We start from the raw sequence: 121896 nt of genomic DNA, 5'->3' as shown, positions 1-121896 counted from the left end.
AAAAGATTCTGCACAAACGATGAAGAAATAATGTTTTAAAGTTAATGTCTAGTTTATGCTTAAGAGTTAATCAGGAGGAAGAGTGAAAAAATGTAAAAAGTCCTAAGTAAACTGGAGTTTCATTCAGTGACAACAGTCGTGTCCTCAAGTGGAAAGTTACAAAAACTACTATAATACTGAAGAGAATCAGTGGCTGGTGACTTAATGATGGACTTCGGATGTCTGTAAACCTGAACCTACAGTACTCTGTAGATAGTAGTATTAGTAGTTCTCAAGTATTTAAGCACTTAGGATAAAATCACAAGTAACCTAGTCACTGTAAGGGAATGAGGATCTCATCGACAGAACACAATCCAAAACCACAACTTATTAAAAGATTTTTATTCACAAGAGAAGTGTAACAAATATAGTTTATTAAAAAGTCTGCTGCTCATTAATATCTTAATCCATAAGCTCCGAAGGTTTGTATATAAATGTAGAACGGCTCATTTGCCAGAATGGAATATTTACATTTACAATAATTATATTAACACAGTAAAACAATTTTCCCCACAAAAATTAAAATATTGCATATAAACGCAAAGTCAACTATGTGCAATGGAATGATTATCAGCAATATTTTATACAGTTACATTTCTGAGGTTGGTTTCACACGTGTAACCCTTTAAAAGGAGAATGCCAACAATTCTAAGGATGAATTAAGTCTAAGATGAGTAGAATCCTGAAACGGGTCAGTTATGTTTGTTGACTGGGCACCACAACAAAACAAATAAGAAAAAAACAACGCTGTCAGTGAGAAGCCTATTAAAAGTGTGTATGAATTCCATAAATAACTGGCATTTCCCTTTAATATTTACAAAGGAAGGCATTGGAATGCAACAGGTTTTCATACAAATTAGGAGAAAATTTAGAGACAATTCAAAATTTGTAGGAATAAAAAAAAAAAGGAAAAAACGTCTGTATATGACAATGAGCAGATGACTGATGATGATGATGACGCTAAAGCAAACGTCACACTGATGGCTCACATGAACAACTACATACATTCTGCATTTCATCCCTGTTTAGGTAGTGAAACGACCAGATCAGTGTCAACGGAGGGGAGAACAACGTGCACTTTAGTCTGCTGACAGTGTTAAATACGACCAAACACGGGGTCTAAACAGGAGATCAGCCTACTTTAAGACTACATTACAAACCAAGAGGCTCCTCATTTCCAAAATACAGGTTTGCAAATCAACACAATTACTTTAACTTATTTATAATCCTCAAAATGCACTGGAAACCAAATTATAGACGAGATTTTATCACGGGGAAGGAAACTGTGGAACTACACTGTCTTTTAGCAAACTGCATTCATTCAAATAGCTTTTAAACTTTGGAAAAATTATGAACACCATTCTTACTGTAGTCCCCCCAAAAGATAAAACCTACAACATTTAACCCCAAAGCCTTAAAAACAACAAAAAACAAACCCAGAATGCATGTTTTATAACTGGACAAACATCAGAAATAACACTGGTTGGCTTAAATCACACTCAGCCAGCATCAATACCTTAATGTTGTAATGGAGCCGAAAATATGTATACTTTTGTATATGAAAGAGTTTCCAGATGCTGTTGCATTTTATAGACCAAAGATCAACAAACCTGTAGATTCATACAGAACAAAACACCACACTTAAAAGAAGAGTTCACACAACTGCTTGTTTGTGGCCCCTGTGACTTCTCTGGAAATGAGCAGGAGTCATGATTACAGCAAGCAAAACCTCCCAGTGTGTTACGTTTACGCTACACTTAAAAAATGTGAACCCGTCCTTTAAGGTGCTTCAGCAAAAGATTAACATGACTGAATTAAACTAGTGCGGCAGAAGCTGAACACCTCGATGTTTCCATTGGTCCAGAGCTCAGCATCAACTTGCAACTTTGCAGGATAAAAAATTTTTTTAAGAGCGAGCAAAAAAACAAAAACAAAAAAAACAAACAAAAAAAACCTTACAGTGTAATTATAGTGCCCACTGAGATGCATTAAACCACTGTTCTTCAATCTGGGGGGAAGTCACTTTTCTTCACAAGAGATTTTAAAGCTGACAGGAACGACTGTCTCTAGCTGTTGCACGTAAACACAGATAAAGCAGAATTATGGTATCACAGTCTCACCACAAATCATTGAACAGTAATAAGTCATAAATCTCCAATAACCAGCTAAATAATCAGTAATAAATGGTCCAATGTAGCGTTTTTGCCTGTGTCTCATTTTGTCTGAAGCTTCAGGGTTTTCACGTGTATGTTGTATGATATGAACACTCAAAATTCCTATTTGCCCTTTTTGTCTGAGATCATCTAAACAACAACAAAAGTGTATTGATCATGTGCTGTTTGATTTGGTCATTTCTTACGTTAATGCTCGGTCACAGAAACAAAAACAGGGCCGTCCTTCCCCCGAGTTCTGTACCTGTATTCATTGCTTCATCTTTTTGTGCTTTCCATGATAAAAGAAAAAGAAACAGCTAAATCACAAACACAAAAATGCAAACTAAATAGTTTTCACTTCACATTGGATGGTACATTCATTCAGTTCCTATCACCCTGTTTGACTCCAAGGTGGTTTCTCTGACTCATGTTTGGCATTAAGCCACATTTCCTGCCCAATCTTCCTAAAAGCTACAAAATGTAGTATTTCCAAACGTGTAAATTACTGGTGATATGTTGATTGAATTCCTGTGACAACACGTTGGCAGCTCCACAGCTGATTATTGTCGTCTTAAATACGTGATGTTAAAATTAGCAACTTAAAACCTTTACAGCCCCACATGTTATTTTTGGCAGATAAATATTCAAACATCCATAAAATGGGAAGCTTTGTTCTGACCCATTACACCAATGGCTCCACCTGGGGGTCATCTCTAAACACCACCAGGCCGTTCACTACTACAGAATAAATTAACACAGTCAGCAAAATCAACTATTACATTTTACATCACCACATGAATAATATAATAAACTCCTGTCAAGCAAGGAATTAAACAAAAATAAACATAGACACTGTTGTCTGTACAGTGATTTCAAGAACATGAAGATTTCTCACAGCTCAGAAACTCAACACTTCATCAAATTTGAATGGGGATTGAAAGTCAATCACGCATCTGTGTTGGTCACTACAGGGCAGGGGGCCCATTGTTTTTGGTCTTGTTTCTGTGGCATGTTCATTTACCTCCCTACTTTATTTTGACATTTTTCTTGCATGTTTCTATTTGGCTTCTATGAATTTGAGGACTTTATGTATTGTAATGACACCTTCTGATCATTCAAAAACAAAAACAAAAGTAAAACATAAAAAACAAAAAAAAAACAAACACAAAAGCACTGAGCCTCGAAATGACAGTGACATCCAGTCCAGTTACAGACTGCTGTATGGTGGCGCTGTGAAAACTGGGCCTAAAAACTCCCAATGTGGTTTCAACTCAGTTGAGTCATGCAGTCTGTTGCTAAAGCTCATTTACGGCAGCAGGAGAAGTGTAAGAGCTGAATTCTGGTCTTCCATGTCCCTCTGTCCTGTACCAATTTAAATGTAGGAGATAAACACTTAAAGTTATCAGCACAGTAAATGACATAGTACTGCACATTATCCATTAGGGTTAAATGTTAAATTCGGAGTTTCCACTAACAAAATGAATCAGGTTTTAAAACCTTCACCCTGCAGTTGTTTAGCCCAGGTTTCACATGTAATAAAAAATGGTCGCCACCAGATGTCGCTGTAGTCAAGGACATTTTTTAACTGCTAACCAGGACACGTTCTGGTCTCAAACCAATACACAGTGTTTGTCGGACCAAACATGGAGAAAGAGATGTACGAGCATATGTGACTAATTATTTTAATTTTGAAACCCTCAATGCCTCTAACGTTTCACAATGACGTCAAGACATTTTCACCAAATCTCGGGCAACTTTCAAGCCAAAGTTAGTGAACATGAAATATCACATTAAAAAGCAGGAATTATCCTTAAACCCATGTCTCATTTTGGTATAATCCTCGTCTGAGTTTGGAGATCTCTACTTAAAGCTCCATGACTATTTTGAAACTCCTTTGTGTCTGTGTGAGCTGCTTCTCCCTCTAACTCCTTTTCAACAGTGAAGGCACTAGATCCAAGACTAAACTGGATTTCATCAGGCTACAGTTCTGTGTGGTATTGGGAGAAACCTTTACCTTAAAAGCCAACTAAATACCCTAGTAAGTGTGACTCTGGTGTGTTAAACTTCTGCTGAAGAGGAAGTTTACAATGACAACGAAAAAAGCAACACGGCTTGTGTCAGTCTAAATCCAGATGTTTAACAGAATGGTGAAGCTGTACTGAATAATAAAATATGGCTTCTTGTGTGTGAAAGCGAAATATTACAGCAAAATCGAGTCTGCGTCTCCTCATAGAGGAGAGATGATCATACAGTCTGTCCTAAGCTTGAAATCACGGACAGCGACAAAGTGATACAACCACACACCCACATGATAAAAGGTCTGACCGATACAGAGGTTTGCTGATTCTGATCAGCGCTGGTTCTGTTTGGGAGACCTCGAATGAATCAAATTCCAAAACTAAGCATTAATAGAATCAATTACATCTTCTTGTATGGAGACTTTCAGTGTCCCGGGGTCTAAAAAGTTTGTTTTACGCATGAATGCACTCAGATTAAAAGATGTTAAAACCTAATTAAAATTTTTACAGAACAAGACTAAGTTTTTCATTGCAATGATTCAATTCAATTGCATTTCACTCCAGGTCCAAGTACTATAGCTTCATCCAGTTCTTTTTAATCACATCTCGTGGTCTTACTCATCTGCACGACAGTTGAGGGACCCTTAAATTACAGAGGAAGAGACTGACAGACACAGGTGAAAGAACCTGTGATGGACCTTATGGTACGTTTTCTCTTTTTGTAGTTAAAAAAACCTGAGGGGAAAAACAGCAGACTTAATTATTTGTGAAGAGAAGTTACAGAAAAAGCCTCACCTCTATCGATCAAACCCCAGAAACACTGGTACAGATGCAACAAAAAACAGATGAACTAAGAAGGAGATATGCATCTTTGTGTAAATTCTGTGACGGTGTTGGTGAAACTATTGGCAGAGAAGTGGTGCGGCCAGTCGTCCTGTGTCACACCAAACTCAGAGCGAGCGAGGGAGGAGGAAGGAGCAGTGAGAGGGTGATAGAGGGGGAAGCAGGGGAGGGTTGTGCTGTGACTTTCCACTATTCCCACAGAGACAGCCACATGGTTTTAGAAAAGCAAATGTTTCTCTGAAGACCGTCCAGACGTTGGGTTATTGTCCTGGTGGTGGCTGCGGCAAGAAAACAGGTTCCTATTCAGATACCCAAGCGGTACAGCAGAAGGAAAAGACAACACACTTGAAGCGAAAGGAGCGTCCTTTAGCTCGCAGCTCAGCATTATGATCCTCAGACGAGAGCTGGAGTTCGTCTGGGCAGGAAAGACCCAAAATGTCCACATCAGGGACACGACTGGTTCCCATGTCACAGGGTTCTCTTTCAAAAAAATCAACTGCTAACACGTGGAGCTGCAGCTACTAACAACATAACAATGTGAAACTGGCCAGTCCGTCCCTCCAAAATAGGTGACATTGTGATAAACTTTATGTAATGATATCTTTAGAAAGTACCACTTATTATGCAGGAATATTACAAACTTCCAAGATCAGTCTGGAGATATCACTGCATTAACCTGTTGTTTATCACATCATTGGTTTAACTCATGTGGAGCAACTTTTTTTAAAATCTACTGACAGGTTTTCATCATCCAGCCGTAAATATGTCGGTGTCAGCGTCTCAAGTTGCCCAGAGCTGAACAACAGGAACAATGAGGAAAAAAGTGAGAATTTAGCTCCACCAGGCTGATTTTGATCCCATTAAAAATAAAGTGAAATGCGATCAAGAGGAATCTGTAACCGTTGGTTGTCACCAAATGGCTAAATTGTTTCAGACAGACAGCAGGAGGCTCAGGTACACAGAATCAGAGGTTCGCGCACTTGTTTTTTTTTTTTTCCTTTTTTCTTTTTTGTCTTTGAAGTATGGACCACTACTCCACTTCATTGGGTCTGTCTGTTTGGTCCTTCTGGATGACAGGCAGAGGGTGAGCTTCCGTGTTAAAGACCCAATGGTCAAATGGTAGGTGGTCATCATCTGAGAAGAGCAGGTAGAGATACCTGGAGGAGAAAAGAAGCACAGTTTATTAGTCTTCAACGGCTGTATTGTTAGTTTCTAAAGAAACAAAAGCAGTGTCCTCAGTCTTGTGACTTTGCTAAAGGAAATTCTAGTCCCTGCACGTCTGACAAATCAGGTATGCTTCAGTTTAAACTAATTGACTGTAAATGACAGGTGTGGTATACGGCAGGTGTGAGGACAGTTCATTTCCTTCTCAATTCTGGTTTTGTAGCACTGTGGCAATATATGCAGGTGTGTTCACAGCTCCACTGTAACATACTGTAGCAGTTATACATTTACAGGAAATTCTTTAGTGGACTGGCCTCATCTTTATATGAACTGTTGGAGAGATGCTGTCATTTTGTGGTAATGAGTTTGTGTTTTTGCTGCAGTATTACTGCAAAATGACGAACATTGTAACAGCCCCCTCTTTGTCTACTCAAATAACTCAATAACCAGTTACAGTCGATTCAAAACTCTGCTGCCTTAGTCCCGACCAGAAGGAGCGAACACATTACACCTGTTTATAAAATATTTGACTTGTCTTTAAAGCACTTCCTGTTTTTTCGCTAGCATACTTGTCTGACATGCTATCAGTGCATGAACCAGTCCGTGCTCTCAGATCCTCTGGCACATGTTTTTTATTAGTTCCAAAGTGCTGGACGAAAACTTTTGGTGATTGTTTGGCAGCAAGGGTTGCTGAAATGTGGTGACCAACACAGAAGTATGCATTCCCCTATTTTGAAACTCAAACAATTTTCACCAACATATTTAATGCACAATTATCTAGATACATTTTCCTTTAAAAATTAATGTTAATAAAATATTTTTTAAAAATTATCAGTTTTCATTATGTGTTTATTTTGGGCATCACTGTTCTGGTAATCTGATGATTCAATTAAAAACATGCTTTGAACATGTAGCTCAAAAACAGTGTTGTTGTGCCATGAGGGTGTCATTACACCCTGTGATGTAGTTTTCCACATCACACAGCATTTGCATCACTGAATGATCCAGATGCACAATTCAGTGGGGTTGGTTTGGTTGTTGTCAAACTAGATGAAAAATAAAGAATAAATATGTAGGAGCAGATGATGATTATCTGTTTTCACACAGTAAAACCAATTTCAGCACAGACATATAAAATGCTTACAATGGAATCTTGGGGGTGAAACATGTTTTGATTCTCTCTTCTACTCCTGTTTTCTTTTATACATAAAAATGAATATTTTGGGGATCCCCACTGCTTCCTCTTCAGTGGTTCTGATAGTATTTTGAGTCATTTTCAGCTATTGCAACATTTATCTACAGATTTGACCCCTCCCCCAAACAAAAGTGATGAAACATGTGGAACTGAGAGAAGGATGGATGCAGCTTGAGCTTTATAAAACCTACATGATGAAAATCTGTTGTACAATGTCATCACATCTTATGAAACTTTCAAAAAATAACATTATCCACCACAGGAGTGGTATGAAGTGAAGTGAATAAAGTGTGTATTAAGACAGCTGTTGGTCCAGTATCTTCAGATTTTATCATGAGGCGAAAAAGAGAGATCAATAAAAAAAGAAAACTACTAAACTGCCTTATGCATTTCTGCAACAAGGAATTGCTCCAAATGATGTTGTCTTCCCATCTGCACTGGAAGTCAGAATGCATTGTAATGTGGAACCTGATGTCCTTAGCTTGCATCTACAATTTAGAACACGTCACCAGTTTGATAAAGAAATATGTAGGATGATGGTGTGACCGACCTGGATCAAAATCAGAGACCTTCCACTACATGATCCTATTGTTGCCATCAAAACCGATCATTGAAACACACATAGCTGGAAAGACGTGCTTAAATTTGGGCTGATAACAGGCCAGTTATCTAGAGCATCATCATAATTTACAAGTTACACATCAGAGACTTTGCTAATGTTTACTAGTGATTTAACTTTAGTACGTCTGGTAATGCTGAATGTGACATGAGGCAGTGTAAGCTTTAAAAAAAAGTAAATACCTATGAAAATAAGGCATTCACTACAGCAACCAATAGAAACAAGCAAAAAAAGAAAAAAGAAAAAAGTAAAATAATCAAATGTAAAAGAACCATTTAGTGTCTCCATGTGCAAGAAAAAGGGGACAAATTAAAGACTGCAACCAAATCAACAGCATGCATGTGTGTCGTTTGACCACAACCAATGATTCAAAGGAACTGGTTGTCCAAAAGCCCTCAACCTTCACAGAGAGTCTCTGTCTTCCGCTGCCTGCCAACAAACCCTTAGAAAGCAACTAGTGATTGAAAGCAGACAGCAGTGTGAAGTATAGTCGTGTCCTTGGCAGGGTTGGGAAGATGAATACTGGAAGTGGCTTTGGATGATGCCAAGATTCCTCAGTTACATTAGGAGGATTAGAGGATTACGGGTTTGCTGCTAAATGGGATTGATATATTCTGTGTCCACTCTGGTCCGTCTCCGATATGAAGTACAGAATGTGATGCAGCTTTGACAGATGAGGCAATTATTGTGCCACTAACCCGGCTGGTGGTCAATTACACTGGTATTTTTCCTCCTGTTGTCTGTGCGATGCCTTTAATGTTCCATGATGCTAATGAGACATTTTCAATTTCTTCTTTTTGTATTTCTTTCACATAATGCCTTCAAAAATATTCATATGTCACTTTTATGCTGGATGTCACCTCTACTTTTCTTTGGTAGAGGTTCAGCTTGTTAAAATTTACAGCCTATAAAACAAGCTGGAGTGGATGGAACCTCACCCCCATCAGACTCTTTAGTCTAACCTTGACTTAATGTCAACAGCTGCCTGGTGTGGTTAAAAAAAAGAAAAAAAGAACAAAAGAAGTGGAGGAGTGGAGGGTAGGATGAAAAGAGGGAAGGAAAACATGGAGGATGTAGAGTCTAGGGTGTGATAAGTGTATGTACAGTGCATCCAGAAAGTATGCATATTCTTACCTTTTCCACAATTTGTTATGTCACAGCCTCATCCAAAATTGATTAAATGCATTATTTTTCTCAAAGTTCTAAAAACAATACTTCATAATGACAACATGAAAGAAGTTTGTATGAAATCTTTGCAAATGTATTTAAAGAAGAAATATCACATGTACATAAGTATTCACTGCCTTTGCTTAATTCTTTGTTGAAGTCCTTCTGAGTATGATGCTACAAGCTTGGCTCACGTCTTTTTGGGCAGTTTCACCGATTCTTCTTTCAGTACCTCTAAAGATCCATCAGGTTGGATGGGAATCTCTCATTAGTTGTTCAATCAGGTTCAAGTCTGCGGTCTGGCAGGGCCACTCAAGGACATTCACAGAGTTATCCCGTAGCCACTCCTTTGTTACCATGGCTGTGTGGTTCGGGTCGTTGTCCTGTTGAAACATTAAAGTCTGAGGACCAGAGCGCTCCAGAACAGGCTTTCCGATGAAAACCCACCCACAGCATGATGCTGCCACCACCATGCTCTAATGTTGGGATGGTATTGGGCAGATGGTGAGTGGTGCCTGGTTTCCTCCAGACATGACACTTGGCATTCAGGCCAAAGAGTTCAATCTTTGTTTCATCAGACCAGAGAATTTAGTTTCTCATGGTCTGAGAGTCCTTCAGGTGGGCTGTCATGTGCCTTTTACTGAGGAGTGGTTTCTGTCTGGCCACTCTACCACACAGGCCTGATTGGTGAAGTGCTGCAGAGAGGGTTGTTCTTCTGGAAGGTTCTCCTTATGTAGACAGGTGTATGCTTTTCCAAATTATGTCCAATCAACTGAATTTCCCACTATGCCCCAATCAAGTTATAGAAGCATCTCAAGGATGATCCATGGAAACAGGAAGCACCAAAGCTCAATTTTAATGGTATCATGGCAAAGGCTGTGAATGCTCATGTGATTTTTTTCGTTTTTTATTTTTACTAAATTTACTAAGATTTCAAACAAACCTCTTTTAAGTTCTCATTATGGGGTATTGTTTTTAGCATTTTGAGAAAAATAATGAATTTAATCCATTTTGGAATAAGGAGTTCCACATGGAAAAAGTCAAGTGCTGTGAATACTTTCTGGATGCACTGTAGTTGTTTTGGCCAAACAAATGATTAAATGGAGCTCACCAGAGTACATTGAATGTACTTAGTATAAATAACAGTAGCATAAATACATATGTATGTGTAAGGTCCCATTAATGACAAATAAGAATCCCAGACAAAATCTTCATCACAAAGACAAAAGGACACAAAAGCAGAAGTCAGGGGATGGATACAATCACATTTCCAAGTCACTGAATGTCTCTTGAAGTAGAGTGAAATGTATCATTGAGACATGGAGCTAAAAATGGCACAGATGTAAATCTGCCTAGAGCGACAAAAACACAGTGACTGGGCAAAAAGACTTCTAATTGGCTGCACCAATGATAATTTAGATGAGTTACATCAAATGGGGGTGAACAGTTATGCTATCCAGCACACAAACACTTATTTTAAAATTATATTATAGTTTTGCAATCCACTTTGACATTAGAGTCATTTTTTGAAGTTTTGACCATGATTCCATGATGTACTAAAGGTAATACATTTTTTGAGATGGGTGAATACATCTTAACAGGCAGTGGTTTTCTATTTGTCTTCCCTGATACTAAATTAGGTAAAAGGTTTCTCGATTTTATTACTTTTATTAAACCAAGTGGAAAAACTCCAGAAAACAGCAGGGAGAAAATTTTAAATTCAAATTTTTGAGACGTCTTAACCAGCAACTATTGCAAAGAATTAGACTAGCTGAAAAACAACACACCTCAAGTCCACTGTCTGCTTCAGTGCCGTCAAATTTTTCAATTCTGAGCAAAGATGTCGTTCACCTCATTTTATAATGAACCAAATTATCTCACACACCCTATCAGTGAGTGGAAGCATTTTGTCTGCAACTACATGAGCTTAAAATTCATAACATATTACAATAAGATATTAAAGCAGTATTTTCTCCTCTGCATGGACAAACAGAAATCAAACGACAGACACGTAAAGACACATATTCACACTAGTTAAACTGTAGTTGGGATTTTTCCTCTGGCTTTAAACAGACTGTCTTCATGAACACAGTTGGAAAGCCATCTGAGAAGGAAAGCCCTATTAGCCAGCAGACATCACACTATGTGGCTGACAACACATTTAAAGAGTCATTTATGGCCACGCACTCTCTCTCTCTCTCTCACACACGCACACACACACACACACACACACACACGAGGGCAGTTAAGTAAAAAATATCAGGCGACTATTAAGAGGAAGTGAGAAGTAGTAGCTGCCTGTGGTGTGTTGGGACATGTGGTGTTTTTCACAGTTTCTGTCTTTCTCTATTAGTTGTCCATAGCTTAAGATCTAAGGAGGCACACGCATTTATTTGGAAATTCTTTCAGAGTCTAAACAACCTGTGAGATTATTAATAAACCAACACAAGTGTTTGCTGAAATGTGGGTGATTTACGTGGGTCTTATGATGAAAATAAGCTCTGCACTCGGAGTGCATTACTTCTACGAATTCTGTTCCTAATTATGTTCAGATTGAATGTATCACAGGAGAAAATCATTCTAGTGTGGGTGGATTTTATTCAAAGTTATCAAGAGAAATAAAATCTGCTCATGTGGTCTTACAGCCACAATATGTGCTTTGACATGTCTACATATCATGAGTCATTTTAACAGCAGTACCTCCAAAGATGCACTGAGTCAGGGGTCTATATGCATTATAATACTGTTCAAAGAATGGAGGAAGACTGCCCTGCAGCCTTTTTTTATAAAAAACAAACAAACAAACAAACAAAAAAAAAAACACCAAACAACCGTGCTAAGAGTTAGTATTTCTTTCTTTCTGCTGGAGCCTCCGCTTTGAAACCTACTCCTGTAGCCACCTTCTATGCTGTAAAGATGTACTTTTATGTTATCTATAAAACAAAGTATTGTTATTCTCCATACTGGAAACAACGTGGATGTAGTTACTGTGATTGCGTTGTGCACGTGAACCCTCACATGTAACATGCGGCAAAATAATGGTAATAAAAAAAAATTATAATAATATTAATAATAATAATGAAAATTTTAATGGGTTAACCCCTCTCACCAAAAAATATCGTCTACTTGCAAACCTTCCAAAGGCAAGAAAAGTGTGGTACTGTGCCTACTATTACCAATATCAAAATTAAATGATCCCAATCTAGTCAGATTCCACCTAATATCAAACTCAAACTGCACTAGTACTTAATTCTGGGAGGGATATAGCTGCAAAGGTCTCTCAGATTCAGTCAATCTTTCGAGTCAGCGCTGCCACTGACTGTAGCCACTTTGGAGCTTTGTCTAAATGAATAACAACATCATACTTGACACTTGTGTCAGTTTGCGGATGTAGGGTCCCAGTCCCTGCATAAAATGCAATGACAGAACAATAACAAGAGGACAGAAGCAAAGGGGGTGCAGATAAATCTGCCCAGTTTGTGTGTCTTACTTGAGCGTCTCAGCCAAATAGAAGCTCTGTTGGACATCGTCATGGTTGGGAGTTGAAGCATAGACGTCTCTGATGCCACTGTAGCCTCCTTCTACTTTGCAATGCTGCTCCAAGGCCTGGATTAGATGCAGTAATAGATCGAGACAGCGAAAAGAGAAGGAGAGAGAGAGAGAGTAGTACATTACTTAGTGGCAACATCAATACAGCCTTTTAAGTACTTAAAATATCACTAAAGCAAGGGGTGGATTGTGTGCTAAATATAAAAAAGTCCTAATGAATTGAACTCTGCTTCCTTCCTGCTGTGTTTTTATTCAAAAAACAACAAAAATACATTAAGTTCACTTGCCTGAAATAAAAAAAGTATTAAGCAAACAATTTAAATACAACAAAAACCCATTTCCATGTTGATTAACAAATATTTTACCTGAACAGCCTCCCAGCCCCACTCTCTGTATTTGGGGTCATGGGTGAACCTCCACATATACATGTAGGTCTCAATGACCTCGGGACGGAGGATGAAATATTTCTCGTTCTGACGTGTGGCGATGGCCTCGACCCCGCCATCGAAACGAAAAGCCTCCGGGCCCAGCTTCAAAGCTGCAATGGAGGGAAACACAATAAGAAAATACGGTAGATGTAAAGAAGCAGAGGGCTTAAATTAACAGATTATGTTTGCTGTAATTAGAATATTTATTCATATTTATTTAATGTTTCCTGTACTAATGTCCTAATAATGTACTAATGTAATGGAACAGATGGGTAGTGCTAAGTGGTAGGGGGACGAGGCCCTTCAAACAGAGGGAAGTGACATCACATATTATCCAGAAAACCTTACAAATTCATAGAAGTAGAACAGGAAACAAATACCGGGTGCGGATATAAACAGTGAAAAAAGTTTTATTTGATGTAGCGCTCTACAAAAAAGTTTAAAAAAACACAATAATACTTTAACATTCCAAATGAAATTTTCCAACATTTCAGCATTTCCACAGTAGTTGAACTGGACAACAATGTTTATAGAAGAATGTTTATATTAAGATGATATCCATTTGATTTGAAAATAAGAGTTAGGGTTGTAACTATAACAAGGTTTGGGCCTAAATCTGCAACTAAATAAAAAACGTTTGTCAAACTTAAAACTACAGTAAGCAATTTATTGGAAAGCATAAACCATATTACTGTCCATTGATCAGAACTGCCTGTGTGTGCATATTTACCGGTCCTGCTGTAAGACTCGTGACAAGTTCGGGCAATCTCAGCGGCCAGCTCCATCTGGTGGCCCGTCTTTTCACTGGGCGCCCCATCAGCACCCAGAGCAATCATTCCGCCTGCAAAACAGGTCAGGTGACCCATCTTATGCTCCAGCAGCCCTCCCTTCCACTCTGCGATGTAGGTCAGGCCACTGCTCGACTTCCTTATCAGGTTGGTTTCTATTGCCTGACAGAGAGAGAAAAGTGTAGGATTTTATAGTACTGTATTAGCATTGATGCTTCATGCTTCATGCTAAACATGGTCAAGTCATGTCAAACATCTTCATCATCCTCCTATGATTAACAAGACCTATGTTAGAAACTTAATAATCCCATAATTTGTCATCACCCTATTCTCGTTAAAAGGCAAATCTGAGGGTGTAAAGTTTTAAGAAAAATCTATGTGCTGTGTAAAACTGTAAAATGTATTTTACATCTCTCCAAGACTTACATGTATTGCTCGTAATTACTACTACAATGAAGCTACGGTAATTTGTGATCGATTTCTATGACTTAAAGCAACATTAATAACAAACAAACGGATACATCTTTTTTATAGGAACAATCACAAAGACCTTGTTGAGAAACATTAAACAGTAAATCCACCGTCTGTTTATATCTATAAACATGTTAGTGCCTGGCAGACAGGATATGTGTGCTTGTTGTAATTGTCTCATAGAATATAGCTCTTAATGAGAATGTTAATAACAAGATTTGTAGACTTGTGTATTACAGGTATCCATGTCTAGACTTCTGGAAGGAAATTGAAATCTGAGATAGATATGCCGTACAAAAGAAGGAACCATAGGCTTTAATATATTTTGGATATACTGAGCCCCCAAAACAGCCAGAAGGAAGGACAATAGATTTATCATTTTCTTTTCCTGCTGTGACTCAGATTCAATGTTAATGCTCTCTCCTCAGCAGAACTTTACATGACGAATACACCAAGAACGGCCCTAATCCTCGTAGATCGAGAGGGATTATACAGAAAGCATCCCCACGTGTTTAATTCTGTGTTTTAGTCGCCATGTAATATATTCGCTCCCCAGTGTGTTACAGAAAGACAAGCAGCTTTCTCCAGCTGAGACCCAAAGCTTGTCACCACAAGTTAAGTTGACAATTTGTTTAAACAGAGAAAAGCTGTCTGCTCAAGTGTGTGTGTGTGTGTGTGTGTGTGTGTGTGTGTGTGTGTGTGTGTGTGTGTGTGTGGCTTGGTTCACTTCAGATTTCAGGAGTCTGCCTTTACTGTAGATTCATCTGAATTATGTATTTGTCTTCTTATACAAAACTGTCTCTTATCTGTGCCTTCTGCTGAAACTCACTATAACTTTGCTCCGAAATTGAAAAAACAAAACAAACAAACAAAAAAAAAAACCCACACACACATTTTGAAAACTTATGATGTTGTTAGTGAGCGAGAGAGAAAAAAAGAAGCAAATTTCAAACCTTTATTCAAACAAAATGTATTTTAGCTATTCAACACTTATAATCTTAGCAATTCCCTGGATAATACTTTTAGTAATAACATGGTGATGATTTAAATGATTCATTTTATTGTCTTATGAACAGCACTTGCAAGCTTATTTGGACAATTGTAATCCTACAATATTCCCTGCTGGGAGAAATAAACTCTGTACAACTGTAAGGCCTCCTGTCAGCCATTTATTATGACTCAGAGGGGGCATGGGGGATGCAAAACCCTGCAGGGGAAAATCCATTCAGCTCAGCAAACCCAATTTTTGCCCATTTGACAACAACTTTAGATTTGAGGTCTCTGTATTTTGCATTCAGTGCTATGAAATGCAACAGAATAGAAATTCTATCCCTCAGAGATCAGTGCCTCCCCATGATGTAATTGTTGGGACAGAAAAGGTGCTTTGCACCTATCTCAGATGGTGGTTTTAGGGACAGGAGGAAAACGATTTTAATTCAGATGCCCAATTATAGCAAACAATAGAAAAGCACAAACCTAAAAGGGTTTTTAAAAAATGTGCAGTCAACAGAAACTAAAATAAAAGCCCTAATATACTGATTAGCTGCAACATAAAAACACACCTTGGTTGTTTAATTTTGTAGTGGACAGAGGGCAGCCTGGGAAAAATGGAATGCTGGCCTGCCAGCTTGCTGCATAGCTGCAGAGTGGTCAGAGGGCCATGGTGATTTTTGTCCGCATTAAGTGTTCTCAGTAATATATTTCTTATTTTCATATAGAATGTTCATCATCTTCATCCTTAAAGTAATAATTGTATAGCAGAAAAGTTACAGCTACACTGACCATCTACCATAAAAGGATGAAGTTACATTAGTCTAGAGTTTGATTGTTTTCTGTGATTTTATAAAAATCTTTTTTATTGCATTACCTTGTTATGACAATCAAGAATGCAAAATTAAAAATACTTAGTTTGCTATCACATAAAGAAAAAAGAAAATTCTTACAAATTAATCTAAAACCAGATCTGTGTGTGTGTTACCTGCAGGGCGTCATAGTACATCTTCTTGCCTTCCTCATCAGTCTTGTCAGACATAAGCCAGGCCTTGAGCAGATACTCATAGAAACTGTCACCTAGGCCACCCACAGACACATGATCTGTAACATACAGATGAACAGAGTATAACACACATACACACAGCTCACACTTCTCTTCACAGTGTAAATTACACCTGCCATCACTGTTGGACAATCCATGCATCACCCTCATATGACACAGTGCTGGATAAATGTGTTTAATATAAAGAGAAAGCGTAGCATCTACTGCAGATGATGTACTACACATTTGTGTGTGTCGTGGGGGGTTGGTTATCATACTGTAGGTAAACCTCCAGGCGGCTGAGCTTTTGGATTTGCCCTGCTGATTGTCACTGAAAGCTCATCCATATGCATGTGTCATTAACAGAGTCCAGCCCTGTTTGTGGTGCACAGAGATTAAATGTCAGCTGTGATCATCGTGAAGTGAAGTGAGAAGAGAAGCCGGTGGTGAAGATGGTTTGGGCTCGAGCCGATAAGGGATTCTGGCTGTCGAGTGCAAATTTAATATTGAACTTAAAAAATAAAAAAGAGTGTCAGATAATAGAGAAGGATGACACATGCTTTAAAACAGAATGTCAGTAATGTACCAAACACCACTTTACTGTCTTTACAAGTCATTATTACTAATGTATGCACAGAGATGTTTAGGACTCATAAATGGAAGCAGCGAGACGGTAGACAACACTCGTCACATCCACAAACATTGGTTAGAACATAAATGTACCAAACATGACTATGTCTATACTGTGTGAGGGCATGTGAAAGATCTTTTCTGGGAAGCTGTAGTGGGGAAACATTAGGCTGCAAATATCCATACATCATAATTTATTCAACAAACACATTCCCATACCTATTGCATAAGTTCTTTCAAGATGAAAAACTGTTTCTGACTAAGACGAGCATAAAAGCATTTTTCTGTGAGTGAGTTTTTTTTTTTCCTTTTAGGTTCAAACTTGCTCGTTCTATTGAGCAATGGTAATTGAATATGTCATAATTTGCATAAAATACTTGGATGAAAACACAGCCACTGGCTCTGGTTAAGAGTGTCAGCTAAATGCCAACAATTATAACTGAGGATGTGCTTTCAGTAGTTTTATTTAATAATTCAATGCATGAGATAATAAAAGGGAGCAGACCAGAGGTTTAGGTCCATATTATTACATGAACAGACTCCAAAAAAAGAGCAGGGTATCAAAAACAATTCCAGACAGGACTGCTATGAATTTCTGAAGCACCTCCGTGGCTTTAAAAAATATGCTTTATAAAACTGGATCAGAGGACTTTTAATTTAATGCTGGATGTTACTTGTGAAAAGAGACTGGTCTGAACAAACACTTCTACAAGGTAAAATTGGTGCTAGAATAATTAAGCACGAAAAACAATTAAGCTTCATTCATTTCAAATCGGAAATGCTAGTAGGAGGTGAAAAAAAAAAGCGGATCCTTTAGAAACACTAGTTCAGCTTTTTAAGGGATTTCAATCTCACATTCTACTTCTGCAGGTTTTAATCCATATCTGCGTGGGTAAGCGAAATGAAAACACAGCAAGCTGAAGGACAAACCTGCCGTTCCTGATGTTGTCTTTAGTTCCCAAGGTTCAATAATTTTTAAATATTTAGTCAAAGGGCACTAATGACTCAGTTTCTTTTAGACATGTGAAATAACAACAGTTGGTCACATTAAAGAAAGAGTTTCTGTTTATGGCTTCATGCTGAACATTAAATTAGAATATTGGTCAAAACTGTTGGACAGTTGATATCCACCCACACCTCTCCCACTCGTCACTGTCATTTTCGTTTAATTTACTAATGTGACCATTTTCTTTCTAACATATGCCAGAAGGTGATCTCCAAAACTGCACTTCACATCAATTTTTTTCTCTCTCTCTCTTTTTGGTCTTCTTGCCCAACACCTTCATCTTCTCCTATTCTTCAAAGTCTCACTTATCTATCATTACCATCATTACTTAGTCACCTAGAGGATTTGAAGAGTCTGATAATAGATTTAAAATGACACCCAAACGTGAACACACAGATGTTAAAGATAGAACCTGTGGGTCAGACAGAAAATTAAAATACTTGACGATGACACAGATTAAGTGTGTTGCAGTAATGTCATGCAAGTCAAAAGGTTTTGACAGAAGGTTGAGGAAAGAAAAACGAGTGGACACAGTACTACAGCCTGTCTGTCCGTTTGTCTAACAACAACAACAACATGGCTTATTAAAGATTCTTATGCCACGTTTGTGAAATGGTCATCGTCTATATCTTCATATGATTTTATCTCCACTAAAAAGTGAGCCAAACAGGTTGGAAACTTAAATTAAGTAAAATAATGTGAATATAGAACAATATTATAACTTCACTGTTAATTTCAAAGAATGCAATTGACTCAAAGTTTTATGGAGAGAAACTAAATGTGGGATAACAAGTGATTATAAGGTAGTTATTGCCTCCTAATTTGCAGATTATTAACTAACTATTTAGTACATAAAATATAATAAATTAGTAAAAATGTGCCACCAAGCCCAAATAGTTGATGGACATTTGTGTACAATAATTAGGGGCAGGTTCATGAAGAACTTAAAAAATAGCGCTCTTAAGTTCTGAATCCAGGCTGCAGACAGTGTACTAATTATAATAAGAGCATGATATGTGCACTCTCCTGTTTTCCGTCAGTACAAATTACAGGTATTGAACAGTTTTCTTTGAGAGATCAGCATAAAGTGCACTGCAGTAATCTAGACAAGTTGTAATTTGCATGCATTAGTGTTTCAGTGTCATCTTGGGAAATAAAGGTCTAACCTTGGTGACATTTTTAAAGCAAAAAGTGCACATTTTATGAGTGTTTTTGATATCAGCCTCAAAGTCCAGGCTACCATTAACCCACAGATGTCAGCCTGTGATCTTCAGTTTACACTGTATTTACAATAGGTGAGCCATTATGATCTGTCTTTGTTTGTTTCCCTTTGCTGTGTTCATGTTGGCATATTTAATGTATGTAACAATAATAGTAATGTAACATAGTGCAACCAAAGGAAAGAAAAAAAAATGAGCCCCATGGTTCAGTCATGAGACCCTTAAAGGGGCAGAGAAAACCAACCCATTTATTTCCTGCAGAAATTCACATTAAAGCAGCAAAGACACTGCTTTAATGTGAGAATTAATGTGAGAATTAAAGCAGCGAAAATGCTGACTCAGCAACTGCAATATCTAGTTTAGGTGAAGAAAGTGGGAGCACTACATCACTAATTATTAGTTTAACATGCGCAAAGTAGTTCTCTGGTCTCACTGGTGATGCTAAGCTGAAATTCAGCAGGGAATGTAACCTTCTGATTGTATGTATTCTATTTGTGAAAACAAGTGAGTACACACAAGGGTGATTGGGATACGATCATATAATACATGAAAAGGAGTTTCTGTGTTTGTGTCATCTAATGAACACATGCTGATTTGTTGATTGTTAGCAGTGGTTAGTAAGTGTATTCTAATATTAAAATCAGTTTAACTGCTGAATTACCCTGCTTGCATTTATTTATAAAGAAGTAAAAGCATAAATGTTAGTTTGCAGAGCACCTGAGAACCAATCTCACGTGTGTTACGTGTGTTAAACACGAAGGGAATGCAGGAGAAAGGTAAAAATACATAAATAAATACGGGTGCAGACTTACGTTGTCCCCACTGGCCACTGTTGGGGTTCAGGTAGTTGGGGTAGAGGCCCTGGGGTTTGTCCAGGTGATTTAGTACTTTCCGGATGTTCATTACCTATTAATTCAAATAAAGAGAACGACATGTAATGCTAAAAAGAAACACCATACTGTAAGTGTGCAATAATGAAAATTCTGAGTGTAAAGTGCTTTTATGCAACACCCTAAAAAATAATAACTGTTACAACCGTAACTTAATATCTGTCAGGTGAGATTTTCTAATGGGGCGAGGAGCTCCTTGAATTCTGGGTAAAAGCAACTGTTAAGTGTGAAATGGACAATATTTTTTGCTACCTTTTGAGCAAACTCTGGATTTCCAGAGAGTTTGTTGAGGTGCATGAACTCCAGATGGAGGGTACCATACTCTGCCAGGATGCTGCTTCCGCCCGACGCCCACGGCCAGTTTCTACCAATTCCACTGAACAAAGAGAAACAGAGAAGCCGGATTTCTTTCAATGACACGACAACACATGAAAGCTGCACTGAACTGCAACACATAAAAACAGGGAGCTACTGTAAGATTATGATTTCTTCAGCGTTTTATCTGCTACCTATGAAGAACCAATTTAACATGTTTTAGCGTGTGTATTCATTTTTCACTGCTTTGTGAGCAACAACACAAAAAACAGTGTGAGTCAGAAAAGCTATTCAAAAGAAACCTGCTTGTCTTGATACTAAAGTGACAGATTGAAAAAGGGTGATTAAAGTCAGCTTAAAACTGTCAGGGACTCAGCAGTCATACTTTCAAATGTAAACTAAATTGTTCTTGTAATTTACATGTTATTTTAAAAATCCATTAGCAGTTGCCAGTGTCCACGCCTGTGTCTGTCAATCAGTGAGAACTGCTGCACCAAGCCACTTCCCCAGATGCTGTTTGTCAACTTTTAGGCTACATGTATGAGTGTGCTTGACAAGGACAGAGGATAGACAGAGCAACAGAGCGTGTATAGTATGAACATGGGTGTGTGTTGGACAAATTCCTCCACTGATGGATCACTTTCAGGCCAAGTACTGATGACTCTGGAGGCGATGCTTCAAGTAAATACTTATGAATACAAATTGACAAATTATGTCACTGCGAAACACATATCGGGATGTCTGCACTATAAAATCTGCAGCTTATCATGCATTTCCATGCACATACACAAACACACACTCAGATACAGGAGAAGCAGAAGGAGAGGAGACATCTAACAAATGAGAAAAGAGAGGACGGGAAGGAGTGTGAATTGGGAGAAGCGCCAAACACACACATCTCAAAGAGGTGGATGAACATACTAATTATCCCCCCTTCTCCAACTCATCAGGCTGCACAAGCCATAATTTGTTTCCCATTACACCATGGATTTATTCAAGTCAACCAAACACAGGGAGGACCACCGTAGCACCAGGCAGCAAGCACACTGTGGAAATCAGGGTGGGGCGAGGTAAAATGTCTTCACTGCAGACATTGGTCAAGTTGGGAACAGTGTTTTTATTAGCTTTATTAAAATTTCAGGCAAAAAGGTTTTATGTGTGTAGCTATGTATTAACTTAAATTCAACAAATACATTGTGTTTTGGTGATAAAACTACTGACTTCAATGTACTACAACATTCCCACTGATGCCTCCACCTCTCCTCAGTCAAAGTGCAGACTTGATGCATCTATCCATCTTATAAACCCCATGGTGAACAATAAATCCCTTCTCTTGGTAAAGGCTGAGAAGTAAACACACACCTTTCTAACTCACTCATGTCCAGCCCAATCCCCTCCACAGCCATGCTGTGAGAAACCCTAAATCCCTGTTAAGGAGAACAATACAAAAGGCAGCAGGGAAAAGCTGCTGCGTAAACCAAACAGACACAAAGCAATGAGGAACAGATATAGAGTATAATAGCGTAGACAGACAGATGATAGCTTGTTTGGAATATCATTAATCTGTCCAGGGTGTTTCAAGTTTCAAAAACACAAATTCAATGTGTAACGCTGGCTGGAACTAAAATTTATATGAAGTTAAACAAACAAACAAACAAACAAACAAACAAAAAAAGCTCAAATAATCCATTCCACTTAAAGTGAGATGAATTAACTTTTAAATAAGTAACAATATTCTTTTAAAAATTACAGTTGAAATTCAATTCAACACTTTTTTTCTGATAAATTTGGAAAAAATGTGCCATTTGATTGTATAACTAACATTACTAAGTCAGTTGTCTGGCTTTATGACTAATTACACCATGGGTGATGCTACTTTTAATTAGCTTTTAATTGCGTCCACTAGATAATTTAACTTGAAATTCAAATTCTACTAAATGTGGAGAGAACATTACACATCATCTGTAATCATGTGCTCAAATAGAATTTGTGTTTAACTGTGTACAGAAGTTGCAGCTTTGGTGTACTGGACAAGAGAAAGTATACATTCAGTTATAGCACAGTCCAAATATGAAAACAATGTCCAAATAATGTTATTCAGTATAAGGGATGGAGGCACATGATTCGCTGTGGCGACCCCTGAGAGGGAACAGCCGAAAGAAGAAGTACAAGGGGTGATGACAAACCTAAAAGCTTTAAACTGTGACTTGCAGCAAAATTGCAGTAGATTGTGTCGCTTCCCCATATTTAGTTTAGACACTAGGACATTAAGAAGACTCCACCCAGATGGTCTAAATGCATTAGATGAAAACAAAATACAGTACATTTTTACATTTAGCTGAAATGTATTTATAATCCATCGTGAGGATGTGCTGAATGGACAGTCAGGAAACTGTACATATTATTTGAGTAGCTAGATGGAAAATACTGGTGTTCTGATGTAAACTTGTTGTCCGTGTCACTTCTCATACTAGGATAAGAAACGGACAGTCGGACAACGGTATCAGTCCAACTGATTGGACTCCTGTTGTGTTTGACTACTGATGCAAATGTCCTTGTGGCCCAGTTTTCCACAGTTCACTTGCTCTACATTTCTTTTCTCAGATTAGATGTAATGAGACGTAAGTTTAAAAGTATAAAATAAAACATTTAGTTTATGGTAATTTCCTTAACTACAAATTTAATAAAGGTTTTCAGCTTGTCACTTCAGGGGGTTGTCAGCCGCAACTGTCCCATTTTATCTGGGCTCAGAAAAGGCACCAGTGTGGGGTGGGGTTCTAACCTGCGGCCTTCCCGATTCTAATGCTCTACCACTGATCCACCGGGCCCCAAACTACACATTTAAATAACAATGTTGTAAAAAATATTGTCTATATTAACAATATTGTTAATATATACTGATCTGACTGGTGTGGAGCAGGAAGTAGCAAAGATTAATAAGTGAAGTGAGGAGGACGTTGAAGAGGATGAAGAGTGGAAAGCCAGCTGGTCCTGATGACATACCTGTGGAGGTATGGAAGTATCTAGGAGAGGTGGCAGTAGAGTTTCTGACTAGTTTGTAGAGTGAGAGGATGCTGAGGACTGGAGGAGAAGTGTACTGGTGCCCATTTTTAAGAACAAGGGAGATGTGCAGAGCTGTGACAACTACAGAGGAATAAACTGATGAGCCAAAAAATGAAGTTGTGGGAAAGTGTAGTGGAAGCTCGGCTAAGGGCAGAGGTGAACATTTGTGAGCAGCAATATGGTTTCATGCCTAGAAAGAGAACAACAGATGCAGTATTTGCTTTGAGGATGCTGATGGAGAAGTACAGAGAAGGTCATAGGGAGTTGCACTGTGTCTTCGTAGGTTTAGAGAAAGTGTAAGACAGGGTGCCGAGAGAGGAGCTGTGGTATTGTATGAGGACGTCTGGAGTGGCAGAGAAGTATGTTAGAGTGGTGCAGGACATGTATGAGAGCTGTAAGACCGTGGTGAGGTGAGCTGTAGGTGTGACAGAGGAGTTCAAGGTGGAGGTGGGTCTGCATCAAGGATCAGCTCTGAGCCCCTTCTTGTTTGCTCTGGTGATGGACAGGCTGACAGATGAGGTTAGACAGGAATCTCCATGGACTATGATGTTTGCAGATGACATTGTGATTTGTAGTGAGAGCAGAGAGCTGGTGGAGGAAAATCTAGAGAGGTGGAGGTCTGCTCTGGAAAACAGAGAAATGAAGCTTAGCCGCAGTAAGACAGAATACATGTGTTTGAATGAGAGGGACCCAAGTGGAACAGTGAGGCTACAGGGAGAAGAGGTGAAGAAGGTGCAGGACGTAAAGGGTCAATGGTTCAGAGCAACAGAGAGTGTGGCAAAGAGGTGAAGAGGTGAGTGCAAGCAGGTTGGAACAGGTGGAAAAAGTGTCAGGTGTGTTGTGGGATATATATTTAAAGTGTATATTTTCTCAAACGTTTATTGCTCAATCTCTTCCAAACATATCACAGTGAAACTACAACCCAATTAGCCTTAGCAAAAAAAGAGGAATGTCCCTGAAAACAAAATTATTCCAACTTTATGGGCAACAGACAGACACACACACACACACACACACACTGTATGTATATACTATATATAAAGTACAAAGTTGTGTCAATGTTGTGGCTGTATATGTTTATATTCTTCCAATTTATGGAAATCGTGTTGTAATAATATCGACTGCACTGTAAAATGATACAGGACATCTCCAGTGTATTGTGCTTTGTGATCTCAGCTGATTTAATTTTCACATCAGTAAGGGGTATGAAGACTCAATAAAAGCTGAATAAAATGTCTGTTGTGTTTCTCATTTTGCAATATGCTGTCTTTTGATAAAGAAAAAAGGAATGTAAATCAGCGAGCTGAAAAACATTGAGTTCTACAGAACTGTTGCACTAAGCTTACACCACTGTATCAAAGCTGGTATTGAACTTTCAGCCTTCATCAACCACCTCTGATGGAAGTGATGCAGTTTGTTTTGCCCGCAAGCAGATACATTATTAAGAATATATAAAATCAGGAATGGCAATATTACATTAAAGTGCCCTTTTTTTCCCATAGATATTATTTTTTGTTAAAAATATATATAATTTTATTATAAACCTGAATGTCATTTGGATGTTTTTCTTTTCAATCTCAACTTTCAGTGGCAAAAAGAGAAAGAGCTCCTTAAAAGTCCTCAAAGTAAAAAAATATTCTTTAAACTTTAAAGAATAATTTTATACTTTCCTAATAATAATAATTTCCTACCTTCCTAATCCTTTAAACGTTAAAGGATTCTGACACCTCACAAGTAGGTGGGCTCAAACTGCACAGTCAAGATAATTAGGCACGTTGCTTTAACTAAACTTAGAGAATGAAAATGCTGAGGCATCTAGTCTTAGTTGGGGCAACTGTGGCGCAGGAAGGTAGAGCGGTCGTCAATCGTCGGCTCCTCCGGTCACATGTTGAGCAAGACACTGAAACCCCAACTTGCTTGCTCCCAGTGAGCGTTGGCCAGCTCCGTGCTTTGAGTGCCAATAGGTAGAAAAGCGCTATATAAGTGCAGACCATTTACAACCAAGCCACATTTTTTGAGAAGTAAATATTTAATACAAATCTGGTCAATACTGGACCACAGCATGTCAAAGACAGTATTTCGTTTGTAGAAATATTATTACATATTTTCTTTGAAATATGAAGGCCTGCTGTTTTGCACACTTCTACCACACAGATTGAGGCTACTTTAAATTTTGATAGTTTGAGAGAAGACACAATATCCTAATGCAGAGATGACAATAATATGTCACGTAGGATAACCAAAGTAGGCTTTTTCAGTTATGTGAGAGTGGAGAAAAGGTCACATTAGTACATGGTTACACAGTATAAGTGTAACCATACACTTAATCAGTGTCAGTACCTCTGTGATTGAACAGCTATTTAATTTCAGTGTAAGATGAAAATATTACACTATAATAATAGAGTACTGTATCATATTGCACTTTATTTTATGAAATTCAGTTTATTTGGCAGTTGTTCTCTTGTCCAATCTTCTTATTACTCAACCTCTAACACCCATGGCTATTTCTTTCCCAACTGAGGGTAAAAAAGTGATCCATTATGCACAGCCAACAACAGTGATTTTAATTCTTTGGTGCCATGCAGTAACCTGGAAAAACAGAAAAGGCATTCTCCATCTCCATAAATTAGCATGTGACACCAGGATGTGCCCTCTCACGCTTTTCTAATATCATGTTAAGAAGCCCTCCTATAATTCATATTCACTCTGTGGTTAGATAAAACTTATATTTTGGCCCAATTCTCTTTTTATTTTCTTTCCTATGCAAATACTGTAACTGTCCTCATCCATGCCATGACCTCTCTTCCATTCCTGATTTTCTTCACTCAATAGCTTTTCTTCTGTCTTAAAATCCATCATACGACCCCTCCTCCAGGGACAGAGAAAATATGAATTGCGATAGATTCAGTTAGCTACTTAATTAGAGGCCTTAAATCATGGCTGCCTTCCACTGCCTTAGGCTAGTGATGGAGGAGAACTGCTCTGAAAATGAGTCTCCATATTTCTGTGTGCTTAAAAAAAATCTTAGTAAAATCTCTGGATTCCCAGAAGATTCACCAGAATTTTGGTTGTCATAAAAACGTGTCGCAGGGCAGTGAGACTGTTGCTACCTGACCTGCTACATGATTGTGTGCAGGCTGTATTTACAATAATGTATTCATTACAGTGGCCACAGTAAGAAAACCTACTGTATGGGGGGTGGGGGTTTCCTACTTGTCCATCTCCGAAGACCCCCTAAAGCTGTCCGAGCACACTACTGCCTCCAATATAATGAGTGTTTCAATATATATAACTATCAAAGTCAGATATAAATGTGTAGCAACTTAGAAACTGTGTCTCCATTATTTTCAGTGGTTAAATGCCTCACTTACAACATACAATGTCTTGGTCAAGAATTAAGACGACCGTTATGGAAAACAGTTGACATTACTTAGTTTTTATTGGAATCTAGTTAACACCAAATGGTTTTGGCTACGTACCCATATAGTCTTGACTTTAATATGTAAAGTGCCTCGAGTTGGCTATTTTGTAAATTGGTGTTATGTAAATAAAAGTTGAAATGAAGTTGAAAAAAGAGAAAGAGAGCACTCTTCAAGTTCCCCTATTTGGATAAATCTCCAGTGATACAGTAACACGTTTACCCAAATTCTCGAATTCTCTAAGATGCTCTCTTAGAAATCCTTAGTTGGCCCAATTCTCTCTACATCTACTGATTGTCTTTCAATCATGCACTTACCCCTTTACACCTTATGCTGCTGCTATGTTGATGACACTGTCCTTTCAGTAAGAATTTAAAGTTTATCTTCTGATAGCACTACCTTGTCCTTTATTGTACTGTATAGCACTCTAAAGTGGCTGCATATGAAAATATACCTTGCTTTACCATGTGGAGCTTTTCATACAGTCACAGGGGTTTTTAAGTAACTTTTTCTATCACAGCTAGAAGAAAAGGCTCCAAGTGCCACTTCACGGGGTCACCCAGTGTGATCACCTCACCACGGTGTACTAATATAAGTAGGCCTATTAATCAAGCTCTAAGATATCAAGGGCTCCCAATTGATTGCTGTAGCCTCAGAAAATGTAGCTCTGGAAGCAAATGTGCTAAATCTGATGATATTTTTTGTTCTTCTATGAGATAAGAAAAAGAGAGCAGGGGCAAACGAGCTTAGCTTTACCCTCGCATCATTTGGATGATGGTATTGCTTTTAGCAGCAGATTGCTCAGGAAGGAGGTACTTTCCATAAATGGTGGGTAAGGCTGCTCTAGCTAACACGTACAGTATATGTAATTTATATTTCTGTATAGTCTGAATATATAGAAAGATACAGCGTTATCTAGTAAGCTGAAAACCAAATTTTAAATTTACTTATTTACAAATTATCCAATATATTATGCCAAAATGTACTATAACACATGTAGTACTTTTTCTGTACACTTTTTATTACAATTCTAAAGCATTTCTTTACTTTTTGTAATTAGACAAAAATATATTCCTAAATAAAAAAAAACCCATCTGCTTGCATGATGTTTTCAAATTAATCAAACCTTTAACTGCCAATTACAATGAGTAAGTATTTGCATGGGACACCATCATCACCACGATGGATGTAAAAACAAAGAACGAGCTAATTTTAGGGGGGGAACAGAGACCCAGAAACCTCAACACATCGAAGTACACACACCGTCTCACAATGCCTCATTCCATTAAGGCAAGTCAGTATGCAGTTCAGTTAGGGTGATTTGCAAAAGCTTTATCAGTGTGAATGTTAATAGAAGAGCTATGGGACATACTGGCTGAAGCAGATAACGACGGGGTAACTAATTTGTGTGGGCGTCTGTGTAAAAAAGTGAGAGAGAGAGAGACAGAGAGAAAGTGTCAGAGGAAAACAGGAAGCAGTTGATTGGTAAAGTTCTATTGTAGCATCCTGTAGTAAAGCACAACAACTTATTATAAAGGAAGCCAGGAAGCCATATATAAATACACACTGTGCACACAGGTAAATGTTGCATTGTACATATATCTAACACTTTATAACTATTGACACAGGGTCATTTCCCACATTAATTTGGAGCAATTACATAATATCATAAATGACTTTATTATAAACTCTGTCAGTGTTTTAAATGTATGTCATCTAATTTCCACTGTAGCTAGACTGAAATGCATATCGGGTATTGGCAATGTGTGAAAATGTTTATTGGTCGACTTCTTAAACGTTTCCACGTCTGTTACAGTATTATCATTTATTCAATTACTAAAAGACAACAGGTTCTACTAAAAGGAATCGAAAGAAATCAATAGTTTAAGATTTTTTCTTGGTAAAAAACAAATCTATATAGCATTTAATTAACTTATCATTTAGTCTTCATTTATCCAAGTTTCTATTAAACGTCAGTAAATTAAATGAAAAACTGATTAGAAATGTTCACAAAAGCATTTGGTTTAATCAAGAATCTGGTAATATATGTATCACAATACAGAGGTAATAATTTATTATGTCATTATGTTGCTAAACAGTAAGCATGGCAATATACTGTAATTTTAGAAAAACAGTCACAGTATAAGGAATACACCACAGTATGCATAAAGGAAAAAAGTTTAGTTTTCATGCAATAAGTTCAGCAGAAATTCAAAACACCTAACTAGCCATCAGCACAACATGAAGCACTGTCTGACACAAATAATTGCATGTACTGTATATGTATACTAATTAAAAATCAAAAATCTTTATGAGAACTGATACAAATACTCAACTCAATTAATACTCAAGTGTATTGTTTTATTTCAGATCCCTAGCTCAGAACTTTGCCTAATCCAAATGTTCTCATCTGAAACAATGTCTTGTTTTTTGCACAAACGTGATACATTTTGAAAGCCAAAGAGACTGAAGAGCAAATAGAAGAATCAAACACCAAAGTTCTCTGTTTTTATTCAATGCAATATTTCATTGGAAGCAACTTCTCATGTCAGATATGCAACTCTCTGCTTTGTGATTCTTTTTCTCCAATAATCAAAGTTAAATTCAGGGGCAAATGTTCTGTGTGTCAGCAGTGCACATTTGCTCTGATGGGGCCAGGGTCTGTGGCGGATCAATGTGACAAATCAATCGGATCTCAGCAGCATTTTCGGCTCAGTTAGTGGCAATCAATGGATTTATACACAGAAGGGGGAAGAAAAAGGGGGGAATGAGTCCGGGGTCACCCTCTGATCTTTTAAGAACTAAAGTGTTTCTGATTTATCCGACCTTGCGAGTGGCCAAGTTTAGACTGTTTCAAGTGTTGGCTGAAGATACAGTAAATCAGCTGGTTAAAAGACCAGACCAGATGTCCTACTGGTCACACTAATGAAGAGAGCTTCCATACAATCTCCAGTACCGTTCCATTACTAGCATTTTGGTGATCAGATATGCTAATGGATGCACACAAGTACTTTACATCTCATAAATCGAATTCCCACATGTTTTTCTGGCACCACTTAGCTTGGATTGTCACATAACTCAAAATCCTTGTAGTTTAGATTTGCTTACTAGCAGAACAAGTCCTTTCAGATGATTGTTAATGTGCACTGCATTTAGTATGTTTCTACTTCTATCTGCAGCAACAAAACCAACATGTAAGCATGTAGGCACCTTTTGTCTTTAACACACTTCTTGTTTAACTTATTTTAATTTGTCTAGGCAAACTGCAAACCTTCATCTTTGGTGGAAAAAGCAGCTACGACATCACAAAACACAAGACAAAAGGCAATGACATTTATCTTGTTCTCTAAAATTAACACAGAGCAACTGAGCAAACAAGGTTTGCTTGGTGTAGAAGCAATAACATCTTTTAAACTGCAGCCTTATTTCTTGTGGCCCCACTTGGGCTCTGTAGATAGCTACAGGGTAGACTGATGAAAAACTGCAGAGAGGGACTAAAGAGAACAAGGCCACAGAGTGAAGTGGACTCAAGTATGATGTCCTAAAAAGAAGGAGATACTAGGTGAGTGTGGGTAAGAGGGATGGAGTGAGAAAGGATGGAGGGAACACAGGAGAGTGGGATATGGGAAAAAAATGGAGAAAGAAGGAACAGAGTAAAAGAGACAGAGGAGCAGTGAAGGTGAAGGGAAAGATAATAACGGGGCCTTGTTTGCAAGTGTGTCTTTGTGTGTGTTTGTGTGTGTTTCACAGATTTATTCTGCTGCGATCTGGGTCAAGGTTATTTAGGCAGTGAAACAGTTCCTACTTAAATTGCTTCAAAAGTACTTTATAGAATTTTTTTCGACTTGCACTTATAAAAACTCTCTCTCTGTTCCTGTCTATCTTGGGCTAATTGTACCCAGAAAAGAATCTATATTTTGGTTTATCCTGCAGCCTGGCCAGATCATTTAGAAGTGCCACCAAAAGTACCTTATTTAAACAAATACCCACACAATACACAAAGACATTTTGAAATTTAAAAAGTCAAGTTAAAAACAGTAAACAGTTAGAATGTATACTGTACTACTAAGAGCAATATGTGACATTACACAATATTAAACATAAAAAAAAGAGATAAAAAAATAAAAATAAACTAAATCAAAAGACCAAAAGAACTGTGGTCACAGTTCTCCAAAACAACCTATCTGCTAAGTACTTTGAAAAACAGTACCAAGGAATTTTTTTCCAGTTCATTTTACCTGATTATGATGGTAAACGATTCATAAAAAACTATTCATGACATAAAATTTGACAGCATCTGCACTTTACTTCTCGTGCCCGAAACATTTTATAGTGCATATTAAAGTTTTGGTATAGTTTTTAGTTGAGGAAGTTTGAGTTGAGTTCCCCTGCACAGTGGTGCATTACGCACTAAGTGTGTGTGTCTTATTATAATGGATCCATGTGCAGAAATGTGGCGGAGTGTGTGTTTCTGATCCATCATAGGTCAGTCATGCAGGTAAAGTCATCATCACCAGCAATCTGCTCAGGCCTCTAGGGGAAAGTGCATGTGCACACGCATACAGTTCATGTGAGTGAGTCTATTCTACCGTACAGACAGAAGAAAATTAATTTGTTACAGCACGTTTATCGTCATGACAACCTGCAATTTAATTAATGACTGACAATCAGCAGAGTGTTGTGTCTCTCTCTGGGAAAGAGAGGTGGGAAAAATAAAAGGAAAAATGTGCAATTTTTACCCTCATGAAAAAATGGGAGCAGACCTCCGGATCTTGTTCAGGTTCCACAGTTATTGAAGACAGACAATAAGTTCTCTGTGCTAATTAGCTTCAAAATAATAATCATAATAATTTCCAGTTCAATAAGAAAGGTTTTATTTAAGGTATGGTATGCTAAAACCACAAATTTACAGGAGAAGTCTCAAAAGACCAACGGGTCTTGGGCCGAAGCAGAACGTGTCCCGCACGATGATTTCGCATCAATTTTTACACCAGATGCCCTTCGTGCCACGACCATCCCATTTTATCCGGCCTCAAGCCCAGGTGGGGCCACACCTGGTGGGGTGGGATTCGAATTTGCGGCCTTCTGCATGCCAACCCAATGCTCTACCACTGATCCACCAGGCCCCCAATTTACAAGAGAAGTTCCTTAGATATAATACTGTCCAATTCTGGGATAGTTTTTTGCCAACAAAAAGACCTCAACCTGAAATGACGTGGTGCATCCTAAGTTCCCAAAAGGCCCAAAAACCTTAATATAATGAAGCCATGTTGTAAAGAACAATGGGCCAAAATTCCTCTACAACAATGTGAGAGACTGATAAAGTCATAAAGGAGAAAGTTACTTCAAGTTATTACAGCTAAAGGTGGATCTTTCCTTGTTAACTAAATAATAGCACAGTGAAAGAAATAGAAGAAATACTTTTCCTGATATGATCAGATGATTTTTAGTATGTTTTACACACGCACACACACACACACAAAAAACCCAACAGAAAATAAAAGAGTGGTACTAACTTTTGAACATAACTGTAAAATACTTATCAAAAAGAAATGGTTAGACTTGGTTCGGCTTAATAAGACATAAAAACACATTAAAAACAATTTTCATCAGAAGGATTTGAATGTCAGTTCTAAACTTGGGTGTGTCTGAGCACATGTACAGTAGTGTGTGTCACAGTCAAGCCCAGGGGCAGGTCCCTGACAGCATGTCACAGTGTAGTAATAAAGGCTGACATTGGCCTATAACCTTGTCAGAGTACTCAGAAACTTTTGGTTTGCCTTTTGAATGTGGGTTAGTTCAAGTGGCAGTTGCTAGCATGTGATCCTGAATGAAAAAGCAGAAAATTTGTAGTCTGACAAGCACGCACTGTCACTGAACACTGTAACATCTCTGCTCCATGTGCAAGACTAAAACCGAGATAGCGCTCGTGTTCGCCCAGCTCACGTCAAGCCTCCGACCACAGAGCTCTTTATAGTATCAAACCATCAAAACAGACCTGCTGCCTCAAATACCACCAGAGTGGACTGAGAAAGAAAGAGTGTGTGTGTGTGTGTGTGTGTGTGTGTGTGTGTTCTACCTCTTGAGGTTAAGCAGAGCCCAGGGGATGCCGGTAGGCGTTTTGAAGGCTGGCAGCAGCTTTTCACCCAACTCCACCGCCTTTCTACGGAATACCTGAGTCAGAAAGAAAGACAGCATCTCATTAAAGGAGGTTTCTCCCTGCTGAAAAAGATTTTTGCATTTTCTTCACCAACCTGTCAGCACACTGTGGCTATTTTTACACAGCAAGAACATTCTGTATAAAAAACCCCACCACCTATGGATAGTTTGGTTGATATTGGAGTATATAAACAATACCAGAAAAATAAAACGTTACACTTTGAAAAAAAATGGCTTGGCACTTGTGGAAATTTGCTGATGCACTTACTTGATGTGACTAATACAGCACAAAATTGTCACATGTCAGTATTACTGAGGGAAATCATGAAATTGTAGCCATGACTTTAATTGTCATACACACAATGTGGGAAAAGGAGAATATAACTATTTTCCTTTCATCACTAAGAAATTTACACTCCTCTCTCCAAAAGGGTTATAGCTTATACCATTTCCTTCTTTTCACTCTCTTTGTGCATATAATACAAGCTTTCCCTCTTTTCTGTCTCCTTCCTTGCAATCTTTTGCCAATATCTGTCCCTGCCTTCTTTATTGTTGCTTGCGGCTATGTTGATGTTTTCAATCTGTAATTTGGGGAAAATTACAGATATTCTTTACCCTATGTAGTATTTTGGAATGTTACTTATATTGTGTAAAAATTAAATTACAGGAAACCCTTCAGTAAAACTACTATAACCAGAAAGGGGCATAAACGCTAAATATGAATGTAATGATACACTCAGTCTGAGACAGAAGATGAAGCATTTCCAGTATCTAAATATTTCTTAAAGCGCTTGGCTAGAGTCAAATTTAAAGGTAAATCAGTCTATGTCTGATTAAGCATCATTATTTAACATGTGCCAGTGTAAATGGGCAGAATAAGTAAATGTAGTTTTTTTTTTTTTTTTTTTTTTAAGAATTCTTCTTATTTTGTCCATCTTTTAGAATAGGTCATCACAAGCTGAGCTCATAGGCCTGTGGTGTGTATTTAATGTACTCTACTTGAAACCACCAGTGGCCTTGTGTTGCTTTAAATAACTTCATGAATATTCAGCTGTAAAACAAGAACAAAAGAGAAAATCTACCTGGATCTAGGACCTGCTTAAAACTAGGTAATGATGTCCTACAAAAGTGTCCTATAAAACAACTAAATAGAGTAATTACATTTACCTGGCTACTCCAGATTATGCAGTTTGCTTTTAATGTTATAACTTTATCATTGTAACTTAAACAAATTGATAAAAGTATAGAATCTCTCTTTGGTACATAATATTATTCTGTTGTTTGTGGCACTTTAAACAAGGATTAAAGCTTGTTTGTGGACCCACAATCATGTTTGGTTTCTGACCTTTTCCAAACTAACAGCAATCATGATATTAATTCTAAGATGGTACATTATGATGTTCTGCTGCAATGCAAAACCTAATTTTCTCCTTGAATAAATAAATAAAATAAGTGTTACATACTATGCTTTTCTTGTCTAAGGTTTTTTGTGAGCATATCTGACTGGACAGCTTCGAAGCAGTTTGAGCCAAAGGGTTATGGTGTCTCTTAGGTGCCTGATTTTCTTGCTGTAAATGGGAAGTATTTCCATACTCCTCCTGCCACAAGTTTAGTGAAGCAGTTAAAGAAAGGGTAAGATTTGGCTCAAGACGTGGACTGTTTGACACTGCTGCCAGGGTTTCTGCAGCTCAACTTAAACTTCTTCTGCTGCTGTCCGCTGACAAGAGTGAAGGTGATGCAGTGTACTGTAGGTTTCAGCTGCTCTGTTAACTTCTGTTGCATAGACTGAGTCCATTACAAATACTGGAACAGCTTTTCCAACTAAACAGCCCCATATGATGTAAGGGGTACTAACATAATACAGTAACAGAAAGTTTGAGACTGATCCCATATGAAATAAACCTCCACAAATAAGGAAATAAAGCCACCTCTCATAAGGATGAGCACATCAAATGTAAGGACAAAACCATTATTAGTCTATATAAACATGAAGAAAATATCATGTGGTATGTTAAGTTAATGCTTCTTCTCACTCCTTTTTCGAATGCATGGATAAAGGATTTTGCTTCGTGTCTGTTTTACCTTTTGTATTTTTATTAAATAATGATTTTCTTCTTTTTCTCTCCTTTTTTGGACTGAGTTTGTATTGTCTTTTTTTTTCCTTTACATTTTTTATTTATTTCTGTCCTTTCGGCTTATCCTGTGGGTTCAGGGTCACCACAGCGGATCAGTCTCCATGTTGATTTGGCCCTTCCTGACGCAACCCTCCCCACTTTCTACCGGGCTTGGATCGGCACTGCACAGCTGGGGATGGGAATGGGCTGTTGGGTGTACAGTGTCATGCCCAGAGACACTTTGAACCACTGACCCTGTGGTCCATGGACGACTGCCCTACCAACTGAACTACAGTTGGTTTTTTATTCGCTTGACATATTGAAAATAAACTGAATAAATTTAAAATATGTTAGATAACCAAAGCTTGTATATTTGTTTGCAAGCCTCATAATCCTGTCTAAAAATTCTGAGGACAGTATTTTCAAGTTTTACAATTAAGAACAAAGTCAAGGCGTCTACAACAAACCAAAATAGCATTTAAACTTATGTCTCAACTTAACTTAAAACTATTTTCTTCTTATTCCCTCTTGTTTTGAGGTTGAGTCTTGTGAACTACATGAGTTCAACAATGTAGACTTCTCTTTAGTCATCATCCATCCATTACTTTTATCTTCAGGGTAGCAATATCTTTCATATACACACATAGGCAGCATTGAAGTATGCACTATGTCAGGAGGCTGGCAGCTCTGATCCCAGGGGATCTACCACTCAGCAGGGTGTGAGAGAAGGGGGCAGAAGGAGAAAAAGATTTGTGATGGAGGAAAGCTCAAGAGGCAACTTGTCAAAACAATGTGGCAGCTCTACAACTTTTCCTTCAAAAGTCAGAGGCAAGAAGAGGTTACTGCGAATTAAACTGGGAAGACAGATAAAAGAAAAGTGATTCGATATTTATATACTATGTGGGTCGTGTTAAATGTAAAACTATTTGCTCAGATCAAGTTTTCCTCATCTGACACACACGAAGAAAATTAAAGAAGAACAAAGATATATTTGAGTATTTACATAAATAACCAGTGCAACATCAGCGTGGAAACATGAAAACCTATATGAGTGTAGAAACTTGTTGCAGAGAGCAGAGTGTATCGGGCTGAATTTTATGAGCTAGGTCGACCCAATAAACTGCCGACAAAAAAAACTGGAAATTAAAATAGAATCAAATAAATTATTACATTTTTATTCTCTCGTTAGGCAAAACATGTTAAGGTACTGCCACAAAAACAAAAAACAACACTGTCTATGCCAGTGAAAAAGCTCTGTTCTCAAAACTGGAAACAAAACATCGGCAACAACACCAGAGTAAAATGTACATGGAGAATGAGACAATTTTTTTAAAATGCTTACATTATTAGCAGGATTGGAACTATTCACCTAAAACCACGGACAATAGTGACCTTGTTGTTTTAAAGTCAAAACCTCTCGTGATAACCTGGGTGGTCATGGATTCTGGTGTAGACCTTTATCTTATGAAATACTGAGTTAGAGGATTTTAAAGAATCCAAGTACACACACTACATTTGTTTCTTATATCTATATGCTTTCCAACTGAATATTATATACTATACTAATAATATACTGTACATAAGAGGGACCAACAATATAGATTATCTATTGGTAAAAATACTGTACATGGCAATGCTGACACCAGACTGTGTGTGTGTGCAGGTTTTAAGGATGCATTGTGGGAGCAGTTGTAACGAGGCGTCAGATCCCTGTGATTAATGCCTTTAATAATGCCAAGAGCACACTGAGTGGAAGAATAAAAACACTCCCAGGGACGCACAGAAGAATAAATTAACACACCCTGTGTCCAAGGCCATCAAGCAAACTGCCAACGAGCTTTAATAAGGAACTGAATTATACAGAAAGTGAGGGATGCACACACACAAACACACACGATACTGGTGGCTGATGTCATTAGTTAAAACTGATGTTGATAATCACATTTCACACCTGGGCACCTGTGACAAACTATCCATTGTAAAAATAAACTGAGTACTACTACTCTGTGCGTGCGTGCATGCGTGCGTGCGTGCGTATACACGTTAACCTCAGTAAGTGAATAAATCAGTTGTCAGTATCCGAGAATTTACTACCGTCACCAAAATGTTAAGGGTGAAAATGTGCGCTTTATTATTTGTCACACAGACTCCCACCTCCTTGCAACTTGCTTTCTGTTCATAATTCACTGATTACATTCACCTTATAAACTTAGTAGCACAGGGGCATAGAAACTTAATTTCTAGGAGAAGGGGTGAATAATATAGCCAAAAGTGGCAGCATGAAGAACTTCATACTTAATAGAACTTAATATAAAGGTGATTTCTATTCTAGCTTATTCCTACAAGAACATGCCGAAAATATAATGTGTTGTTATGTTAAGTTAATGCTTCTTTTCACTCCTTTTCGAATGTTTTGATAAATGATTTTCCTTCACGTCTGTTTTATGTTTTGTATTTTTTAGCAAACATTGATTTTCCTATTTTTTTCGACTGACAGCTTAGTAGTAGCGTTTGCAATTTAGATGCATCGAAACTTTATTTCCAGGAGACGGGGTGGCTAATATCGGCAAAAGTGGCATGAAGAACTTTATACTTAATAGAACTCAATAGAAAGGTGATTTTGTTTCTGCAAAGCTTACAGGCTCCAACCATATACTTATTATGTTCTCTAAATCAAGTTCTATCTGCTTGTTCACTATAAAGGAACAGTGACTGGATGATATTAATTCAAATAAATTATGTCGTTACAAGTATCCACATGACTCCTGTCACAAACAAGATACTATGTGTTAGGAGACAACCATATATTGCTGTTAATAGAATTAGATTGACATAAGATTAATAATGAAAACTGAAAGGAAGCTTTTTGCTCTGCTTTCCATCCTCTAGATGTTTTGGCCATTATGTCTGCCCTCCACAAAGTCATCTAATCTGCAGAATGAGAATAAAGTGTGGGATTTGGAAAGAGAGAGCGAGAGAGAGAGAAAATTAACGAGAAAATCAAGACAAACCCAATGAATGTGCTCATTTAGAATGCAATTACTACAAATATGCAACTCGTGCTACCAAGGAGGTGTGTTTGAATAAAGTGAAAACCTTTTCACCAGTTGGACGGTCTTTGTGTGGTGTTTTAAAGCTAGAGTTCAATTTAGGATTAAACCTAGATTTAAGATTAACAAGATAAGGTTTTAAGACATTTCCAAAATAAATATAAACAGATTATTAGATTTAATGGCTCAGTGTCAAACACCTGTTTTTAGAATAGACACTAGAGTTTCTCTAACACTAGAAGTTTCAACACAACACACAAAACAACAGTGTTATAACCTTGTTCGTTCTCTTCCCATTGTTATTTTATCTCAAAGTGCATCTAACACCACCAGCTGGAGTCTACACAAAATCTATAGACGCTAAAGAGTCTAGGATATTGCGGTAAGTTATTAAATAATCAAGAAGTAAGTGAAGAAGGTGGAGGGAAAGTGAGTACGTCAAATAATTTAACACAGCTACAAACGTGACTAATGCATTTCCACAAGGTTCGGATTAGTTATCAGCACTGTCAACAACGTGGACTGTCAGAGAGGACAACAGAGGCATTGTCTTTTTGAACAACAGAGACACATTTCAGAATCTGAAGCCAGTGAGAGCTTACAAAATATCTTAACACTGTTGACAAGTGTTATTTGATTTAGCACTTTTCCAGGTAATCAGTAAAAGGAAATGCTACTTAAAAGAAAACAAACTGCTGTCCATTATACAAACATTATGAGTCGATTTCTTCAAGATAAACCGCTCGTGGCACTGTCTGCTAAGCCGGTTACCAATACTCTATTGCAAACAATGAACATTTGTGATTGAAAGATTGTCACTTAAAACATCAAACACAGAAATACCATGTGAAAAAATTGAAATATGGCATCTGCGTTTGTTCAGTATTGGTTTTCTTCGGGTGTTCTTCTGGTCTTTTCTTCAGATAATTGTGATGTTAAGATACTGTTTTATCCACTGCTGTTTCCAATCTTATAAATGAACTGTCGAGTTCAGTGTTGGCATGTTGTGTTACTACCTTCAAGCAATCTATCTGGTGAGTAACATGTTATTGTAAGTCAGAAGTGATAAAACGGTGGAGGGTATAAATAATATTTGTGTTTTCTTTGTAATATCTTTAAATGTCAAGGTTCTGCCATTTCAAATACACTGTCTGGGGGAGGTGACAGTATTTTCTATCTAAGGCTATCTATCTATCTAAGAATTGAATCTAGTATATTTTTATAATTAATCTTTGTAGATAACCTTGCCCTCACCCTTTTTTCCCCTCAAAATAAAACAAACAAAAATATAAAAGAAGTGACAGGTTTAGTTATACATGTGTATGCAAAGGCTTGTAGATTGATAAACTAGGTATGATTGGACAGGGTAACTTCACATACAGAAGCCTTAAGGATTTTAACATTTTAAGTATGTGGATGAGAGTTTCCAGCTTTTTTAACCAGAAACAGTGGCAGAGTGTGTGTGATATGTGTGTATGATTATGTGTTGTAGTCTGCAGAGAGTTGCCTCGACAGCTCCCTAACTAAGATGAATCACCCAGCCAGGCCTCTGGGTGACCAGCAGGCCTTGCGGGACACGTGGCCGAGATTACAGCAGTCTGTGGGGACGGAGCAAGCCACTCATGCCGACACCTCTGCCTGCCTTCTCCTCTCTCCTGGATCCTGACGCTGTCCTCTTCCTCCCCTTCTGCCCTTTATAAACTCCTCCCTCCTATTTCCTCCTCATTTCACTCACATCAACAGTCCCTTCCCAAGACCTACATACTAATGTATTGTCATTCCTCCTCCTTTTATTTTTTCTCCACACACACACACAAAATCAGTTTAAACTGTTTTTAATTTTATTTAGATTTTTTTTGCAATTTGTGAAAACACAAACACGCTGTAACCACTATGTTAACATATTGGGGGCTTTAAAGTTGATTTGGAGGATGGATGTGGCAGTAAGCAGTGTCTTCTAGCAGTTACAGAATAGAACTGTCATTCATTTGGAGCAGTGTTTCTGGTCACCTCATGTATGTTAGCCAGCTTCTTCACTAACAAGATGGCAGCCATATTGTCTGAATTCTCCCCACTCATCATTGCAACACTATTCAGATGGCAGCCTTACAGCCCTCTCAGGCCCAGTTCTGTGTTCTAATTCTACTCGATGTGTGTGCAACCTTTGACACCATCAACCACCAGATACTCCTGTCTGCACTCCTGCTTGTCCAGAGGTGTGCTATAGGGCTCAGTTCTCATTTCTTTTCTCTTCTCCATCTAAACTACATCCCTGCGTTCTGTCATCAGCTCCCCTGGCTTTCCTAATAATTACTAGCCAAATGACCAAAGCTCTTTATACAAATCTATATGCCAGACCTTTCATACAATACAGCATCAGCAACAACTTGGAATCTTTAGTGATTGTACAGCTTTACTGACCACATCTCCTCCATCTCCTGGTCATGCAGATTTGCACTCTACAGCATCAGAATGATACAATCCAACTAACTAACTCCTTGTGCAGACATGTCTCATCCACACCTGTGAGTCACTCTTCTTTTAGCTCAAATATGCTCTCTCTAAATCAGCCTCTTCATCTTCTAAATACTGTATTTACCGGCTTTGTCTGTCAGGTAGTTTGCAGTAGAATTTTACAGTTTCTTAGTCGTAAACAGCCTCTTGCTGCTGCTGGAAACAATGGTGTGGGTGGTAAGACTGAACTGAAACAGTAAAGTTGCAGCCCGTAAAATCAAAACAAGGAGCTGAAAGAATGACTGCTTGAATGCACTGTTGTGCTCGGACCTGCAAAACAAAGTGATATGGACTCCTAAGTGCTGGTGACACCTTTTCCATTAAAGAGTCATCCGAGCTAAAAGTTAAAAAAATATTAATTACAACATCAATGAACATTAAAAATAGTTGTATATATTTTGATCTGCCTGAATCTAAAGTAACGTCACTTGGGACCGAACATTTAAAAACCTGGGAATGCAGAGTTAAAAAGAAGTGAGCTTACCAGACCTCTATAACTGACACCATATTTATTTTTGGGACATTCTTGGGCTTGATGCTATATTAGCCACCTCTACCACAACACTCAAATCTCTGAACCAACTGTCAAGAGTGAATTTGCACTGTGGGTAATATATGCATACATCCAGAAATATACGGAATTAAAAAATGATTTAATTCTATATAGTCTCTTTTATCTCTGGTTCTTCTGCTCCAGATATTATTCTGCTTAAAAAAATGTTTGCTATGTATCCGACAGTGCTTTAGGAGTGCAATAATAAACTGCTGCCGTATTTCCCAGGATGTCTGCAAGTGCTGAAACATCTTATATATACACGCATATACCCTAAATTAATTAAATATGACACCCTGACCTCATATTCAAACGGGAACTCAGTTTTCCTCATTTATTGTTTATCTCATGTATTTCATTCTATTCTATTTCAAATAGTATTGAAAACGGATCCAAAGTGTGATATTACATTTTTTGACTTATGAAATCTATGCAAGCAAAACTGAATGATGAGTGCAGACTAAATGTAGAAAAGCTAAATGAGAGTACGAGTGCTTCAGTGTCAGCCGAATAAGGCCCGTTTGGATGCTGCTGCCTTGACAGCTGTGTTGGAGAGGCTTAAGCAACACACACACACACACACACACACACACACACACACACACACACACACACACACACACACACACACACACACACACACACACACACACACACACACACACACACACACACACACACACACACACACACACACACACACACACACACACACACACACACACACACACACACACACACACACACACACACACACACACACACACACACACACACACACACACACACACACACACACACACACACACACACACACACACACACACACACACAGAAGGTGACAGCTTTCAGTGGTTTAGAAGCCTGCTGTTGTATGAATGGCCGCTCTTGTCCTCTTCTCCACTGTCAGAGTCTCTCTCTCAATCTCCTTCTGGGTCTAATTACTTGCTCTGGGATGGGAAACACACAGGAAGAAGCTTGGCAGGAAAATAAACATCAACTTAAAGAGATGAATTGGTAATAATTAAAGGAAAGTAGAAATAAAGAGAGGAGGACTGTACAGGGGAGAGGAGAGGGGGAAAAAATAGGGCAAAGGAGTGACTGAGGAGAGGAGAGGAAAATAAAAACTGAAACGAAAGAGGGGAGAGTAAAAGGCCCAAACATGCTTGCTGCAGAGGATCGCTCTCATTAAGTGTTGTTGCTCTCTGACACCGTAGTGGCACTGTTAACAAGTCTTTGCTCGTAGGAGGCTGCTCTAGAAGATAAAAAAGCAAACATTACAGTTCACTATTTGCATTTATGTTGTTTTGGGGCTTTTGAAAGATTATCACTCTGTGTTTGAAGGAGCCGGAGAGGAAAGTGGCTGAATCAGGATTGACTTTAAACAGTGAGCCAATCGCAAACAAGGATGAATGTGTTAGAATTTTATTTTTATTTTTTTAAATGACCAGCATGCGTCAGGCCTGAGCGGGACCCTCGTGCAGGCAATGCTCTCGTACAGGGTTAAGGGTGACTTTACACAAACGGATAGATAGCAGCAAAGTAGCTAGCAGTAGCTATCCTCTATCAAATCTGTAATTCTGAGTGTGTGTCGTGTTAAGCAGGTAATTCACATGCTCATCACATGCATAGTGACACTGGTGTTTTACAGTCATTGTTTTTTCAGTCACTTCATTTTGCTTTAAAGATAAATAAAGCCAGAAACACTAACACTACCCATTTTTCTCACATGCAGTAGTAAACTGACTCTCTGGCTCAGTTTCTGTTGGAACCAACTGGTTCTTTTGGTTCTTTTCTGGCTTTAGCAAAAAAGCTTCAGAGGACATCTCTATAAAGTGGATCCCTTTTCCCAGTTGGGTAGCTGGGCTGCTTTTACTGTAAATCTGTAGTGTTCAGCTCTGACTGACAATGAAAAGCAGTAATGCCTCAACAAGGCTTCATTCAGATTGACTGCATTTCAACACAGCTCCTACATTAAAATATTGCAGTAGGCAGCAGGAAAAGTGTTAAGGGGTTTGGGAGAGTGTGTTGATTCATGTATTGGTAAGACAATAACGTACAATCACAAAATCCAGTTGTTTTTCAAAAGCTTATGAGACAGAGCACAAAAGGACAGAACAACTTTGTTTCACCTTTGGTCAGGATGATAAACAGCACTGTGGTGCAGGGCTCTGCTGGATTAATCGCACTTGCCTTCTCTTTTCCTTGGAATATTTACCCATTCATTTGAATGGGAAGGAAGGAAAAGAGAAGGAGAGAAAGGAAACAGAAGTGAAGAGAAGAGAGGAGAGGCAGTACAACATGATATATGCAAATAAAAGAAAACAGAACAAAAAGGTGAACAAAGTGCTTAAAGTAATTTAAAAACAGTATCTTTAAAGAGTTGGTCCAGAAAAGAAGACTCTAAATTCCTAATCTCCACCTACCACAAGAGAAAGCATTCCTGGCATTTACTAAGGTGTAAAATGCTAATGTCTCTAAAGTACAAAACCATTTCCCGGGAGGATGCCTCAGGGGGGAATATTTACCAGGGTAACTGACTTACACAGAAGTCATTCTACTTCTTGTACTGTACATCTGAATAATATGGAAATACTAGTAAATATAACCTCAGTATTATGTCCACAGCTGAGAGTTTCTGGGCCAGATGAATACATTCACTTAACAGCCCATTTTCCTCAGGTCACTGTGGGTTTCAAAGGGGGCCATTTCCAGAATATGCCTCCCAAGAATACCTTTTAATATCCAAAAATAATTAAACTCTGACTCCCCTCCAACTAGCAGAGTGCTGCAGGTGAAGCAGTTTGAATGGTAATGAGACTGGATGGAGAGCTACAAAGAGAGAGGGAGATGAACTCCTGAGCGACTTTTGGGCAGTCACCACCTGTCAGCTGTGACAAAAAAACAAAAGCACACACACACACACACACACACACACACACACACACGCTAACCCCTCACTAAATGCGTTGCTGTTAGTGTAAAATGTTATAGAGAGAAGATTGTCAGACATACTGCATAGTAGCCACAGTGACTGTTTTTACATGAACTGGTGCAGGAACCGGGGTACTCCTGATAATTGGGGAGTGGGGTTTACATGCACTTAAGAAACCTTGCTTTTGGAAATGCATGCATGGATGCAGAGTAAACAAATTTCTCATCCAAATCGGACTTATTTTGGAAGCCTAGCGCACAGATTTTAAATTTATAGTGACAGAAAATGCTGTTTTCTGACTTTGTGTGTGTTTGTGTCAGGTAAATTCTCTGTCAGACTTTAGGCTCTTGTTTTAAAAATGACGCGTTAATGATCTCTCCTTTCATTCCTTTTTTCACTCAGCTGTGTTTTCATGTCTGCAGCTTTTTGTTACACAAATGCACAGTTGAAGAAAGCTGATTAAAAACCTAGTTACACATATACATGGTAAAGAAATTGAAGTTCTTCAACAGAAATCTACCTGAGGAAACTAGGTTTCCCTAACCCCCTACTCTGATTTCGGAAACCAGCTTTCCCGTTTACATGACAGTAAAAATACATTAAAAAAATAAAATTAAAAAATAAATTTCCATAAACAAACAAACAAGAAAAAAAAAAAAATCCCTGGTGCCGGTTCTAAAATGTGACAATTACTCAAAATCATTAGCATGTTGCTTGACAGAGAAATAAGCTGCATCTTTTCCAATGTGCGAATTGGGTATTCTGGATTTTATTTCAATATTTTGGCAGAAATTATTATTTGAGGGGACCTGGTGGCTCATCGGCAGAGCATAGGGCTGGGATGCAGAGAGCAGGGGGTTCGATTCGCACCCCACCCAGCCACCCTGGTGCTGGTCCTGAGCCCGGATAAATGGGAGGGATGCGGCAGGAAGGGCATTTGTCAGAAAAACACATGCCAAATCAACGTGTGGAACATGTTCCACTGTGGCAACACCTGACGGGACAAGCCCAAAGCCGCTGATCTCTGATCTGGGTAGAATTCATTATTGAATAGGCTTTCTCGGCACAAGTCCATTGGCCCAAGAGGTCAGGGCCACAATGCCCAGAGCCTCTACTGTTGTTTATAACAATGGCCTGAAGCTATACAGAGGAGGCTCAAAATGACCATGAGATAATCGTCTTATAAAACAATTACAATTAGTCATTTTTCATTCAAAAGTAGCTCACATGGGGCCACGATGATAAAATATAAATACATTTAAAAAATTAAAAACTATGCACATGTACATATTTTCATTTAGATAAACAAATAAAAAGATTACCCGCGTATACCAATAAATTCCATCCAAACAGTATTTCAATATTAGCATTTGCCCGAAACAGATGTGAGTGCCAGTTGAGATGTCAGCCTTGCTGATTTAAAAACAAATTACATGGGGACATTGTGCCAAAAACAGTATTGTTCTGGCTGATACTTTTGGTTGGAGTACAAACATTGGCCAGAAATCAAACCTTGAGAACAATATAACAGCTCAAAACAAACTGGTCATTACATCAGCTGGAGCTTTGCATAATCTGACACATTTAGAGGTTCTTGTCCATCTTTCTCTCGGGCACATACATTGCCTCAACTCCACTCTACAATATGAACAACAACTCTCTACTTCTTTATCTAAGATCCAAAGTATAAATACACACAACAGAAAAAAGAGCTTGATGTTAGACCTAAGGTCAAATGCAGTGAGCACCACACCATTTGCAGCCATAACTTATTCACTACGATTGTGTAGACCTTATATTGATCATTACAACCATAAAATAAAAATGATAACTAATACTTAAAGAAAAAGCCAATTTACACAAGCTCTGCCTTACTGTCTCACAAAGTAAAAAAAAGTAGCCCAGTCATGCTAATGTCAATCAAACAGAGATGACCAGGTTCTCGGGATGCTGGGTTCCCAACCAGAAACCTTTCCGAGTTTGACAGACACTTGACTAGTGAGGTAGAAACTTGTTCTTAGACAGAAAAATGCTTTGGCCTTATCCTTCATCTCAATATTGGAAATCCTTGTCTGGCTTTTGCTTTTGCTTATCCACACACACACACACACACACACACACACACACACACACACACACACACACACACACAGAGAGAATCAGCCACTGATAATATTTTCTCCCCTCCCTTGTGGCACGGTCAGAGCTGACTTGGCATACTTTTGACAGTCAGCTCTTTTGACGGTGCTGCTATGGAAATGAAGAAGACCGAGAAAGAGAATTTACATAGAAAATTGCCGTCTCTGTAGGAAAGTTACAGGGGAGGAGGGCATGTTTGGAAGGTGCTGGGGGGATAAAAACTGCAAGGTGAGCAACATGCAGCAAGTTGGATTCAATGCTACAATACAATATGCATCGGTTTTGTCGGAATACACACAAATACAGCAAATAATATCAGTTTGACATCTTATCACACAAAACTGCTTTAATAGGCAAAAGTAGTGGACCTTTTTGAGAGATGTTTTTCATCTGTCTGCAACGTTAGTGTTAGCCGATAAAGGGATTGTCACAGTAATCTTGTCATGCCATCATGCTGTTGGGAAAAACACAGACATCCAAAACAAAACAATTATGCAATACAAATGTTAAAATTTGAATGGAAACACCCTGGTAAAGGACAATGGATGTAAGAACAAAGTCATGATAAAACTGTGTAAAACTGTCTAACGCAATTTGATCGATCAGCCACAACATTAAAACCTGGATGGGCACCGACTGGTCAGTAGCTACACAGCCCTATTTGCTGCAAGCTGTGACTCACTGTGTGTCAGCTATCAGTCATAGCCAGTAATAAAACTTTCAACAATATGTGCTGCAGCACTGCATCTCTTGTTTGGAATAGGACCAAACATGCTATTATTCGCTTTCCACATGAATCACAGAACCTTGGGGTCCAATGAGCCCGTTACGGGTTCACACTTTGTCCCACCCTTGAGCACATTTGGCATGTACTGACCACTGCATACCGGGAACACCTTACAAGACCTGCAGCTTTGGCGATGCTCTGATCCAGTGGTGATCAGTGTTCACTTCACCAAAAATGCAACTTCTTACAAAATACAGAATAAACAAGTTCCTGGGCCAATAGAACATACACCACAGTGTTCTGGAAATGCCTGTGTCTGTATCTTGCCTGAATGCTTGTATCTACCTGAAACTGGCAGATTTTTATTTTGAACTATTTATACCATAATAATTTGGGAATTATCAGGAATTGTGGTGAGACATTACAGTAAATACACCAGAGCTAAACATGATACATATTTTAAAGAAATACACCTCTTAAAGCAAGAAACCAAAAGGTAAAGATGAACATACTCACAATCAGCGTGAGGCCAAAGACTGTAAATAGTGTGATCTGAGTGGCCCTGGCAAAGCTAACAGACCAAACTGGTGTCACAGCTGCACCTATCTGGTACGTTAATCATGTTAATCATCTGGATGTAGCTTTTGAAGTAGTGTATGGAGGAACAGGTAACGTGAGTTGACACAGGGGTAAATCAGTTTGTGAAAAACCAGTAACAGATCTAATGTTCAAAAGGTGAGAAATAAATGGACTTCAACTTGATGATTTTAGGTCTAAATGTCACAGGAAAATGTCAGTCACTGCAAAAATCGCCATTTGTGACTTCTTGTTAAAAGGTCTATAATAAAACCACGTTCTTTAAACCATTTCAGAAAAAGTGACTTCATGTGTTACAGTACGTTCTAAGGATAATTTCTCATGTTAGGCTATTAAAATTAGATGAAAACTCAAAACGAATATGTATGGATTAGTATTTCCTATCGTGTCTTTGGATAAGTTTTCCATTTTTGCAGGTATAAGAAATGTGCAAGAAAAAATAACTAGCAGGCTTTTCCTTTTGGGCATCTACAAACACAGCAGCTCGAATGACTTTACTTTATTTGACAAAAAAAAAAATACAATTATTTATATACATATATATTTTATCTCTCCATTCATAATAAGTGAAAAATTTCTGATTCAAACGTTATTGTAAATTGAGCTCATAAGTGTGCCTAGGGAAGTACCAACACAAATCAAAAGCAAAGGTGAATTTCTACCAAATAAAAGGACAGAACCCTAATTATGGGTAAAAGTCAGTCCGACTGTGCCCCAGGAAGGTTAACCGCAAGTGTAAAATGACGTTATCTGACCAATCAGCACTGCAGACCTTGCCCTGATAGTTCCTGAACCTTCAGAAAACATTACCCCCAGAGAATGTACTTTTTTTGAGGAGGGGGCTATAGACTGATACTGTTTGGGTCAAAAGACTAAATCATACGATTCCAACCACAGTATTGAGTAATGCCGTGCCACGTTTATACAATAAACAGACACGACAGCTGACAGAGAAAATCAAGCAGGTAAGTTTAGTTAAAAAAAAATAAATAAAAAAAAAAAACAGAGGAGCTGCAGACAAGCTGAGAAGAGAACAAAGAACTATAGGGCGGTGTGTTGCACAAGTGTTAAACAAAGCTTCCCGTCAAACTCCTGTCTGCAAGGAAAAAAAGCCTCTCAGATCTCTACAGATAGACAGCACACACATACTGAGAAGCATCAGTCTGAAATCAAAAAGACATCAGAGGGGACTTCAGCTGCTGCACATACGCAGATGCATTGATATAAGTGTTCACATGCGTACACACACAAACACACAGAGGTTTAGGAGATAGCTGATGTAATTGGATTGTAAGTTCCCACTGAGCAGTGAGTTGCCTGGTAAAAATTTAGGAGGCACACATCCGGTGCTGAGCATTAATATTGAGCATAGAGCCACTGGGCACGTTGCACTTTCACCTGCTGGAATGGGAACTGTTTTCGTCTCCCAGCACAGACAAGACAACATAGGCACAATCAAGAGGTAGCCTGAGTAGATCCTAAGGCACTTTGAGCTTTGTGTCTACAAATGAAACTAAAAACTTTTCTTTTTTTTCTTTTTTTTTCATACCCTACAACAAGGCCAACACACAAGTATTTTCAGATCTGGTGCACCCAGAACACAACAACACTGTCTGTGCTTTCCAAAATTGAATAAATGATAAGACGCAATAACACATAAGCTCATGTTTGGTTAGGTATAGGAGAGAAATTATTGTTTATGGTTATTGAATTAAAATTGTAGTTTGTTGTAACAGCTACATAAACTTTGACTAAACGTATACTCTTGGCCTTCTGATGCCGTTCAGCAGAGGACAATCTGAGACAGCTGTGTTCTAATGCTACACTATTTTAAAAAATAATAAATAAAAATAGTACTCTATGCCATGCTGAGATACTGGGTCTTTCATAGTCTGTGCCAGGAAAAACTGAAATTGTTTGGGTCAACTATTTTCTAAAAAAGAGCATATGCTCAGACTGTCTTAGAATTAGTTAAAAAGTTACAGACAGGTGGCCATTTAGCCACTGACCTTCCTTTCTGCAGACATTTCTAAATTACTTAAAGGTTCTTCTTATACCAGTGATGCAGCAAGGATTCTACTATATATGCTTCATGTGATTAATCTCATCTTTTGCATTGCAGTATAGTGGGACAAAACTGGCTGGATTGGAACAGACAACACATTGGCAAAAAGGTTAGAAAAACTCACACAGACACAAGCACACACCAAAGGACAATAGAAAGCAAAAATGAAAGATTAAAAAAAACATTAAAAAAGACAAAGAAATGACATGAGAATGAATGACAGGGGGAACAAGTTAAGGATTTGAGCAGAGAGAAAGCTGAACAATAGGCATGTCAGAGTCTGCTGCTAATCTCTGATTAGATAGTGCCTCAGTCTGATTATACTCAAATGTGAGAGCAAAGGGAGAGACTCTTGTTCTGCTTCCTCTGTCACTTAATAAAAAAAAATGTGTGTTTGTGTGTGTGCATGTCTGTGTGAACGCATATTAACAAGGCAAATAGCTTTATTGCCTTATCTTCTTTGGTAGGGAAGAGATAAGGTCCAATGAGAACAGGTCTCAGATCCAGACTTGCTCCCTTTAGACCAGCTCACAGGGATAGGAAATGAAGCTACACAAGTGAATGTCAGGGACATTTTAGGTCTTCAACAATAACCTGCTAGAGATCTGTTGGTCACTCACTGACCAACTCGAACTAAAAAGGAGGCAACACCATTTCTTTCATTAGCAGCAAACACACTTCTTCTCTGGCTTCTGAAACTAATCCTTTAGTGCTCTTTTTCTGCTGACTGTCTCCATCTACAGACAGACTCTACAAAATAAATCACTTATTAAAACTTCCAAATTATGTCACTACCTGTGGAAATATTCTGCCACATTGTTTCTAAGAAATAAATCCTGCTCAAAACTCATAATTATATATTAGAATTTTAAGTTATTGAATTTCTATTGTTCTGATACACCACTATTGGAAACTCTGGCTGACCTGAACCCGTAGGACAAAAGAACAGCTGTGCTTTAGCAATAAATAGGAAGCTGATGGGTGTTATTATGCCGCACTAGACACTGCATTAGTGTCTTTTATTGTTGTTGCTAGAGATGCATCTCTTGAAGGAGGAATACAAAAATAAGCCAGCTGATAGTAGCACAAAACAAAAGAGTACAGTATCAGAGGAGCATCTTTTGATTTTACCAGTGTTTTCGTCAATTATAGACAATTTACAGTATACTGAGGAGCGACAAATGCTGGATCCTAAAACTAACCCCACTGATTACCCCTTTTAATCTGTTAACCTGCCATTGGTTTTATACTTTCGATCCAATCATCTTCCAATAGCCGATTCTATAGAATAGATTGATTAATTCACAATAATTACCGCTGCGATAAAGTTGTCTTTATGTTGTGAGTTATGGCCACACAGATAGCCTTCACTCAAAAACAAGCTCCAGTACAGGTGTAGTATTCCATCACTCCTTTAATAAAAACTGAGCATTTGTGCTTTCTCTCAGCCTGGGAGGACAAGGCTGCACAAGAGTTTTGTGCTGAACTTGTAAGCATATGCTCTCATTTGGCTGCACTTAACACAGCAGCACTTCTTCCTTTTTGTTGCCGTTTTATGAAAGAGGCTCAAATGTTAGTCACCATGAATGATTTACATAGAGCACTAAGGCCTGTTGCTTAGTGTGTGTGAACATGAAGAGACAGAACAAAAGGGGTTTGAGGGGAAAATAAAGGAAAGTGTACTGCAGCAATTACAGTCTGTAAAACCACGATGCAAGCAAAGGCCTGGTACCACCTTCTATGTGTTTTGTGTGTAGTTGTTGGGAGGCTACACAACTGGGTAAACTACATGCATGCTTGAACACACACACACACACACACACACACACACACACACACAGCTGATAAAGGCTTTGGTAAGCCACAGGAAAGTAGGAAGACTCTGCCCATGTGTGACCCTGTTGGCCAAACCAATTTTCCCCTTGTCAAGCAGTACTGTTGTAAGTAGATGTGTGCTTCTGATCGTAGGTGCATGTGTGTTTCAGTCAGAACAAAGTGTGTACTAATAATGTACTAAAGGGACGAGGCCACAGACTGGGCATACAATGCGGGGTACTAAGCACACAGGTAACCCATACTAAAAGGTGTGTGATTTGCATGTGTAACACAACACGGATTATTACAGCCCCACAGTGGCGTCTGCTCAGTGGGTTAATCCCATTACCCCAGACTGCAAATGAACAGCAGTTGTAGCCAATGGACACTGACAACAAGAATAGGTGCAACTTCAGGTCTGGCATGGTTAAGAACTATAGGCGAAATTATAATAGAATTGTACAGTAAATACTGTATATTCATATTGTATAATTATCTGATGGTATATCAACAATAAAAGCTCCTAAACCACATTTTTGAGGAAACCAATAGTGCAAAACTACTTTATCTACAAACTAGTAAATTCAAATTTGTGAAACTGTATCTGGAACTGAATATAGACCATTTTACAGACTAAATAAAAGATTTAGATGTTACAGTTCCTGGGAGAACACACTATACTGCATCTAAAGTGATGTCAAAGTAATCTGAGGAAAATATAACTGGAAGAAATAAATGGGTGGACCTTTTATGATATGAAAGGTGAAAGAGAATGAGAGTGTGTATCATGTTGGTCAGACTCTATTCTTTCCTCTCCTCTGCCCTCAATCCTCCTGCTTCCATCTGTAGCCCTGCTCTCTTTCCTAAGAAAAGATTAGACCAGTCTAAAAGGAGATTAAGATAGATATCCAGAAAATTCATTTTCTACGGTTGCCAAATAACCTTTACTTGGCCGTGTGTGTGTGTGTGTGTGTGTGTGTGTGTGTGTGTGTGTGTGTGTGTGTGTGTGTGTGTGTGTGTGTGTGTGTGTGTGTGTGTGTGTGTTTGTGTGTGTATATGTATGGTGCTTTGCTTGGGCATAGCAGGAGGATAGCAGGGATGGACAAAACAGGAAAAAAGTATGGGGGCGGTTGTTTTTCTCCCTCCAGTAAAGCCAATTTTCTCACTGAGTGAATGGGATATCCTGAGGACAGGAGATAGAAGCTGTGTGCTGGCTCCACCCAGGATTACCCTGTGTCCGTGTGTGTGTGTGTGTGAGACAGAAACAGAGGAGGGGTGGGCTCAGCTACCTGTGATGAAAAGGGCTGGTTGTTGTGGTGACCTGTGCAGTGATAGGTCAAAAATGAAAAGCCTTTGTGTGAGTGAGCTTCTGTTTGTATCAGAAACAGGTTTTGAGAGAGAGTCTAAAGCTCAGACTGTCTGATATGACTTGATTAACATCCTATCAAAACACGCATGGGTATATAATAACGAGAGTGAGTGCTGGGTATTAAATAAAACAAGTGGTCTGTACGATATGTTTGGCCACACATAATCAGAAGCGTAGCAAACAAACAAACAAATTAATAAAGGTAGAATATGTAGAGACAGAAGGACACAATTCCAAACTGTTTTACAGACATTTACAGTGTTGTATTATTCTGCTCAAACATAAAGTGTCAGTGTGGCAGATACCAATAAAAATAAGCATGCTAGAAAGAAAACTTGTTTCTTCATCATTTTTGCACAGCTGTCCAAGTTGTGATGTTAATTTCTTGTGGGCATTAGAAAGTTACAGAATTTGTCAGACACAACAGAAGACTAGTTATCTCCAGGATCAGATCTAAGAGTTAAAACTTATTTTAAAGATCAAATAATCCTCTCGAATGTTTCTCTATTAAAAAAAATTGGCAGGAAAGTGAAAAATGCCCATTTCTCAAACTTTGAAATGCTCAATTCTTCTGATTGCTCGTGTTGCTTAACTAATAGCCCCACACTAAATCACATAAGTGAGAGAATGGCAATAAATCTCACATTTGACAAGCTTTAAACAACAATGTTGAGCAAAACTGTTACACGTCAATAACCTCGCAGATTGAAATGTTGCTTTGGCTATTTTAGACAGTCAGTTGGTCAGTCTCTACTTTCAAATTACAAATCAACACCTACTGTACATATAATCCTATCTACAGTTTATGCTGTTAGACATAGCAGACACTTGTCAGTCAACCTGATTTCTTAGTTTACTAAGAAAACCTGGAACAACTCCCCTGAATTACATTCTCACTCCATACATCCACATTTTAAGGCAGTTTGATATCTGGTGCTTCTTGAGTATTAACAAGTCTTGTTCTTACAAAGATAAAAGCTGAAGGTGGAAACTCTCCAACAGATCCATCTCTCTATGTCCCTTTGTTTCTTTTCAGGAGTGTGGAAAGACTGCAGTTATCTCAGCAGAGACACTGTTTGACAGGTCGCCAGACTACAAAGACGAATGCCTTCAAACTTTTATGTTGAGCTTATAGAATGCAATTTGCCTCGGTTGCATGTCTTTGGACTGTGAGAGAAAAACCAAAACATCCTAATGGAATCACGTGGGAAAGAACATGGAAAATACTTCCATTTCAACAAACCGAATCAATCATGCTCAGTGTTTTGTGAGCATTTACACAATAACAGAGACAGATGGATAAAGCAGCCATCACAAAAGTAGTCCGTTTTCTTTTGGGGTTATGAAGATGCATTTACATAAGTACCTTTATTCCTGCACTCGCATATTTGTGAATAATAAAATTATATAACAATTATACAAGATTTCTAAGTCTAAGTAACCTGTACACTGCCGTGCCTGCACTTATTTTTAGCATGGCAGCTGCCATTGGAAATCTAAGTGCCTTAAACCATCCACCAAGATACAACAAAAATGAAAAGAAGGATAAAAGAAAGTGGCAGTAAAATGTCAAGATTGCAACCCAGCTTCTAATCACAGGCTTCCCACTATTCTGTGGCTGCACAATGACATAGTGAGGAATAAATACAAAGGGGCGGTTGTGTATATTTCACTTTTGATGGGTGCTTGATTGGACGTCAAACTCTCAGGAGGGGGTCTGTCACTGTGGGTTGCTCTTGGCCGCTTCTGTGCTCCTGCACGTGTGTTGTAGTCATGTATTATGTGTGTCTGTGTGATCATGCCTGTGGGCATTCATTCAAAATTTAGTTAAGAAGAGAGGTGTGCGTCTATCATTGTTCATGTTCACCACATTTGGCTGAATGCAAACATAATTTACAATATATTTACAGAGAATAGAGAATGTGAAGTTACTTCCTACTGTATGAAATGTTGGGGGCTAGGGTTCCTGGGGTATGTCCTCAGCCTGCTATAGGGGTTACAATGGGTTACCTGCCTATTTATTGTTTTGTTTGGCTACAAAGTTGCTTAAATTGTTCAAATCTGATGGAGATGTGGGAAAGTTTGTCCCAAACAAGGACAGAAAGTCCAAACAGAGACTCCAAGGTGCCCAGAAATAAGCCAGCCTACTATGCCCCTATCCTTGCTGTCTTACTCTATCATCATTTCACTTCCTTTCCCCCTTAAATGAAAACACTTTCTCATGCAGTAGTACATTCTACTTTTTTCATACCTCGGATAATTTCTCCACTCATCTCATTTGTTATTCTTGGCATAACACTTAAACTTTGTTTTAACTGTGCCACTTCTACATGTGGCTTCTCTGAAGGGGATACTTATGGGATATATTTTTTTCGGTGCATGTACATCTGAATTTCTACATACAATAAATATTTTGGCTCTGTCTAATTACAGTGTGAGGGTTGTTAACCGAGTGCAAATGAGGGAAACTGATTCACCAGACTGAACACATTTCTGCAAGTCGTTAACAGATGGAAGTTTTTGTTCAGTGATTCCAACTCATCAAGAACATTTTTTATAGAGTAGCTCCAGGGGTCTGCCATTTATGTGTATTTTTAACACCTTCATGAAGAGCCAGAGGTGGACACAGACAAAGAAGAGAAGTGGAGTGGGTATCAATGGACAGAAGACGCTCAGAACACATCGGGTCATATTAAAGCTTTTCACACTCACACATCTTGTGGTTTTTAGGTTAACTCAACCATGAACAGTCAGTAGGGCCTTTGGGTGCTGTAAGCTCAAAACTAACAATGTTCCTAATAGTGTAAAAGGTCTTGTTTATGTCTATATGGAATGAAGTTCTTGCAACTGCTAATTTAAATATGACAATAAAAGAGAAAAAGATCAATAATTTGTCTGTTCCATGGTGAAGTATGGAAACATATGGAAGAGCAACGCATCATCGCTTTCAAACTTTGGTGCAAGAACTACATCTCTGTCCATCCCCACAGACTGACCATGAGGACGGACTACCAAGACAAAAATATTACAGTGAGGCTCTTGTCTTAGTTGTGTTAAGTTAAACTTTCCTCTATGTGGTGTGTGGTGAACTAAAATATTACAATAATTATTTCCACAGCTAATGACACTAAATGTAGTGTAAACTATTGGTCTGTAATGTTTCAATTTTTTAACTACTTAAATGTAAAAACAGTCTAAACATCTCTGTATCCAAGCAAAGTTCATTAGATACCTGAAAATCAGACCTCTGGCTTTGGTTTTTCTTTGAGATGGTATAAAATAAGAGATGCAGCTGGGACACATCATATATTATGTCAGACAAAAGTAAAGGAGGTTGGAATTAGTTTTCATCACTACCATCATCATTGTTCTTTATTGTGTGGAAATAAAACCTTTATCTTATGATACATAGTGGCAAAATCAAAAAGCAGGCAGCAAGAATTAGTCGACCTTTGCACACCTAAATTAAATTATACACACTGCAATAACACAATTATTAGAAATTATTCCAGGTTTTGAGTTTTTAGGGAATATGCATCCTGTATGAGTATTTGAAGGATAAGTAATCAACACTCATGATACAAAACATCCCTGTGAAAAAGGGGCCAATTTTGTGCTGTGCTTTTACTTATTTATATAGTAATGTGTGTGCCAGTTTTCCTAAAATTAGTTTTTAAAAAATCTCAAAATATTAATTTTTGTTTTTACAGGCATTACCTACATGATCAGAATAAGGATGGAATTGCAACCCTTGTGTCGTGATACCTATCGTATCGGTAGATTCTGCCGAGACACCTATTTATGTAATCCCAGCAAAAAATAATGCAGGAGCTGCTTACAGCTGAATAATTAAAAACATTTTAATGGCCATGAAAACAAATTTATTATAAAGCATTTTGTGTCTAAAGTAGTAGTATGACATATGACAACACTGAAGTATTTATAAACAGTTGAGCATGGCAATAATTGGGTGACAGCAGCTGTCGCTGTCTTTTCTTGTGTCATTTTAAGTGTATTCACTTGCTTCTTTTCAGTTCCTTTCTTGCTCCATCAATCATTACCTTCTTCTGCACTTCTTTCAGGTTCCTTCCTTCTACTCTCCCTTTAAAATCTCTTTATGCTCGGCTTCCTGCTTTCTTTTTTCTCCCCTTATGTTCAATTTTGCGGCTGTCTGTCCTTTCTCTGTCACTCCCCCTTGAAGCACTTAGCTTTGATTAGCGAATTTACGGGAAGACTTTTATTTTGTTCCTCTCTCCGTACATTGTTTACTTCCTTCCTGCCACCCTTCCCTTCTTCCCTCTCTTCAGCAGATGAGGCAACATGCTGTGATCTGTATGCAGACAGGAACGTTAAAAGCCTGCCAGTAGGGTGCATACAGTCAGTACCAGCTGTACTTTTACAGATCAAATTTTCATCAAAGCCCCAGGTCTCTTTGAGTCAGAGCCAGACCAGGACCGAGGGGGAAGGAGACAAAGAGCGACTCCTCTACCTCCTCTTTCTGCCTGTCTCTAATGCATCTCAGCACTGTCTATTTTCTCATCCTTCATTTGCCGTAAGACAAACCTCTGATTCCTCCCCAAATTCGGCATGTAAATACAGTACTACAGAATACATTTTAGCTCAGATTGTCAAAGTAGAAAACAAACAAACAAATATAAACAGGAAACAACATACAGCCAATGTTGCTACAGTAAGATTTCATTTGTCTTTTGAGAAAAGACAGAGACACTTCTGTTTGCTACTACATATTACTGCATTCTGTACAGTTAATACTGTAACTCTAGCACTTCATCCACTGATTAACTGCTTTTATCCTTCACTTATAAACACACATTTTAACTGCCAACAAGGCTTCACCATGAGATTGAAACTTCAAATACTTTAAGTGCTTACACTTCAATGAATTGAATTGCTTTTAGCTCTGAAATATCATAGGCTTACAATGAAACTCGGACTTCTTTTTCTTAATCGTGTGAGAAACTATAAATGTGTTAAAAATATATAGTTTTTAGGTTTTCATTTTGCGTATGCCCTGATTTGACAACACCTCTAAAATCTCAAATTCATTCATTAAAAATCTTGACAAAAAGGCTAAATAACGCAGAATTAGGGCCGATTACTTTTAAGGATCGCAGTCTGATTTCATTATTATTCTGTCTGCTCTCTCTGGGTTTAAAGTTTGAACAGGAGGTTGGATACAATCTCCTAAGAAGCTACTCCAAAGAAAAAGTCCTCTAAAAGTTACTTACAACCTAACTTGACTTAGCAAATGAGAAGGCATTTAAAAGAGAAAAACTAAATGTTCTATATTTTCTATTCCAGCACCAGAGGCTTTTATCATTTCAACTTTCACTGGTCCCACAGGGGATTGATGCTGTTAGCACATTTAGCCCCAGCAACCCTTCTCCATGCAGCAGTCTTTTAGCTCGACACCAACAGTGCTTCAGTGTCAAACAACTGACAACATTCATTCAGCCTGTCCATCAGCAGCCCTCAGACCTCCAAGGCCACCCATCACCCATCCATCTACTTTTCCATCCTTCAAGAGACCCTGACCTGGAGCTGAACACGAGGAGCCTCTAAAAGTTCTGATGATATACAGGAGGGTCTTGACCTGACCGACTCCCATAAAATACAGAAGGAGTTAAGAGTGACTGCTGATGAAATGATGAACACTCGTTGTGGGGATTAGCAGACAAACTGTCAGCTATGTCACTGAGGGGTTTTGTCATTAATGTGTCCCAGCAAGGATCAATGCAAGAAGCTCAGTTTTTCCTCTTATCAAAATAACAAATTTGCTAAATTAATTTGGCAGTTTTATGAATTTTAACTGTTCTATAGTCACCGTTTTTATTATAATACTAAAAGAATGTGAAAATCTAAATAATGAAAGTCGAAAATCTGTGAAGTGAACCTATAAATCTGAATTACTGTTCTATGGAAATTCACACGTTGACAGATTAATCTACCATGAATTATTCCTTTTTTGTTGTCTCACTTTTATGAAGTAATAGAGAATTACAGAAAATATCAAAAAGATGATGTGCTTTGGTACAATATTTGAACTTTAAAATGATGATGAAGAAGTGAGAAGTTATTTTGTCATGCTAAGTGATTTGGAACTTACAAGTAATACAAATAATAGACTTAAAAAACCTTGTTGTTATTGGTGTTAATATTGCTAGTTGTACACCTTACATCTAGTACTTGTAAAATAAAAGTGTTCCTTTATCTTTTCTGTATGTCGAAGGACTGAAATGATCATTAACCTTGGAAATGGGTTTTTTCTAGCAGAGAACTCCCAGTCTGACTCCTGCCTACACTTCCTCATGCTAATAAAGAAGCGCTTATCCTCCCAACTCTGGTTCACTCACCTAAGATGATGGTGCAGACTATGTATATAGGCAAGTCATTCAAGTGTGAGATTCCATTTTGGTGAAATAAGTCTAAAAACAAAATTGAAGTCTAAAGATCTGTAACGATGAGTGCCCCCCTCTGTGTCCCATCAAAGCAACAACAAGTTCTCCTTCAAGTAATGTTAAGCACACTGTGCATTCAAAGCATCAGCAGTTTATTTAATTGATATTCACTTATCCGGCTCATGCAGCTGCCCCCCAGTGAGAAGCAAATGCCACAAAATTAAAAATGAATGTCAGAATGTAGTCATAGTCCTAGACCATTTCAGAAAAGGAGAATGTCAATGATTTCAGTTTGATGGATAATCCGCATGGTTTTAGAGTTCATAAACCATGAATGTGGGAATTTGGTGTCAGACCAATTTTATGTTGTGTATTTTTGTAGCAACAATGCAGAAGACAAAGCAATACTGCAATTAAAAGAGTAATGAAAATGGCAAACTTTCTTGTTCAATGTTTTGAAGGACAAATGAGCCAACTTTGTTTTCTAGGCAACATATGTGCACAGCAACCACACAAGAGATAAGAAAGGTGTTGCTAACCTTCCACACAAGTAGAACCTTCAGTTTTTTCTAAAAGAACCTGAAACTGGCAAAAGTATAAAAGTGAAAAAGTAATAATCTAGTTTTGCTTTTGACTCAACAGAATATCTTAAATAATACATCAGAGGCAAAACCAAACAGTAAAGTGACTAATTTTCACCAATTAAAACTTGCTGAATGCCTGATTACAAGACTAAAAACATGTCATGCTAATTACAAGAAAAATGTTAAAATTATCACTATAATCCAATAACTTATGATTGTTTCAAAAAAAAAAAAAAAAAAAAAAACCTGTCCAGGCCATTTTCATTTGTTGCATAATAAAAAAAAATCTTAAGACATATGACTTATGGTTTCTTCTTGTTTTCCTGTGGAAGGATACCAACAATTTCACTCAGCCCAATATATGGTCATTGCTGAACTAAGCTAAATTATTATTATAAAATTATAAATTATATACACACTCATTTGCTCACTCAATCTCTACTATCCTTCATCTGTACCATCTGCCTCATCAGTCAGCCTGCAGGCAGCAAGATCTATCTTCAAGGTGTCATTCAGTGCAGAGGCATTGTGATGAGAATTTACCACATAAAGCTTCAATATGTTTCTTACCTCTTTCCCAGACAGGTAGTAGGCAGACAGAAGACCTCCAACAAACCGGATGTTTACCTCAAATACCGATACTTCAGCATTCTACAGCAAGGACAGAAGACAGGAAATATAAGAGCAAGATCAGTAAAGAGGAAAAAAAAAAGTCTACTACACATTTGTCTTCCTACTAACATGAGCATGAAACTGTGCAAAGGCAGAATTTTTCTGGGCTTCAGTTGGCCTCGAGGAGGATTAGACTAAAGGAGCCTTTTTATGGCCCAGACAGATATTTTTGGATAGAAGCAGTTGATACTGAATAAAATTATATGCTGCCTTTTTCAGTCCTGCTGTGAATGAGAGAGTAGCAAAATGAGTCCATAATGACTGAGAAACATGAATAAATTGGTTACTGAAGTCATAGCTGCACAGAAGGGGCAAGTCTGTTAACGAGTCAGATGGTTGTGGTTAACACAGACGTGTCTGTAAAAGCAGAAGGACAGAGAGGAGCGAATGCTGTCGAAGCTTTTAAACAGCAGAGATTTATGACTACAGCATAAGTGTCAACATGTGGACCACGGTCAAATTGACAGGGTTTATGAAAATACATCCAATAATGCACAGGATAATTTTTAAGTAATGCTCATATAAGCAGATGTTTATACAAGTTTTTCCCCAAAGCCCTGCTTTGCACACTTGATGCACAGAAAAATCCTGTCCAAAGCCCAGAAAGAAGCTGTGGATAAATACAACCTTAAATGACAACTGAAAAAGTAAGCTGCCTCCAAAAATACAATGCCTCTATTTCTAGACTAGTTTGGGGCAGAGAGAATGGGACAAATAATAACAAAAAACGTGTGTAAGGCCATTTGTCTCAGCAGCAGAACAATGAAGCGTCAACTCTTTCCCTCTGCCTTGCCTTTCTCATCTTTATGAGCAGATTCCTGAGTCAGATGAAGTTTTTGTGTTTGACAGACAGCTCTCATAAGTCACTGCTGTCAACTAAAGACAGGACAAAAGACTGCGTTCGGTGGAAAAAGAAAAGAAAAAACGAATCATATGGCAGACAAAATGTATCGTGTCATTTTTCTCGAAGTCAGAATGACTGATTCGGTAGTTAGATTGTTTAGCCAATTTGTCCTAATTAAAATTAAAATAATTACCTCTTGCATTACAGCTGCCTGTGTACTGTAGAGGACAATATTATTGCTTTCTCCTGCCTGCTGTCTATTATCAGTGCAGTTTTAATAAGCCAAGAATAAAACATTGTTACATCAACATTAAAGTTAACAAAATGAATTATGAATTTCAATTGACTTGTAAATAGTGTCTTCTACAGGCAATGTACAAACCACATGACTTTTCTCACGTGTTAGTGAGAAAAATGATTTTTAACACAGTTTGTGTTTGAGCTTAAATCTTATACTCAGGAATGTATCATTTTAATTTGTGTGGGTAGATTGTGATTAAGTATAATCAGCATAATACATTCTAAAGATACTGGAAGGGCCTTGTTTTGCATTAATAAAAACATGGATGAATTATTACTCATCCAGGAAATTGAATTTTATAAGAAAAAAATATTAAGGAAATATGAATTAGACTTTGCTTTTAACTTTGGTACTTCGGTTCCTATTTTCATGGAAAGGCACCAAAAATGTTGTGCACTGTATATTGAGGGCAATGCCTGCGTAAGATAAACCTGGTATGTTTTCTTTGCTTGTGTGTATGAAGACCTGGTGTTATCACTCTTGACACGTAAGGACTCAACCCTTCCTGTGGTAATGGATAAGGAAGTCCTGAGTTTGGATGTTTGGATCATGACTTTATGTAATTGAATTTGGATTGATAGTTCAGCAGTATCTTATGTGATTGCATTTACCGGCCACCACCACTGCTTTAAACTGTTGGACAATGACCCTCCAAGTCAGCAGTTGTGTGACGTTATCTCATTCCTGGCAAAGGGCCTGACAAAGTGACAGGTAAGGACTCAAGTCTCCTAATGTTGCAACATTTAAGCCATTACAGAGCACAGAAACTGACTAAGCATGGTCCTTTCTAGCAGAGAACTGATTAAGGGTTGTAGCAAAGGTAATCATTGAGAGTGTTCCAACTGGATCTCTTATACAAAACAGCACGATATTCATTATAACTATAGTTTTTACTTTACAGGAAGTTGTTGAGTTTCCTTTGACCTCATCATACCATTTATAGCTTCATCTGCAAGTTGAGTTTCAGAGCATTTGAGGTCTGACAGAGGAAGTCTCACATGTTTGCTAAACTCTCTACTCTTGTTTTTCCCATTTAAATAGATTTAAAAGTGTTCCTGAGCTGTTTGAGTAAGAAAAATTGCATTGACCTATGTGGCGCCTTCAATGGGCCTTCGAATTAAGTGTTGGTGCTAAAGCTGTATTTTTTCAGGTTTTTGTGAAGTAAGCAAAAGAAAACAGTCACTGTAATTTTTTTTCTACCTCACAATTCATAAAACTGATAGCTGAAAGAAAGTATCAGAAATCCAGCTAATCCAGGACATTGGTAACGCTGAACTGCATGTAAGAAGACGTCCTCTGACCATGTTACTGAGAGGAGCAGTGCAAGTATCTCTACCGGCCCAAGGTTCCTGCTGATTACTGACTTCATGTACCGTTTCATTTACAGGAACAATGACTGAAAATATGGGATGACAAAATCCTTTGAGCCATCTTTACATCATCTGAAAGAAAATCTGCAACATAACAGCTAATCACAGCAGAATTAAATTGGGACTGATTCACATTCTATTTTATCTTTACCACTGTTTTGCTATAGGATTGTGCTGAACTTATGCAGATTCTACCACAACCAAAACATAAATCATAAAATTCAGGTGCAATTTACAAAATATGCAGGGAAACAGGAAACAAGTAGAAAAACAGAAAAGATTTTAGAAAATGTTGCATTCTGAACACTTGCTAAATATCTCTTTTGTGATTGCCTATTCCTGTCATCTTCCTTCGACTAAACAATTTAAACAGCATTAAAGCACAAAAAAGAAAAAAAGGAAAAAAAAAGGGTTTATTGCACTGGCCATCGGTGTGTGTGTGTGTACTGGCAATTCAAAGTCATTAGGTACCGTTGTGCTTTGCTGAGGGACAGATGAGCTAATATACTGCACAAACACAGAAAGTAAGCTGCAGCTTCCCAACTTTCCCTCTGTTAATACTGGATACAGCCATCATTTCTGTACCGGTAAGTCCCAAATAAAATGTCCACTCTCAAATAATGTTCAGCCTCTTCTCTGCCCAGCTAAAAACATCTCAAAATCAAGGCCACTTTAAAAGGGCCATATAAGCTCAATGGCAACACATTCAAATTTAAAGCTCTTCTAGGAATGTATCATTTACCTGGATTACTCTGTCCAAATCATTAGGACTAAATAGTTAAAAAACAACACATCAGTCTCAAACTTTATTTTAAATCTCAAGCTTATGTTACTGCAGCAAATGAACAGAGTGAATCAGAAAATAATGTGTCTCCATGTCTGCTCTGATTGTGCTGTTTGAGTGACAGGAAAATTGCTACTAAAAATAGTGTTAATAAGTCAGGATTTTGCCGCAGTGGCACTGAAAATTCTTCACACGTGAACAAAAGCAACTTAAATTCCACAGACTTGTCCACTGAAAACTGTGGAAGCTTATCTGAAACCATGATTAGCTATAGGACACGATGCCCATGCCATGTTAGAAGGATATGTTGTTGGTGCTTTGAATCAGACTATATAAAATGTTATCGGTAAACATGGACTCATTTGCAAAGACGGCTCTTCTGAAGGAAAGACAAAAATTGTTTTTGGTTTCTCCTTAATGCGAAGCTATTAACAAAGATGTTATAATGTGGAAGGCTCCACAATGAAGGCAAACATCAAAAGGGGCAAAGTGTGTGTTTTTTCTCAGACATAAAAACATGTGTCCATGTCATTAAACTCATCAGCACAACAGTCCTTCAGAAATTAGCAATGAAGTAACACATTCCCTCTGCATTTATGATACTACTCACTGATGTAGTTTTTCATTGCTCAGATGTTATTGGCAATGCAAGATTTGCCAAAGTAAAGTCAACACAGATTCTTATCATCCAAATCAAAATGATATTAGAAAAACAATTTTCTAAATTCACCCTACCCGGCATCCATAAGTTTTATAACTGTAAAAATAAACCGAGGATATTTATCCACCCAGCAGCAGCACTGAGTATGCGTTTGCTTTTGTGTGTAAGTGATGACAGGAAATTAGTGTATTGAATCTGATTCCTCTTCCGCTGTGTTATCAATACAACCGAGAGGAAGAGAATCAAAAACACTTCTAATGGATCCATACACAAGTTATTACCATTTATTTCTAAGTGTGCTTAGACACACACACACACACACACACACACAGACACACAGACCTTTTATTCTTTTGGTCATGTCATTTGATTTCAATATGAAAAGTCTTTATTTACATAGGTTTTTCTAATACATTTACTCAATGAAGCCAGAGTGACAGAAATTTGTTATAATAAAAACAAGATTTCAATAACTTTGGTAAATAATTAAATGGATTGTGATCCATTACCAGCACAGCCCATTAGAAGCCTGGATAATAGTTTCTTAAAATGTAGTCTTCCAAGCATCAGAAAATGACATTACGGTTTATATCATGTCTTTAAAAACAGATTCAATCCATAAAATCTTAAAAAGTTTTGCAAATTTTGTGTTTAAATTATAGGTTAAGATTTAATTTTACTGGTAATTCTTCATGCGATTATAATGTCTTATGAACTCAAGTTACTGTACTGAATTTAAAAAAAAAACTCTGATGTTTGGTTTCTGTATTCCTTGAAGTTTAAATCATTTTTCAAAGATCCATCAGTGTTTCTTTGTGTTGTTACAAGAAGAAAACTGGTCTTTAATTGTTCTTGATGTGGAGTGAAAGCTTTTTAATATCACAGCAATAATAGGATGAGACACAGTATGGACTTGTCCTTCTTTGACAAACAGATTGTTGTACACATAACATTTTCTTGTAACACTAGCATAATTTAATACTGGCAGTAAACAAGCAGCTCTCTGATCCAACAGTTTCTTGACAAGCAATGCCTTTCTTTACACAATAATGCAAGTTGGAGCCAGATTATGTTTTCACTCTTTTGAGTCTGTTAGGAACATATATCTGATTGTTACAAAGAGATTTGGCTGAAATCCGGCAGACAGGTGGTGATTTAGATTTGGCATTTCTGCCAATGGATTAATGTCATTCATTATTACTTGCTACTTACTACATTCAAGCGTTGCTGGAAAATCCAGGCATTCAGTAAGTCAGAGGAAACCTAAACCTAGACGGCCAAAAAAAAAAAAAAAAAAAAAAAAAAAAGGGAATAAAGAAATCTATCCACATAAAGTCATACTTTTCTCACAAAAAGAGGGGGGGGCTAATTTAAATAGTGACCAAATCCAAATAATTGCCAGGGACATGAGCTAGCACAGAAACATAACAGCTGATGACTAAGTTGAATAAATATGATATAATGACACTACCTACTACAGCTCACATATACATTCAATGTGAATCCCCAGCCCAGATTCATTGGTAGGACCACCCGGCTGCTCTGAGTTATCTTTTCAAAGATAAATTATATTTCCCTATATATTATTAATTATTCCAGTATTTTGTAGGAGAACAGGAAAAAGTCACCGTAAATACCTAACTTGACTCAAAAGTGAAATTAGTGCTGTAAATGTGAGCATGAAATTTCGGGTCAACATAAACATAGAGGTGGGCTTCCGTTTGAATTATGTGTGGAACAGATTGCAGAAGCCTGCTGGTGGGCTGACCATAGAGGTGAGCCATGAATTGCATATCAACAGACTTTGTGTATGCGTGAACCCACAACAGAATGGTCTGACTACTTTTATACGTTGGACTGTCAAGAACATTTTAAGAAAGTCTGTGAGAACTGCTGGAAATCTTTGTGAAAGTCTAGCGACAGAATCAACACAGCAAATTGACACAAGACTTTGTTCTTGTGTGATTTCTTCTGCATACATTCAGCTTGTGTTTTGAAATACAAAGTGGCATAATTTGGCATTTTAAAGTTGCACTCAAAGGCAGGACTGTCAGTTAGCTGCTAAATTATTAGCATATTTGGATGTGAGACACTGTTTTTTATCTCTTGTTGTTCACTTATAATTTAATTATAATTAATTCATTGCCTGTGTCTTTGGCAAGTTAACACCTGGATCTTAAAAGGTGCCTGCTCTTTTAACATTAAATACTCATAAAGCAGAATTCATGTTAATGAAGGTGCTAAATGGGTCAAGGCTCTGTCTTCCAAGGCTAATATATACTGCTGAGATAAATACCTCAAGCCTTTATTGACTGAATTATGGCTTTATGGCAAAAGGTCAAGGCTTTTCCAAAATCTATTTACTCTATCACAAGGCCACACAAAGAGACAGCTACTCACCACATTGAAGTCAAGGTTCTTCTCTACCCAGTCAGTAGCAGCATTAAATTCATCAAACATTTCCATGATATAGAGGGTGTCCAGAGCATCCACAATTGTTGCTCCTTTTATACTTCCTGCAAGAGACGCAGATGGAAAGATTAGAGATACAGTACATTAGACTTTTTTTTTTTTTTTTAAGTTTTGGTGTTTATATCAGTATGTATTACATCTCTCTGCGAAGTAGTTGGATACAAAAGCCTTAGGATTAACGCTTCCAAATGGACAAAAATTCCCATGAGGTTAACTGAGATGGTAAAAGTGTGTACCATTCGTTTAATAGGTATGAATGACAACAGAATTTTGCAGCAGCTTGTCTTAAAAAAAATAAATAAATAAAAATTAAAAAATCACTTTCGAGGTCCAATAAATTATTTTGCTCAACAGATGGTGAAGCAGCGATTATTGGTGCTTATGAAACGTCAGCAGTATTGCTCATCTCTAGTGATTAGCCTCATAGCAGGAGGGAAGACAAGCAGAGAGACAAAGCATCACTCCAGCACTGTCATTAGATAAACCCTCTAACCAATCCAACACCTTACTAGAGCTCAGTTGATATAAAGCATGCAGTGCACAGAGCCCTCTGCAACACTATTAGTCCTAACATGCGTGTTATAGACACCATCTGTTAGAGTTGAGACAAATCATTCAAAATGCTGGAAATGAAGAATGGGCAGGTGAAAATACACTACAATAATTCAGAGAGCAGAAATTAAAACCCTGATGTGCTAGTGTTGGAGGCCAACTACAAACAAACGGCAGGGAGTAAAGGCAAAAAGATAAACGAGGAGGAATCATGAATCAAGGTGAGCAGCAGAAAGCTGACGGTATGTTACGGTGTGAATTTGCTAGTTTATACTCCTCTGTAAGGGGTGGGAGGACTCAAAGGCAGCTAAAAGCTTTCTATTACACACAATGCTGAATCATCAGCAAGAAGCCCAGAGTCATCGCTGTCCACCAAATCTTCTGTGCTCACTCAGATTCCTTTAAAATCCAAGTGGTTGCCGGTTCAGTCAACTGGTACTGGAAAATGATTTTTATTACAACCCACCACATTATTTGTAAATAAATATGTGCTAAAACATCACATGCAGGAGTTTCCAGTTGTACTTAAAATCATATCAAAAGGAATTTAGACTGAAACAGGGTACTGAGCCCCAACAGAAATGCAGTATATTTAAAGACTATTTTATTATTTATGAGTGTATCTTTATAAAGGCTTCTTTCTAAAACATGACTGTGATTGTATAACAGTCAAAACAGAAATGGACCAAATAGCCAACCTGTAAGAGGAGGAATCTGGTATTACATGACCATTACAACGAGTTCAACATTTTCTCACTCCTCAAGCCTAGTAACAGAAACAGCATGTAACTAGAGGAGTCAGCAGATTTATTTGCTGTTGTCATCATATGTCCTTCCTGTTTTTCATCCATCTCAGGAATTAAGGCGTCTTTCTACGTGTTTTCTACAGAGTTCAAACTAGACGGCAATAGAGTTCTGTAGAAATGAGTAAATACATTTCAGCATTCCTGCACTTTGGTCCCTCATTTGTTTTCTGAAGCTATTTTCTATTTTTTTAGCAGCCTGAAAGAAGAATTTGTGATTTGTGAGAGTTTTTTTAAATTTTATTCTACAACACAACATTTATTAGTAAATGTTACTGGTGATTTGTAAGAAGACTAAGTTTCGTGTGAAAAGGTAGTTGCTAAATGAGACTGAACATTAAACACCATCAAGCTGAACACAAAGACTAATCTACTGTACTCATTAGTCTGAAAGAATTAACATTGATACCGAGTTTTTATGTTTCTACTCTTCCTCGATTAGGTCACGCTAAGAGGATTGATTTTTGTAGAAGTCCAAGTGTAAAATAAAATGACAAGTTGCAAACTTAGTGGAGGTGACATAGAAGTCGTGCAACTGTAGTGTAGTTTATTTATAACCTAACAATGGATTCTAACTCCTGGTATTAAAGCTTTGTGTCATTTTGTCACCATTATTATACTACAAAAACAGATGTAATCATCATATTGTATCATATTGATCAAAATACATATAGATCGGATATCAAATTGATATTAAATGACCAATAACTGTCAAAATAATTGGAACATCATCCAAGGCCTCAAGCTATGTCAGAAAAACCGAGAGCACGTGACTAGAGGCGTCAGTGGATACAGTTACCGTTGAAGTAACTTAGCCTTCCTGTTTTTCATCCATCTCACATTTTCACTCCATTGAAGCCTCCGGAGGAGACACAAAGAGGACAACACACTTTGCTCCCGTCAATTGTCTTGTCACTGTGCTTCCTTCCCCCTCAGTGCTCTTCCTGTATCCTTGTGTGAGAGATACAGATGATCAAATAGTGACCAGAATACTAATGCTAAATACATGGGGGGTGGGGGGTGGGGGGCGGTGGAGCCTATCCCAGCTGTCATCTATCACCCTGGACAGATCGCCAGTCTATTGCAGGGTTACAGAGAGACATACGCAGAAATGGAGGAAACCCATGCAAGCACAGCGAGAAACATGCAAACTGCACACAGAAAGGCCACGGCCGGCCGGGCACAAACCTGCAACCTTCCAGCTGTGAGGCGACAGCACTAAAACTGAACTTTAAAAGGTAAAAAAAGAAGTGGCAGGTTTGAGTCATAGGAAAACAATTTGTCGAATAACCTATTAGTCAAGTCAAAGAAAATTATTCATTCACTAATAAGACAATCAATTTCAGTTGACAATAAAATATCCTTGCACTGTGCAATGTTTTTTTAAATTTTTCATAGACTGAAGATTAATTTGCAATATCAATCAGCTATTACAAAATAAAAGTAAAGATGACACTGGTCCCAGATTGGGGCTATAATCACAAACATCTCTGATGTCAGTGAGACAGCTTGTTGAGAGCTTTGATGGTAGAAGGCACCAAGAATTTGCTAAAATTGGCTTGTTCACAGAAAATGCGTTTCCATGTCCAGATTGAGAGACTATTTAAAAAAAACTTGAGATGGCATTCATCTGAGGTCTACGAGGTTAGAGGAGCGAAGTCTGCTGGTGATGTGTGTGCTGCTGGGGAATTTGTTTTTGTTAGCAACTGGGAGCATGGTGAGGAAGCAGATGGCTCAGCAGAGGGCATGCTATGATGATTCTGTAAAACACGAGTGGTATCAGAGGAAGAGAGGCTCGAGGATACTTCTGTAAAAAAGAAACAAGCCTTATGATATTTCCTGTAGGCCAGGGGCTTTCACAGTGAGAGAATCCTTACATTTGTAAAGTACTTTCCAGAACATCACAAACAGCAGTGTTACCATTCACTGCAACAGACCTTTTTTCAATTAATAACAAATTTACCTTCAATCATGAACCTTAGCACAAGAAAAGAAATTGAAAGAAAAACGCTACACTACAAATACTGAAATAGCAATATACTTTAAGAGAGATTGCATAATTTGATATTATTTTAGCTTCATATTCCTGCAAAATTAATATTTTGGGGTTCAGCACAACAACAACAACAACATCACAACATCCTTCCTGAGCTCATGTCAGGCAAGTCAGACCCTACGATTGACAACCCAATCTTCCTTCTAAACTAAAAAGCAACCACAGAAAAATCACATGGACACCAAATGACCATGTAAAGATGCAAATGTGGACGTAGACAAACAAAATGACCGCACAAACACACACAAACACAAATGAAAAGACATTGAAACTAGCACAGAGAAATGCAAAACAATGGGAAATTTGCTTAACAAACAAAGATGCAGAACAAATACTAAGAGATACCAAACAGCCACTTAAACCATAGCATTTTGCTAAATGCTGCTATTTATTTTGTCTTGATGTGGTCATGAATTCTTTCATGTCAGAAGTGAGGCTCATACAAAAAAGAAGAAAATGTGCCTTGTACGCCATCAGTTGTGCCATTTACTTTGACATGAGAGGAAGTTTTGCCCAGACTGCAGGAAGTTAGAACTAAAGGTTACAGGTTGTCGTGTCAGAAATGATTACAGACTCTTTCTTAAATCACTGGAATGCTGAAATTCTACAGCCCTTTTCTGGAGGCCGTGCGCGTGAAAACTCAAAGATCTGGACATTGTCCAGAGTTCATATGTGAAATAGGCTTAACAGACAAACACTTAAACCAGAACAGGAATAAATAGGTGGACAAATGAAAACTGAAAGAACTGGAATCCTCAGAAGACACGAATCATTACCTTTCTATTCCCAGACAGAGAATTAGGATACATGGGATGGCAGAAAAACAGGAGACTGAAGGTCCCAACGTTGTTAACGAACACCATCAGTCCTTCTATTCCTGTCCGCCATGAAACAAAATCCATGCACTTGTTCCTTTTCTTACATCCATTTGTCTTCTAATGAGCTCTGTGTCAGTCTTTTCTCTTCTTCTGTTTTTCTACAGATTTTTTTAAAGTTTCACCTTGTCTGAATAGTTCATACAGTTCTTCTTTCTTTTCTCACTACTGCCTATTTTCTGCTACCCCCATCTCCTTTGTGTTACCATACCTATTCTTTCACACAGGGTTTTCCCCCTCTCCATTCTAACAAAAGTGAAAAACAGACTGTTAAGTGCTACTTGTCACTATATTGCAGAACATGAGTATTAGCAGGTCTGTAAGTCATGAAAAGTCAATATTAACTCTAACCTAACTGTTAGACACACTGCTACACTGCAGTGTGTGCGTGTGTGTGTACACACATATTAAATAGGGAAATGATCAATTCTTTGTTGTTTACAACAAAATAACCTTCACTTTATGCAATCAGGCAGCAGAGACAGAGCTGTAATCTGTGATGTGGGTGTTCACAAAGCGACTGAAAGAGTGGCAGACATGATGTTGCCCTTTATCACATGTAAAAGGTAAACGCAAACAAACACACATTAAAATATAAAGTATACCAGGTATAATCTGTTCATCTCAAACTGTACAGGTGGAAAAACTATTTAACGGTGCATGCTGCAGCGTGAAACTGGGATTCAACATGCTTGCAGTGCAAAGATCAGTTTGTAATATGTTTTTGTTTATTTTTTAAATTCGTTTAATTTTTTTTATGTTCTTCTATGTTTGCGTACAATTCGTCATAGTTCAGTTTCATTATACATTTCAAACTTGTATGTTTATGTACTGGTGTATGAACGAACATGTTTTTAACCTTTTTTTATTCCATAAAAACTTCTAATGAATCATTATAATTTAAGTAATACAAATATGAATTGAGTTTAATATACCATTTATTAGATGATGGATTACGTGGCTTTAGAAAGAAGATGAAAATAAGTGCAAATGTCATGTGAATTACATCATGCTTATAATGTCAACACAAAAGCGAGACGCCACCATTTTGCTGTGCCCCCTGACTCTGGGTCACACTGAGCTCCTTGATAAGATTTTTGCACCTCAGTGTCACTATTATTCAGAGCTTTCAACCCTACACAATGCAACCTGATCACAGAGTCACATGAAGCAAAGCCCTCCAACAATAAAGCCAGCTCTACAAAGTACAAATGTTAGTCACATAACATTTTACTTAATCTGTGGCGTTATTTAGAGGGAGGGTTCTTTTAGCCTATTGGTTAAGATGAATAGCATTTAACTGCAGTGTCCTTGGTTCGACACAGAAACGTTTATTGGAAGCTCTCTCCGGTTTTTTCTTCCCGGGTATCAACGTACACACATTCATAAGTGTCAATGCAGCTCCAAGAGAGGCCACTTTTAACGTCCTAGTTATTATTTACAATGTTGACCACACCATGTTAATTAATTATATTATGTCAAACTTCACTGGTTCAAGTCATATCTTAACCATAAAGCGTTCGGTTACTATTGGTAGCTGCCTTTTACTGCCCATTTTACCTGCGACATGATCATGGGTCAGCTATAGTTTCTGGATCAAGCTGGATAACTACAGCTAACACAGCCTTCACTGTCAAAGCTACTCTACTCTGGAAGGGAAGGTATGGCCAGAGGTTCACCACCAAGGTTTGAGAGAACCTGAATTCTCTGTCCATACCTGACGTGGACTGACCATGTAGTCTGCCATGTCTGTTGGCTATAGGAATTTGACTCCAAGACTGCCTAATCTTACACAGTAACCATTTCAAAGGACTGATATTAAAGGATTTTATTTCCCTTTAGATGCCTGTGAAGCCATAGCCTTTGTGAGTATTTGGATGTGTTCATGAACTGTTTTGACTTGGACTTCAGTTCTAGATTTTCCAATCAACAAATGAACACGGTATAAACGATATGACTAAAACAAAATACAGTTTGTACAGCAGAATTATTGATAAAGTCTTGGGAAAAAAATAAAATCCAGCCTTTAAAAACATCCCTTGCTGATGTCTTTTCAGCTTTCTGCCTTTCTCAGGGTAAAAACATTCTTCAGATACAAAAAGGGTTCCAATGTGCCATACTGTAAGGTTAACGCAACACAAAACTCTAGGACTAATCCATAATCCTACAGTTTGATCCAGATCTCCATATGCTCAGCCGTGCTGGTGATCCCATTTAGTCCCAACCACTGCCTCAACGTTGAGTCTACACTATATTTTCTGAGAGGTCACAGGGGGTAGGTGAAGAAAAGTGATGGCTAAGCCTCTGGCTAATCGTGTTATCGGAGGCAGAAAGCATGCACACATTCCCAAAGTGTATTAACCTCTTGGCTTCTGCAGCCAGATACTCAAGCGTCAACATATTTTGTCAAGGTTATGCTGAAAGGCATCACTACATTTTGCTGTACTTGTATTTGTGTGTGTGCTGCAAATCTAACAGTGATACAGAAATGAGGGATTTAAAGCAAAACAGACGGTGAGTCCAAGTTTGAGTTTTGTGAGTTAAGGTGATAATTTTGTTTGGCAGCTTCATTTAGTGTGTGTTTTCATTCACGATCAGGAAGATGAGTGATGCTACTGCAGTTTGTTTTTCTATGCCTCGGGGGAAGGGGGGGGTTCCAGAGAACAGGCATGCAGCCATGATACTCAGGCATGTGTGAGTGAGTGTGTGTGTTTAAATAAGGTGGATGCAGACTCAAGTTTTTATAACAAAACCTCAGCAGATGAGTGGTTACAACACAAAGGCCTGCAAGAAGAGTGTGTATTCACTTGATGAATCCCCCATTTCAGCTGCTGCAGTGCTCCCCTTGTCTGTGTCCCACCCACCTCTTTGCAGAGCATGATTTACATCATTTCAGACACAACCAAATACAACCCCAACTCCCTCTTCTCTCTGTCTCTCTCACACACTCACACACAAAACCTGAGGGAAGGCCAGAGCAGAATTACTCCATCCATTTCTATTACAGAGATTGAATATCCGATTCAGAGACACACATAATGCTGTGTGGGAGCTGAGGCTACAGCATAGGACTCAATGTCAAATTATATAACCAGCTAAATGACTCGTCTGGAAATAGAAAGATACCAAAAAACATTAGCCCCTTTGACTGGTGGACAATTACAATATTTTTAGCCCTGCTAGCAACAGTGCTTGGACTCAGCAAACAATAAGACAACATTACATTCGGTCTGATTGTGTTGTGACCAAGAGGAAACACAGATTTGTCTTTGATGCTTGCAGTATATAAAACACTGTACACTCACACACCATACAGACCTGTACAACGCTGTCACCTGCACCTGGTAAAATATGTCAGGACTGCTATGTATTTTTAGCTTTAGTTCAACTGGTTTTACTGTCATTCTTTTTTTTCTTCTTAATACCTTGCACTTTCTGTCCTTTCTGACCATGACTCACCAAGTCCTTCAGCTGAAGTGGATAGCAATAAAAAAATAAAAATACTTAAATGAGAAATACTTATTTAAGTAAAAATTGTCACAATATTACAATTCAAGTTCTGGTTTTCTTTGCTCTTTGAACTACTGCTACGGGTCCTGAAGAATCCCAAACAACTGTTTTCAGAATAATAAACCTTCAGCTAAGAAAATAAACATGTAACAATGCTGCTAAGACAAACTAGACTTCTGTAGATTTATTAAAGCTGAACATTCTTGTATACCTGCAACATTTTGAAAGGGATCAACAGTTCAATGGCTCCTATTGAACAGGTCATATCACTCTTGTGGTGGCCTCTCTTTACCTTCTAAAAGCCCACAATTGATTTTAAAATCGTATTTATTCCAAAAACACTCAGGGGAGTAGCCAGTTCTTACATCTCACAGTTTAAATCCTCAAATCTCCTCCAGGTCTGTATGGCCATCTTATCTAAAGCTGTAGGCTGTTGCACATCTGTGCCAAAGTGCTCCATTACTGTAATTGTCCCTTTCCCATTGGAAAGCAACCTTCCACTTGATACTAGCTGTATCTCCACTACTAAATTCTACAAATCCTACCTTAAAACCTCCTTGAACATTTGGACTTGTAAATCCTTTTTAGGGGTTTCAGAGCCCCTTGGTGAAGCTTGTTATTAAATGCTTTATCTATACAATGGCTTTACTAAACAACAAATATGCAAAACTAAAGAACTCATTATAAAAAGGGATCTGCAAGAATGAAGGTTTCACTTTCAAGATCCTGTTTGTTGCTGTATCCGCTTATATGCATGGCCATGGCTGGTGTAGGAAGCTATAGTTGCAGTATTACTTTCATCACAGCTTAGAGAGTTTTACTGCTTAGAGAAAAAAAAATGCTGCCACATTGTTAACTTAAAGAGAGAAAGTGACGCTGCAGAAATTCATTTTTTTATCCTCTGTAGTCCTCCCTCCTCTCTATCAATCTTTAAGCCAAAAATTATAGACAAACTACTAGATTCAAAGAGGAGTAGAGTTTTTTCTAAGTTAAATTAGATTTACTGCTTGCAATCATCTCTACTTTAAATAAAAGACTATTAAGGACAAATTCAAATAGGCCAGGAGAGACATTACTATGTTACTTAAACTATGCTTAAATAGACATTGGAGTTGGATTTAAACCAACAACCCAAATCAGTTACTGACAGACAGTTTAACTCAACTAAAGATCTCCTCAATGTCACTTTTCTCTGCCCTGTGCACAGCACAAAAGATTGTTGTTGGAGGTAAAACATTTAATAATAGTGTTACAAAAAGAAATGGTTTTAAAACATATGATGACGTAATAGATAAAACTATACCTATAAACACTGTGGTAAAAGCAACAAAGCCTGACATACCACATCTGGGCTCTTGCAGTGATGGGTCGATGATCCCTGTGCTTAAAATACATTACACTATTAAATTTTTATAGGAATGTAACATGTACTTGAAAAAAAAAATTCAGGTCAAAGGTCAAATTGAAATTAGAGAAATAGGCTTTAGCGATCCATTTTTTTTTCTTCGTTTTTCACCAGGGCATTTCTACTGTCACTTAAGTAAAGTGATACGAGGAGGTGCAGCATCACCTCAGGGGACAAGGGGAAGCTAAGCTATAGAGAGGGCTGACACAGAGGAAAGGCCATGGGAGACAGGAGGGCAAAACAACATAAAGAAAAGAAACCATCACAAAACCCTAGCAGCATTTGTGTCAAAGCTGGCCATTCATCCAGTGGCCTTTTAAAACACTGTAGGTAGGGCAAGGCAGATAACCTCCACTATAAGCCCCAAGTGCATCAGGAGATGCATCAGGCTTTACTTCTTCACAGGGCCTATAGCCATGGATCCATCCAACTGTCCAGCAAATAAGTAAGTCTTAACAGGTTTTCAAAGAACAAAATGAATTCGCCAACCCATGTAGCAATGGGAAGAATGTTAGCCAAAATTAAAGGGAAAAAAAAAAAAGATATTTAGCGTTTTCCTCTGAACTAGTCCTAAAGATTAGACAAACAAGCCATATGGCATATTAGTTCACAGGAACATACACACTAGTGCACAAAAAAAAGAAAAGACAAAAAATAAATAAACCCATGTTCTCACATGGACCAGGTCACATTGGTCTAGATGGAAACAGACCTAAAAACTCTGCTCCCTTTGCTTGCAATAGGAGGCATCAGTAGTGACCTTTAATGTGATATGGCCTAGTGAAGTGTATTTATTTTGAAGAGGATAGAAACACACACACACACACACACACACACACACACACGGAGATTTTTGGTTCGTCGAACACGCAAGTGCCTTCCAACGCTGGCCCTCGGCTGGAATAAGAAGGAAACTGAGGCGAGGAGAGCCTATGTTTCAACCTTAACTTGTTTGCCAGTGGACTGTCAGCAATGTCAATTAAAGAGAGGATCAGGGAGCAAACCACATAGACACAAAACACCAGAGACCTCTGTACAGGAGCAGCTACTGTAGAATCCAAAATGTAGATGCCAGAAAAGAAGGAGCAGAAAATGACCTAACAATCCGACCACCACATTGTGCCCCAATTTTACAAAAAAATGATCTTATTCCAATTCAAAATCCCAAGCATTGTGTACTGCATTATCAACTACACTCTTGAAAAATATAAATAATGACCCATCACACAGTGAAAGGGTAACTCTACTAACTCAGCATCACATTGAGGATTGAGTATGACTTATTAATTTGTGACATTAACTGACATCTACTGCTATTGCAGCAAAGTATGAGTAAATTTCTTTTAAATTTAACATGCTAATCAAATATAGTATTACAACTTTAGTTCAAGCAGCTGTAAGAAAGCTTTCCAGAGAGCCAAGCAGGAAAGAAAAACCTCCACATACAGTAGCAGTCCCTGCACCTGCAGTAAGGACAAATGCCAGATTCAGACATTCTGACAACAGAAATTCATAATTCATTTATTTACTAAACTTTCTTCTCCATGCTGTCACTGTACTATGTTAGAAATCTTTTCTCTATTTGTCCTTGAACAGAAAAACAACTGTGTTCCATTATAAAGCTTTGATACAAACGTCACCTCTGGCTCAATGGGTTATAATGGATCTGAATCTGATCTGAACAATTAAATTCTATAATGTTGAACAGGAGTCAGGATACAGCTTAAGGCTGGGATGACAACTCACTGGCACTGTGCTCTAAATGAGCTCCAACAGATTTGGAGAAAAGTGACACAGGCATTTTTTCTACCAGGGTAGGTCTGAGCCCTGTCCAGTTAAAAATAAATAAATAAATAAATAAATAAATAAATAAATGTGTTTCATTCTTCTGGACAATTTTAAGCGATTTATTTTGAATACACAAAATAAAATTTTTTTAAGAAAAAAAAATTACCGAACCAAATTTCCCGCCTTGTTTTATTAATATGCATGTGACAATTAAATGTTTTCATAATTGATTTAAATTACAACAATTAATATATATTTTGTTTTTCCGCGCAAATGTGCAACATAGAGTCAAACATCACTAGAAAAGCTGTTCTCTTGATACATATTGTAAAAATATTAAAGAGTAACACCTTGAGCAGCTATGCAACAATAAAAGTTAAACTCACCCAGAGTAAATGCAATGCCGGTATATGGACAAAACCCAGGTGACCTGCGCCCTGTTCTTAACTGCAACAGTTCAACATGCACTGACAAACAGATGGCTAATGCTACGGCTTCCACAGAGACGGTGAGTTTTTTTTTTTTATATATGAAGCCCCCATCCAAAGACAAGCAGCGGAGTGTGGAGGTGGGTTTTCTGCCATTTTCATACGACTAAAGTAAAATCACTAACTATCTTGGTATCGCCTGCTGCAGGTATTATCGCTCCAGCTTGTTTACACCTGTCAGTACTGTGATAACTCCAGAGAGCTGCTCCTGCTACAATCAAATGACAGTAGAAGAAGTATCTTCGATTTTTTGATTCAGGCATTCATTAAAAAAACTCAAGTTCAAATTAATTGAATAAATACGACATATCGCCCACCTCTGTTACAGGGGGGCAGTTCACCATTTAGGTCACTAAGATCTAGATGGAAAGAGTTTACAAGTATAAGTACAGATAATGCAACAGTTAGACCTCATTTTTGCAGGAATTCTATAAGTAAATCAAAGTATTGCTCAAACTTACAAATGACAACTGACAATTTGAGTTGCACCGAGTTCCTTTTTATCATCGAGAGTATATTTAGCAGGTTATAGCCCCGTCTTAAAGCCACACGTGCACATTATTGGAGCTGTGTCTCTTCTAAAATTGACAATGTCACAACAGGATCTGGCCCATTATGAATATGGACACAAAGAGTTTTACGTGTTGGATGAGAACAGCAATATGCTGTAGCTACAGACAGCTGAGTTGAGTACTAGTGAGTCTTACCTTACAAAATACTAATCTCATCCTGCAAATCACTGCGTTGTTGAAAACATAATTAGAACAAACAACAAACCAAATGAGCGTGGGTGAAGATAAAATCATTCATTACATCATCAAGTTACCTTTCTGCAGTTTCAGCTGGATATGTTCAGTTTTAATGTCTTATAAAGAAGCAGCAGTAAAAGGTACTGACATCAAAACAGTGGACATAGCACATTTAGTCAATCAATCAACTGTGCACATGGTTTTCAACACTGAGTGTGAAATGCCACTCCTTATCTGCCTATACATAACTGGGCACTTTAAAAGTGAGCTGCACAGTACTGTATTGATATGAAATGTTGAGTCTTCTGAGGGAAATATTGTTTGTCACTGATATGCACCATGATGAAAAGCTGCTACAGCAGCCTAGACACTGTCTGAAACAACACTCCTGCCCTTAAGTTACATGATCGATGTGCAATTCATTCATGCCTTTCATTTTCAATACATTGCAGTTATTGAACCTTTTGTTTTAAAACAAAGACTTGAGACTTTTTCACATTTACCTGGTTTGGTCCAGACCTTTAGACCATTCAGTTTGGTCCAAATAAAACTAGCAGGAGTGAAAGGTGCCTCAGACTACAGTCCGTACAAAACAAGCAGAATTTGGTCCGATCAGAAGAGTTTGTCTTGGTCCAGATCATTATTTCTAATATGAAATGAACACTTTTTGGAAAGGTTAGACCTTGGAAACAACTAGAACAATTTGAGGAAGGCTTTAGTCATCTCTTAAACAATGCGCCATTAGAGCATCTGGGGAGAGGAGGAGACAATATAATTAATTTAAATCTCATCAGAGGAAGAAAGACTGCAAAAAAAATGCAGATGGACATTGAAAACGTATAATTCTAGTAATGCCACAGCAACACAATAGTTGTAAAAAAAATGAATCTGTTCATTGTTTTCGCTCTTATTCAAATAAAAAAGGCTACTGGCTGATTTGGACCAGAGTAAATAACGGCTTTCAGCTTGTCCCTTCAGGAGTCGCCACAGCCGAACAAGTTCCACACATTGATTTGGCCTGTGCTTTTATGCCAGATGTCCTTCCTGCCACTTCCAGCCACAACCCTCCCATTTTCATCTGGGCTCAGGACCGGCAACAACGTTGGCCTTGGTGGGTTGCTAGAGCCACACCTGGCGGGATGGGAAACCCACAGCCTTCTGAATCCCAACCCAATGCTCTACCACAGAGCCACCTACTACAGAGTTGAACGTGTCATTAAAAAATTTATTAATTATCAGGTTTTCAGTTCCCATCAAAAAAAATGCACATTAAAAAAAAGAAAAAATTTAAAAACTGTGGATACTACTTGATTTACTGTGGAGCAATATAAGCATACATCTTGTCATCACCCTCATTGTTTCATAATTTATGCTGTTCTTTATTTACAATTTGCTTGGTGACATCAGATTTTCCCAAAAGAGCCTCGCCCACTTCAACACAATAAGAAAGGCAAAACAAACAAAAAAAAACATACATAAAAATCAAGTTATTGGAAAACAGTAAGGTACTAAAGCTAATTGAGAGCATGTATGAATTTTGAACAAAAAAGCAATAGGAAGCAAATATTTGCCAACTAGTTTTTGTTACTGCTTTCTGCTGCTGCAGTCCTGAAAAGGTCTGACCAGCTTGTGCTTGTGAGAAGCTGCTAACAAAGCTCTGCTCTTCGTGGTTATTTCCTCTGCACCCACAGCTGATCAACAAACTATTAAAGCAAAGCGGAGGATATTTCTCAGAACAGTTTTTCTTATTTGTTTTAGCAACTGAGTTACACATGCAGAGTCACTTAATCAGTGTCTTGACCTTTAAGGATTTTTCCAATAGTAGCACAGCCTGTATATATTTCCCTCTACCACTAGATTTAAATACAAGGTTCACAGTCTTGAGAGCACAGCTGCATAAATTAATCAAAAGTTATGGGCAGAACTATTGAATTGGACCCTGATTTTATTTAGTCAATGCTAATAAAAGCTTTAGAGCAGCCCGCTCCCTTTTTTGGCTTCCCCTTTACTAACGTGTTTGGGTTAAGAAAACACATTTTGTAATATTGTTTCGTGATACCATAATCATGACTGGCTGTCTACCAAAGTTGATGGCTGAAAAGATAAACATTGTTGCTTCACAGCATTTTGGAAGAAAATATGGCTTCAGCCTCGTTCCATCATTGTGTACATGGAAATTATTTTTGTGGTCATTGTTTCATTGATGAATAAAAGGAAGGTAGAGAAAAGAGACAATAACCTTAAACAATTAGTTGCTCGGTCAATAGAACATAATCTGCAACTCTTATGATGAATTCAACACATTTAACAAACACAAATACAAAAGATTTGAAAGCTCTAACAGATCAAATGGTACAATTTTATTTAAACAGTATATGACAACAGAACTGCTGCAGGTCGGTTGTCTTCATTGCCATGAGATATGTTTCGGCCTTTATTGGTGCCAGCAATCTCAAGTCAGCCAGACATCTGCAGAATGATTTGCCTCACTGCACATCTTAAAGACACCTGGCAATTTGGTGTTGCTATTAAATTTCACACACTTACACACTTCACTAACTACTGTATCTCATCTCCCTAATTACATATACATGTAATTATTATTACAATAAGGTTATTGTTTGATTCCAAAAACTAAACATCAAGAAAATAATGAGTAGATTTGATCAATGCAGAAAATAAATGTTGGTTGCAGCCCTAATAACACGCAGAAAGTCTAAACTTACAACACAGCAAAGCATATGTAATGATTAGAGTACATTAAAAACTAAACTGGTTCAATATTTAGCCATACACACTGGAGAAGCAAACAGCTGTCCGCACAGCTGTCATCTGAAAAAGAGATGTGCTCCTCTGGGGAATGACCACAGAGGAGAGAGATTCAACCTCACCCAAGCTGATACATTCCATCTCCAGTCAAAAGCTGTACAGTCCTCAGATACAGGCTGTGTAGGTTTAATCTACTAGAACATCTTAAGAGCTGGAAACAATAAGTCCAAATATTAAAATGATATTTTTACATTTTCTGACCATATATTCAAACAATGTGTTCTCAGCACTTGTCATTCTGTGTGGTTATATGCACTTCAGTAACCTGGTTGCTTGGAGGAAACCGGGTTACCCTCAACTTATTTTGGAAGCATGATTCACTGATTTTGCACAGGGACAGAAGACAATGTTTCCTTTGCTGTGTGTCTGTGTCAGAGCAGACTGACAGCATGGTGAAAGAAAGGCAGGCAAAAAGAACAAAGTTCCTCTTCATAGTGCACAGAGTCAGAATTTAAATGCTCAAATGTTCAGCAGTGGAAACTTACTTCTATAGACTTCAATACTTATTTTAAATACAAAAAATATGCGTAATGATCTCGCTTTCATGCAGCTACTCCATCTGCTACTTTCCCTTACTGCACTATTTTGTCATACACACCAATTAAAATCCCAGTTGTGCATACACATGGAGACAAACTGTTGAGCTTCAGGAGAAATCCAAATTATCTTGTCAAGTTATCGTGTCACATGCCCTGGATTGTTTAACATTAGAGGTGAGCCAATTCTACAGGACCTCTTCCTTTTACTACATTGTATTATAATAAAAAAAAAAAGAACCTTTAGGGCCTCTTGCCTTTTCTGCTGTGTGATTTGCAGAGGTATACAAATAATGAGGTCATGTCAAGTTGGTTTTACGATCTTAACAAAATACAACAATAATCTCTGGTCCTTACAGAACTCAATTTAAAAAGTCCAACTATTGTTTAAATACCCAATTTTAAACTGAATGAACAATGTAACTAAATGCAGTGATATTTTCGGTGATTTACAACATCTGCTCTTAAATCCTGGGTGAGTGTTGCATATTTTAGGCTGTAGAAGAAACAGAGGGCTGCAAAAATTCAAATGTAAAACCTGCAATTTAAGAGTGATAAATTCAACATTTTGAGAATAATTATTAAGAAATGAGCATGTTCCAAAATAGTAGAACAGCAAGTAAAACTGGCAGATTTGAAAAGGGGCATCCCAGAACCTAGTATTTTTGATACTGTATATCAGGGAAGTGGAAAGTGGCTTCATTGCATAATATGCCAGGTCAGGCTGTATTATTATGCTCTATAGGAGTTGGAAATGGTTGTGACAAGGCCCCGGGGCCAGGCTGTCGTATTTACTGATGGAAGTGGGTCTGCTAGAGCAGTCACTAAAACCTATTTACTTTTCTATAGCACTGACATGAGGGACGAGTAGAAAGAGGGAGAAGCAAGAAACACTAACAAAGAGTTGAGAAGGTTAGTCTAAACTACATTTCACAGAGCCCTCTTCCTCTCTCCCTTTCTCTCTCTAAATTTACGTGTCATAAATTTTGGTAATGAAGTAGTTAATGGAATTTACACAAAGCCAACTTAATATCCTCAGTAAACAAATCATCAAAATGGCCCTGTAAATCTTCCACAGTGTACAACCTCCACTAAGTAGACCTTGTGGAGGTTTGGCATTTTTCCCATGAGGTTTTCAGGTCAAAAACTGAAGTTAAGTATTTCAAATCGAGGAATTTCTGTATTTCTGGAATAAAAACATTTTATTCCACAACTAAGGCATTTCTCTATATTTTACAAATCATTTTCCCAGGACTCAACATTAATTCCTACTCATAAAATGTACTGACCTGACTCTAGTAATGGTAGAACAAATGGCTTGCATGTTTACGACTTACAAATTGAAAATCCATCTTGAACAAGTCATGCTGGAAAGGTCTCAAGAAGAACTCAGTGTTGACAGACATAAGATAAGCCATGCATCAGAAGAACTGTTACTGATATATTAAAGTTGCAACAACTGCAAAATCCATAGAACAAGTACAGTATTCAAGTACCACACAGCACAGTATTTTGACAGATTAAGTTATGTTGTGACAAAATGTTTATCATCGTTGCCTCCTTTGCTTTGGAACCTCGACTGTGTTGATGGACTGGGGCTGTTCAAATGACAGAGGATGTTGTTGTAGAATCTAGTGTTAACATTAAAGCTTTGATGAACCCATTGTACACAACCTGCTCAGCTCCAATTGTCAGACCTACAACATTACAACTGACTTGTAAACACACTAAAACTGCAAATAAATATTAATGTGGATCTTTGTCAACAAAATATGTAAACAAGCAAATGTTTGCTGAAATAATAGCTACAAACAACATCAAAAGATCAAAATGTGTCAGTGATGCATATAGATCCTTTGTCCATGGCCCCAAATCAATAAAGACATTTACGCTGCTTTAAACAGCATTTCCGTAACGCTCAACTGAGACATCAATTTCACTTTTTTCTTAATGACAAGAAGTTTACTTCAAATTATCACCTTCAAAATACATTGATAACAAATATGAATGGTTAGTTTGCTACAGCCTTCACTTAAACGGACCGAAGAGCAATTGGAAACAACCACACAACACACACACAACCACACACACACACACACACACACACACACACACACACACACAGAGACAGTGAGAAAAACATCAAACCAGATCAAGTGCGTGAGTGTATTTTGGTATCAAGAGAGTAGTCTTATCAGCAGTCGAGGCACAGTTTCCTCCTTCACACATGAATGCCATCTTATCTTTTCAAGAGCCAGCAATGGCACTACGCTAAACTGTCACATACACTACCCAGTCCAACACACAGACGCACACCTCATCTGGAGCTGAAGGTATCTAAATAAATATTCTCACTGAGAATTTAATTAGGTCAAGAGAGAGAAAGCCATCTTAACAAATTAAAAATCCAATCCCTGCTCTTATTAATCCAATCAGTCAGAATAAATAACAGAATTCATTATGTGTACACACGAAAACACCTGCAAAGGCGACATGCACACCCCCTCTAACAAGGTCTCAACGAAGATCAAACATTTTCTCATTAGACCGTTCCTGAGATTGTGTCGTCTCACTGCAACTGTGCACATTTTGCAAGGACACTGTGAACCTGAAAGCCAAAAACTAAAATATCACTAATAGTAAATTTATTCAAATCATTGATCCCCTAATTTCTGAAAACAATAAGAAAGAGACCAAACATGCTTGAGAGTACACAAGGACAAAATATGATCATGGTTTTATAGCTTGTGAATCATATTGATCTTTTGTCAATGGTACGTGCTGTCGGATCTTGTGCTTCAAGCTTTAAGTTTACCTAAGTAGCATTTCTCTTTTAAAAATCAACAATCTCAGCATGTGAGACACAACATGATGAACACACACACACACACACACACACACCTCACAAACAAAGCATGTGTGTTTAACATTTATTAACATGCCCCGCAGTCATCTAGCAACATGGTGTGTGTTATTTCACACAGAGGCCTGCTGAGAATAAAGGTTTTTTTTTAGGAAAGTGTACGCAGAGACAAAAGGAGAAGACAGAGACAGAATAAGACGCCCCGTGTCACCACAGTCATTAACAGCACAGACACCAAACACTGGCAAGTAGCACAAACAGAATATAAATATATGATAAAGTTGACATTTAGAGGCATCCACAGATGGATGACTCTAACTGACGGCCAATTTGGCTGCTAATCTAAAGGCCAATGCCACTGGTGGCAGGGACAAGAGATCAATCGTGTGTGTGTGTGTGTGTGTATGCGCACACTCTCACTCACCAAATAGATTGCTGGAGTGGCCTTGCTTGGAGACGGGCCTAAGCTCATTGGAACCCCAGGCATAGCTCCTGTAGCTGTCCCAGGCATGCTTCATCATCTGACAAGGGGAAAACGAGAGGGAGAGGAGGAGGAGACAATGAGAAAAGAACAGTGTTAAGAGGACAAACAACTTTGAGCTGTGTAAAATGAAGTCATTTCAATACAATGGTGTGGTTCCGTTACTGAGGTGCAGAGGATTTGTTGGATTCAGAGCTTAAAGTGTACATAAGTGTATCACTGTGCCAAGCATTTGGTGTTACTCCAGTTTCCTCCCACAGTCCAAAGACATGTAGTTAGGTTAATTGGGGACTATAAATTGCCTGTACGTGTGATGGAGAGAGTGAATGGTTGTCTTTCCCTGTACGTCTCCCTATGTCAGCACTTACTGGCAACCATTCCAGGGTTATTTAAACATTTTTACCTGGAGAATAAGCAAGAGAATCGATTATCCAAATGGTTGCTAATTATTTCCTCTCAATAACTGATTTAAGAGCTGGTGATGCACAAAACAACACCTTTCGAGGTGGATTCGTGTGATGGATTCATGTTGTGCTCTCAAATTACTAAACTCTGTGTTAGCTGTGTTTTGAAGTTATTCAAAATATTGGAATCTCCCACCTTGAGACAAAATGTTGAAACTAAACCCACTGTGTAATCGCAACCAATTGATTGATAAATCAAACACGCAAAGACAGGCCAACCCCTGCCCAGAGTAATGCAGAGGGTGGACAGAGCAACATGAAGCTATAAACAAATGTTAGCCAGGCAGCTTGATGTGTAGAAAGGCAGTGTGCTTTTAACTCCAACATTTTAACAAAATTATAAAGCAAGCTGAGCTGTGAACATGTGTTCTGTTACTTGCATGAAGAAATATAACAAATCAATGCAATAGCTAAGCTAGCTGCATCCAGCTACTGTTAGAAAAAACTGCTTCTCCAGCTGCCATTACGGAGGTAAATGTGCAGCATAGGAGAATGTGCATCATCCATTCAGGTCATGTTCCCATTGGCTGGGGATGAATGTGGAGGCTATACCTCAAGGCTATCAGAGAACATCACGAGGAATGCAAATTCTATGGTAACAGCTTCCAAACAGCCTCAGACAGGCTTACTTCAAAAGTAAATTTGGAGAAATCTAAAAAAAAATAAAAATCAATATTTATAGGAAAGTCCCAACTGAAGTCAATATACCAAAATCAAACCCAGTCACATTATATGGCGCATTCTTATATCATAAGAACTCATCAGAAAGGCTCTGTTCAATTGTTGATAGGAAAAAACTGACCACGGTCTTTGCGGTTACATAACACTTATACAGATGGAAAAAGTTATGCTGATGAGTCATGTTGGCTTTGGCTGCAGAGTTACTATAATCAACCATCTGAGGTGGCTGAATATTCTAACAATCACCTCAGTCTGTCAGTAATGTTCACATGTTCCCTCCAAAGTTAAAACATAAAACAAACTTATCTCAACTTACTGACGTTTAAATAAAGGCTGTCCAATTCTGCCTATCACTGTTGTATTATCCACAGGTTTAATGATGCAATTTCTCATCACATCTGACAATCCAGCAACAAATGAAAAGAGAGAACTGGAGCTGACAGACTTGTTCAATACTTTTGTTGAAGATGTGAAATTACCTATCCTCACTACTTGCTCTGTCTCTGCTAAAAAGTCTCAAATGCAATCACAAAAGGGAGTTTTAAGCCCAGGGCTCTGAAGTTAATGAGTAGTGTTTGAACAGCTCTGAACACCAAGCTGAAATCAATAAAAAGCACAGCTTTTATCAACACATTCAACAAACCTCTGTGAATTTTGCCTAATTTAGTACTGTATATAAATATATTGACATGTCAAGATGAAACCGCCTCACCCTTGTTTAATTGAAGTAATTTACATTTAATGTGTTCTTTCTTTTTTATTTCATTCATTTTAAACAATTAGAATTAACATATAATACATGTCTTTCTAGCCCATCCCCTTTATTAACCTGCCTACCCACCAGGTGTGCCCACTGCTCCCCCCCAGGATGGGTTAAATGCAAGGATAGAATTTCATTGTAACATGTAGGTGCAATACATATATACACTTAATGACGATAAAGATCGTTGGGTTTCTCCTTTTTTTTCCACAATGTAAATAACAGCTGGCAAACCAAATTATTTTGTTAAACACAAGTTAGTCACCACTTCTGCAAGGTTTAATTATTTGGAGGGGGAGAAATTAATTTAACTGTCATTCTGTGTATCGGGCAGCAAATGAGCTATTCAAAATGTCTGTCAGGCAATTATGATCTGTGCCCCATAGACTGGCTCCAAGAAAATAAATAAATAAATAAATAAATAAATAAATCAAGCAAACCACAAACTTCACTCAATTCATTGTGAAAAGAAATGTTTCCTCTGCCAAGTCCCATTATCTGCTTTTAAACTCACCTGATTCCCCAGAAGGAATTACTGACGTTTTATTTTATTTTAATATGCTGTTGCCTGGAGGCTTGATAACAGCGCCAACTCTCGTCTCCAATCTAATGCCCAGATACTCGTTTCAGCCTCAGATGTGGCTCCTCCTCCAGCTCTGCGTCTGTCCTGTTAATCCAGGTTATATGCACTGACCCAGAACTTTCTGGAACCTCCCTACAGATTAGACACACAAACTCTTTATCCTCCACCTTCACCTTCGGATTTCTCTTTACAGTCACTCTCATGATAATGTCTAAGGCTTTTAGTTGTCCTACAATGTTACCTGCTGTATAGCATATGTTAAAGGACCAGCTTTGGACAGAAGCCAGCTTTGTACAGCTGAATATAAAATGCTACATACACAGCTTGCACAACCTGCTTAGGGATCATATTACTGTTATCACAATATATAGTTTTTCCGTGTGGGTCAAAATCCTGTTACAAACATGTCTATGTGTATCAAGTGGCACAGTCCCACCTGGTACTACTGTTGAATTGTTTGTTAGCACACTCAATGACACACTGAGAGCAACAAAAATTGACTGATAACCGTCGACACTTTGCCATATTTGCCCCATTAGCTCCTGAACAAGTAATGGATGCATCAATAGAGCTGAACAATTAAATTCAGCATCAATTAATTTGGTAAATTATGTCCAGTGATGATTCAATTTGAAAACAAAAGCATAGTTGTAGCCAGGAAACATTTGTCGTTTCTACTTAAAAAAAAAAAAATATCATCTGAACATTTAAATTTTCTTTCCATCACGTAATCTTTTTGATTAGTGACATGGAATTTAAATGGCTCCACTTTTCACATCAGTGTAGATAATGCCCTACTTTGGATACATTTTACTACAGACTGCTAAATGAAAATGTAGAGCAAACAACTGAACAATGAGATCATAAGGTTGTCAAATTGGGATAGAATGTTTGTTGCAGAAGAAAAGCAGGAGAAAAGTGATAGAAAATACTAACAAATAATAAAAAATAAAAAAAAAATAAAAAAAAAACTGCATAATGCTGAGCTCCAAAAGCTCAGCAGGTGCTCAGTACCAACTAGTAACACTAGAATGGGGGAATAAATATGTACACACCACTGTTATGCTCGCATGAGTTCATTCCTTTATGCATAGTGAGCATGACTGACAACATTTCAATCAAAGATGGTCTTTAGCAGGTTACATCATGCGTATGAATAGACTTCATTTCATGCTCCTCACTGAACAACTGATAAATTGCATTTCATATGGGAATATGATATAAAAGTCTAGAGAGGAATAGTGGAAGTATAATTAGTGCAACAGTGAGAAATGCAGACAGGATGAGAGGTAATTGCGCTAAGACAACTCATGTTTGATTAACCCTTTTATGACAGACATCGTGAGATGAAAAATATTACCCTTTCATTACATGTGCCCTTCTTTAAACACATGATCATACACACAACGACATATCAAATCCACTTCATTAGCATAACAGTTCCCATAAACACACACACACACACACACACACACACACATCAAAAAGACGGCTAGCAATAGATTATCACTATTTAAACTCACTAATTAAAGCTAGTGAGCTTGCCAATTACCACTCCTATATGCATGTCACATTAAGAGAACTACTCAAATACTGTTGTTCCACTCCACATATTGCACTGGAACACATGAGCGGAGGAGTAGTGAACTGAGGACGCTGTGATGAAAACAGTAGCAAAAGTTTAACTTTTACAAATTGTAGTAAAACCAGTAGTAAACAGTTTTTTATTCTCTGAAATAGTTTTACCTTTAAAATTTTTGGAACTTTTACTACTAAGTTCAAAAGGAGAGAATGTGTTTACACGCCGTGTCTCCTCACCCAATTTAGTATTTTATCCTTTAGCACACTGAGGTTATAAGGATGCTTTACAGTGGACTCTTTCATACAAAGATATCCAAAGAAATAAAGATATCAAAGATGTCAAACAAAGAAGAGATTTTTAGCTGAAGATCTGTCATGATTGGAAGTGGAATTGTGCATTATAAAAAGAGGTGGTTCTAATGTTTTGGCCACCCTATTTAAAATGAATGAGGGGTTCAAAACCTTAGAACCAACTCTTCTTATAAGGCATTCTAGTACAACTCCACCACCCGCTACGAGCTCAATAATTAACCGACAGTAGAATTATCACCTTAACTTAAAAACTGAGAAGTAACATTGTAAAAGTTGAATTCATGGCAGAGCTGCTGTATTGGATTGGATTAGAATGTACAGGTGTACCTAATAAAGTGGCCAGTGAGTCTATGAAATATAATGATGTCAATCCATAGGTAAAGGCTGCCATTTTTGAACTTGTGTGGCTCACACTACTAAACATTCCTGCGTGTTAACTCTTACTGGATTTAGGGCTGAGAATACCTCTGTGCCCACTATAATCTGATTAACTGCTCAGGATTTTCTAGGCTGACCACTGTTATTAAGATATGCTCAGTGAATTTATTACATTTAATAGCTTCATGTTAAGGTGCGATGGTTTTCTAGGCCACCAACATAATGTCCAATTTATCAAGGACATCTAAAGTACGTACACACCTACTCTTGTCTGTAGAGAATACCGACACACTGGAAAGGATGAGATAATTTGATACGAAAAGGAAAGGTGAGGATTGTTGACGATAACTGAGTGAAGAATCACCACCTCCTCTTGTGACTCTTTATTTCATTACTATTCTCTGTCGTTCCCCTGCTCCACCTCTCAGCCTATTGATCTGCTTCAGCCAGTGAACTCATAATTGTGTTGTGCTGCGATGACATATAAGCAAATATACACGTCCACTTACATGTGCACACACACACACACACACAGTTCTGTCCTCCATTCTCTACAACTATTTCCTGTCAGCAAGACACTAATGGAGCAGAAATTGTGTTATAGCATGTTAACACATGGAAGCAGATAATGAAAAGATAAACATTCAGGTGCATAATCTGATTCACTGTAAAACTGAAAGCCAGACCCTGTGTTTTATGGATGCTATCTTTTATTTCAGGGAGTATCAAACTATAAAAGCTGATTGGTACAACTTCAAAATGCTGCCACCCTACCAATATGGTACCTGAACCCAATCTTGCATTTCTTTCGCTGCCCATTCTTTACTTCATTCTCATATATTTGAGGCATCTAAAAATGTCTGTCATGGGCTTCGGCCTTCAAAGCCACAACGGCTTGCATTAGTAAACTTCTAAATAGTACACTCTCAACTTCCTATAGCTCTTGAGTGCTCATATGGCTGCTCTCATACAAATGTCAATAGTTTCGTTGAATTGTTGGTAATGGAAGCACCCCATTATATGATATATACATTATTTATACATGATATATAACCATATTACCCAGTCCCATTTTAATATTTACTTAAAAATGATTGTGTGTGTGTGTGTGTATATGTGTATATGTGTGTGTGTATGTGTGTATGTGTGTGTATGTGTATGTGTATGTGTATGTGTGTGTGTATATATATATATATATATATATATATATATATATATATATATATATATATATATATATATATATATATATATATATATATATATATATATATATATATATATATATATATATATATATATATATATATATATGTGTGTGTGTGTGTGTGTATGTGTGTATGTGTGTATATATATATATATATATATATATATATATATATGTGTGTGTGTGTGTGTGTATATGTGTGTATGTGTATATATATATATATATATATATATATATATATATATATATATATATATATATATATATATATATATATATATATATATATATATATATATATATATATATATATATATATATATATATATATATATATATATATATATATATATATATATATATATATATATATATATATATATATATATATATATATATATATATATGAGATCCGGGCTTAATGACCCATTTTACTCTAGGGTATCTTCAGCAATCTGTAACTGAGGGAATGTGTGTAAAACAGGAGAAGGCAGAAGCACAAGTGTGTTCCCACACGGGCTGCTTTGGTGAAAGCAAACCTGAAACTGAATCCTCCAACGTTGTGTCTCAGGAGAAACACTTGTGACTAACGCCCTTGTAACAGGTGCAGTTCATGTGTGGATAAAAGTGTGTCAGTGTTTGTGCATAAAACCAAAGAAAAATCAGTAGGATGGTCAAAGAGATGGGGGGGAAGGTGGTTTATGTGGCAATATGTTGTTGAGCAGATAAGGATATCAGACAGCCAACAAGCATGTGGACCCCACATGACATACACACACCCACAAACACCCATCCACCCACCCCGGCCAAAAACACATCCCCTGTGAGCGTGTGGTAAAGTGCAGATGCTTGACTTCTTCACTCTCTGCCAATGAATGCAAGATAAAGACACAGTAAGATAGAAGAAGGTCATGTCACAAAAAGCGTGAAAGGCAAGAGAAAAAAGGGAGAAGGGGGGAAAGGGAAATACTACGAACTATAGAGATTATACAAAATAAATATTTTACTGATTCGCATAACTAGAGAAAAAACATTGTAAGAAAATAAAACTAACGATGAGAGGAAAACTGATAAAAATAAACTAAACATTTAAATTTTTAATAAAGCTATAAAAGTCAGCTGATAAAATATAGATGGAATAAAGAAATGCACTGACAGGGATGAAGAAAACTAAATATTAAAAGAAAGGATAATGGAAAGTATCAGCCGGCCACTATTAATTTTATAATATATTTTATAATAATTATTTTATAATATTTTAACAAAATGTTTTTAATGTTGATTTGATTTAAATCTAGGGGTTACCGCTGTAGGGTTCTCAATCGGTCACACCAAGAACTTGGGAATATTGTTCTTCCCCCAATTCAAAATAAAATGAAACTGACTTTTCTGGCAAGTATTACTCCTTTACTATCACCACCATTGAACATACTGCCTTGAATTATAAAATTATCTCTGCTCTGTAGGGCCGTTAAACTACAACAACAGCCCTCATCTTATCAATGTTTGCTTTTTATTCAGCAAATCACAACAAACATGACCAGGAAATTTCATTCATATATAGTTTGGAGACAGAGATGTAATTTCGTATTTTTGTAAGACCATTTCATAGTCAATTTTATTTCACAGCAAGTAAAATGTGACGTCCTGTTCATCACTGATAAAAAAAGACTTTTTAAAATAAACATGCAGCAACTATACTAAAGTACGTGCTCAGAGAATGAAGTAAAATCATAGTATAACAGCAGAGGTTTCTCTTCAGTGTTTACTGTGCAGCTTTTTAAAATATTGACAAATTTTACAGTATAACCCAGCTAGAAACTCAAGAAATATACTGAGAAAGCTGAAAAAAAATTAGTAATTCTTTAAAACCATATTTATACAGTAAAAAGTGATGAAGTAACAGAAAATGAAGGAAGCCTGCTTTTGATTTCACTGAAAGTTCTTCAGTAAGAAGCAACAGCATAACAGGTAAAATAATTTCTCTTTTCGCATGGTGCTTGATCTGTTCAGGGTTGTTCACCAGGCATGTCTGCGTTTATGCTATCCTGACTTTAATCCCTCCCTGTATAACCACTTCCTGTTTATGTCACTCACTGTGTGGGCTTTTTAAGAAACCGTTTAAACCTTGGTAACAAACATTACTGCATCTCTCTCATCACCATCTCTGGGTCCAGATAGCCCATGCTGCTAGTTTGCCTAAACAAGCGCATGGAGGCAGATACACGCACAGCGTTTTGATGGTAAAAAAAATAAAAGTGGATTAAACATTCACATGATCAAGTCGGTAAGAGAAAATAAACCTCCTTTCTTGTAAATGATTCTTCCCTGATGCCATGAGGATCTATGAGGTTAGAAAAAGAGAAGAGAAATGTAAAGGTGGATGGACAGATGAGGGATGCAGGGTTTGATAGACTGAACATCATGAAATGACATTTTAAAATGCACCACAGCCTGGGGCTGCATTCATAGTAGAAAACAGAAGCCTCTACAACACTAACACAGACGCTATTTAAAGGCTTGTAAAAGTATTACTTGGAAAACCTATGGAAAAAACGTGACGCATGATAATATAAGCCGGAGATGCAAAGCAGGGGGTGACTAAGACAACGCAATGCTTTGTCTCAAGCACAGCAAATATGTAAGTCAAGTTTTAAAATAAAGGCTAGAAACAAACACTGATCCAAAAAACCTCTCTCACAGCAGATATTTAGATTTGTCACAATACAAAAAGAACAGATGCAGCTAACAACATATATGCTCTCTTCCATTAGATACTTGTGTGCCAGTGTTTACACTACAGCAAGCCTGCAAGTGACACACCTTAATGCAATGCAGTCATTATGGATCTTTCTAGCTGCACCTGTGTTTGACAGTTCAAACTGTCAACTATTAGACAAGTCTTTTCCAGACACGGCACAAAACCAATTGTCGGGCACATTTTGTCCCACCTGTGTGCACAGTATTAACTAAAGCATGGCATGCAAATGAGTCCAGGTACAAATCATTAGAATTACAAACATAATGGCTCATAACCCAGGTGCAGCAATTTCCTGAGCTGCAGTTTAATGATGAAGAATCAATTTCTCTCTGGTGTGGACCTGCTGTTGTGAGTTTCACACCGGACATTGGTGCTGTTGGTAATGTAGCTGGAACATTTTAAAGTGAAAAGCAAACAAAAGCCAAGTTTGCCACAAATAAACCATTAAAGCCATTCAGCCAGAGCTGGCCCCAAAAGTGAAGAGACAAAGAAAGCATTTCCTGACATTTCCTTACTTGTTAGCCATAAATCATAAATACATTATTTTACTAGTGACCATTTTTCCAAACTGTGCTTTGGTGTTTGGGATTTAGTGTCAATGTTGCCTTGCCTCCCAGGCACGTATCTGTTTCCACTATGCTATAAAATTAAATAAAATAGAAAATAAAAAAAATCAATTTGCAGAATATTACTTGAGTTATGTACTATATCATAATGAACATAATGCATGTTTTATCATTGTCTTCCAAGTTATTTATCTTTGCTTGGGACTGTATTTGTATGTGCACATTGAGTCGTAACTTCTGTAATGCAATACCTTTCAACAATCAGATAACTTTGACTTAATAATAAAGCGGGGTTTTTTTTGTTTGTTTGTTTTTTGCAGTGGTTGTTTAATCATAGAAATAATATTGAAAAAAAAGTGGCTACATGGTACATAATGTGAAGTATTTACAATTTAAAACACTGAAATGTAAACTATATACGTTCTATTGTCAAGTACATACTTGTTTTACTGGCTGAAAATGATTCTTAAAATTCTTCTTCTGCAGATGTTAAAGGACCACTAGTCCCAGCCACCCCAAATGCCAAATTCAATGAAGTTCTACTTTGTACCACACCCCAAATATTGTGATAAGAGCCAAAACTAAAATAGCTTTTGAATTCTACAGGTTTAGAAGCTTCAGAAATCTGAGGGTGAAAACTGCACTAGTGTTCTGAAAATTCTGAGCTTGAGTATACAAGTGTCCATCACCACATATAATGATGGTAACACTTTAGATTACAGCTCATGATTTACAGAGTAAGTATATATAGCAAACTCAGTAAAGTATTTATATCTCTTAAGTATACTTATTTGTTGTTACTTATTAATAAGCAAACTTATGCATTTTATTGTAAAGGGCAACTTAAAGAATAATTATATGACAGTTGTGAATTCTTATGGTGTAACTACTGTGTAGCTACAGATCAGAAGAGTGTAAGAGGACACACATTAAATTAAAGATATAAAATGATAAAGATATAGCCCACAGAAGCTCTGATATTTTTCCTTAAGAAAAACTGCTTCCTGGCCCATGCTGTTTTGGAACTAAATTCACAACCTTACCATTTTTTTCCACCTCATCTCCTCGCATGTTCTCACTGCTCAGAGACATAGGACAATATCCTTCTCGGCGCCTAGGGAGCAGTTCTTCAGGGATCAGTGAGGGATTTCCTAAGCGGTTTAGTATTTCAACAACCATATATGGGTCAGTATTGTGCTGTTGGAAGAAGGATGCTTCCAACAGTCTCAAAGACACAGCTGAAAGAAAAGTGGGTTTAATAATTTTCCATGATGGTTAGCTGCAGCTGCTGTATGGCAACTAGCAACAGTGCTCAATTGAAACTGTCAAATGCTTAGTAACAACCACAACACACAATAACAAACTGTCACTAACTATAGTATCCTAACAATATGCTTTATGTTTTGTTCATTTTATATAAATGGCATTATAAACAAAAAGTATATTCCCAATAATAAATCATAGCCGGTTTTATCACAAACACAGTTTGACAAAGTATCTAGTCTCTGTTGAATGAATAGGGTTCAGAAGTTGATGAAATGATAAATAAATGTTACCCAATCTTCCCTGGCTTTTTCCAGATCTCTTGAAGAAAGCAATTTAGTAGCACTGCTTCCAACAAAATCTATTTTACCATTTATCCTCTGTACAAATCTTTGGTAGAAGAATGTTTCAGAGATAGGTCTGTATTTAAGAGCAGAAACAATACCAAGTAAGCAGCTGAGGAAATTGGAGTGTATAGGAGTTATCTGATTGGCCATAAAGTTTAACATCTTCTAACAAGCCCAACGGGCACACTTCTACACCATTCATTCTTAAATGTCAACCTCCTAATGTTAGCTGGGGGGGGGAGCATTTCAATCATTTTTCTACAGATCTAACTGGACTGCACCATAACAAATTAGATCATTACATTTCTTTCTTCATGCAGTTCATGATCACAGCCACTGAATGCAAGTATTGATTTTCTTCAAGAACAGAGAGACAATGCAATGGTATTCTACACCATTCCACACCAACAGTGAAGTGTGTAGAACTAAACTGATTTGACAAATGAAAAGTAAATATAAAGCTAAGAGCCCAAGAACCTCTTTTATATTTGCCCACAGTATTTTTGGAGAGTTTGTGAAAGCTGTCAAACTCTGATACAGACCAAACAACCAGATCAAGACTGTCTCAAAATCCTGGCATTTGATTCTGACATGGCTTGTTTGTTGTGATGGCAAAGAAGAACAAAGCAAAGCATTGGGTGATTAGAGATTTGTGCTTTTAGCATGATTTAGCATTTGAAATCTGCAGTGTGGACTAACAAATAAACTGTGCCTTCGTAAGCTCCTTGTGACACCAGAGAAAATAAGTAGTTGAGGGCAGCAATCACCACATGGGTCCATTTAGCACTGAGGATCCAGGGTGGCATCATAAAAACTGTCTAATAACTTTCTATTTTAACTCAAAATGCAACAGTTGGTCTGAACCCTATGAAGTGAACCAAAAATTACATTAGCTTTTTGTTACAAAAGGCTCCCTGATTTCATACAAATGTGGTAATATTTAATCTTTGAGTCAGGCAAATTAATAGTGTGCTTTTGAAATTAGAGCCATAATATGACAAAGAACAAAAACCAAAACAGAAAACACACAATTGTCTTACACTGACATAATCAGAATTGATATCTTCCTCAAGACATCATACTGAATAAGTCAATTTGTTATACAAGTCACACAAAAATTTCAAGAGCACTTCTAAAATAAAACATTTGTTGTTTTTAAATATAATAAATATTATTATTATATTTATATATTAAATCTAATTATAATAAATATTATAAAATAATAATAATACGTAATTTGTCTATACCCAACAGAGTCTCTTTAGATTGAGTTTCTATGCAACTATAGTGCAGACACAAATGTTTTTGTGGGGAAAACATGGCCGATAAAATGTTGTACAGTGTATTTTTGTCCACCAAAGTATCTGATCTTGTGGGAAAACAAAGTTCACCTGTCAACAGTATTAACTTTTTTTAAATAGGTATGTTTAGGCCTTCACAGCATTTGGTTATAGTTAGAGAATGAGTTTGGTCTTGTTTAAAAGAGTCACTTCACACACAATGTTTTTATTAAGCTTTAAACAAAACCACCGTCCTTCTCCAACCATGATGGCAAGTGCTTTTCTTTCCCAAACCCTTTGCACTTTGCACACCCACCACTATTTCTTGCAACTAGCTTTCCATTACTAAATGTAGCCCTTCATTCATGTACAATACACTGCAACAGTTCATGATCATATACTGATCATATTCATTCAGAAATATTCTCAAATCTGCAGTTTAACTCAAAGGAAGTCAGGGTTGCACCATCTTACAGATCCCCCACACCCCTAACAAGCTGCACCAGTGCCAAGGCTTGCTGACCTCAAGAGGGTCATAAAATTTGTTGTTACCAATAGCGTGACAGTGCTCGATGTTGGAAATACAGTCAACAGACCAACCGTACCTGCAGAGCAACATTACACAATAATCAATAGTAGCTGATGGCCGTCTGGGGAGGACAGGAGAGAATGATGAAATTGAAGGGAGAGGGGGGATAAAAAAAAAAAAATCTATATCTGCAACTGACTGTTAGGGAAAAAACCTGGTTCTGGCAGTAAAATAACACTCCATTGGGAGCCCAATTATGGGCAACAAAGACGTTACAATAAAACATGAACACTAAAGTCTTGGTGATATGATTACTTCCATTATTTGGCCACAAATGGAGCCACGACAGCTATTGGTCGTGTGTTAGTGAATAGAGGATAAGTGTTGTCTTTTAAATTGAATTCTAACAATTGAGTTAACACATATCTAATCAAGTGAGTAGTGAAGAGGTATTACAGAAAGGTGTTCAAAGGCTAAAAATTGCTTCATGTATAATCTTGAGCTGAATGTGCTACATTTATGCTCTGACAGCTGTTGAAACTCATGTTTTCTAAGGCATACAATTGACTGGGATACCTTATGTGTTCTTGTTATAAAGATCTTTCTTATCATTTCACTGTGACTGTAACACCACAGGCTGAAGTGCTAAACACATCTTTTCAAACTGCTCACTGGTGTGTATGGCTTTACACAACTGCATCACATCACACACACACAAACACACACACAAACACACACACACACACTTATTGACTCGACCTTTCTGTTGGTAGTAGGAAGTAGCCCAATTGGGTTTGACCCAATCGCTTGACGAAACGCACAGTTTTTTCCCCTCTCTTCATTACATCCATTGCCTGCTTCAATACAGCAGGCATAAGACAAAGCAGGCGGCAGCAGAGCTTGAGCTCATCACTTATTTGTTTAACAGGTTGGCAGAGATGAGGACTGAACAGATATGCCAGAAAATACACCCTGTGCTCCATTCAAATGGCTGGTGCTGACAGAATGGAGAATAGCTACAAATATAAATTCACTGGAAGGAGGAAAAATGTACAAACTGCCCATTTTGGCTGTTTGACAGAAACAAATTAAAAACCTTTTTGCCGCATCTACATTTTTATGGCTTCCACCTATATACTGATTTCTTATTTAGTGGGAGAAACACAGCTCTCACACTTATGAGATCCTTTATCTTTATTATTATTTTTATTATGCCGTTTTTCGGTCACTATCTAGTGCTAGACGGTTTCTTGTAGAAACTCTGTTCCACTTCCTACACATAGGTCTCTTTTAGGAAATGTAGGCTATTTTCTCATTAATAACTTTTATAGCTTTTAACTTTTTATTTATAACTTTTTATCAACTTTTCTTCCCATAGAAAATTAATGAAAGGCACTTAAAGCTTCCCTTCAACTTGCCTCTTTTGATCAGCTTCTTGCATCCTCATACTTTGGCGTAGAAACTTTATTTAAAGTTTATACGGGAAGGTTGCATCAGGAAGGGCATCAGGCGTAAAAACTGTGCCAAATCAGCATGCAGACAATGATCCGCTTGGGCGACCCTGAACTCACAGGATAAGCCGAAAGGACAAAAAAGTTAAAAAAAACAAATAGAGGTCTGGACCCTTTTAACTTTTCTGTGTGGATCAGCTTATTTGAATATTTTATACTTTTTAAATAATCACATTTTTAGGCACCTTTTGGAGCTTTTTCATCTTTTCCATTAGTGTGTATTGCAGAGTGTTTGAGCAGCTAGACTGGGTGACATCACACGCACTAACTTTTCAGCTTCCACTTTTAGCAACTTTTTTTCCTTCTTTTCCTTCAGTCAACTTAAATCTTACATAAACAATCAGAATGTAGGTATTTTTGTCTTCTTTCAGTTAATATAACTCTCATAGTGACAGGACTTACGGTTCTTTAACTGTCCAGAAGCAGAGAGAGTTTTAATAGCAACTTTTTACTTTGCTTCTTTCTTTGTTTCTTTTAACTTTGAATATTTACCTTTTCCTTAGTTTCCTTCTACTTCTTTTAACTTTTGTTCTTTCAACTTGTTACTTTTTACTTCTTTTTTTCTTTACACTGCTAATTTTAACTTCCTTTGTTTCTTTTCACTTTTAAACCATCTTTTTACTTATTTACATCCTCCATTGTTACCTTCTACTTTTTTCTTATTTTCTGAATTCAACTTTTCCTGGACTTTTGTTTTATTCTTTTTATTGTCATCTTTCTTTCTCCTTTTATTTGTATTAATCTCTGTTCAGCGTTTGCGGCTTTGAACGTGCGAACGCGTCCGCTCTCTGCAGCTTCTAAGCAGTCGGCCTCTACCGGGCGACTTCACAGCTCTCCCACGTAATTTCCTCAGAAATTGCCTTTTCTAGTTGTCATGTGAAGTCCACTTAAAGGTTAGGGAAAAAACACAAAGACTTATTACCACAAAGTAAAAGTCTTAGTAAGTTGCTATTCCCTGCAGATTTTTTTATTTTACTCAGTTTGCACTGTGGATCAGCTGTGTCTCCCGTCTCTCTTTTCCATTCTCTTCCACTGCACTGAAACTCTGCTGCGACCAACGCAGACAAAACAAAGAAAGAAATCTGTGTGGCAGCCTTCCAAAATAAGAAACCAGATTACTCTTGTGCTGCACGTATACGTGGACTTCCAGTAACCAGGTTTATTAAGATCATGTTTCCTGTGACCCAACAGTTAACATGGCATGACGTCAACTTCATATTCTCTATTATCAGAATTTGATTATTTCTGTTCAATATCATATGGACAGTCTGGAAGAGCCCAGGATTTTATTACTTTATACTCATTCATGTGTGCAGGGAGCTGGAGTTTGTATGCTCTATGGGCTAAGTGTGAGGACCATCTGCATAATTATAAAGACAAATTAAGTTTTTGTTTTCTGCATGTTTGCCACAAAGCAATTTCATAGGAAAGAAATGGAGGACATGTTTCCATTTTATAATACATCCATGCTTTGTGCTAGGGAGATGGCGTGTCCGTTTCAACTTATTTTAATATTTGTGCTTTCACATACAGCTCCAACAGATAATGTCTAAACAAGTTAAGGATTAACAGTTAATGTCTGAAAAGTTCAGTTAGGCAGGTAAAACAAAATGTCAATTAATTGTTTTCTTCCTAATCCAGTGAGTTAATTGTTCAATCTCTAGGTCTCTGGGCTATTGCTTCCTAATCCAATCATGACTCTAATACTAATAAATTGAGGGAAAAAAAAAAAAAAAATCAATAACATTTACACCCCCCCATCACCCCCTGGGTTTACTCACTTTTACTGGCCCTTCAACAGAAACATAAAAGCTCTGGGCTTTTAAACCAAACTCATTCAGTTTCATCAATTTTATGCCATTTTTCTTTCCATATTAACAATGTTCAGTATTTTCTTAGTAATGATATTTAAACTTGTGATAATGTAATAATTATACCATGTCTCCACTACAAAGCAGCCCAAATTAGATTCGCTCCACTCCAGAGTAATTAAGCCATGCATTAAAAAGGGATAATAAAGTTGCCATGGCATTTTCTAATCTAATCTAATTTAGGCAAATTTATTACCTGAAAATACCTGGATAGTCCCAGACATAATTACTGCACAATTTGCATTATGCTTGTATTATGTACTCTGCTATGATAAAAAAACCTGCCCACTCAAATAGAATTTTAGAATAAAGAATATCATATTAAAAGCCTGAAGAATATTAAACATGGAATCCCCCAACACAGATTTTATTTCCTTTATTTAACCTTCAGGATAACCAAGCCTAGACCACTAAAGTACATGCAGTTTATTGTAATTTTATTGCTCTTGGTACCTAATTTTTAGCTGCTAAATTAGCTTCACACTGCCGAGACCCTTTTTAAATGAAAGAAATATTTTCTGTTTGCTCTTAAAAAGAGTCTTACAAGCTGTGTCCAAATATTAAAAAACTCTTCTTTCAAGTTAAGTATTAAGCATTTAGGCAAAGTTTCACAAAACAAGCACTTGCTACTTGGATATATCGTTTTCTCTTAGTCCTGAAGATACTTTGCAAGAGAAATTGATCAGAGAAGTTCCCTGCTGGAAGCCTAGAGACCTTTCTATTCACCCACTGGTCAAATATCCAATTAATCTTTAGCAATTTTAAACTGTTTTACGAGATAACTTTAAAGGGACAACATCTTTAACAATTAATGGGATATCCTGGTTTTTAACTGTGTCTGCAATGCCATTAATGACAATTTGAACTTCTTCTGTAACACCAATCACACAAAGAAACCCAAGCAGGACAGAGGTTAAGCAAGACTTTTCCAGTAGCTCCAACTGGGGACCATTGATGGAAAAACACATACAAGAGAAAGTAACTTAAGGGCATTGGGTTCAGTTGGTATTATATATTATATACTAAATACTTCATAGTACGAAGACTTTATCATGATAAGACATACTTTTGTTTATCCTTGTATGAAAATGTCTGTCTGTGGGAAAAGTTAACAGCATAAAGAAAAGGCATCAAAAAAGAACAAGAAAAGGAGAGACAGACAGAGTTTGAGGGTTTGCTTTGTTTGGTGCTACAGGAGTTGGTACATGTGTTAAACAGGTGTCCACCCATCTAAATTTCCTTAACTAAGAGATAATGAACTCAACTCAAAAATATGCAAATTAATATTGGTACTCTTTCAATAGAGAATTTAGATGGCCTACTAAATGCTGTTTTGTTTAAGATTTTCACCTTGGGGCATGAAACTGAGCAAAAATAAAACAAACACAATTAGAAACTATAAAATTCTTTAATCCAAAAATGACAAAAGGGCTTCAAAAACCCATATCGGGCAAATAAAGTGTGTCGTTTCTGTTCTGCTTTCTCCTTTATTTTGTGTCTTTTTCTTTGTTAATTTTCTGTTAATAAGGGAACTATAAGACGTTAATAAAGGAACTATGAAAAGGTACATTTTCATAAAGTATGCAAGCCACATAAAGTCCAATTAAATGAACTACTATCAAAACATGATAAGTAACTGTGCATAATTACCACTACCCATCATCTCTCACATGCACACAACACGCACACCTTCTTCCTCCCATGTGTTAGACTGGCTGCAGGATGCAGACTGAATAATTTAGCTTGTGTACTTGGCTTGCCTCTCTCACTAGTAAATTGAACTGGGCACACCACAGTACACAGCCAACGCATGTGTCTGTTAAAGGAGAGCAAACCACAACAATATTGGAGTTCAAACCACTGAGTATAAAACACAGGGGGCATAAAGAGGAGGTGTTGTAGGTAGAAGACAAATTATCTCAAACTTACAAACAAACTCCAAATTTAAGAGTGTAGAGGAAAAAAATGTTCAACATCATCAACTGCTTCTTGGAAAGAGAAACAGCAGTAATACAAAATGACAATTTTTATAATGCCAAAACAAAGAGTGAACACAGAGTTATGGCCGTGTGGTCGTTAAACTTGACATTCGCTGAGATGCTGATGCACTCTTGCACTATGCAATCTCTTTTATAGGCAGTCTTTTTTGTTTCTTTCTTAGCTTGGATTGTCTCCTATTTGAAATGTCATTCCTTGATTAAGCCATATTTCTCTTTCAGTGTCACCACATTTTAAGTCCTAATGCAGGTCGACTGCGGGTGCACCAAATCAGCACTTTACTGCAACTTGCAAAGTGTGCTCAGAGGGCATTCCTATTTGCTGATTGTGTAATTATCTACAACCTTAATAAATCAGACACTAATTATGAAAAACTGAAAACACAATTGAACAAAATGCATTTCAAGTATATTCTTGCCTCAAGCTTAAACAGTCATGTTGCACAATTTGTCTGCAACAATAAAGACCTTTGCTAGGCCTTTTATGCAGACCTCAGACCTTATTGTTTGATTTTTAACTGTTCTAATAATTAAATAATACATACAGTTTGTTTCATTAATAATGTTGGTTAGTTCTTATAGTCCTCCTACCAAGCGATTATCATGAAATACAATATTCAGGATGGCAGAGCTTCCAGTGTTAAAATGCTAGCCCTCACACAGAAAGAAGTGAGACAGAAGGAAAAGGAGATTGAAAAATAAATGGAGTATGTGATTGACAGCCTATGATTCTGGGTATTAGACGGAATTGGATTAGGAAGAGAGAATCAGCCGGCCATGACCCCCGGAGTGCTCAGGACATGTTAATATTGAATATCCAAGAGTATTCTCCTCCATCACCATCAGAAGGCTACAAGGCTTGGTCACAAAATACTATATCCCCTCTGGAGTCTCATAGCCTAAAGAGTTTCAAATCCAAACCAGCTCAACCATTCGAAAGCAGCCAATCTGTTTGTGCCAATACCAAAAAGCTTCTATTTGCCAAGAATAAGCTGGCAACTTGTTGACTGGATTTGAAAAGGCAAATTTCTGTCCTTGTGAAACTGTGAAGCCTGTCTTATGTTCTGGAACATCACAGATATTCATCACAGCCTTTGCAAGTACAAACAGGTTGGTCAACTACAAAACCAGTGAGTGAACAGGAAACCTGCGTATGTTGAAACATAACCCCAAACAGGAAAGGTGATAAGCCCACAGTTTATCATTATCTGAGCAAGAATGAGAGTGTCATGTGTGCATAACATTCGGCTGAGATACCAAGTCATATTGCAAATAATAAAACATCCATTTAGTAACTTCTTCTGAAGAGCTTACATTTGTGTATTATTTATTTTTGTGTTCAAATTTTTTTATATCCAAAAGTCTGTGCAAGGATGTTACTGAAAGTAAAAAACATGAATGAATAATGCAATAACATGCAGGTGTTAGTTGACTTGTAAATTTGGTGCACTTTTCAGCCAAATTTTGATTTTCACTGCCGTTTACCATGATGTTATTGCCACAAAGGCCGACTGCTTCAGAATTTCACTGTCTGCAGTAAACAGACAACAGAAATATGCTGCATTATGACAAGTTAACATTGTATGTCCCCCAGTTCAAAAAGTTATTAAACCTAAACAATAAACAGTTAAGTATATGAAATGAGTGCATACTCTCTCTCTCTAACACAGGTCTTGATACAGAGAGACTAGCACTCATGCTGTCTCCTGATTATGAAGAGTAAAATGTGATGTGGTAATATGTCTTAACACTTGAGGTTAGCTTAACTTGTTGTTTAGCTTAACCACACTAGGATAACTAAGGCTGTTAAGTAAAACATAGAATGATCCAAGTATTTACTACAACTACAGTTGTAGTAAATTCTCTCAACCAGTAAAGGAACAAAATAAAGGCAGTCGTCCACAGACCACAGGGTGAGTGGTTCGATCCCCTGCCCTGGTTAGATATGTCGAAGCCGAAAGGACAAAACAAAAGTAAGAAACAAAATCAAAAAGATATCTATTTTTTGTAGTGAGTTGGTTTTCACTGGACAACATAGATTTGTAAACTAAAAGGTTTAAGGATTTTCTCCACGATTAGACAAAAATACTGGCCTGATTATAAATGCAATCAATATCATTTCAAAGCTAATGAGCTCGCAATGTGTTACCTCAGAGCAAGATGAGACAAATTACAACTTCCAGCCTCACTAAACCAAGGGCTATGTCAATCGCACAAGGGGTAGTCATTAATGGCAACACCAGGCCATAGATTTTACATGTGTGTGTTCACCCAAGGCCCCAAAAGGCTGAGAGGCTTCTGTGCTCAGCCTACATCACTGTCCATAATAATCCTGCAATTGTACTGTAGACTGCTAATGAACCACATAGTAATGCAAAGTGTGCCTTGTTTGCGCATAACCTGGGATGTGTCTGTGTGTGTGTGTGTGTGTGTGTGTGTGTGTGTGTGTGTGTGTGTGTGTGTGTGTGTGTGTGTGTGTGTGTGTGTGTGTGTGTGTGTGTGTGTGTGTGTTCCATGGTCTCCCATTCTTGTTGTTTGAGTATTTAAAGTATTTGTAGGTCAAGGCAAATAATTGTTGGGTTGAAAAAGGAAAAAAAATAATTACATGAACTATAATATGATTCTTAGCGGGAAGTGAACATAACCTAACCAGTCTTGCGATACTTAGACCTCTGGTTTAGTGTTGTCTTTCTTTCAATACAGTCCTTACTCACTAATTAACTGACTACTTCTTTTACTCTTCTCAGTGTTAGTTGGACTTAATGAAACACACTTCCTGCAGATGTTTTTACAATAAAGGCCTTGGTAGTGGAGGGAAGGGATTGTGCCCTCTGAACTGCTGACAGTGTTTGATGGTAAACAGTTGGAGAAGGTTTAGGGTTTTCTTTAACGGCAAACAGCAGCAACTGCAAATTAGTGAATGGCAGTAGATCAGAAAGCACAGAGGCATTTGACCAAATTATAATAAAATTCACAAAAAGCGACCTCTCTAATAATGGGCCTTCAAATAATTTCTCTGAGTTGCACAAAGTAAAAGAAAAAAATTATTGAGTAGTAGTACCCATTAGGTTAAGATGTGGGTCAAATCAATGAATGAAGGGCATAAATACCAAGACATATCTACTGACATATCTATGATGGTGTGTGTAAAAAGACCGAGGTGGTGAGGGAGGGGAAGAAATATTGTTAGAGAAAGGAAACCAACAGACACTAAATCAGAGAGCACTCCTAACTCCCTCATACACCAAATAAAACATGGTAAAATTTTTACTGCAATCTGTCAATAGCCTGTTCCCCACAGCAGGAACAGGAGGCACACACACACACACACACACACACACAAAAAAAAAAACCAGGTCCATTTCCTTCTGTAGACTAAAGCCTGTGGCTTATTGACAGTATTCTGTAAAGCTCCTAAGCTCACCTTTAGTTGAAAATGTCAGCTTGTACATACAGGAGGTCTGGGTGATAAAAGCACAATGAAACACCACAAGACTTCCCCTCCCTAAACCTAAAAATCTATTTTTTTAATGCTATGTCGGGTCAGTTGTACACTTTGCTTCTCTATTTCGGCTTCTTCTTTAATAGTTCAAGACCATGTCCACCAGTTTGTTTTGGGTGTTGTTGATGGCTGGACTACAGGCTCTCAGGAAGTTTTAAAAAACCAGCCATATGTCAGAAAGAAAGCAGAGAGTGGACTGAAGCATTAGACACAGATTGTTCAAATACACTGGGAAGAAAGTTATTGATGACTTGTTTCTGGCATGTCATTCAACTAGCTTTTCAGTGACGAATTTCCCACAACAAATGATGATTATGTAAAATCACATGTAAGCCAAGCACCTGAAATCATCATCACTTGGTACTTGCATCCTATATGCGTCCTAAACACTCAAACTTAGTCCCAAGGCAAAGCTGATTTAAGATTTAGATTGTCCCTTTTCCCTCTATGAAAGAAACGCAACACCGCGTTTCTTCAGCAGCTGTATATTTGGATGCCAGCGGTGGTCCTACATCCGGTAGACTGTAAGTTCTATATCACTTCAAAATGTCTGCCAGCCAAACCCATTTAGCTGTTAAGCCATCACCTGGTAACAGCTATTACTTATTGGTCCCACAACAAATCATTAACAAGCAGCTAATTGTCACATTTATCATTATTGATAAATATGCCAATTATTTTCTCGACTAATTATCTGGTTGCTAAAATCACAATTTCCCAGAATAGAAAGGAACATCTTTAAACCTCTTGTTTGTCTAATCAGCAGTCAGAAGTGCTTAAACTGAGTTTCCTATCATACAGGAGAATAAAAACATCTTCATATGTCATAAGCTGCCACTAGAGAATTTTATTTCTGCTTGAATCAAAAGAAATTGTTGATTAACCTTTTTTGGCAAATTTTTGACTAACTTTTGTGGCTTTCATTATCTTAAGGTTACATATTCTTGAATTTCCATTATGTTATCCAGTGAGGCCTTTGGTGTGCTTGGGCTTGCACTTAGCTTTGGCTACAGCCAAGCAATGACGGAATAGTACAAAAGCAACAATAGATACACAGATAAAATTACCCAAAAAGCGGGACTCAATGATTAAACAAGAATGTGAAGAACAAAATGGTTGAATACGTTTGTTTTGATGAGGATTTCTGTGTGTATGCAGGTGCACACTGAAGAGCAGTTATACAGTATCATAGTGATTAAGGTTCTATTAAATGTTGGTTTGTTTTTTTTATTATCATTTTTAAATCACAATCACAGTATTGCTCAAGAAAAAGAAAACTGCATTTCAATTACTTTCTCATATTGTTCAGCCTTAGTACATATGCAAAATTGTCCCATCAGTTATTGTGGAGTTGTCAGAGCCAAGAGGCAGCACACAGATTGTGAACAAGCACATTCATCTTAATGCTCCCCCAGTACAACCTGCTATAACTCCCTAAAACCCAACCACTGGACCCATCAATCCACCCTGACTTTCTAAGAGCTGTGCTGTAACAATCTATTAATATATGGATTTAAAACATCTAAGGCCTTGCTTTATCTACTAGGATATATATTTACAATGACTATTACTCCATTGAAATATTATTTTTTTTATTTTATACTCTTAGCCAGCAGTACAGTTGAGCTACACTACAATTTTTTTCTTTATCTTGAAAAATTAGCCTGTTTCATTCCAGTTTATAACATTAACAGCAACAATTTACATTTTGCTTCAATCTGAAATCTTTTCCCTCCCCAAAATATTATCCAAGTGGGAAGAAGCAACAAAATTAAGAATGAGATTTAAACATATGAAAATGTAACTTTTGAAACATGTACATTTCTATAGCAACAAATAGAATAGAACCCCTATTACTTAAACAATTACTGTCATATATATAGCATAAAAATGTAAATTAAAAATTTAGAAAATCTTCTTTTCCTTTGGGCTGTTCCCTTTCAGGGTCGCCACAGCGAATTATGTGCCTCCATCTAACGCTGTCCTCTGCATCCTCTTCACTCACACCAACTAACTTCATGTCCTCCCTCACTACATCCATAAATCTCCTCTTTGGTCTTCCTCTAGACCTCCTGCCTGGCAGCTCCAACCTCAGCATCCTTCTACCAATATATTCACAATTTCTTCTCTGAACATGTCCAAACCACCTCAATCTGGCCTCTCTGACTTTATCTCCGAAACATCTAACATGAGCTGTCCCTCTGATGTCCTCATTCCTGAACAATTTAGAAAAAAGATTAATTTATGAATTAAACAATTGTTAGTTGTAGACTGACAGAAGAAAACAGAGCATTCTGTGCTTCCTACTTCTAAAATGTGCAATTACACTTGGGCATTTTGACTTAAGGTGTGACAACAAAGAATGTTTCATCTCAGGGTGAACAGTGCAGGTATGAGCTTTCAGTCAGATGTCCAATCACCATTTTCTCTGCAGAGGTTTTAAACATTTGGAAGATGTGATGATTTTTGTTTCATCATAATGAATGAGCATTCAAAGAGTTGGTATAGATACTACAAAAATAAATTAAACATCTGTTCAAATGAAAAGTTTGCTCTGATCAAAATGTTTACATGAGGCATTTTGATCTTTATCTTCCAGCTGGGCTTTTGTACAGATTACTTCCACATACATGAAGCTACTTAGCATTAGAAATAAACAGGGATTCCATTTTGAGATACCGCTGTCACTACACACCAACATACCAATGCAGTACCAAAGCACTAGTGCTGGTTGCGAGCTACCGCAATTACAGCAATTAGACAAATTAAACAGAGCACCTGGTGGGGCCAGCAGTAACTCTATCTGACACACACAGATGTCCAGTGTCCACTTGAAGAAAAGGAGTAGGACCAGAGAAACAGAGCCAATTAGTTCAAATGGTCGATACACACAAAAAAAAAAAAACTTGGGCTGCAAAGAGACAAGAACAGAGTATTGCATTTTAAGCTCTAAAGGTATACAAAGCAGCAGAATGGCCTTTTCGGTAAATACACACCCACACACATGCATACACAGTGAAAAAACAATAGTGGAAGTAGGCAAAAATAACTGAAGTGAAAACTGAAGACAAGCAAAGCACAACAAAGAGAAAAAGGGAGAAAAGCAACAACAAAGAAGGGGAGAAGAGGTACAGTATGTAGTGATGTATGAGGACGGACAGGAGATTGGTGTTTCATCTTTCCTCGACAGTCAGCTGTGGATAGCAAAGATAAACCTCTGCAAACCCAGCAAACTCTAATCCACAGTTCCCTGAACAGCAAGACGTGTGAGGGGGTGTGTACTTGCCACTGCTTACTGTAGTTTCCTCTGATCGAGTGTACACGCATTGCAAAACAAAAGGGTTGGTCACAGAGGGGATGGGCTGACAAGATGTTACGTGATTGTCCTTTAGGTTGAGAGCTGAAAGAAGTGCATGCTGCATTTGCACCGTCCTTGTGGTTAGACAAATGTTCATGTGCATCTAATCTGCATAGTTACACCACAATGAATTCCACCTCATCACAGGCACTACACACAAGAAGCAGAATGAGTCAGAAAGGAGTCCGATTTTCCGCTCAGAGGAGAAAAAAAAACTAACAATCTGTAAGTATTAATTAGCAACACGTCTGACATATTAGAAACGCAGCTAGTAATACAGATCTTTTGATTTATGAATGCAAGCTACATCTTCAATGAGTCCTCAAGAGTGAAGATCCCATGTGTCACCCGAAAACAAAGCTATGAATTATCTGTGAAATTTTTGATTAAGATAAAAAAAATAAATAAAAAAAAAATGCAGATCAGAAACAAGTCAAAACTAAAATTGTCTGTTCTACTAGTGGTTTCTTTTACTTAATCTATGAGGGGATGTACTTATCCGTTTCTCTCTTGTAGTGCCATTGTCAACCTAGAGAATATACTAAAGTGCCCTGTTTTGTTGACTTGACTGTGTGGGAATAACTGGGAACCTTTTGAAAGAAGTAAAATGGGTAGGCTTTATTTAAATAAATAAAGCAGCATCACTCCATTATCGATCTTCCCTTTCATTTAGCCTTTCACTCAGCCACTTGTTACACACATTGCTGTTGTTGAAAACCGATTAGAAACCCGGTTACATGTAGACAATGCACAGAAATCAGCAATTTTCTGGGGGGGGAGATATATCAACCTGGGAATATTTTAATTTCTATAATCCACTACCCCAATTTCCAAAACCAGATTTTATGTTTACATAAATGTTCAGAAACTGGCTTTATCAAGAAAGCCAACTGTAGCCTTGTTGCTTAAGTGCATGGAAATGTGCTGACTGGATGCCTGCCTCTCTGTGCCAGTTGGTCTGAACTGAGGAAGACCTTTTGCACCAGAAAGGAAATGTCTTTAAAAACTACAACTAATAGCCAGTTGTCACTGTAAAGCACTTTTGGGATAACTATGAATGGATTACTGAGACAATAATAAATTGTAATGTGATCCAAGCTGGTTACTACCAGATGAAAGAGGAGTTTACTGTGTTAAATCAAACAGGTGTGCTAGCATCCAGTATCGACCCCATCTACCTTGATTCTCCCTCCATTTGTCAGCCAAGGTTTTGATTATTCCCACCCTCTGTACTTGCCTTTCTGAGAGCAAGTGAAAGCCCAGGCAGAGGACTGCAGGGAGAGGGTGTGCAGTGGGGTTCTCCCAAAAGCCTTTGATTTCAAGCAGACAAAAAGATTTAGCTGATTGTAGAATTGTAGCAGTCATTCACAACAAGCCATTTATCCTTTACAGTGGCCCCTGCAGCCTGTCCTCTGCCCATCACAAACAACACTAACTCAGTCAGACCACAACACTGCAGGGGCAGATCCCTGGATAACTAGATCAGATGGTGCAGAGGTAGAGAAGGCAGGCTGCATCAGAGAACTTCATCTTCCAATAATTTAAGAAGCATGGACTAAATAACACCAAGCCTCTATAGGTCATGGAGTATAAGAGTGTGTTTGGTCAACAGGATTATTCACTTTACTGAGCACAAAGTGGACAAGGTCAGAAGGGGAAAGGTGTGTTGGGATGTTGTCTATGCAATTTAAAATCTCTGGCTGTCAGGTGCTACTATGCTCGAGTATGATTTATAGTATCTGAGGCGCAAGCTTAATAATTTGTTTTGTCATATAACGTATGACTAAAACTCAGCATATGTGTGATGTGTTTAATTGAAAAGTCCATAGGGTACAAAGTCAGATTTGCTTTATTAACCACCAAACACAGGAATGTTTTAACGTCATACACCACAGAAAAGATTGTAGGACTGAACGTATAGAAAAAGAAATAACAATACGGATAATTATGATTCCAATAGATCTTTTGACCTCTGACTGCAGTCAGAATTAGAGGGACGCAGAGCTATATAACTCTCCAGTAGAACCAACACCCTGCCTATTTTTAAGATCAGGCACAAAATGTGCAGTTTTGATGCAGCTTATAGTTAGAGCTGGCTGTAGTAACTCCAGAACCATGTTTATAGAGAATTTGCCTCTAAATAAATAAATAAAATTGAATTTGAATCGAGCAGCAAATCAGTATTGCTATTTGTCACGGTGGTGCCATTACTAGAACAATTTCTCCAGCTGTTTTCACTAACAAACAACCGATAGTAATATTGTAACATATTGAATTACAGTTACATCGGTTGCACAATATTGCAGTACAGCAATAGAGTGAAGTGGAGCTTCATCAGTGCTGTTTGTGTAAGTCAGCCATGTTAAAAGTCACTGATAACAATAGGAGCCGTCCAAATGTTAAGTGAAAAAGTGTGCACCCCTTACCTCGAAATGGCAAAAAGCCTTTTCATTTCAAAGTAAGGTGGTGCAAGTTTTTGCACTCATCTGGGTGTTTTCACAATAGGGCCTGATAGTTATCACTAATGTTAGTAGCATGTTTCCCTTGAGAGAAATATTGACTGAATGTATAGAAGTTACCATTCATGCAGCTACTGTAGTTCGTTCTATTCAATGCTGCTGCTACTACAACTCTGAATCAATAGCTGTGACCAGGGAATACTGGCACGAAAACTCAAACTCTCCTGACATTTCTCATAACTGACGCTGATGCTTAATTACATGAAGCATAACCAACACCTTTAGGTCAATATTTGGTAGACCATTTTTCTTGTTGATATATTCCAATGAGATCTCCCTTTTAGTAAACAGAATATGCTTACATTAAATGTGAGAAGGTGGCCTCTGTTTGAACAGCAATCAAATGACAGCATTCAGTTAAACAACTCATATCTGCTGTGATCACAGTCAGAATGATTTGCTTTGTTAAAGAAGGTATTTATTTTAGAATTGCTTAAGGCTGAGGTGTGCTTCCAGTTAAAGTTACAGTGTGCAACCTAAGCAGGTCCTCTCTGCTGTGGCCAGTCCTCTCCCGTGCCTGCTCAGCCCTTCAGGTAATAGTTACCAAATTACAATAATAAGAATGCTACAATACATACTAAGCTAACATAACGCTGTTGCTCCTCTAAATGGTCAGTAGGGCGAGCCTCCCTCAAAACACTTTTAAAAAAGGAGTATCTCTGCTGCCAGAGCGGTTTGTGAGTCTGTGCCAGTGTAGGCTCCCAGCCACCTGAGCATATCTCAGTTTAAAAGAACGTGAAAAAAAAAAAAAGAACGTGCACACTGTATTCAGATTAGATGATTGTGACACAGTGTGACCCTGACATAAAGAATACAGTTCCACAATTTCAATTTACAAAGAATCTGATAGAGAACAACCTGTGTCCAGTCTGCATCATAAAGAAAAGATATTTTAGTGGCGTCTGTGTGTGTGCGTGTGTGTGTGTGTGTGTGTGTGTGTGTGTGTGTGTGTGTGTGTGTGTGTGTGTGTGTGTGTGTGTGTGTGTGTGTGTGTGTGTGTGTGTCTAAAATCATTACCCTTTCTCCCCCAAAGTTCGCAATGTGTTTATTAGTTGCATCATTAGGTTTCGCCAGACTTTTACATTTGTTTTCCTGTCAGAAAATATTGCACTGTCATGGTCCATTTCTGCAATAGTGTGAGTTTACTTTGAGGCACACAGAAATTAAGATGTATCTGGTTACAGATGGATGATCTTGTCCTCACTGTGACAAAGTGTCCCCTCACAAACTAAATGGCTGTGACAAAGGAATGGTGACTGGACAAAAAAAAAAAAGCACCGATTCGAGTGTTAAAGCAAGAATTTTATAGATAAGGGTGGTGTCCTTGATGCTGTTTATTAGCAATACCTGTGACAAAAAAATAGTCGGTCAGAAGTGTCAGTCAGACTAATCCAATCTATTTTTTAGAACACACAGTACAATATTTAATAAATAATTAAGTCATCTAACAAATGCAATTCCAGATGAGATGCCATCTTAGCTAACCGGTCATTGCCCTGGATACCCTTGTCTAACAATTACACATAATTGATCTTTTACTTTGAAAAAAATAAAAATAAAAACACACTTCTATCAGGGAAACAGATCCTAATCTAAAGAAGCACTGTTGACTCTTAGTTTATTCGTAAAGTTCAACTACTGGTTAAGTCCAAAACAGAGCTGGTTTTAAAAAAAAAAGTGATAAGATGTGGTCAAAGTTGATGTTTATGTTATTTTGAACATAAGAGGACTATAGATTAGTTTTATAAGAATAGCATTTTTACTGATTAGACATCAGTGATATTGCCTGTGCGATGACCATCAGTTGACATGAAGATGTGCAATATTGTGCAAACTGTAATGTTTAAAGTGTTCAGCCTGTTGTTGACAAGTGTTCCTCAGGTTGACAGCATGATGGCAGGGTTTGTTAACCGTTTAACAGCAGATGATGTTGTCCTGAGGTCAAAAACGTCTCTGTTGAGCATTTTAAACGGTGTATTGATAAATTGATTGATTGTGTATGAGACTAGACAATTGTGATATGCTCTTTAAATTCCGGAGTCTGGAAAGGTGCATTACTGTTAAGATGCTTTCAAGATAAGATGAACGTATTGCCTTCTTAGAATTTTGTAGCAAATGAGTGTTAACCGGTTATTGTTTCTTATACTATAACTTTCATAAATATCACCACAAAGCAAAAAATGTGCTTCTAATATGGTTTCGCAATTTACACAGGAGTGCTCTGTCGATTTTTATTGTCAATATTAACTGTTGCCCCACCACAGATACCCCTGAGGCTGCTCAGGGAAATCACATTGTGACCTCCTTCCTATCAGCATTGAGCCACAATGACCCAGATATCAGAGTCCACCTGTACGTCTACACATCAGCCACGTCTGTTCACCAAACCCTTATCTGCTCGCTCACTCACTCACCGGTGCTGGAAATGGAAATATAGTGACTCCACTGAGCACATCTAATCACAACAGCTCACTGAAAGCCCCCATGGGAAAGCTCTGTTTGAACATGGCACTAAACAAATCGCAGGTGTATACAATTGACTACAAATTTTAGTAAGATCAGTTACTTCAAAATTAGTAAAAAAGGGGCAGCTGGGATCATAACACCACAGATAAAGCAGCCACCTGAAACCACTTCACTGGGCTTTCCACCTGTTTCTGCGAGCACACAAACACAGTGCAGTGACATAACACAATGCCAGACCTGCTACTTGTTGGTGTTTTCCACCCCGCTGCAGGCTACAAGGCAAATGTTTTTCTTTCACCGGGGTGGAATAATAGGACATCAGGGGGCATGAAAGCTACTGAATTAAATGGCTTTGCAGGGGAGCTCTGACATTGTCATGATAAATATAAGGGTCAATTCTGACTCCAATTAATGACATGACACAAAAATGTGGGCAAAATAAGCCATGATATCACTGGATCTGCATCTCTTTTAGTACCTCATCTTGTGGTTAGACAAACTCTGGATCACAGTATTAATCTGGGTCATATGAAAACTGCTAAAGGCTAAATGGTGTATATTCCAACAGACCCATCCTTGCTGGCTGCACCAGTCCCTGGCATGGTTGACTTGTAAGACCGGTAGAACAGCGCGGGGGGGGGGGGGGGGGGGGGCAGTGAATCCTACACGTCTTCCGCCCTTCTCTCCTTGGAATTGACTGGTGTTCCGTGGATAGAGAAACGTCAAGCTGAACTCCGTTTGGAAACATCGAACAAAACACTGTGTCAAATTCACCCGAAGGTGTACGCTGATCTCAGCATGGCAAAAGATTTTTATCTAAACACTACTAGATAATCTAAGAATTTCGGCTCAAAGTGAATAACTATGGTGCATTCGATTTACAAGTTGTGTACTTGTTGTGCACTTATTGCCACGGACCTCCGCGGTGTAACGTAAGCCCATAGCGATGATGAAATGCAGCGGGGGAAGAGGCGGACAGTCTTTTAAAGTTAACATTTTATTCACTTTAGTGCTGATTGAGGCGTATTAAATTGATGCCGAATTGTAGACGGGACATGAATTATTACTGGAGGTCTTTGTGTCACGCTGCACCACAGGTATAATCTCCCCCTCGGCTATACAAATGAAAAAATGCTCATTTTTTAATGGAGTTTGGTGAGACGTGTTTTTCCATCGAACGAGCAGTTTCTGGGCTCAGATTCTTACCTCTTTGATCTTAGCCCGTCTGTCCCTGGTTTCGGGGTCCGAAGGTTCGTGACCAGTCGCCCCGGGCGGGCGGTGATACTGGAAGGCAGGTAAATTATTCTCATCCTTCCCATCTTGACTTATACTATCCTTTGAAACTTTCACCTTGTCCTTCATAATGTCTTGTTTTATTTCATCTGGGTGTTTTTGTAGAGTATCCTTGGCCTCTAACAGAGCTTTTTCGTGGTCTTTCCTGATTTTGGCCAGGAGCCTCTCATCGTTTCCAGCCGAACCTGAGTCGGTGATGTCCGGACCGGTGCGGGTGTTAGTCTCCACCGGGGGAGAATGAAAGAAAACTCCGCTTAGCAGCTTGGACGAGTCCGGTAGGAAGAAAATGGCCCCGAAACACAGGGTTATAAAAGCACTGAACACTAATAACAAAATGAATTTCTCTGTCAACCTGAAGGAGGTCGGGCTGGCAGACTTCCTATTCGGAGTCGCGGTAAAAGGCAGAAGAGTTGCAACTGGCATTTTTCCACTTCCTTCAACAACTCCAAGAACCAGAATAGATTTAAACGGTCGACTTAACTCACGTCGGGCTTAATTCGGGTTTATTCCGCTCAGAAATCCATTTCCATGTGATAAAAACCGTGTCAAACGTAAAACTCGAGTGTTAAAAACTTGAGGAGTAAAGCTTCTGTCCATGCCGGAGACTCTCTGCAGACAGCGCGAGTCCAACAGCTCACACAGGAAACAACGGTAGATAGGAGTGACTGACAGGCGCGAGGAGCCAATCACTTTAGGCAGTGTGAGTGGGGTGGGCGCGCGGGGGGGCGTGTCCCCTCAAAGTCTACTTATAAAAGCCGCTGACTCCTTGTTCTACGCTTATTTTCCGTTCGACGTGAGGCGGAGAGAGACGTTAAATGTCCGCGTTGAGACAAAGTGACAGTTTGCCAAAGTGACACAAAGTTGTTATTTTTAGGTGTTATTTTATGCTGTCGTGGGAATAAACTTCATAAAAAAACAACAACATCAGCAACAGTTTAACTGACTGCTGCGGCAAAAGCCATGTTGGCAATTTAACACATAAAAATCCTTTAACACATATAGAAAGTTTTTTGTCATATGTATGTAGATAAACATATTGATAAAATATAGTTGTTTTGTTGTGTATATATTCATATATAATTCATTTAAATCTTTATTTTAGCTGGTAAAAAAAGCTGGTTCAGAGTTTAGTTGCAATGGGCTTAGTCTCTGTATGGAGTATTTTTAAGGTTAAAGCTCAGACAAAAGACAAAAATGACCATGAAGAGACACGAAATGATCCCAAAGCACAAAAAGGACCAAAGATAGACATAAATTGTTCCTATAGTGGTGGTGGTGGTGTGTGTGTGTGTGTGTGTGTGTGTGTGTGTGTGTGTGTGTGTGTGTGGGGGGGGGGGGGGGGGGGGGGGGGGGGTGTTGATGGTTAAAAATTTAAATAGTCACAAAATGTTCCCAAAGACGCACAGAAGGCTAAAAATAGTGTTCCCAGACTTAAAAAAATGACCAGGATCCATCTTCCACCACTGCCATTCCTCACTGGCTTTACCTTGAGGCCATGTCATGTGATTCTACCCACAGTCTTCAGCTCTGTGACAGAGGAACAAATGGACGTTGTCTCCCGCTCGGTTACAAATTAACAGGCAGGTGATAGAGAAAACGCAGCAGAATAGTGGTTGTTGCTTATTTTATCCATCGTCTGGAGAATTGCTTCCTCACAATTAAAACAATGCCCGGGAAACAGACCTTTATTAGACAAAGAAGAAGAAAAAAAAAATCACTTGTTCTTCAAAATGTTTTATTATACAGTAGATACCGAACAGTGTGAGCTCTAGTATTCAAATTGAATACTTCATCTCTTCTGTGTTATTTGAACGTGAAAACATTGTGGAGCATTTTATTGAACATTTAAATTTCTACACTGCATATCTCTCACCATATTGCACATGACAAATAGCTGCAATGTCAATACAAATCACTAAGCTAAAGCAGAGAAAAACAGTGGTGATTGAAAGCTTTGTTAGTGATACAATGTACTTCCCCTATACCTCACCTGCTGGATGAGAACTGCAGAGATGGAAAGTCTAATCTGGGCATGACAGATGTGTGCTGCCATATTGAAATTCTAATTCTGGGATGACAATATGTCTAAATGATGACATGCATCCGTATAATTACTTTCTCACTCCCATTTTCAAGCAGAAAATTAAATCTCGGATGAAATGTGCAGCATCTCAATATACAACCAACAATCTTTTGTGGCAACAGTTTTCACAACAGCTGACATTCTCTCCTGCGTAATTTCATCAAAGTTGGATTTTTCAGTGGGATTTGTTTTCATCCTGAGTAGCTGTTGATAATGTATGTATCAAAAGAAACCATTTCCCAATCGGTGTTGTGGTGAGGAACAAATAATCCTTTGTTGTGAAGCTGGTTTAGCTTTTAGAGTGGAGGGTAAACCCACTTTTACTGTTAAGTCTCAGTCAAAGAAAAAAAATCCCCTTTGTATACTCCTACACTATTAGATCTTAAATGCACCACTCCCTGGGAGTTATTTTAGAACTAAAGACTTCTACCTTAGTATTTTATTGTTCCCATTTTGCCTCAACCTACAGGGAAAAGTTGTCCACATCAGCCTTTATGTAGCAATTACAAGAATGGACAAGGGACATATTTGTAGTCAGCATTGCTTCTTATTTCTTATAATAAACTGTTATGACAGTGTGTCAACACTGAAGGCAACCACTCCAATAAATCTACTCATGCCTGCAGTCCCAGGTAATAAAAATCTAAATTCTATGTCATATTTATACTAACGCAACCCATGAGAAATGGAGGAATTCATTTCTTCATAAAGTGACATTAACACATGAATCTTCACAGCTGTAGCAGTGATGTGTCATTCTTATTGAGCAGTATTGTATTCGGTCTAACTTTAGGCACAGACATGAATCTGTTCACTTCTTACCTTCCCTGCATGACTGTTGAACACTGCTCCAGGATTTGCCCTTTGCTTGTTTAACTGACTGATACTGAGGCTCGATGTTTATCATGCTCGATGTTTTATGTGAGTAAAGCAAGAAATCTATAATTTAGGCAATTATGAATAGGTTTATTCTCCGCTGGCCCGCAGTTTGGATTAGTTGCTTGGTTGTGCTGTGGACTTTCTTTGATTGTTGTCCAAAAATGATTAAAACACACTGCTCCACTGGGTGACACGTTTCTTTATTTCAAAAGGTGCAAACAATTTTTTTTTTTTTAACAAATGTTGCTTTAAATGCTCCAACTTGGCATTACTGTGTTAAGTGGTCTGAAGTAAGCTCATCAATGTCACAAAATCTAGGGTAGAATTCTAATGACTCATGAGAATGTCCTCCTGTAAAATACCAACTTTCACATAGAAGAGCAAAGTCTGACTCCAGTATAAAACAACTCTTATTGCTGTTGATGCAACCAGTCATGTGGCATTAAGGAGGTATTGATTTTTAAGGCAAACCCAACATTTTTATTTGGTGCCTAGCTGTAGCCAAACCACTGTGGTTATACAGTGACACCAAAATGGGAGCAGTTTCAACAGTTGGCTCTTTGGGTCATAAGTGCAAATAACCTACAGGGGCATTAGAGTTGGAAGATTTGTTGCAATTTGCATCAATTTGGGCAATATGTTGTTAGAAATATGGCGATCACATGATTTGGATTGAAGTGTTTGGTTGTGTTTTTGGACAACTGAGGTTTATGTTACAGGCGAACAAGCTAATTCAGGATCAGTTTGACAAAGACTGAAGATGAGTAGAGTAGATTTGGTGTTGGTTTTAGCATCTGTGTGGTCAACAATGGCAAATTTCCTCTTAAAAATGGCTGCACACACACACAACTCTGAAAAATGATCCTGTAATTCAATAAATTCAGTCTGAATGGTCAATATTCTACGAAAATAACTGAACTAATAGGGCCTACAAAGGTAGATGAAGCTGTAAGATCAGGGGCTAATTCTATGTGGTTTCACATCGAAGATTGTGTATTTCCCTCATAATATGCTGTTTAATTTCTTTCCTTCAACTTCATCTGATTTTTTATTTTACCTGCTTTGCACCTTAAAAATATCTTTATGGTGATTTACCTGGGAGGTGGAAACTGTTATTGAACCTATTAAATCTCAGGTCCAGCCTCGTCTGAGTTTGCCAGTTCCACCATCATCCCTCCTGGCATGCAACATGTATTTTCTTAATGACTGCACACACACACACACACACACACACACACACACACACCTCAGCCATTACGTAAGTATGAATCATGGCAGTTGGCACGGTGATGTTGCGGTTTCCAGGTGACACTGAAAGTCAGCTTAAAATTCGGAGTGAAGAAAATAGAAATGATGGAAATAATTTCCGAACTTTTTATATTCTCAGTCATATTACGCAACACTAAAAAAGCAGCGTGGGGATAATATTTTAAGATCTGTTGTGGAGTAAAAGCATACATTTTTACATATTTTCAACTACTTGTTTATAATTGTTACTAATTCTGGCTTAAGGTCACACTTCAGTCTCCTGCTTTCCTTGTTGCGTCAGTCCATGTGCATAATGAGGCAGTTTCAAATGAGTTTGAGATTTTTATTAAACTAATATTATTAATA

At 37.8% G+C, this 121896-nt stretch overlaps 1 protein-coding gene across 1 annotated transcript; it reads right to left on the bottom strand.

The window, feature by feature from the left end:
• Positions 1 to 366: 366 nt before the first annotated feature.
• On the bottom strand, positions 367 to 117963 carry man1a1 (mannosidase, alpha, class 1A, member 1). The gene is made up of 12 exons (XM_067481496.1): positions 117234 to 117963; positions 86035 to 86131; positions 67085 to 67200; positions 60623 to 60703; positions 33092 to 33186; positions 20468 to 20591; positions 20138 to 20231; positions 16413 to 16528; positions 13906 to 14125; positions 13113 to 13285; positions 12689 to 12804; positions 367 to 6210 (listed from the first exon to the last, which is right to left on the bottom strand). The coding sequence occupies exons 1-12, from the start codon at positions 117741 to 117743 to the stop codon at positions 6084 to 6086; spliced, it is 1869 nt and encodes a 622-aa protein (XP_067337597.1). The 5' UTR covers positions 117744 to 117963; the 3' UTR covers positions 367 to 6083.
• Between the last annotated feature and the right edge of the window lie 3933 nt (positions 117964 to 121896).

This window comes from Channa argus, chromosome 17 (assembly GCF_033026475.1).
Source record: "Channa argus isolate prfri chromosome 17, Channa argus male v1.0, whole genome shotgun sequence".
Classification (NCBI taxonomy): domain Eukaryota; kingdom Metazoa; phylum Chordata; class Actinopteri; order Anabantiformes; family Channidae; genus Channa; species Channa argus.
Note: the sequence above shows the minus strand (reverse complement) of the source record. Positions and strands in the feature narration are given on the sequence as shown.

What these genes read in the sequence shown, in the direction of transcription:
- man1a1 (XM_067481496.1), bottom strand. Translation starts at nt 117,743, where the DNA reads ATGCCAGTTGCAACTCTTCTGCCTTTTACCGCGACTCCGAATAGGAAG. An exon ending in AGAACCTTGACTTCAATGTG is followed by an intron (nt 60,704 to 67,084) that starts GTGAGTAGCTGT and finishes TCCTTGCTGTAG; the next exon opens with AATGCTGAAGTATCGGTATT. An exon ending in ATCCAGAGTTTGCTCAAAAG is followed by an intron (nt 20,232 to 20,467) that starts GTAGCAAAAAAT and finishes TTGAATTAATAG; the next exon opens with GTAATGAACATCCGGAAAGT.